The following is a 144,179-nucleotide window of genomic DNA, read 5'->3' as shown; positions in this document are numbered from 1 at the left end:
GAAAACATAACTCATTTTGCAAGAATATCACAGCCTAAGTATCAATCATTGACAAATGTGAATTGATATTTAATATTTATAATTAACTTCTCAAGTGTTACTGCTAGAGTAAGACAATAATACACTGTTGTGGGATGCACCGAGGACATGGTTAGAGTTACTGGAGATCATTTTCCTTCCAACCTCAGTGAGAGGAATAAACACAAATATGTATCTGTACGTATACATATACATACAAATACATACACACCCCGATATCTTATTTCAAAGACTACTTTGCAGTACCTAGATTCGTAGCAATGACGACAAGTGTGATCAGTGATTTCATTAGAGTAAGTATTCCTTCCACTCTTGCTGATTGCAACCCCTCTAGGTTTGCAAATAGTCTCTATAAATTGCCGTGGTTGAAAAATTTAACTCCCTGCAGCCAATCTTGTGAGGAGCCTCTTTGATCTCAGCTAGGCTAGTCCTTGGACAACAGACATTCAGTCCACTGGTGATGAATCTCTTTGATCCCTTAGGCTGGACCTTGGACAACAGACATGCAGTCTGATGCCAGACACTTATTCCAAGTCTTAATGCTAGAAAGAACATGCCAGAACTTTTGTTTGGTTGGCACAACTTTTGAGAACACAGGGCTGCCTTTTGGGCTGCCCTGCCATACCATGGCAAAATGGAGAAGGACATTAGAGGAGGAGAAAGTTCTATATTAAAGGGGGAAAGAGAAAATAAAAGGAGACCCAAGCATAGCCAATAGAATTTTGAAACAAGACAGAGTAAGAGACGGGTGTAAATATACAAGAGAACTTGATGAACCCTCACAAGAGATACAGAGTAATGACTAATTAGTTACTCTTGTCCCTCTCTACCAAAATTACCTTGCACTTAATTTTTCATCTACTTATTTCTATACATCTTATCCTCTTCCTCTCCCCCCTCACTGCCCCCACCCCCAGGATGTAAACTTCTTAAGGGAAGGAATTGCTTCATTATTTTCTTTATACCCTCAGTGTCTAGCCCATGACCTGGTATGTAGTAGGTATTTGATAATGCTTGTTGGTGGGAAAAGTTGAGAAAAGTTGAGGTATATGAATGGAATGAGGAGGCATTTTTGTGCAGTAAGAAATTACGAATATGAGGAATTCAGAGAAACATGGAGTCATCTGAATGAATTGACACAGAGTGAAATAAACTGAAGCCAAAGGATAGTAAGCGCCCTGCCTGCAACAATAAACATGATGACTGCAACAACGTTAAAGGGAAAGATCACAAAAAGGAAGTCCATTGTCGAGTAACTAAGAAAAAAAACGATAGTCCCAGAGAAGTGACAGTGAAACATACTTTCCACTCACAATAGAGAAGCAGAAGACTACTGGACCAAATATTGTATACATTGTCACATGTAATCAATGTATTTTTTTCCTTGAAGGCAGCTAGGTAGAATAGTGGATAAAGTGCTACCTCTGGAATCAGGAGGATGTGAGTTCAAATCCTGTCTCAAGTGCTTACTAGCTGTGTGTCCCTAGGCCAGTCACCTAATCTCCATCAGCTTCAGTTTCCTTATCTGTGTGGTCATTGTCTGATTCTTCAATCTTGTCTGGTTCTTCACGACCCTATTTGAGGTTTTCTTGGCAGATATACTGGAGTGGTTTGCCATTCGTTTCCTTCTCCAGTTCATTTTATAGACGAGGAAATTACTTATCTGTAAAGCAAGGTTAAAATGGTGCCTATATCACAAGGTTGTTGTAAGGATCGAATGAAATAATCTGTGTAAAGAGCTTTGCAAATCAGCACACTCTATAAATGTTAACCATTAATGTCCTTGAAGAAAAGATAAAAGGCATCAATAAACCATATTTACATACATGTATGTATCTATGTCTATGTATGTATATATGTGTATATGGCTCTCTATATGTGCATACATACATAGACATAGATACATACATATACATATATATGTATATATGGCAGCTCAGTGGATAGAGCAGTGGCCCTAGAGTCAGGAAGACCTCTACTCAAATCTGGCCTCAAACATCTATTAGCTGTGTGACCCTGAGCAAGTCATTTAACCTCTGCCTTAATCCACTAGAGAAGGAAATGGCAAATCACCCAGTTATCTTTGCCAAGATAATCCTATGGACAGCATAGTCGATGAGGTCACAAAGAGTTGATCATGACTGAATGATCAAACGTAAACAATACATATACACACATATATGTGCTTGTTGAATTTAGGTGAATTGATAAAAAAAAAATTATAAAACTTGGAAATAAAAAGGTTAGAGGAAGTAGGTTGTATAACATGGATGAGAATGTTAACAGGGACCCAAATAAAATCTTCAAGGCAATAGAAAGGGTCTACTGCCATTACCTCCATGTTCACTCCATATACATTCAGAGGGAAAGGACTAAGACTGTACTCTGAAGATTTAAATGAATGATAAAGATGAACTTCCTGAAACTTATACTGTTAGACCCCAACAGAGGTAATGAAACCAGCTTCCTGGTGGGTCTTTAAAAACGGGATAGGTACTCATCATTTCAAGGTAGTTTTAAAAAATTATTGATAAATGATGTTTTGACAGTACATCCTTCCCAACACTGAAGTAAATTAATTTCATTCATTCATCTGTTTATTCATTAGTATATGAACTTCAACAAAATAATAACATCATTTTGTTTGCTTCTAGATATCCTCACAGTCTCTCTTCCTTCTGGGTCAATTCTCAGCTTCCAACGCTACTGCTGTTGCTTTTTCTGTAGTTGTTAATCATTCTGATCCTTCTTCCTTTGCATCACCTCACTTCAGTCCTCCTTTGTGTTTTTTTATTTGCCATTTCTTTTAGATTCAGAAATCTCTCTTTATGAAGTTCATTTGTCCTTTCTTCAATTGTCAGATACATGGACATTTCTATTTTTCTCCTCTCCACCCCCCTCACCCCCACCGCTTCTTTTGCTATTATGAATAAAGGAGCTAGGGGTATTTCTATTCAGACCCAATCCTACATTTTCATCCTCATTTCACGTTATTCTTCATCAGGTAGTTGACAATCTGCATTCCAGACAAACTAGATTACTATCAATTCTTTGAACTTGACATTCTGTCTCCTACTTCTGTGTCTCCTCATCTACCTGCAAGACATAAATCATTCCCTCTTCACCTCTGCCTTTCAGAATCCTGACTTTCTTTCAGGGGTCAGCTACGGTGACACTTCCACGAAGTCTTCCTTAATATCAACTCATTTTTTATATCAATGCTTTCTTCTGAAGTGATCTTGTGCTTACCTCTCTGTACACATCTTGTGTCCTCTGCATTTCCAGTAAAAGGTAAACTTCTTGAGGGCAGATACTTTATTTTTGTCTAGCACCGAGAATAGTGGTTTCACATGGTTATGTTCTTTATAAATGTTTGTTGGAGTGAAGTTGTGTCCCCTGAGCTTAACTCCATTGAGTTTAGGTATAATTTTCTCTAAAGACTGGGAGGGGGAGTTAGATTATTATCATCTCCTTTCCAGTCCTCTCTCTCTACCAGGAACCAATGGGCTGCTGGAACAGAAGTGAGCTTCTATAATAATGACTATAGATTTCCAGGAAATGATAAATGTAGACTGGAGCTGTTAGTTTGATGAGCAACGAGATGTTGGAAGAGTAATGGGGCTTAGTCATAATTCAGGTGAGGAATAGATTTGTAGATGAAACTAGTGGATTGATGTTCTGGATCTGGAGTAAGAAGACCTGAGTTCAAATCAGGCTTCAGATACTTACTAGCTAGTTGTGTGACACTGGGCATGTCACTTAACCTCTGTCTGCCTCAGTTTTCTCATCTGTAAAATAGGGGATAATAACAGACCTACCTCCTAGTGTTGTTGTGAGGATCAAACCAGACAATATTTGTTAAGTGCTTTGTAATCCATAAAGTGCTTCACAAAAACTAGCTATTTATTGTTGTTATTTGAGGGGAGAGTAGACCAGGACTTGAGGTTCTTGGTGGTCACGTATATAGGGAAAATACTGAATAACCTTTATCCAGTTTGGGCAGTAGGTCTTTGCCATGTTTCCTAACCCAAGTTTCAGAATTGGGCACAGGGGAACATGCCTAACTCTCTCCTCCTAACACAGACGGGTGAACACCAGCACAGCAGATAGAAGTTATTTATAGAAGGTAAGTAGGGAAGCCAGCCACCGATTTGTCTTCACCCCATAAGAGGAAATGTTGCAAGGGACCTTGGGCCCTCAAGCTACTGAAGGAGTCTGGAAGGATTTCCTGAGGCATGAGTCTCTGTAATCAAATACCGAGGAAGGGAAAAAGCAAGCACCAGGAAGTACATTTCATTCCTTCAGGCTACAGGAAGAACAAAGATCAAACACATGATGTACATCGACATCAACCCTCCCAGGATATGCAAAAAATTAATTTTCATTCTCTATAGAAATTCCTTTAATGAATGCGGCCAAGCACCTGGGACAAGAGTCCTGCTGCCCATCATCCACTTGGTTTCAAAGCTGAAACTCTAGACAGATTCCCTTGCCTGCAATTAGCCAGGTGGAGTACAGACAAGTTAATATCAACAGCTTGTCTCTGATGCCTACACCATCCCCAAAACCCTCAGAAAGACTGTTCCTCTTCTTAATCCTTTGTAGCAGGCCAGATGGTACTTACAATCCAACCCTGCACCTGGGAGATGTTTTTCACGCTGCCAAGTAAGACCTGTTTTCCCAGTTGTGTCCACTAGTTACACCTGCATTAGGCCAAAGGTCTTGTCTGGAGTGCATTCCATCTAGTCTGCCACCTCCCCCCAACTACTTAGGAGCTTCTCCTTTTAGGACCATGAAGGTTTGCAAACCCAGATTCTCTGCTGAGCTTTGTCTTATGGTGCTCTGAGGGAGCTGCCAATTGAGAGTGACCCACCAGTACTAGGTGAAAATTTCTCTGCAACTGTAGAAGGTCTGAGGATATATCTGTGTTCATAGGTACCAGTAGCCCCTGAAATGCTTAGAGGCCGGTGATTATAGAGGCCTCTCCATGAGCATGTCAAAGGTCTTTTGGGGCACTGGGCTAGGAGGAGGTATTCTCTACAAATATAACATGGAGATTCAGAATTAACTTATGCAGTGTAGTTTTGCCCAGTAGTAGGCAAGCTCCTTGTGGCAGGGTCTTTTTCAATTTTGTCTTTGTATACTCACTGACTGAGTAGCACAGTGTCACATATAACTGACACTCGACATATACTTGTTAACCAGTTGATTGAAGTAGTCCAGAAGTAGATGAATGAACCACAGTTTTCATTTCATTCTCACCTCCAGGTTTTGTTTACAGATTTGTGCAATAGGGTCTAATTTCAATTGTTAAGGAGAGGAGGTCCAAGATATAAAGGTCAACACTGCAAATAGCAGTTTTGCAGAGGGTAGGATATCTAGATCCCAGAAGTATCTTTAGGGGGGAAAAGAGTGAGATTTTAGAGTGCCAGCGGATTTCAGCAAACAATTCAACAAATATTTTGTATCTTAGACTGTCTAAGAATAAACATTATCTTAGCAGTTGGTATTCTAAATGTGAGATCTTCATCCAGAGACCCAACAAATGGACATACTACAAGAGGGAATGACTTGTTATCGATCTTCACATTCTCACTACAAATGAAACTAGAAGACAGAAGGAAGTTGCAACCAAGTGGAAGTCTGGCTCACAGATTCACCTTGGAGAGACAAATAAAGTAGTTGGCCGAGTTGGTTTTATCCCATGCTCTTCCTCTTTCCTGGCACAATTAGTCTAGGAGTTCAAAATCTATCCTCCCTCCCCCTCTGATCTCTTATTTTTAGTAGCTCTTTAGGTTTCTGGCTACTGTCGGTGTTCCAAGTATATCTCTTTCCTGTCTTCCTCCACCCTTCCATCAATCAATCAAGCTTATATTCTCACAAGAAAGACAACATGCACATATAACAACAGCAACAAACAACCATGATGGAAAAATATAATAATAATGATAAAGATAATAATGGCATTTATATTGTGTTTTAAGCTTTGCAAAATGCTTTACAAACATTATCTCATTTGACCCTATAACATTCCTAGGAATGCTATTATTGTCCCCATTTTTTTACACAAAGAAATTGAGGCAGATCATGAATTGTGACTTACCCAGGGTCATACATCTAGTAGATATCTGAGGATGAATTTGAACTCAAGACTTACTGACTCTAGGTCTGGTGCTTTATCCATTGTGGCATCTAGCTATCTTATATCTCAATCAATAAGTATTTATTACTCACCTGCTATGTATTTGGTTTAGTGTTAAGTACTGGGTATACAAAAATTGAGACACACTCTGCTCTCAAGGAGAGTTTATTTTGCTGGAATTCTCCTTCCTGTAAGATGAGGTGAAGAAACTCAATGTTGTTTTAAACTCCAGGTTATCAGACACACTAAAATATGCCTTAAAAAATCAGGCTTTGATGGGAATAAAGAAAAAGGATCTGAAATGGAGGAGGGGAATTTGACCCTTGTTAAGAGCTTAGAGAAGTCACATAGAGGAAGAAGGGAAGGAAGAGAACTATACACTTGGAGTTAAAAAAAAAACAAATTTGAGGATCTTCCAGAAAAGGAGGGGGCTAGATACTCTAAGAAGGAGGAAACAGTTGCTTTTCCTTCAAGGAATGATGACAAAAAGCCACAGGAGCTGTCAGGTAAGAGGTCATCGAAGAGGAGTCACAGGAAAAAGAGAGGAACAGTAATGGCTGGTGATTGTGCTCAGGGATACTGAGGCAGCTGTTTGTGGGAGACAATAGAGAGGTCTGTTGTCTTCTTGGAGCATATATCAAAGCTCTAACAAAGAATCTCCCAAGACTTGTCAAAACAAATGACTCCCTTTTTCTGGCACAAATAACGCTGCCAGAGTGAACCTAGAAAATATTGCCAAAGATTACAACATTTTGGAAAAGAAAGTGAAGACGAGAGGTAAAGATTGTATTTTCCTCACTGCTACTGACTGAAGGCATAGGATGCAGAAAATATTTTTTTTAAAAAATGATCTGAGACCTGAAAAACTGGCTAAGAAGGTGATGTCTGAATGGGATCTGGCTTTCATGGCAAGTAAAGTTATGACTGACTCCTAGTCAGGGTAAGAACGCACCTAACAAGGGCTGACAAGATTATATTTGTCCCTTGTTGTACAAATCTAATCAAAAGGGCTTTGATACTTAATTTCAACTTTTCAAACTATTGTGTTTCATAACTTATAGCCAAACCATAACACTAGTAAACTGTGGGTTTTAGAAAGATAAGCTTTTGTTTGTGCAAGTAGCTTGAAGCCAATTAAAGGAGCTTTGCTATGTATTAAAGGTAATCAATCCCACTTTCTTCCTCTAGCTTAATTCTGGCTCCAATTCATTGTTCATTTGTACTCTCCATCTCAAATATACTTACTCAAGGACAGGTTTTATATGTTATCCATCTAGTTGCATATTGTAATTTTGGCAATAGATATTCTTCATCCATTTGATGTTTCCTATGTAGATGATCAAAGATAGTTCTTTTGAGTGGTTACAGATATCTTCCAGAAAGCTCTGCAGTGTTCCAGACTTTATGAAAACAGTATGAAGTAATCTCCACAGGAGTATTGAAAGACTTCACCATTCATAGGCAAAGTGTCTTCAAATTGAACTCTGTGCTGTATCTCCTCCATCGCAGTGGCAAACATCTTTAGTGAACATGCATTTCTCTGTTTTATGCCTCACATGATGATGATAAGTGAAGGTCATTTAAATAGGCTTATTTCTATTGTCATATCTTCCCAAGAAACTTGAGTGATTTTGGTGTGTGGGTAGGAAACAGCTTGTCAGAAAAGAGCCTTTAAGATGATATTTTGCTTTATTAAATAGAATGCTTTTATTTATTTGTTGCAATCAGCAAACATTATCACAATAAGCTTTTATTTTTCTGTATCTTTCAGTCAATTGCAAAATGGTAGAGATATTGCACATTGGAGAATATTGCTTGAAAAAGCTTGCTTAGACCCTACTAATGTGCTCTTCAAGCCTGCTTTTGCTTCATGTGTTTCAATAAGAGACAAAAATTATAAAGATTTGTACAGATGGGGAAGATATTTGACATAATAAAGACAAATATTTGTATAAACACAGATTGCTATTATTCTCTTAGTTAACATTTTTATAACTGAAATTCAATATTTTTCCCATTCTTTCGCTATCTTCACCTCGTTCTAATATCTTGTAAATCTCTTTCAACACCCTCACAATTGTTTTGCCTCCAGAACAATTCCCTTTGATATATACTTGGTCTATTCTCTCTGCTTTTCTGGACTGTCCTCTTTAGTCCCCTACTTTCACCATATATACATTTGGGACTTGTGTTAGAACACAAGTGTGGTGGCTCGATTTATATCCTGCCACTTACACCTAAATTTCCACATGGTGGGCATAAAAAGACTGTGACATATTACCAACAATGAATTGCCCACAAGAAGTGGCATAGAGGATATCATTAGAGATATATGAGAAGAACAGGATGTGGGTTGGTGATGCGATGAGAGCAACGGATTACAAATGGGCAACATGTAGGCTGTATGTTAGCCGACCTAGAGGAAAGCTCTTAACATGTTGGGTGGACCCTCTGCTAAGAATTTATTGGAAGGCATGGAGGAGAGCCACAGAGAATGAGGTGTGGATAAGGCCTCCACTGAAAGGACTATCCGTAGAGATAGGTCATAGGTCATAGATGTGTTGAAGCACTGAAGAAACACTCCTAATCCTGGCTAATCCACAATAAACAGAGTTTGATATGAGGCAGGGCCATCTTGGATTCTATCCAATGAGACTTTACTCTTGGAAACACCAATATAAAAACTATTGCACTCAAACACCAAGAACGTAGACTTTCATCGTGGTGTCCAGTATACTCTAAATGGTGTCAGTGTTCTTGGTTTCCCACATCTCTAGAACTAGAGAGAATGTAGAATGTCAGAGCTAGAAGGGATCATAAAGACCATCTAGTCAATCCCTTCATTTTATGAAAGAGGAACCCAAAGCCTAGAAAGCAGAAGTCACCCAGTTAGTGATAGAGTAGGGACTATAGAACCCAGGTCTGCTGACTTCCAGTCTGGTCTTCTTTCCACTGTACTGAGCTGATCTTTGCCTTGTTAACTTTTTATCTCATTTATAATCTCAGCTGTTGGAAGCATTTATATAGACATACATCCAATTTCATCTTCACCATTACCTCTTAATTTATCTCCTCATCTAGTCTTGATTATAGCTTCTCTATCTTGAATCTTTTCCAACTCACTGAAGCATTTTGGGTTATAGCATAAGAGAAATACCACAAACTGAAAAGTAGATTGTGCAGCATTATAACTTACTCTCTTCACCAGGAAGTTCATACAGTACCAGAAACTATATATTTAACTATTGATAGATACCTAGTCATAACTGTACATAGCTAAAGTACTTTTTTCTTGGTCTGTTGACCAATATATATGACACTTAATCACCCCAGAGACAGGGATTTTCATTTTCAATTCTGGTAACAGAATGAAAAAAAAAAAGGAACAAGTGTAATTGCTATTCCAAAAAAATGAAAAATGCCTCCTTTTACATACTTAGAAATGTTGTTTCATTTTCCCTTTGCTTCTAAAAGTAGAGTATAGGGGGCAGCTAGTGGCGCAGTGAATAGAGCACCAGCCCTGGAGTCAGGAGGATCTGAGTTTCAATCCGGCCTCAGACACTTGACACATATACTAGCTGTGTGACCTTGGGCAAGTCACTTAACCCCAACTGCCCTGCCAAAAAAAGCCAGTAAAAGTAGAGTATAAGAAATACTACACTGAATCAGGGCAATGGGAGTCAGGTGATACAGTGAATAGAATGCTAGATCTGAGTCAGAAAGACCTGAGTTCAAATCCTGCCACAGACTTTTACTGGCTGTGTTACCCTGTGTTATGGTAATTAGGATACCTTTGATGAGTTTTGCCTTTCAAATATAATGGTGAGCAAAGTGGGACTTTTTGTTGTCTTTTGTTTTGGGGTGCTTCTCAGCACTAAGGCAATCAAGTGCCTTTGTTTGAGTCTTGCCTTTGATTGTAGGAAGGCCCACATCCTTTTGCTAGTTAGGTCATGAGAGGTGTGCAACCCTCAAGAGGTGTGAAGCACTTTGACCCTGAAGAAGTGTATATATACTCTAAAGTTAGCATTTTGTTTGGGGGTCACTCCCTGGAAGAGTGTTGGTGCGGAGACTCTGGGTAGCCTTTAAGGAGCCCCCCAGCTTTGAAAACCCAGATATTGGTGCTTCTCTCTCTGGTAACTGTTTATGTATTTCTTGGATAGAGAGATAGAAGACTGTCTGCTGATTTGTGCTTTTTTGCTGTGTTTATCTGTTTGTGTTTTCTCTGAAGTTCAGGGTGCTGGCTTTTCCGCCTGAACTAAGTGAATGTTATAGGTATGTTTAATTAAAGTGAGATTGTTAACCACTTAAAGTTGCTTTCCTTAGAAAAGCAGATCAAAGAACCTGTGCTAGCAGCCCTCCTGTGTGCTCTTGTTGTAGGTCTTTCACCCCCCACAACAGCTGCTACATTGTTGTTATACCCTGGGCAAGTCCTTTGGCCTCTCTATGCCTCAATTTCCTCACCTGTAAAATGGGGATAATGATAACAACTATGTCACTGGATGGTTTTGAGGATCAAATGATATCCTATGCAAAGTATTTTGCAAACCTTAAAGCCCTATGTAAATACCAGCTATATAGCCCTAGGTTCTTTTTTTCACAGGGACATTCATTCATCCATTCATCTATTCATTCATTCATTCATTCATTCATTCATTCATTCATTCATAAGAAAGATTAGTTTTAAAAAGGAAAAAAAAGAAAAACATGGATATGCCCTCTTTTTTCAAGTACTTAAATGTCTGTCACGTGTTAGAGCAGTGAGTGGAAGTTACAGAAAAAGCAGATTTATAATTCATACAAAATTGAGGGAACTCTCTGCTAAATCACCCCAGAGGAAAGGGTACAGGACCCATGCCCTGTTCTCTAACCAGGCATGCAGTTGGGGCTGAGTTTGTGTCTTAGGGAGCCTAGGTGTGGTGAAAGGGGTCTGGGCTCCCCATCATTGACTCATTGGCTTGTTAATTTCCCTATCCTGGTTCTCCAGAGGCAATTTCGTTTATCATTTCATGTCTAAGGTTTCCCGCAAAAGTAGAGAATAGCAAAAAACAAAAGGTACTCAGTGTACCATATGAATCAAGCGTTGAACAGGTAACTTATTCTTACACCCAAAAGAAATACTGAGCATAAAAGTCTTAGAAGTTCACCTAACTGGAATGGGACTCAGCATCTTAAAATAACTACCATTACAATCTACAAGGAGGCTAATATTTAAACTTCATCAGAACACAGAGAACTCTGCAGGATTAGGCAAGCTAGCCATGAGGCCCCATGTTTGGTCATTTATTTGGGAAAGGAAACACAAATCAGAAAAGGCTTCCAAGGGCCTAGATGCAAGCTTGACTCATTAAGCCCCCCTGCAATAGCTGCCTCATAAGTATATTCACCATGTTGAGGTAAAGAACAATCAATTCCTCCTCACCACTCCTTGGAAATTCTAAAGTTGTATGATGTCAGCTAGTGAGTCTAAGACAAAGAGGCCTACCTGGAAGCTGTCTCCTGTTATAACCAATGCAGCACCCCATACCCCTGCCACTGTCCCAGGATGGGTCAGAGTGGGAGTAGTGGAGAGCCAAGGAACTTCTCAGGGCTAGTCATGTCATAATAAAATGCCAAGTTCTCTCAACGCTTGGCCACCACCTGGTTGGAAACAGTCCTCAAAACTCCCATGTGGTTTAGTGAAACCCAGGAGGGCAATTCCAAGCATGGCCCTCGTTAGTAGTTCATATAGAGAGGTGACATGGTATGGTGAATAAGAACATTGGCCTTCAAGCTGTAAAGAGCTGGGTTTAAGATCATCTCAGACACTTTTTGGTGCTCAAGGAACTCTCTGAGACTCCAAGTTTCAGAGAATTTGTTGATCTGCATTGCTAGAGAGAATTTCCTCACCTGAGTGTTCCCTAAACTGGTGAAATAACACCTCTGGTTTCTATCCCTTCCTAATAATCAGAAACTGAAATGAGCTGGCTCTAAAGGTGATGAGTTTAGCCCTCGATGGACCTCTTCTAGCAGTTCAGATAACTATTTACAAAGAATGTGTTGGAAGGAATTTCTCCTTAGGTATATGTCTCTCTATAGGTCTAGATCCCTTCTAAGACCCCATGATTTCATGATTCTGTGGTCCCTAGAGAACTTTTGATGGGAAAAGCCTTCATTGTATTATTCACCATTCTTAGGAATGTACCCACATACACATCTTTAACATAGCCTTAATGATTTGAGGTCCTACCAGATTTTATTTTAAGTAGTGTGCCCTTCCTTCTTGGGAAGTCAGAGTTCTAAAGAAGTCCCAGCTTTCAGAGAGACTGCTGATAAATCATTTGGAGATGGATTAGTTCTTAACTAAATTTCGTTTTTAGCTCGGTGCCTCACACAGTCCCCTGCATGCAATAAATGCTCAGTATGTTTGTGGTGGTAGTTTGACTGGAAGAGTTTCACAAGTCTCTTGGCTAGATTTGCTAAAGGAAAGGATTGTATGTTATAGGGTCATATATTTAAAGTTGGAAGGGACCTCAGAAATTAACCAGTCAAATTCCCTCATTTTACAGAAGGAAAGTGGAAGGCCTAGTTGAAATCATTTGTCCAAGGTCAAATAGCTGCTCAGTGGCAGTGTGAATATTTGAATCCAGGTCCTCTGACTGCAAATTCAGCACTGCACTGTAATATCTATTGAAGGCCATTCATCTTTTTTAAAGACTCTGATCACCTGCATGCTTTATTATCATATTTACCAGTCCTTATGTATCCACCCACTGCTGCCATTCTAAAACCATAAACCACCCTCCTAGTCAATTTATTCCACCCTTTTACTTGTTTGGTGTCAATTTAAAGAATCACACTTTCTTGAGAAATCAATATTTACAATTTCACTCAGTTCTCCTGAAGTAGATGACAAATATCAGAACTACCTGTGCAATTTTTTTCTACCCCTTGGGCAGATTCTTCTATGGGGAGAAGAGAAGTTTAAAAAAAGGAGTTAGTACCATAGTTACTAAAACTTAGTTTTGTCTCATTTCAGTACAAATTAATTTATCTTGAACTCTAATCCCACTATCATGGCTCCAATTTCAAGAAATTGAAATCTGAAAACAAGGTCCAACCATTGGGTGTTAATCATATGCATTTCAAGATGCTAGACCAGTGGGTGAGGCTTTTAGGTCTATGACTGTCAAGGTTAGGACATCTAATGGCTTTTTATGCTGTATGTGGTGTAGAAGGAGAGGCAGTCTGGTGTAGTGGACAGAGTTCTGGACCTGGCCTCAGGAAGACTTGGGTTCAAATCCTGCCTCTGAGACTTACTAGTTATATGACCAGAAGAAAAGTCACTTAATAGCTATATGCCTCAGGCAGGTCCTCAGGATTTATCTACTAAGTCATTGAAAGGTTACATGGTGGAAATTTCTACACTGGGAGTTGGAAATTACAGATCTTTCACATATCTGCCTATGATTCAGAATATGCCTCACAGTAAACTGTTTCTGTTGAGTGTATCACCCAGGTTCACAACCTAGCAGATTGCCAATCATTCTCATCTCTTTACTCACTAACCCACCCCCACCTCATTTCCAATTAGTTGCCAAGCCTTGTAAATTCTACCTTCCATACTCTTTTTTCCACTGACTTCACAGTCCCCTTCATTTAAGCTTCTGTCATCTCTTGCCTATACTGTTGTGATAGCCTCCAATTAAGAGGTCTCTTTGCATCCAACCTCCTGTCTCCAATATGTCCTCCATACAGCTGCCACATTGAGATTCCTGAAGCATAGGTCTCACCATCTCATTCCCATTTTCAAGTTTCATTGGCTCCTGACTAACTGCAACTGTAGGATAGAATAAAAACCCCTATCTGGCACTTATGACCTTTTACAACCAGGTTCCAGCCTCCCTTTGCAGACTTATTATACACTAATTAATGCATTCCAAAATGATCTTCTTGCACCAACTACCCAATACTCTATCTCTCATGCCTGGGCCATTGTATAGGCTGTCTCTCAGGCTAAGGACCTTCTCTCTCCTTACCTCTGTCTTTTGGAAACTTGGCTCCATTCAAATGCCCCCTTGTACAGAAAGACTTCCCTAATTCCCCAGTTATCAGTGTCTCACAGATTATTTATTTATTTTGTATGTGTCTTGCATTTACTTACATCTGTACATGTTGGTTCCCCTTAGTTAGAACGTAAGCTCTTTGAGGGCAAAAGGCTGTCTCTTGTTTTTGTATCCTCAGCACCTGGGACAGTACCTGGCACTTGTGAGTGCTTAATAAAAAGCTGCTGAATGAAAATGAAATGCAATTTGTATAGAATTAGAGATCTCAGCTATTTCAATCATTCAATACACATTAATCAAACATCTACTGTGATGAGTTATGGGAGCAATACAAAATTCAGATAAGGTAAGTGCCTACTCTCAGGCGTAGCTCAAAATCTGGGATGTAAAAGTTAGAGATAAGAATGAAAGTCTGGCTTCAAGACAAAACAAAAAGAAAATACATAACAAAGTAAACAATCAAAAGTCAGATGAACCAAAAGATATCAAGAAAGACCAGACACCCCAGAAAGCCAGAAACTCTGAGCTAGCTGCTAAATAACAGTTTGCTGTGCTCTGGCTGAATGACACATGTCCAGCCCCTTTGGCGACGTTGTCCATCAAGGCCAGGCCTGAATATAATAGCTAACATTTATAGAAAGAGCTTCAAGGCTAACAAAGAACTTTGCATAAAGAACCTCATCTTACCCTCACAGCAATCCTGCAGGATAGATATCATAGCTATATTCACTCACTTTTTTTTTTACAAAGGAGAAAACAGAAGTAAAGAGAAGCATAGTGGCTTGCTCATGGTCATATGGTTAGTATGGAGTTAGTTGGAGGAATAATTCAAAACTAGGTTTTCGTGACTCTTAGCGTTTATTTCACTACGTAATGTTGCCTCAAGGGGATACAAAGTACCTGAGAGATAATCTCAGGTATTTGGGTGGAAGTGTAATACCTTCTAAAATGTGACCAGAGTCCTTTGTGCTACAGTTGCCTCTGGCACAAAGTTATATATAGTAGCATGCAAATTACTTGAGAGAAAGTAAAATAATTACATTTATTGACTTGTACAACAAATCTTACAACTTTTTATATCATTAAAAACTCTAAAACATCTCCTTTAGTTTTAATCACTTTTAAAATACAATTTGGCATTTACTTTACAATATTTTATACACATTCTACATATTCCTTAATTCTTCATTATGGAACCATACTTCAGATTGGATATTAAGCATACCTTTGATGAATAGTACATTTTCCCGAGTTTATCCTTGATTATAGCCCAAAATTTCTCAATGCTGTTTACATTAGGTGAGTTTCCAGGTCATTGAAGTGTGCTTATCTCCCTCTCCTGGATAACTCTTTGAATCTTTGATGATATAATGACAGGTTATGTTGTAATATTCCATCTCCATTTGGGAATTTTTATAATTCTGAGACTATCTTACTTCTTAGTATATCAATATATTTATGAGATTCATCATTCCCTTAATGGAGTTGGGCTGTCAGGCCCACTGCAAGTTAAAAAAAAGTCTCCAAAATATTTTTGGGTGAATGTTTTACAGTCTGATGAAGATGACCGGATCTTACTGAAATTTCTTCTGACAAAGGTTTTGGGTTAGCCTTCAATGAAAATTTTAAAAAGCTAATATTTATGTAGCATTTTAAGGTTTGCAAAGCACTTTAGAAATTTAATTTAATTTTATCTTTAAAACAACTGTGGCAGGTAGATGCTATTATTATCCCTATTTTACATTTGAGGAAACTAAAGCAGACAAAGGTTAAATGACTTGCTCAGGGTCACATAGCTAGTAAGTGTCTGTGGATAGATTTGATCTTGGGTTTTTCTGACTCTAGGTCCATTACTTGACCCCCCTGCACCACCTAGATGTCTCAGAAAAAATATAAAAAAGTGAGTTTCCTCAATAAAATTACCTTTCTGCAATCTTTAGTACTCCAGTCTTTGTATTGTTTTGCCCATGACAAACTTTTCTTTTTCTTCATAGAAAATATTAGGAGTAATTTCTCCACCCCACCCACTGGTCTTTTCATTGTTCTTCCAACTTCAAGAAATTACATTGCACTATGGAGCAGTGGTTCCCCAAAGTTTTGGCCTCAGGATCCCTTAATACTCAGAAAAATTAGAGGACTGCAAAGAGCTTTTGCTTTTGTGTGTTTTACCTATTTTTATTTATCATTATTATGAAAACAGTGACTTTGTGGACTCTCTAAAAGAGTCTTGGGAACCCTAAGAGGTATGTGGACCACACTTTGAGAAATGCTGCTACAGATGAATTAGTCACAACTGAAGGTCTTTGCTTGTTTTAGTAGAATTAATTAGGTTGTCTTACAGCAATAGTTTGTCAATTTTTGGTGGTTTTGTTTGTTTGTTTGTTTTGGTCACACTTTTTTTTATATTTTAGAGTAACTAATCCTGTTTCATCGTGGGCTTGAATGATCCTTAACTATTTAACTCCTTCACACCAATAGTCAGTTTCATATCTCTAACAGTCATTGAAGAGTGCTCTTTAAGACTTATGAATTTTGAACATTTCCTTGGAGTAATATCCTTTCTTGAAAACTACAGAATTAAAAACACAACAAAAGAGCAATGAAATGTATGTATGGCACATAATTCATACGAAACAAAGAACTTGCTAGTCTCAAATAATTTATATACCACTATAAGACTTCCTAGATGAACGTTTTTAGTGTCCGACACCTCGTAGGCACAGAACAAATCTGGCCATTGATTGGCTATGGGTTTGTAGTCCACTCTGCCTTTCCCAACTCCAACATTCTTTTTTCTCTCTTTCTCTTCCACTGCTTCTCTTTCCTCTGTTAACTAGTTAACTAGTTCAAGTGACCATCACCACTAGAGGGACAAGGTTAAGAGGACAAGTGACAATTTTAGAGCCCAAGACTGACCTCATTACTAGTTGTTGTTTTGTTTCCTTTCACATATCTCTGGCTCATGCCCTTGTCTCTGTGACCAAGCCACACCCAAGGCCACATTCAGGACAAACTGGCTTAGCTCACTGGAAAAATGCCCAGATACCCACTGGGAAGGTCTGACCCCTGAACTGACAGGCCAAGTATTTATTCAGAGATTCTCTGTTTTCCAAAAAACTGCCCGTTGGTTTCTGTTTTCCATATTCATTTGATATTTATTCAAAGAACATTTATTAAGCACTACTCTGTGTTGAGGCATGTTCTGAGGAAGTTGCGAAGGCCAAGAAGACAGAGTCTCTGATCTCCCAGAGCTTCCAGCTGAGCACCAATAGAAACCTCAGACATCCCTCATCTTTTCTCAATTTTCAGTGTACTCCCATAGTCCCAACATAGCAATCTTTCTCTGAGTTCTCTTTAGTTCCTTCTCTCATTCCCAAACATCTTTTTTCAATGCCTGAAACACTCTTCCGCATCTCAGGCTCCATGAAATGTTTTGCCCTTTACTAAAAACCAGACTGAGCCCAGATGTCCCAGTAGAGCCAGGAAACATGTTCTTCCTCCTCCTTATATAGAGAGCAGTAGTTGCATTCTCTCACTCACTGCAATCCATATTCACAAAATATGAAACCAAAAATAAAAATGAGGACAAAAGACAGAAAAGATTTCTCTGTATTTATCTGGCTCATTGATTTATATCGGAGTTCTTAGCCTAGGGTCCATGGGCCCCCAAGGGATTTGAGGATAGATTCTGGAAGTCCATAAAATTGGTTGGAAAAAAAATACAATTTTACTTTTGCTTACCTCTAAGATTTAGTATTTTCTTTGATTATTAATGTAGACAACATTCTTATGAGGAGGGATTCAACAAAGTACCAAGGTTTTCGTAACACAAAAAAGGTTAAGAACCTCTGCTTTCAAAGGCAATTCTGCCTTGCCTATGTTTCTTCCTTTATCAGAAGCAGGAAATACATAGTGATGAGGGGGGAACAAATTAAGAAGTAAGGCAAGAGGCCACTGAGGTTGGGCGGAGCATGCTTTCTAGATGGGCAAGGGAAGATCAGAGATGACTTCCCAGTGGGCACCACGCAGACAGCAGATATCAGGTCTTGGCACCCAGATAAGCAGACTGGGTCCAAAGTCCTAGATTTAAGATCAGGCAGGTTCTAAGAATACAGGCTGAGTCTGGAATCCAAGAGTTACAAACTGCTGAATTGCAAAGGCTCAAGCAGACGGACTAGGTCAGAGTCCAAGATGATCAGGGGAACAGGATCAGGAACTCAGCCTGGGGAACACGAACAAGGGCTTCTGTCTGTGCCACAGAGGTAAAAATCCAGTCTTTGAGAGCCTGGGCATCACAAGTTGGAGACTCTAGTACAGAGATACTATGGGGCATAGATTCAGAACTTAGTCACAAGAAGGTATGATAATGGGGTCAGAAAACCCAGGCACTGAGTCCCTGAGCAACTGATTCAGAACTCAAGAGTTGGAATGACTGGCTAACAATAGACATCAGAACCAGAACCAGAGGGAAGAAGGTATGAGCCCAAACCTAGAGTGGACTTTGTTGATAGTAACAGCAAAAACAGCAATAAGACTGACCATGATTGAACTGGATTCTTTGTAGGCAGTAGCTTTTTATAGGCTTCCTAGCCAAGGCCAGAACAATGCCTGGTATGGAGGTGGGAATGACCCCACTGGAAAGGGTCAGCAGGTACACCTCATCTGAGTGTGAGTTCCTGCCCTCAGCAGCATCCAAGATATTGTGAATGCTCAAGAAATACTGAGCAAAGAAAAAAAAGAATCATCCCTTCAGTCAGTGTATGCCCCCAAACTTGGTCAACTCATGGTATCTCAAAATTCAGGCAGGGTTTCTCAGAAAGTACCAGGTAAGGGGTAGGGGGGCTCATCTAGAAATATTCATGTGATGTCCCCTAGTATTTTTCCTTTAAGAAAATTCCTTTTTAAGTTGGGCCTTAAAAATATTAATATGATTATTTAATTGAGGATCTCTGAGACATCTTTTGCATGAAATCAACATCACCACCTCTTTACCTGTGCAAATTAACCACTTGTACGCTCACCTAACCTGCATTTCCCCCTGTTGATTGATCCTGTATCCAATTATGCTTTGCTCCTTGAGTTCTGGAGTGCGTAATGGCAGTGTTTATTTGGCAAGGTTGACATTGATGAATAAGTAATTTTCTTCTTAATTTTTCTCCTTAAAATGAGCAAAAGAGAGCACATTTGTATCCTCCTGTCACTCCATTAACCCTGTTAGAGTTTGTGGGCTGGGATGATATGTCTGTTCCATGACAGCTACAGAAGCTAAGGCATCTTGGGTATGTTTTGTTGGCTACCACAGTGGACTGTGTATTTCAGTCAGTTACTTGGCCTAGTTAGGAGAAAGCAGGGTTTCTTAGTAACTTCATACCTGAAGCATGAAGGAAGCATAGGAATCCCTCATTACATCCAAGGTGGATGATTCCATTTCATGGAATGATTGTGCCTATGGCAGGCAGCCTTGGAGATTTCCAGCATTGAGGGGATGGAGAGTTTCACTTTTTTTTTTTAACATTTAGCTGTCTCTAAAGGATAAAAAGCAGCAGCCACATGATTGAAATATAAATGAGTATTATAAGATTCTAGAGAGGCAGGCTGGCATAGTGGATAGAGAGCCTGGCCTTAGAGCCAAGAAGACCTGGGTTCAAATCCTGCTTCTGACACATACTTGGTTATGTGACCTTAGGCAGGTCACTTAATTCCTTAGTGCGCTAAGCGACTCTCTGAGATTATAAATTGCAGAAAAGGCACTGACCTGTATTGGTAGAGGCAGTCCTTAGCACAGGGCCTGGCACATCGTAGGGACTTAAATGCTTTTTAACTGACTATGAACTCCTAAATTTGGAGCTGGAAAAGATGTTGGATTTTGTCTAGCCAAACTCTCATAAATGAAACTGAGTCACACCAGAGTAAGTAGTAGAGGAAAGCTCAGGTCCTCTGACTAGTTCCAATGTTCTTTCCACTATGCTAATCAGTCCACAAACACTCCAGTGCCTGTTATATGCCAGGTACTGGGCTAGGAACTAGGGCTTCAAAGACAAAAGAATGTTTCCATGTTTGATCATCGACCACATGTTATTTACCTCAGTTGGTTTTTTTGAGAGTATTGTGTCAATGAGGACCAAAGGTTCGATCTTTGTAGGTCAGTTACTGTAACAATGCTTGGTTTCATGATCATAGATGGGACCCCAAACTTCGGCTAGACATTTTGCAAATGTGTGTCATGGGTTCTCAGGGGGCCAGAACATTAGGCAAAAGAATGACAATGGTTCAATGTACATCCATCCCTCCACTGGAAAAAAACAGTTGAGGCAAATCCCCTATTTTCAGATGAAGAAACTGGGTCATTTTCATCCACACATTAGGTGTTAGCATCCTTCAAAAGGGCCGTTTGTCAGAATGCTTACAATCTAAGCAGCCAGACACGGTATACACCAAGGGAAAGATGAAAATGTGTTCAATACACAAGTAGATGTCAACGAGGAGAAGAAGCCAACAAAGTTGTCTATTATCAGTTATTCTGGTCATCAGGTATCTTTAGTGGGGGGTGGGATAGAGAGGGTGAAGACAATATTTCTGGAAAAGTGTGAGGTGGGGAAAAGGAGCCTTATATGGTACTAAGGGTGGCACAAAGCACATACTGGGGCTAAATAAATAGTATCTGACGATCCTTGGATTGAAGTTGTTTATCATATGAAATAGTGGAAGATGATTCCATGTTCATAGAACTGTATAGGAAAATACATATCCAGATGGGAATGGGAAGATGAGATGAAGTTTTCAGCTGAGAGGGGGAACTGAGTAAGTTCCCAAAGTGGGTGATACTGCCCTCTGTGGGGTCCTGGAACAATCAGGGGGTAGTAGTAGATTTGGGTGCAATTGGGGGGCACTGAATAAAAATAAGGGGGAGGTGAAATCATAAGCAAAGAAGAGAAGTCACAGTGATTACATTATTTTCCAAATAAACACACAAAATGCAAATTATAACCAATCGGTGGTCAAGTCCACAGATAAGTCTTAATAAGCAAGTGTTGGCAGGCGAGTATATAGCACATTGTTGGGAAGTACAGCATGGATCAGCAGGAATATGTGCATGTGATGACTTCTTTACAACATGACACCTTATGGTTACGCGATGCAATATATTGCATCATTAAAATTTCAATGCAGGAATAAAACTACAAACCTACAACAAATTATTAAATTAAAATTGCATCATTTAAAAATTTTTATATTTTTTGAAATTACACAATTAAAAAACATTAAAGGGTTAAAGAAAGTAGATTTCTGAGGGGGGCGGAGCTGAGTAATTTTTTTTAAAGGGGGCAGTAGGCCAAATAAGTTTGAAAACCTCTGGTATAGAGTATTGGTAGAAGTAACTATAGTACCTGAATAAACTCTAGTGAATAGCCACTTAGAGCAAAAGAGAGGAACCCAAGTGGTTGCCCATGGTACCAGAGGAATTGGACGACTAGGAGAAACACAGAGGAATTCTGCAGGGAGACCAAAAAAATCTTCCCTTGCCTGGCAAAATCACGAGATGATCTTTCTGAGATGCAAGAAGCATTTGGAGAGTAATAAAAGACTCAGAAACTCAGTTATGATTTTGAACTGGAGCAACATCACAATTCTGTGTGGCCTAGAGGAAAGAAGCACAACTCCCTCCACCCCACCTTTCTCTTCCATAAATTAAGACATCCAAATGGCACCAAGCCATGTTCTGCCCTGAAGTGTTTATGCATATGTCTCCTTGAAGAATTAGAGCTTGGATGTTTGAATTTGTACCTTAACAAGCCAAGTCTGGAGAGAGTGGAACCCCTAATGAACAGTGTTTCAGTGATTCTGAAAGTGTAATGCAGGAACCACTTAGGGGCACTCAACAATTCACCAGGTGCTTTACAGCATAGTTACTGGACTATAGTAGCAAAGCTATAACCAAGGTGGGGCAAATGGGGCTTTTTCCTAGGATGCTGAATTTAGAGAGTGCCAAAAGCACCTGTGGCCCTTCAGTGGTATAGGAATAATAGAACTTATCCTCTACTTTGCAGTATAAGCAGCTAAAATAGAAAGCTACTAGATGGCTGGTAGGAGTGAGCTCTCCCACAGAAGTGGCCTCACCTTGGTATCTAGAGGTCCCTTTCTTCTCTACATTGGGTGGTCATCTGTCCCCCATTCTATGACCACTTCAGTTCGTTTTTGCTTACTACTCCGGCTGGTAATACTATTTAAAATATGACAGTGATTACACATTTGTCTTTTGGCTGAAATAATTTCTTTAAGGTTCACAATAGGTGGGGCTCAGGGGATAGTCAACCTTAAAACCAGGGTCAGGAATCCACGAGCTCAACACTGGCCAGCCTCTGTGTGACCCTGGGCAATTCATTTAACTTCTCATTGCTTCTGGTGACTCTCTAAGATTCTAAGTTGCAGAGAAAGGGTCAATCTGTATTGGGAGAGGGAAAAGTTCCCTCCCCTGGGAGTTCCCTCTATCAGTGAAATCACAGGTCTAGAGCTCGCTCTATCCTAATACTTGAAAACCAGATATCATTGACTTTTCATCAAAGGCAACAACAGCCCTTCCATTCAATCAAAGGAGAAGGTTGTGGGTTTTCTCCCCTGGTTGTGTTAGGCAGGAGTAAGTGGGTTAAGTAGTCTTGTCTGAACTTTAAAAATGTAGAAGGTCTGGACCACAATAGATTAATGCTTGAATACATTCAATCAGTTGAGATGGATTAATTTTGTCTCAAGACAGAATCCAAAGGAATTGCACAGCAGACAGGTTCATCCCTGGGGTGTATTTTTAACTGGTGGCTCATCCAGACTAATTTACACCTACGGCTTTGGTAATATAAAGGTTGACTCCATGAAATTATATTGCCACTAAAGACCATCTGCTCGTTAATTCACCAAATGTTTATTGAATGCCTACTATGTGCAAGGTCTTATGTGGGGAGCTGCCCATCAACATGGGCACTAAGGTAGTTAGTATACACCCTCAAGGCACAAAGCTCAAGGAGCACCCACACTCTCCTGATGTGACTCTTGAAGTTATCTCTCCCACCAGTGACCCCTTCTTCCCTCACCCTCACTTTGCCCTCCCTCCATAGTGTTCACACTTCACATTGACCACCAGGAAATTAGACCCTTTAGAATTTCGCATTATACTGTAAAAGAAAAACAGTCAGGTTGCTAAAGCTTCAGCATACAGATGTTCATTAGAAAGTAAGTCAGCTGGGAATTCTCTCCTGAGTTGCCTCTTGATGCCCAAAGGCAACTGGCCTCAATTCAGCCTCATGAACTTTAGACAAGTTATCACATGCCCCATCCTCTACTGCCTTTGGTTTTGTGACTGTCCCTCATGTTCCCAGCCCTTGCAGGCCAAAGGGCTCCACCAGCTTCTAGGTTGTGGGTGTGCTCTTAGCCCTTGGGACATCCTGAATGGAGGAGGGAGGCCTCTTGGGCCACCAGACACTAGGAATCAAGATTCTTGTAGAGCCTTGGATGGGCCCAGTCTTGTAACCAGTTGCAGTATTTAGAACAGTCCTGAAGTGCAGTCTGTCTCTGTTGCAGGGAAAGGTCAGCATTTCAATCTAGTGTTTTCACACATCTTAAATTAATTTCATAGGCCGGGCTCTCGAGGAGCTTCTCTCTTTAAACAATGTGGTTAAGCTGCTGTACTCTTGCTCATAGGCAACATTCCGCTCACATTATGATGTGGTTTCTGGAAGTCATGCATGCAGCCGGCTAAACTAAACTAAGCTGTTTCATTAATGAGAGTAAACTCAAAAGAGAATTTGTGAGTGTAGACAAGGCATCTTTGCTTTCCACCAGTAATTCAAACAGCCAGGTAATTAGGGGAGCTGGAGAGAGGAAATGTCTCTTCGAATTGCAGTAGCTGACAATCTCTCTCCCCTCCCCACCCTCTTTCTTGCTCTCTCTTTTTCTCTTTCTTCTCTTCCCTCCCTCCCTTCTTCTTCTCTCTCCCCGCCTCCTTCCCTCTCATCCTTTGGGTAATATGTATTCTTAATCCTTTCTCTCTCTCTCTCTCTCTCTTTCTCTCTTTCCCTCCTCTCTTCTTCCCTTTCCCTCCCCTCCTCTACTACCTCCCCCTCTTTCTCTCTCTTCCCTTCATCCCCCTCTCCCCCTCCTCTATGCTCATCTCCCCCATCTGGACAATATGCATTCTTCATTTCCTTCTACATTTTAGTCAAAATATAGTATGTTGGATTTTCATTATAAGATTTTTTTTGTCAGATAAGCTTATTGGGTTTTGTTTCTGCAAAATTAATAAAATGTCAAGATTAAAACAAAACACCCACAACAAGAATAGAACTATTTTCCTTTTAGGATAAAGCAAACTAACTAGCCAACACAAGCCTACCATTTGAGTACCAAAAAGAGAGTAGGAAGGAAAATCCTGACTTCAGGAAAACCTGGTTTTCTTTTGCAGCCATGGTGTGTGCCATCAATTTCCTTTGAGCTTTCACCTCTATATATGATGGTGACCAGCTTACCATTGCAGCCGAAGTAGTAGAGAGGGTCCAGCATGGCCCTGCCACTTACTAGGCATTGTGTGCCCTTTGTCAGGCTTCATTTCTCACTTCCTTCATCTGTTAAATGGGGATAATACCCCTTTTACGTGTTTCATGGAATGGTAAGAATTGAATGGCATACATGGAGCAACGTATCCATGTCAGATACTAGTGGGCTCTATCTCAGAGTATAATGCCTATAAAAGTGAAAGCACTACACTTGTTACCACTCAGTTTTAAGTAGACATGGATTTCCTTGCTTCCTCTCTATACATCCCCAATTTATTTAGCAGAAACTTTACAGGGCAACACAAATTGCCTCCAAAATATCTTTTCAAAAATGATTCCACATTATTCCTACTTATACATTCTAGCCAAGCTGGCTTACTTTCTTGCTGTTTCCTGTATATAACAGTGCATCTTCTACCTCCATGTCTTTGTATAGGATTGGATGAGGTGGGATCTGCATCCTTAGAGGGATCACAGGTCTATTTAAGTATTGGATTTATATGTATGTATATATATTCAAAGTACATTACAAATCTGAATGTATGTTTGCATGCATATGTACACATGTACATGTATGCATAATTTGATTATCTTTGGACATTTTGTTTTCCTTTAATAGAATATAAGCTTCTTTAGGGTAAGAAAATATATGTGTGTATGTATATTTATGTAGTATATATGTATATATAATCTATACATACATATATGTGTATTTATACACACACATTTATCTGTATCTCCCACTTCCCCTGCACCCTTAATCGAACAATTATAAAAATAAAAATAAAACCCTCATTTCAACCATGCATAGTTCAATAGTTCAGTAAAACAAACTCATATCTTGGCTATGCATGTCCAAAAATGTGTGTCTTATTTTGCATTTTTAGTCCATTTCTCTGCAAGTGATCTCAGTGTGCTTTATCTTCTGTCTTCTTTTATTTTGCTTTATCATGGCACTGATCAGAATTCTAAACTCTTTCAAAGCTGCTTTTCTTTATGATGTTATCATTTTATAAATTATTCTCCTGGTCCTACTTATTTTATATCTACTCACAGATGTCATATCAGTTTCCTCTGAAATTGTCTATTTTGTCATTTCTTATGGCACAACGATATTCCATTACATTCACATATATATACACATACACACATACATGTATATATATGTATATGTGTATATATATGTATATATACGTGTATATGTGTGTGTATGTATGTATGTGTGTGTATATATATATGTGTATATATATGTGTATATATATTGACAATATATATTGACACACACATATATGTATATATATGACAATATATATTGACACACACACACACATATTTGTTTAGAGTTAGGTAGTCCCTTAGGAATTCTCTTAGTTTACAGCTTTGGGCTACTACAAAAAGAGCTATTAATATATTTTGGTGTACATGGATCCTTCTCCTCTTCCTTTGATCTCTCTATGGAATTGGCCTAGGAATGGTATTGTTGGGTCTAAGCATATGACCAGTTTGGTGACTTGGTGGGCATAGTTCCGCATTGCTTTCTAGAATGGTTGGACGCAGTCACAATGCCACCAACGGTACATTAATAGACCTATTTTGGGCAAGGGCTATTTTGATTTTTTCCTTTGTATCCCCATTACCTGGCACAGTTGCTGATAAACAGCAGGTATTTAACAAATGCTAGTTGAATCGAATAAAATTAGTTTAATTTTCTACCCAGTACAGGAATCCCTTCTACAACATGGGATAAGGAGTCACTTGAGTTATCCACATTGTCTACCTGCCATCTTTTACTAAAGACAAGATCTTGTGTTACTCACCCGGATGTTATTTAAGTGTTTCCCTATATTTGAATCAATGCCCTCTGCCTGTGAGGGTCTATGTTTGATGGATCTCTAATGGTCTTGGATCCAGTAGTGTTTTTTGAAGGAGATAAGGTAGACATATTAATAATAATATAAAATATTAATAATAATAATTTGCTATAATAAGTAGAAGATGAGGAAGACAGAAGATATGCTATCTTAGTTTGATAACATTTTTATATACCTAGGTTTGCAAATTGATTCTTATATACTGCAGTGGATGGCTGAGGAAGATCATAGATTCCTCTTTAGAGGACTTTAAATATAGACTATCTTCTCGTCTTCTTATAGTGGTTTAAATGTGGTCCTTCCTAAAAGCAGAGGCTGGCCAGGATAACCTTTAAAGGTCTCTTTCTGTCTTGAGATACTCTGATACATCTTCAAAGAAAACCCAGAGCTTCATGCAAAGGACATTTTTCATCTACCAAACTGCATATTTTTACTTAGTTATTTTAAAAGCAATATCAAACCCAGAGAGAAAAATATAGCATTGATGCCAGATCTGATGAGAGCTAACACTTAGTATCAACATGAATACATTTGAATATAAAGAGGTTGGCTTCATCTGACAGCAATGTGTCTCAGGGCTTGGTTGGGGAGGGGGGGTGAAGCATGAGAGAGAGCAGAACTCTGGTTCTTTCTTGTTTTAGCTTCCGTAGTTGTGCTCTTCCACTTCTGAGCAGGTGCAAGTTGCTACTGAACACCCCTCCCAATTCTTTCCCCCCCCTTCTCTTCTTTGTCCCCTCTTCCGAAGCCTCGGACTATGGATTGGGGCTGGTCTGAGAAGATTACTGAGAGGGGGATGCCAATCATTTAGTCTGTGGTTTTCTTCCCACCTCCAGTCTTACCTCTACTGAAGCTCTTTGTTTTTCAGATTCTCTGACACAGGATCAGACTGTGGGGACAGAACCAGGGGTGTGCTGGAGTCAGCTCAAACCAGGTGGAAAGACCAGGTCAAATGGTCAGGGTGAGCATTTACACCTTAGAAATCAGCAAATGCGACAAGTCAGAGTTTGATTTATGGATATGTTGTTTGTCTAGAATTAAGAAAGGGATGAAGTAAATGTTAATAATGCAGAATTATATATGTGTATATATGCATATATACAGACACACACAAATATATGTGTGTGTATATATATAGAGGGAGAGACAGAGAGAGAGACAGAGACAGAGAGACAGAGACAGAGACAGAAAGACAGAGACAGAGAGATACACACACACAGAAGGGGAGAGAGAGAGACAGCAACAGAGGAGGGGGGAGGGAGGGAGGGAGGGAGAGAAACAGAGAGAGAGAGAGAGAGAGAGAGAGAGAGAGAGAGAGAGAGAGAGAGAGAGAAAGCTGATTGTTATACATTTACCAGCACATTCTTGAGACAGATAGTTTTTGCCAGAAGGAAATAGCAGTTGTATTCCTGTCTAGTAAGAAAAATCGTGGTGTAGCAGAAAATAGAGTGGAGTTTGATCTGGATAACCTGAGTTCAAATCTTAGCTCTAATAATTGTTACCTGGATAACTTTAGGAAAGTTATTTCTCTCTCAACTATAGTTCTCTCCTTTGGAAAAGGAAGATATTGAAATAGATCTTCTCAAAGGCCCCTTCCAGCTCTAACATTCTATGATCCATTTAGGGAAAACAACAAATATAGAGTGGAAAGCTTCCTCCATACTCTAGTTTGTAGTCCTCCTTCACTCCATTTGCTCACTAACCAAGGTGGGATGAAACGATAACATTGTTTTCTTTCTTTCTTTTTTGGAGGCAATTGGGTTTAAGTGACTTGCCCAGGGTCATACAGCTAGTAGGTGTCTGAGGTCAAATTTGAACTCAGGTCCTCCGCTCCAGGGCTAGTGCTCTATCCACTAGCTGCTCCTTATAACGTTGTTTTAACCTAATATGCTGGATCTCTTCCGCCAAAACAAATGAATTGACACAATTGGCCAATCATTTGGATGGTCTTCTCAATTGATCTAAACATCAATTTATACATGACAATTCGTATCAGGTGGAAGGGCCAAAAGAGACTGGCCTGCGATATGGCCTCGTCTAGCCATAGCTTCAATGCAGACCCACTATGTTGATTGACTTTTATAGGATTTAGAACTAGAAGGAATCATTTCTTCCATATACACCTTCCTCTACATAATAAAGATAAGGAAACAGACCCTGAGAAGGGAAATAACTTGTCAGGGTAACAGAGGTAATAAGTAACAGAAGCCAGATTTGAACCTAGGACTTCTAACTCCAAATCCAATATTCTTTCTGCAACATTCTTCTGAAAGAGTAATGACAGGAGAGAAACAAAGCTCAATGAAATTGTGGGAGTGGCCAAAGTGAGCCATAGGCTCACTAGTATCCAAGATTTAGAACAAGAAGAGATCTTAGACATTCTGTAGCTCAAGTCCCTCATTTTTCAGATAAAGAAACTGAGGCTTATAAAGTCACCCAGGAAATGAGGCAGAACTCCGATCCACTCTTTATGTTTCCAAATTCAGTGATCTTTCCATTGCACTAATATTTTAAATAAAGATCCTGAAAAATCAATTCTGCAGCATCTTAAACACACACACACACACACACACACACACACACACACACACACACACACACACACACCATTTTATGGTAGAGCCATTGGGCTGACAAAAACCCACATCTCTGCATTAGGCAGTAGCCTACCATGAGAGGAGGCTGTATTTGCTATAAACTTTCTATCCTTCCCCAGTACTTCCCTAGCATTCTGACTATAGAAAGTGTTTAATAAATACTTGTTTGATTTGTTAAGGATATAATCAACATTGTTGATTTGAATGTGCAGCTATACCCTGTAACGGATCAGAATCAGCCCCTGAATGATTAGATAATTCTCCATTAAAACTCAAGGAAATTTGGTTCACTATCTACATGACAAAGGACACCATGAAACCATAGGTCTTATGCATAAATTAATTATTTCCTGGGTGCAAGTTAGAGACTTGGAAAGTCACATTGATTCTTTTATGTAATTAGAGTATCAGAGAGTATAGGGCATGCACTTAATACAATCTTTAAGCTACCCTCAATTTAATTCAATAAACATTTATTTAGGACCTACTATGTGAAAGGTGTTGTGTTAGGTACTAGGGATACGAAGATAAAAACAAATTCCCTACTCTCAAAGAACTTGGGAGAATATAACAAGTATACAATTAAATAAATAAAAAGGTATATTCAAAGCACGTACAAATTTATTTCAAGGGGGAACAACTACTAATAGCTAGAATTTTAGAAGAAGGATAAGGAAAGACCTTAGAAAGGAGGGGGCACATGAAGTGGGCTTTGAAAAGAACTACGGATGCTAAGAGATGGAGGTGAAGAGGGAAAGCATTCTAAACATGAAGGACCATCTGTGCATGAAAGAGGGGAAAAATTTCACGTATGGAACCCAACTAGACTAAAAAGGAGAATACATAAAGGGGAGCAATATGAACTAAGATTGTTAATGTAGGTAAGAACTAGATTGTGTAAAACTTGAAATGCCAATAGGTTGGTGCAGGGTGACTTTTTAAAAAAATATTTTATTTTTCCCAATTACATGTAAAATTTTAAACATTTTTTAAAATTTTGAATTCCAAATTCTCTCCATTTCTCCCTCTCCCCTTCTCTCTTTGAGAAGGCAAGTAATTTGATATAGATTATGCATGTGAAGTGATGTAAAACATATTTCCATATTTGTCATGTTGCAAAAGAAAACACAGACCAAATATAAATAAACCCAGGAAAAAATAAAGCTTAAAAAGTATGCTTTGATCTGCATTCAGTCTCCATCAGTTCTTTATCTAGGGATGGATGGTATTTGTAATCATAAGTCATTTAGAATTGTCTTGGATCATTGTATCACTGAGAAAAGCTAAGTCATTCACAGTTGATCATCATTCCAGTATTGCTGTTATTGTGTACAGTGTTTTCCGGGTTCTGTTCACTTTGCTTTGCATCAGTTTGTATAAGTCTTTCCAGGTTTTTCTGAAACCATCCTGTTCATCATTATCTTGTAGCACAATAATGTTCCATCACAATCATACACCACAACTTGTTGAGCCATTCCCCAATTGATGGGCATCACCTCAATTTCCAATTCTTTGCCACCACAAAAAGAACTTCTATCAATATTTTTGTACATATAGGTTCTTTCTTTCCTTCCTTCCTTCCTTCCTTTCTTCCTTCCTTCCTTCCTTCCTTCCTTCCTTTCTTCCCTCCCTCCTCCTCTCCTTTCTTTCCTTCCTTCCTTCCTTCCCTCCTCCTCTCCTTTCTTGCTTCTTTTCCTTCTTTCCTTCCTTTCTTTTTCTTTCCTTCTTTTCTCTTAGACCTAGTAGTGCTATTTCTGGGTCAAAGGGTTCATATGTTTTTACAGTCTTTTGGGCATAGTTCCAAATTGCTCTCTAGAATGGCTGGGTCAGTTCACAATTCTACCAACAGTGCATTAGCATCCCAATTTTTCCACATCACTTCCGACATTTCTCGTTTTCTTTTTCTGTAATATTAGGCAATCTAGTAAGTGTAAGGTGGTACCTCAGAATTGTTTTAATTTGCATTTCTCTAATCAATAGGGATTTAGAGCATTTTTTTTATATGACTATAGACAGCTTTATTTTTTTTCTTCTGAAAACTGCCTGTTTATATGCTTTGACTATTTATCAGTTGGGGGACATTTGTATTCTTATAAATTTGACTCAATTCTCCATATATTTGAGAAATGAAGCCTTTACCAGAGAAACTTGCTGTAAAAATTTCCCCCCAGTTTCCTGCTTCAGGGTAGCTTTTTAAAAGATACATTCCCTCATTTTCCCATTCCCCTTGTCTCTAATCTGATTCTTCTGAAACTTGGCAGTGGCTTCCAGATGTCTGTGACTGCGAAGACATTCAGTGGAGCCAGGAATAGATCATAGAAGGTGCTCAATAAATAATTGCTGATTGATTGATTGTAAATGAAAGTATCAGTGGAGCAAAGGGTGCCTTAATATCTTAAGTTAGTCACCTAAACAAAGAGCTCCAACAGTGCTTGCATTTGGCTACTGATAGAGCTGGGAGGGGGGGCAGAACCTTGAGAGGTCACTGGAGCAGGATGTACACCTACCTAATCAGAGCTGCTTATCCTGCTCCCACGGATCTCCAGCTAAATAAATTCCATCACTTTCTTGATAACCCTTAACCCTACTGTCCTCTTAACCCTAAAAGCTAAGCAGTATTCACAGATGTTCACCTTAAATCTAGTTTAGTATAATTTAAATTCTTCCTCTCTTCTATTGTTTTCCCCCTTTACTCCTAAAAATGTTCTTTGTTAAATAATGAGTAAGAACAATTCTAAAAAAAAAAAACAAAACAAAACCAAAACCCAACAATTATTGGTGTCCCTACTTAATGAGGAAGGAAACCCATCTGACCATTTCTATAAATCTTTGGGCCAAAATTAGTTCAAAATTACCATCAGTGGTAGGGTAACATAAAGAGAGCATGATACACCGGATTTCAGGGCATAGTTCTTGGATTTGAATTCTGGCTCTGTTACAAACTACCTGTGTGCCTTTGTGCAAATCACTTCTACTCCTTGGATCTGTTTACTCATCTATAGAATGAGGGGGTGGGACTAGGTGAAAGCTCAGTCGTTTGATGGCATATTTTATTTAGAGCCAGAGGAATTGAGTTAAAATCCACGCTCTGATTTTTCCTCTCTGTGTGACTCTGGGCAGGCCATTTAACCTTTCTGTGCCACATTCTCCTCATCTGTAAAATGGAGTTGGATGAGTTAACCTCTAATTTCTCTTCCAGCTCCTAATCTGTGACCCTATGATAATTAAGGCTCCTTCCAGCTCCAAATTCCAATATTCTACACTAAGAAATAGCTGCCGACAGAATTAAGAATTTTTGGGTAAAGCGACCAATAAGAATAGCAGCCGATAGAACTTTTGGACAAAGGAAACAGGGCTGCTGGCCCCTGAAGTTAGTTTAAGGTGGAAAGAGAATTTAACTCAGTAAATTTCCCCAACTTGACTCAAGAAAGATGGAAGCTTGAAATTACATCTGCATGTGTCACTTAAGGTGAAATGAGATGGAAAAGATGCAATACTAAATACACCCCACTTGGAGTTGATTTACTTCTTCCCCCTCATTAGTTTTCTATTACAGCAGCTTCTCTCTCCCCTTGTGGTTCCCACCACACTTGAAGTTACAGTCTGCAGAAACCATAATGGCTGAACTGAGGGGTGGGTAGCTGCTCACGTGACCTCACTAACTGGGTTGTTCACTAGCAGTGAATTCAGCATCAAGTAAAGAAGCCTACGCTTGCTCAGATGTTAAATGTATTATTTAAAGAAACGAATAAAGGCAATTCGAAGCAAAGCTTCCTCCAACACTAAACACTTCCTTTTAGCTTGTTAGTAGAGAGACAGGAACATATTTAAGAGTTACCTTCCGCCCTTGTGCAAATATTTTATAAATACCAGGTGATACAGATGATTCAACATATATTTATTAAAATAAGCACCAGGGATATAAAAAATAAGATCATCCCTGCTCTCATGGAGCTTACAGTCTAGTAGTTTATATTAACAATGTTAGAGTAGGAGTTAGAGGTGGGAGAGGTAGGGAAAAAATTAGTGAAGACAGAATGTTCCCCCTTTTCACTATTGGGTTTCCTCATCTGCAGGCAACTTGGTGGTGCAGTGGATAGAACATGGAGCCTGGAGTCAGGAAGACCTGAATTCAAATCTGGCCTCATTTAATTACTAGCTGTATGACCCTGAGCAAGTTACTTAACCAGTCTGCCTCAGTTTCTTCAGCTATATAAGGTGGACAATTAAAGCACCCACCTCCCACAGTTGCTATAAGGAGCAAATGAGATAAATAATTGTGAAGAGCTTAGTACAATGTCTGGCACATAGTGGATCCTTAGCAAATCCTTCCTCCCTTCTTTCTTTCCTTGTGAGGAAAAAAGTAACATATGTAAAATGTCTTACAAATCTTAAAGTATTAAATGAATGCTAGCTATTATTTCATTTCTCTAAACAGAGGGAGAGACTAGACTCTATCAAAATTCCCTGCTAGAGCTGACATTCTATGATCTTAAAAACTGTTGGGAATTCGACATAATTTAACCTAAGAGACTCTGAAGAATAGCAAAAATGTGTGCCCATAGTGGAAAGAAGACTTGAGTTTTGAAATCGTTAAGACTTGGGTTCAAGTTGGCTTTGCAACTCACTAGCTTTGTGAGTTTGGGAAATCACTTAGCTTCATTTCCTTTCTTGCAAAATGAGAGGGTGAGATTAGATTGTCTCAGATTTGTCAAGGCTTCTTTCAACTCTAAAGGTCTTTAATTTCAAGGAGTATTTTAGTGGATTCTTTTTACATTGGTTCCCCAAGTTTCAGGAATCGTTGAATCAGCTATAAGACTTTTGTCACCCCCCTTCTTTTGAAGAAAAATTCATTTCCAATTGAAGGCCATATGTATCCAGAGTTGTCACCATGAAGATCTAGTTCAAGTCCCCGAAAACGGGAAGTTGAAATGGATATGCGAAATCAAGCCTCTGCCATAGTGGCGCCGGTGCTACAGGACCTATAGCTCTATACAGAAACGCCCAGCCTTGAGCTCTCCAAATAGCAAGGTTCCTCTCAACTCTTCTGGAGTTGCTGAGGGAAAATCTCCATCTGTACCATCAGTTACCAATACATTTCCATTTCCGCTGCATAAAACACAAGGGGAAAATAGAAATGAACACAGATTGTTGAGAATACATTTGCCTAAAATGAAGTTCACTAGATTCAGAATTTCAGAGTTGGAAGGGTCCTTGGCAGTCTAATTCAAACCCAAAAAAGAATCCCCACTGCCACATATATAACAAATGGTCATTCAATCCCTCCTTGAAGACCTTTAGTGATGGGGAATCCGCCAGCCTAAGGCAGGCTATTACACTTTGAAATAGATAGAGAAATTTTCCTTCTATCGAGGCTGGTTTTTTTTCTCCACTGCTCCTAATTCTGTCTTCTGGGGGCCAAACAAAATTCTATTCCCTCCACTTGAAAGCCTTCCAAGTACTTAAAGACATCTATCGTGTCCTTACTGCTTCTCTCCTTCAGGTTAAATATACCCATCTCTGTCAACCGAGCCTCGTATGGCATGAACTCAAGGTCCTTCATCATTCCTGTTGTTCTCTTTGAGACACTGTCCACCTCAAGAGCAGTCCCACATACTAGAGATCTAGTCTGTGGTCTGGGAATTCATGGGAAGCTGAGACAAGAGGTATCAGATGACCCAACCATTGACCTGGCAAAATTATCCATTGAACCCTAGCAGCATATCAAGAGTATTAACAATTATTTACATCTATTCTAAGTATTATTACCTTCCTATACCTACCCCCATTTAGTAGATGGGAGAATGAGAGAAGTTAAGTCAAAACTAACACTCAAATAATAACTAAAATTCACATAGCACTTGGATTACAAAGTGCTTTTACAGACATATGCATGTATGTATACACACACATAAACATCATTTGTTTTTTCCACTGAAATGGGGTTAATGTTATTCTCACTTTATAGAAAAGGAAGCTGAGACTGAGAGAGACTAAGTGACTTACTTAGGGTCATGAAGTTAGTAAGTCTCTAAGGCAGGATTTGAACTGAGGTCTTTCTGACCTCAAGTCTAGCATTGTGGACACCATGCCACTTAGCTGGCTCCATCCAAGTCTTGGACCTGGCAATGCTCTTTTCAGTTCTTAGAGGGAAAAGCCCAAAGTGTAAAATCAATTCTCTGAATTATCTGGTAATTGTACCTGAAATTTCTTTTAGGCTCTAGGCCAGTGTGGATTTTCTTTGCCGATTTTGATCAGTTACTCAAAAAACCAAACCAAAATTTACAAGGCTAACTCCTCTGCACCCGACATAATTTTGTTGGGCCATTTTTTTCCTTAGGTATACACGGCTACACTGCAAAGTGATTATTTCTTGGGGGCTTGTGATTTGGTATGCCCTTAGGTTTTTAAAAAAAGTGTTCTCCTGAAAAAAAGTCTTTCCCAGATAAAGTTTTATCACCGTTGCTCTGCCTTCTCCATTGAAATTTCCCAGAACACTTGGAAACACTTTATTAACTGAAAAGTGTCTCCATAAACATCCACATATTGTTTGTTGACCAGTTTCTGCAGCTGGAACATTGTTTACGTTGAAAAATCAAATCACAGCTTGCATTTCATCCTAATTTTATTTTGACATTTCACATGGAGTCAAATGAAGTTTTTGGGACACACCAGTTAGACTGTAAGCCCCTTGAAAGGAGAGGTCATTTGAACTTTGTAACCCCCTCTGCACCAATCACTGTGCGCTGCAGAGAGCAGGCCAATTCATGTAGAATTGCATTATCTCTGTGCTTTCAAAGGCAGTATTGTGTTCATTTCACTTTGGATTTTGGTATCCTTTGCTGTTTATCAAATGAGTTACAATAGATGCACACAGACACACTTGAAAAAAATTCTTTATTAATTTTTCACTTTTCATTACAAAATGTACGTTGCCAACAACTTGAATAATCTACTTGCTTTTTAATTTTTTTTAACCCTTTGCTTCAGGGACTCAGGATCTCCCTATCACTAATTAAGTGTCAGGAAATACCGACGGGCTGGAACCAAGGGGTCATCATTTTGCTATTTATTTCCTTCTCTCAAGCTCTGGAAAAAAATGTCCTCTGTATAAATTAAACAATGGAAAAAATGGTGTCAATTCTAGGTCATTACAGTCAACAGAATTGTAATAATGCATCCAAAATGTGTGGCCACAATATAACAGGTATACATTTTGAAGAAAGAAAGAAATGACATTCTAGCCTTGTTAAAAGGATAATGGTCCCATATTTTTTATTAACAGGTTAGCAAAACAAAATCCAATGGATTACAATATTTACATGTTATTTGAAAAATAAAGTAGTGATAAAAGCATGTCACAATCATTTTCTCTTTTTTTTTCTTTTTTCTTCTGCTTTTTTTTTTGTTTTTTGTTTTTTTTTGGTAACCATTACAAACACCCAATCCAGGTATGGAACTGTTTAAATACATTTGAAATGAGGCCAATTTAAAACAAATATGGACACAAAATGAGTATTTGTCTAGATAGTTCATACCCGCCCCCTTTCTGGTTTCCACAAGATGCTTTCCCTCCCTTGCCCCTCCCCCAAAATAAAATAAACACCCTGCAAATAAAAACCTTATAACAGCAATAAAGGAAAAGGGAAAAAATAAAAATAAAAACCATGCTTTTCAAGTAAGCACCTATTCCACAAATGCAACATCTTTCCATGGATTTTATTTGAAGCTGTGTGGGACCACTGTCTTCTCAGCAACTCCCCCTTCCCTTTCTGCCCTCCCTCCCCTCCCCCAGACCCTCCCAGTAAAAAACCAAAAACAAACAGGAAAACAAAAGGACACACACACACGCACACACACATACACACACACATACACTCATACATGCCAGCGTCCACATGGGCCCACGCATGTGGGCCCATGCACACACATCTAAAAACTAGGTTTCAATAAAAGTTCTTTCTACTTTTTTTGGAACGAAACCCTTTGTTCACAACCAGAACATACCATGTGTGTAGACTAAGATTCAGCCAAGGCTGCTCCCCTCCTGTGACCACTAACAAGGGGGAAACATAGCAGCTCTTCTTTAGATCCATTAACAAGCAGTTCTCCAGGCTCCTGGTAGGACAGACATATTTCTCATCCTCTCTAGCCTTAGGGATGTGATTCCAAACACATCCTCTTGCCCACCAAAAACAAACTTTAAGAAAAAAAAAAAGGGGAACAAAAGTTTGAAGACCACACATGAAAAGCCAGCCAATCTTAACAGAAACTATTTGTGTGAGACTGATAATATGTTAATTCAACAAGCAACAAGAACAACACACACACACACACAAATAAAAAAAAAAAAAAACGGTGACGAGGACCTCCTTGTCTGGCCCACAAGCTGCATAGCTGTGCCCTAAGTTTGGTTCTTTAGTTAAATTAAAAAAAAAGTTAACTCCTTTGTTATTTCCATGTTGAAAATCAAAACATTCCTATTCACAAGAACTAAATCTCCCTTCCTCCCCCCATTAAAAAAAAAAACAAAAACAAAAAATTCAAAACATTGTACATGAAAAAATTGAACTGTGCTGTATTTGTAACACCGCAGGTCGATAGAAAAGTAACATGTGGCTAACAAACCGGCACAATCCCCTTGAAATTAGCTCACGCGGATCTATCAAATCCTAAATTAGGGTTCAACACTAACGAACAGCTTACCTGGAATAAAGGATGACAACTCACAAACAGTTATCTAGTAATTAAAGTCTGTTTCTTTTTTTGTTTTGTTTTTTACTAAAATAATTAAAAAATCACAGTATTTTAAGAAATAAAACCCACACTGGGATTTTAAGCACAATGTTTTCCTTTCTTTAAAACTTTTTTTTTCCCCATTCACCATCTTGCCCAGCAGTTCTCTCTACATTTAACCACGACAATGACAGGTAGTACTAACAAATGCAGAGAATTCCCTTGGTTAATTTTGAGGTACTAGGAAACAGGTGACTGTTTTAAGCAAAGCAGTTTTTTTTTTCTTCCTCAAAGCGGCTGCAGTTAAGTCTGGAAAAAGCTTACTGTATTAAAACTAGAAAAACGCACCAAAAGTTGTGCGTCAAAAAGTTGTCCCCCCTACGAGACGTCTTCTTCCACTCTCGCGAAGCTTCCCCTTTCCATTAACCGTCCAAGACTCCACCACAAATCACATTGTATATAATGTGGGAGTTGCTTCCACATTCTGAAATGAATGTACTTTCCATAGTGAGGTCCGGAAGAAAGGATTCAGCGATGTAATGGAGCCACTTATTCCACCATTTAAATAACTTTAATATACACACTCACACAGGTACCAGTGCTTTGAAAATAGATCGTTCAGTCCTAAAAAGCAGCTTTGTTTCTGTCTTCTCCTTCACCCTCCCTTCCCACCCCAACCCCACCCTCCCACCCCTTCATCGATGTTCAAGTAGGGTTTGATTAAGAATCACACCAAATGCTTATTCGTTTTTGGCCTCTGCAGTCTCCAGGAGAGATTTGTCAGCAGCTACCACACAGACTGCTACTGTGTCATCCATCTCTACCTCCTCGTCGCCTTCTCTTTCTTCCGTTAATGTTATCTTAGCGTTTTCCTCCAAGTTCTCCTTTGGATGGTCATTCTCTCTACTCACTTGCTTGTTGTCATTCAGAGACCTACGAGAAATATTTACATGAGAGAGTGAATTGAACATTTTTGTTCCCCAATCAGAAAGAAACTCAACACTCCTCTTTTTTTTCTCAATCACAATAGCATCTTAGGTTTTCCTCTTACCAGTTGCCAGGAACATGCAACTGGTCATCTCCATAGCTGGCATTCTCTTTCTATGCAATAGGCTTAGGCCCTACCTTTCCAGATCTTTTAATGGTTTCCTTGTGCCTCTGACACAATTTGGTATATGCACTATGCCGCCTCCATTACTTGACCATAAATGCTAATGGCAAGGGTCATCTTATCCTTAAACCCAACAAACACACCCAGAGGTTTCTGGGATAGATATATCCACTGAGACTAAGAATATTAATAATAAATAGCGGTTCAATCAGCAAGTTAGGAAACAGGTATTAAAAAGCCTTATAGAATCAACCTTTAAGAACACTGGCTGTATTGGATCCTACCACCTTAAGATTCTAACAACATTAGTTTACAGGGATCCCTTGCGCTAAGTTTAATCAGACAAGAAGATATTAAACTCTCATTAACATCCACCAATAGTCTCCGGGAACACCCAGAGCCACTGCTCTAGATGTCCCTTACCATGATTCTGATCACTGAATATTAAGTCAAGTCTGTGTCCTATACAGATTAAGCTTGTTCTGTTTTAGCGATGACGTTATTTTCAAGGATGGTCTCTAAGTACTTTACAGATATGATCCAACCTACCTGGGAGGCCGGCGGAGGAAGCTGGCACTATCCCCAGAGGCAGGACATTTAAGGCACAAAGAGATGAATGACTTGCTCAAGGTCACTCTATGAATGAATCAGTCGCAGAGCCAGGAACAGAAGCCAAGTCTTCTGCCTCCCAGTCCAGCGCTCTATTAGAGAATGTCACGCTAGTGAAAGCTGAATTGACATTGGCCGGATAAAGCGCTACACTTCTAGATAGAAAAGTGAGGGGTTTTCATCATTTAGAAATATGGTGGTACCTTATGTGGCTAGTGGCTAGAATGACCCTATTGAAAACCAACAGAAAACAAAATAAAACAAAAGCATTCCCATTTGCTAATTTATAGTACCATGAAAACGCGTGCTGCAGACATTTCACAGAGGGGCCGGTGTCCTTTCATTTTTTTTCCTAACGGGGTCTATGGGAACTCCTAAAACATTTCCAAACAACCCTCCCGCCTCATGTTAGATAATGGAATTCCTGGGAGAGCCCACTGGGTAGAGACTTACATGCCGTGTCTCAGCACATGCCTTTCCCACTCGGAGCCCTGTGAAAATGCCCGTCCACAGAACTCGCATGGAAATCGCTTTTCAGAGCAAACCCTGCCATCAGAAAACCGCATAAGATCTGTGAGAGAGAGAGGGAGGGGGAGAAAATTAACCCTTTAAAATACAAGAAAAGAAAAACAGAATCACAGATCACCAGAAAGATTTCTATTAACTCTCACCGATAAATTTATTTTTTAAAGACCAATCTTGGATAACTTTTTCCGATATGCCATCAAACTTTTATCTATTAAAGAATGTCTCTTATGGCTGACTCAAGAACAATCCTTGAATCAGGGACCCATATCTTCCCTAAATTACTATAAACACAATCATCTTTGTCTCCTCTGCTAAGGTGGCCCTTTGTTCCTATTCTTAAGGGTTCTAATGAAGGCTTTTCTGGTCTCTACAGCCCATAGTGATCCCTCCTTTTCCTGAAATCCTATTAAGAACTTGAATTAATTGTAACATCCTTGAGGACAGGGACTAAGTCTGATGCTTTTAATGTAAGTACTTTATAGGGCCTACTACAAGGATTTTATAGGACTCTCTACTCTATAGGACCTACTACAAGGCTGGCTCTCAATAAACACTGGTTGACCAAATGAATAATTGATACAGAACACAAAACGCTCTTTCTCACAAATGAAAGTAATCTGAGGCTAGTAAGTCCCTGTAGGATCCCGGGCCTCATGATGAATTTATTGCTCCCTACCAAACAGGGCCAAAGTCTTTATGTCTATAATAAACAGCTGGGACTATTCTGCTTTCCAGTCACAAAGCAAAGAGAAGGCAGTACGGGAGGGATCATCTCCACATATCTGATCACTTTGTGCCTGCATGCACAAGATGTTACAGAAAGATGTCTCGTGCACTGAATGCCATCTGATAAAATTCGTACAGCGACATTAACTGGATAGGTGTTTCTCAGCTTCCTTAATCTTTAGCACAAAAAAGCTATGTGAATGGGGCCAGTTTCAACAAAAGATGAAACATTTTCTCACAAATTAAGAAGATCACCACACAAGCCATTAAAAATAATTGCGCAGACTATCTCGCTTGATTCTTTTCATTGGAAATGAGACAGCACCATCTGCTCCAAGCATTAATTCCATAGCAGGGATTATTTGGGCAAGAAATCAACAGAATGCCTTCCTGACTCCTCCCAAACTACATAATGAAAGAGGGGGGAGAGAGAGAGAAAGAGAGAGAGAGAGAGAAGGGATTCTGCTTGGTTTAATTTTGATCTCTTCATGCCTGGTTTCTTCACTTTAAAAATTCCAACCTAAGATCAAGCTATGGCAGCTGGGAACTGTAGTTTGTCTACAAGCTCTCTCTCTTGCTCTCTCACTTGGTCTGGATAGGATCTATATATCACATGGAAACAAATGCAAGATGCCTCTTAATAACTGGGTATGCATCATTAAAGGTCTAAATTGCAAAGGAGGGGAGGGAGCCGCTAACACTTTTCCTCTCCCATTATGAAACATGAAACCAGTTTACTTTTCTTCTAATACCCTCGGCTAAGTTTAATCATACGAGAACGGTATTAAGTATTCATCAACATCCACCAACAGTCTCTGGGCATACTGGGAGCCACCACTTTAGCGGTCCCTCACTATGATTCTGCTCATTGAAGACTTACTGCTAGCAAAAAGTTTGGAAGGCTATTGTGCGTTAGGCTTTCTCCTTGGCAAGAATGTACCTAGATAGTGGAAAATTGATTCTGGGTCTGTTCAAAGGACATTCAGACAATAGTGGCTATTCTCCTTTCATTGAGCGGTGTGGGGGGAAGGGATGATTTACGCTTGTAATTCCCATTAACATTACTGGAAGTTACTCATGTAAATCCTCCACCCTTTGAGGGAAAAATACATTCCTCCCCACCCCTAAGACTTTTTCTTTCTGTGTGGTTAAGGTTCATGAATGTGGACTACACACTCTTCAGAGAGAAGCTATCGGAGACCATTAAGCTCATTCCAGTCACACTGAGCTGGATTTATGCCATGATGCTACTGAGGAAGTGAGGAGAGGAGACACAAGAGAAAGAGAGAAAAATCTGCTCAACCCTGTCCATTACTTCACCTGTCATGTTTTCCCCTTTGTCTTCTACCACTCTGGGGTGGGTGAGAAGGGCATGGAGGACTGGAAAGGGCTACTGCCTCTGCTGTACTTTTAACCTCTAAATTCAGATGATTTTAAGTTGGAGAGATTAGAAAGTCATAACATCCAATGAGGAATAATTTATTGCCCGAAGAGAAACAGCAGGGCACACAACATCCTGAAGTGAAAGGGTCCCTTTGTAGCCACTGTCAAAAGCATACACAATAAGACAGAGAGCTCTAGTCACACCTCCCAGATGGGAAGAGTTCACCATGAAGGGAAGAATACACATGAAATGGAATTAAAACACACACACACACACACACACACACACACACACACACACTTCTAACATCACAACCCTCTCCCTAATGAAGAAGGAATGTCTACCTCTTCTGCTAAGGAAGGTTAAACATTTTAAATTCTCTTGTTTAGAGTACGCTTCTGTTAAAAACTTTTTTTCCCCTGAAATCCAGGAGAAAAAAAAAAGCAGCGCTTTGGGAGTGGCATGAGGAAGGGAGTAAAGTTTTTGAAGAGTTAAAATACTCCACTTTGTATTTCCCAATCAGTTCTTCTTTGTCGTGGGTTTTAGTATCACACTGGGATTCTGGCTTGTAAGCCAGAACTGTTCTGTTAGTGTCATGAAGAAGGAGAGGGTACTTTGGTTCTGAAAGAGGTTTGTAAGAGATCAGGAGAAAGGAAGGCCTAGTCTTCATCCTCCCATCTTTGGTGGCTAACAAAGGAGTAACAATGGAGAAGTCCTACCCCAAGAGCACTTAGGGGTCATGAGGTGGAAAAAGACCAGGTCCCCAGGTCCCCCCAGCCCAGCTTGATAGAACTAGCTACAGAAATCAAAAATATGAAACTGACACATCCCAAACTGGGCATCTTCTTATTTTCATGGAGTGGGAGAGTTCAGAAATATGAATTCTTTCACAATATAGAAAACCAACCCCACTTACATATAAACTCACAGCTACAAACATATCTGGCCTAGTATCTTAGCCATTCTTTATTTTAGTTCAACATAACTTGTCTGGTTGACCCTGCTTTATAACAGTCTTTAGCTTTGTTACGAGAACATTTTTACTTAAAAGTCTAAATAGCCAAATTAAAATATCCATGCTTATATTTGCATAACTTTCATACAGACTAACCAACACATATGGATCTACAGACAGATACAACAGATGTCTGTGGCTCCTAAAACTACATAATCTGAGGCTAGAGCAAAGAGGTGAGAGCGATTTCTGTCCTCACCTTTGCTGTTCATTTCTTCTTCCTTGTCCTCTTCGTCATCGCTGCTGGACATCTCCATTTTCTCCTTCATTTGCTCCAACTGATCCAAGTTAACTCGTCCAACCAGCTCAAAGTTACGGCTTACCTTCAAGAAATAAGTCCAAATGAGAGCCAGACCAATGAGTCATTAGAGAAAAGATTTCAAGGTAAATCTGGTAATAAATGAGCGACAGCCAAACAATTCTGTGCTATGTAATCTACCGTCCCAAAGGATCATGTCCTCCCCTCAGCCCCATGTCCACTTTTAGGGGTGGTTCTGCCCACAGCAAAAATAACAGAACTTACATTTATAGAACATTTATACCTTCACAAAATAATAGCTGATATTTACATACTACTAAAAAAATTTGCAAAAATCTTTTATATCATTTCATCTTAACCTCACAATCCTGTGACCTAGTTAGAGACATCATTATCCCCACTTTATGGATCAGCAAACTGAGGCTCAGAGGGGTTAAGTAATCTGCCCACGGTCCCACAGCTAGTAATGATTAGAATTAGGGTTTGAACCTGGTCATTCTGATTCCAGGGTTAGCACTCTGTCCACTCTACAAGACTGCTTCTCAGCAAATGTTATTCCATCTGATCTTCCCATTAGTCCTATGAAACAGGTGGTTCAAGAATTATTGTCCCCACTTTACAGATGAAGCCTAGAAAGTGAGTATGCTTGCTCCGCAGATCACACAACTGGCAAATATTAGAGCCAACCCAAATCTTCCTGATTCCAGGTCCAATGCTCTTTTTACGTACCACCCTACCGCTGATATACAGTATATTGCTTTCTACATCAAACTGTTCTTAGTAGATTATCATCATCTGAAACATAATATTTAAAGCATAGAAGAGCCCTTCCAAAGGGAAAGAGAAAATTATTCACTGATAATGACCATTAACATCAAAGACCTTGATTTCCACGCTCCCTGTAGTACAAGCCCATCTTTTAAATACTAATTGTCTCCCAATGATAATAGATGTCTATGAATCATGGAACACCACGACTTCAGGAGAATCAAAATGTTAGTTAAACTAAAGGAAAAGGGAAGGCACATGGTAAGTGTGCTCACGGAGCAGTGTGTCGCTAATCATGGCTTGGGTTCAAAAAGTGGTCAAAGATACTACATATATATGACTGGAAAATATGGTAGGCTAACTTATGTAGTGAGAGTAAAAAAAAAAAGTTGAGAATGTTGTACCAGCATCCATGAGATATTAAAGGAATTAGAGGAAGGCATCTAGCATTTTCAGTAGATCCTCTGAAGGGGACTTACAGAAAAATATGACCCTTGGGTGGGTCATATATTCATGGTGGCAAATGCCTATAATCCCTACTTCCAGGGAAGCTGAGGTTGATGGCTATCCTGAGCTCAAGAGTTTTGAGCTGTAATAGGATTAAGCCAATTGGGTGTCCACACTCAGACTGCCATCAATATGGTAAGTCCCTGGGCAAGGGGGCCTTTAGGCTGCCTAGAGAGATGTGAATTGGCCCAGGTTAGAAATGAGTAGGTCATAGATCCTGTGGTAATCAAGAAGTGAGATAAGGCCTGCACCCCAGCCTGGATGAGATAGGGAAATAAAATCTCAAAAAAAAGAATACAGATAAAAAATTGCATGACATGAGAAAGAACCTAAATGGATGAGATCACTTAAGTGTGTAAAAAGTCTAAGCTAATGTCTACACCAGTCACAAAGATGAGAGGCTCCTCCCGAATATTTCTCCTGCCTCCCAACCCTGAGTCAAGCAGAGGCCGCTTTTCTTCCTCAGCAGTCCCATGTCCCCTTTTCATCTGTCACACACCTGTTCTTGTCTACCAAGCTAGATTCCTTCCTCTTCTGGATACTTCACTGGTTCAAGGGGAACTTTATTCTAAACTCAGAATAGAATTCCAAAGACCTCTATCACCCTAGGAAGTTTGAGGATTATGGGCCACATCACAGATTATGCCCAATGATAACTACCCACTCCAGCTTGAGATGACAGCCTAAATTATAATTAGTTACTGTTATGCACAATGCACTGGACTTATTCTAGCTAGGCCTAAGTTAATCAAACATCCAACGACTTTTTAAAGGAACTCCCTAAAAGGGACTTAAAATTAAACAAGATACGTATGGACTAAAATGCTCCTACTTAGGTCACTGGTTCCTTGAGTCAGTTTTCTTCAATGACTTATTCAGCAGAAGCAGTGAGCACCATAGGCAAATCCCCAAAGTCCACAAGGGTTAATCATAGTCCAGTCAGTTCTAAGTCAATCACAAGAGGTGCCACTAGGACAATCTGGAGTGTGAGTAATGTCTAAAGAGAGATGAAGACCAGAGTCAGACTGTGGTCAACCTGGAGAAGATATTAAGTGAGTGCTTTAATTCCAAATCAACAAACAGGTCCAAGGTCCAGTACACAGGGACTCTTCCAATGGGGCTAAGGGTGAAGAACAAGGAAATTACTCTGTGGATTTGTCAACGTACGCTTGTTTGGAGGCTTTTGGTATATATTCTTTATCTGTCTCTGTGCATGACGTCTTGTTACCAGCAGGTGGGAGGTAGGGAATTAGGGATAGAAGGAAAAAACAAATCTTCTTCAAGAAGATATTAACAGGTTATTTGAATTTGTTTTGATATGCTTGTTTTTCAAAATGAACCTTCTTCATTAATTCACTGCCTTTTTGCACTTTTCTATAGTTATGTATTGCACTCAGATTCTTATACACAGATTGACACACAGATCCTAAGATCACAGGATAACAGATGTAGGCTTGAAAGGTCATCTAGGCCAATCCCCTCCTTTTATGGATGAAAAAACTGAGGTCCAGGGCAGTTAAGTGACTTCCTTAAGGTCATACAGATAACAAGCATAAGAGGAAAGATTCAAACCCAGGTCTTCATACTCTAGAGCCACTCCCCATTCCACTGCACCCTACTGCTCTCTTTTGGTAGGGCTGGTATCAAAAAACGGCCACAAGGAAAAACTATATGCTTCAAGTATTTCACATATAACCACAGAAGCTTGAGATTCTTTAAGTAAGAAAATTCTAATTAACCAGAGTGAAGATGGACTGAAAACCACTAATTCCCTGCTCTCAGCATATGGGAAAAAGTTTCATATCAGTTGCTAAATGTTTGTAAAGAGAAAATCAAGGAAAGGGGTAAACAACCAGTTGGTTCTATTGGCCAACACCCCAATGTAAAAACAGAAAGTAGAAGGCAATAAAAGGGGCGGAGCACGGTGAGAAATCAGCTTTAAAGATAAAAGAGGATGAAACAAATGGCCGCGCAATTAAAAAAAGCTAGAAAATAATATAGCCTAGGGGAGAATAGCCTAGAAAAAGAATTATCCAGTAGAAGAGAAAGATAGTATAGTATGGTGATTCTCCAAGCATGGAGCATTGAGATCCCTTTCAGGGACTCCACCAAGTCAAATACTGATACCAAGATAATAGATATAACCCACATGGACAAAAGCCCTTTGGGGAGTCCTCAATAATTTTTAAAGTAGACAAATGGGTCTAAAGACCAAAAAGCTTCATGAGAACCACTGGGAGGATATAAAGAACAATGGACTCAGAACAAAAAAAAATCATCAGATCCCAGGACTAGAGCTAGAAGTGACCTCAGAGATCATCTAATCCAATCCTTTCACTTTCCAGAAGAAAGTAAGGCCCAAGAATGGTGAAAGACACATTTAGGGCCAAATAAGCAGTAAGAATCAGAGAAAAGATGTGAATCTGGGTTTTTTCTTGACGGGAACCTCAGCATCATGTCTCTGGCTTACAGGACTTTAGCTATTGTCAGTACTTTTATTAAGCCAAAACTTCTTGGATATATGGTTTCTTCCATCCCCAACTTAGGACTAAGGAGTCTATAAAGAACATTATAAATTCATATTGACTTAATTCTGTTTAGTGACAAAAAATCTATATTTTAACCAAAATGCATTTATACCAAATACCCAGTAATATATATGTACATATATACATATATGTATGTGTGTGTGTATATATATATATGTATATACATGTGTACAAATGCATATACATACATACACATATATAAATAGGCTGCTTCAACAAATTATGGGTTCAAAAAATCATGATCTTCCTTGATTTGAAGATTTCCAAAACTAGTCCGTAGCTCTTGTGAGCAATCTTTGCTAAGGCTTAAGAAACTTCAGTTGGGGTATGAGAAGAGAAGTTATTTGGTCAGTTTTAACCTCACCTATCAAACTTTTTACTGCAGATATAAAGGTCTAAAAAGTTGAATTTTTCATGACTACTTTATTAAATTTTTCCTGGGAAGTCTTACATTACTCATTTTAAAATAATAACTATCTAGACAATTCCTTCAAAATGGTTTTTTTTAAAACTATGTACTAAAAAGATTTTTTTAAAATGTAAATTGATCCACAGCATTAGGTCATTACAATTCCTGCATGCTAAGGGATCACACAGCATCTCTCTTAAATGCAAAAGCAAGCCACATTTTTGCTTCCTGGGACCATGGACACTTGCACAAGAGAAGGAAGAAGGATTCTCACATGTATAAAGCCTTCTTTCCTTGTGGATTCTCTTTCCCTGATCTTGAGATCAGACTTTTGGTCTGTATGGTAATATTTCCATTCTAACAATTTCTCTAACATCCCCTTAGGCCTGTAGAGATTAAAAAAAGAGTGTATTGTTCTGCTACCTCAAAAGTTTCACCTCAGAATAGTGGAAGAAAATCTAAAAGTTTTAGAGTTACAGGAAAGCTAGAAATTGGCTCCTCTCCTGGTCCTATGTAATCGATATCTTTATAGAAACTGAAGAATGCATTTTTTTTATTGAAAGGTAACCTGACATTGATAAGAAAAAAGTCCCTAAATATAACAAAAGATTGACAGCAGCACTTTTTGTGATAGTAAAGAATTGGAAACAAAGCAGATGCTCACTAATTGAGGAATGGCTAAGCAAATGTATAATGGAATACTGCTATGCTGTAAGGAATGACATATGTAATGAATACAGAGAAGCCTGGAAAGATCTATATGAACTGATGCAGATTAAAGTAGGCAGAGCTAAGAAAACAATATATACAGTGACTATAAAAATGTAAATGGAATAAACAACCACACACCAAAAAAATCAAAAGTGAATGCAACAAAATGATAATGATCTAGCACAACTCAAATGAAGAGATATGAGAGAAAACCCTTCCTCTGAAATGGACTGTCTAATCCAATCTTATCATTTTACATGAGAGGAAATTGAGGCTCAAATGCATTAAATGACAAAGGTTATATGGCTGGTGAGTGGCAAAGCCAAGACTAGACCATTATTCTGTACCATGCATTGAAAATTAAGTTCTCAGGGGAGTTTTCACCCCAACCTACCCCTTCGTGGAGATGAGAGGGCTACAGGTGTTAGACACTGCATATGTTTTTAGAGTTTTGTCCTTATTTCTTTTCCTCTAAAAAATACTATTTGTTATATGGGATGGTTCTCTAGGAGGGGAGGGGGAAGGGAAGAGATAATAGAGATCTATGTATGTATGATGTAAGACATAATGATGTAAAAAACAGCAGAGAGCAATAAAAACTTACCTGAAATAAAAAGAAAGGTAATCGGAATTCAGAAAATTAAGGTAGAAAGAGTGAGTGATAACAGAGACATATACAGAGACTGTAACAGTGGGAATTACAAAAGCGGCAAATTTAAGCTGGATGTAAGAAAGCAAACACTTCTTGCCAGTGCAAGCTGGGTATAAGTGAAATGGGTTGCCTTAGAAGGCAGGATGTTTCTTCTTGCTTGTGATTTTCACTTTTCACTTGTCAGCTACGTACTAAAGGGAATTAAGTCTTTATCAGGAATGGGGTGGCCTAGATAGAGAGGACTAGTAAGAGGCTTTCTAGATTAAAAAAAAAATAATTCTGCAACAGAGGCCTCCAGAATCATTTAACCAATCATTTTATGCAGACAGAGGACCAGACTGGATTTAACGACTTACATGACTAAGGACACATAAACAGTATCAGGGCTGGAATCTGAACCCAAATCAAATGACTTGAAATAAATTGTGTTTTCCACTATGCTAGTCTGATTCTCATTCAAGGTGAAATAGCACCATTTCATAATCTAGGTAAATTTTAATTTAATTAAATTCTCATTGGTCTGGTGTTTCTGGAAAGTCACCTCACCAACCTTAGGACTGAAGTCAAGCCCTCTAGGCTTGAGAGGTTATTTACAGTTAACTGTCACTAACGTGTACAAACTTGGTGTGTGTATGAACGGGAATTGCTAAACTCCCAAATATGATATAAACTTCCACTGTGGCACATGATAGAATTCCCATGTGGCAAGTTGTTCTGAGCAAAAATCCCATGAGAATTTAATTTTCGATGTACGGTATAGAGAAAAGAGACATCAGGAGACAGAAAAAAGTGGGTTCTCGTCTTGGCTTTGCCACTCACCAGCCATATAACCTCTGTCATTTAATGCTTTGGGGCCTCAGTTTCCTCTCATGTAAGGTGATAAGAGTGGACCAGACAATCCCCTTCAGAGACCGCTGGCATTCTGTGAAATATTGTCAATGAAATATGTATCTTTGGATCCTACGAGGAAACCAAACACATCTTCAGTTGTAATAAGTGTCCTGCCAATATTAAAATGCCTCTCACTGGCACAAGTTAGACATTGGCATACTGGTACCAAGAAACTGCAACCTGCAATGTTAAGCACTTTAGACTCAGAGTTCTTCTGCTGAAACCCCTGTAACGTATGTATCGTGACTAAAGGCTGCCAAACCAGCATCTTGGAGTCACCAAATACCGCAAGTGACCATACACAAAATACACTAAATAGCTTCACTGGTCGACAAGATGGCATGTGGAGATGAAGGAAAAAACTGACTAAAGGCTCCATCAGAACAATCTTTTTTTTTCTTCTGCATCAGCATTTGTCGATTATTGAAGATGCACGCTGGCAGGAAGATTTTAAATTTCTAAGAATATCATTCTGCCTGTACAGCAGGCAGTCTTTGAACAAGGTTCTTTTGTAATCAAAATAATATGAATGGGTGAAGCGCTATGCATTGTGGGATTACATACGGATGGACATCTTTGTAGGGGGAGGAATCATGAATCTGGTGGTAACCACACCTCCACCTGCTTTTTGTGTTAGACACCGAACAGGTAATGACCAATATGGTGCCTTCCAAGCACCATGAGGCACCAAGTGCCTGCCCTGATTCTCCCAGGTGTTCCACTTTCTTCTTCTCCCTAAAATGACGCTGCATGTACCTTGTATGTTTTTTTTCTATTTGTTGATCTATAGATGTGCTGTTTTCTCATGGCACGATATGAGCTCCTTTGTAGGGGGCGAGGGTGGAGGGGAGGTGTAGTTTTTATCTTTGTATGACCAACACCTAGGAGAGCAACAGGAACATAACACTTGCTTGTAATTCTCACTGAACTGAATTAAATGGAACCACTGTAAACTTGTGAAGTCCTACAGGAGATGGAAGATAGTGAAGTATTTGTTTTATTGGCTTAAACATTCAAACAACAGGAAAACAGCATGGGAGATCAAAGAGGACAAACAACCACTTCTGCATATACTACATTCCCTTGGCCTAAACCAGCATTTTACCAGCATCATGAAACTGGGCACTTTCCAGAATTCTACGGAAGAGGAAAAGCGGTAAGGAAACCCGCTCAGGTCAATACCAACAGCTCACACTAATGATACTTTCAAATTCGCTAAGTCCTTTACAGGCATCATGACAACTTTGGAAAGCAGATGCTTTTATTAGTAATCCCATCTTACAGATGGGGAAATTGAGGCTGAGAGGGCTAAGTCAGGGTCAGAAAGCTAGCAAATATGTGAGGTGGGGTTTGAACCCAAATCTTCTTGACTCTTAAGTTCAGCGCTGTACATTTCTGTCTTCAGGAAGAATGTAAAGCATTCAGATAATATTAACATTAGATGGGGTACAGTGATGATGATGTAATTAAAAACAAAAACCACTTTGTTCAGGAAACAATAATGATGTAAGATGTTAAAATATCTAGACGTGCGAAGAATAAAGTAGGTGATGACAAGGTCTTCTGGGTTCAATTTCAGGGTTCTTTAACGACTGTTAAGTGAGTTGCATCCTAGATCAAAAATCTGTCAGCCATTCCTTATCATATGGACAAGGGAAAATCTAGGCAGTTAGGAGGTGTGATGGATAGAGCACCAGGCCTGGGATCAGGAAGACCCGAGTTGAAATCCAGCTTCAGATACTTACTAGCCCCAGGCAAGTAACTTACTCTCTCTGCCTCAGTTTCCTCAACTGTAAAATGAGCTGGAGAAGAAAATGGCAAACCACTTCAGTATCTTTCCCAAGAAAACCCTAAACGGGATCATTTAGAGTCAAACGCTACTCAAATGACTGAACAGGGAAAAATCTACTGTTCTTGAGAATTGAAGGATATAACTGGTTAAAATTAGTACAGAAGAAAGTAAAACGAAAGACTTTATTAAGAAACAAGGCGAATTTAAGAGTCAGCCAGTTCATGCTGCTGTACATCTTTTAGATCCAAATCCTTCTATTCAAGATCAGAACTTATGTGATAAAAAGAATTGTAGAATTTGACTTGGGAAGGGCTGGGAGGAGAGGAAAAAAAGATGTTTCCATGGCTTCAAATTTCCTGGAAATTTTGTCTCTACATTATACAAATACTGCCAACGTGGCAGCAGCTACTGATTTCAATTTCATTTACGTTTTCTGACCCTGCTTAGCTTTTGGTAGGAATGCTAATGAATAGCAAAGTGACAGAAAGGCAGGTAACCCAATGGAGAAACAGTAGTATCAAGAGGCCTAGATAATTTACTCACTGAATAATCACACTCTGTATAATTGAGAGTTGCCCTTCATTATCATTTGCCCTAAGAGAAAAGGTTCATGGTTCTTATACTATAAAATTTTTTCACTTGAAAATGGGGGTAATTTTAACTGCCCTTCCTCTACTTTACCTTGTGAGGTTTAACAAGGTGAGAAAAATACTTTCTGTTTTCTAAGAAAAAGGCACATTTGTGTTAACCACCTTTTAAAAAATCGTTACTACTACCATTCTTACATGCAAACCAGAGTCACATCCATATAGATCTTCAAAAGCATAACCAAGGTTATAGGCTTCCCAGGAGCACTTCAGAAGACTACATTAACTATCCAGCCCTGCTCAATGATAGTCCTCGAAAAAAAATTAAATTCTAAAGACATTCAGGACTGCAGGGATTTTAAGCTAGAAGGGACTGAGAGGTCATTCAACCTCTTCATGTTACGGATGAGAAGATTGACACCCAGAGAGGGGAAGGAATTTGTCCAAGCTCACACAGCTAGTAAGGGGTACTCGGTTCCTGTCACAGTCCACAGAAACACACCATTAAGGGACACAGGGTTCAAAAGGCACATGAGGCTATTTAGGGAGGGAGCCTAAGGCTTTTGCTAACATTATTCGCTCTGCCTGGGATGCCCTCCCTTCAACTCTTCCTTTGCAATTTGTATCTATTTCTTAAAGCCCAGCTCACATTCCAGCTCCTCTAAAAAACTCTTCCCTAATCCTCTCTAGCTCAGGAGTGGTCCCCACCTCGGACCTCACATAGCATTTATTTTAAGGATAGATAGAGATGACACCTGTGATTTCACCGATTTGAGAAACTCCTAAGTTCTGAACTCCATTTAGTAATGCAAGTCTGCCCCCTGCTAGTCTCACATACCTGCTTGTGGGCACTGAGGTGTTAAGTGACTTGTCTGGCGTTATAAAGTCAGTATACATTGGGGGTGAGTATTGAACCCAGGCCTTTCTAGCTGCAAAGGCAACTTTCTGTCTACTATATCACATTGCCTTTCAAGCCCTTCATAATCTCTTGGTAGAGTCTAAGCTTCACGAGGAAAAGGGGTAGGCAAACTGTGGCCTTCTAGGTCCTTAAGTGTGGCCTTTTGACTGAATCCAAATTTTACAGAACAAATGCTGCAGGTTCCCGACCCCTGACTAAACTTTTTATCTCCCTTAGCAGCTAACATTGTACCATTCATGCTGTGAAGCTTAAAGAATGTTTACTGAATGAATGAGCAATAAACCACACTTGCAGTTTGCATTGAGAATCCTGGTGTACTACTTGAAGCAATACAGCAGTTTCTCATTGCAGGATCTAACCCTAGAACTCATTTGCATATCTGATGTTCTCTGGGCTTCTATCACATTAGTAGGTAACCACATTAATCTGTATCACGCAGGATTAGTGGAGTCACACATTTCCAGCAACACATTTAGAAGGGCCCTAAACTGGGTCACTATTGATTTCTCAGTGATTGGTCTCAGTCTTGAGTATTCCAAGATGGAGAAAAGCCTTAAAAGTTCCCCTACGTGTAGAACACACTGACATCCAGTCTGGTTTCCACCTTTTGCTCTTCACTACCACAGCTGGCTTCAGGAAAGAAATAAACAGGGAAGAAGTTCTATTCTTCCTTTGTCCACTTTCACAGCCATGTATGAGAGATCGGGTGCCACACGGTGGTTGTCAGAGTGGGTAAGTAAGCAAGAGGTACCCATCTAAACAGAGTATGGTTGTGAAAAGATGCCAAAAGCCAGGCTATATCAGAAGGAATGCCCAAGGGTATATGTGCGTTAGGGAGGGAAGGATGAGCAAGGGTCCGCTGTCAATCCGTTGATCAGACAAGCATTTATTCACATTCATAAATGTTTGGGAAATAAAAGAGAATTCCTTCTCCTAAGCTTCTGAATTTTCACATATATTGGAAAACATGAATTTAATTCACTTTGAATTCAATGTTTGCTGAGTGCCTACTATGTGTAAGGTACAAAAACTGCCCCAAAGCAAAAAGAGCAAATGAAGCTCAACTTTCTCCCAACAAGCACAACTTTAATCCTTATAGGAGAATTGTTGGGGGTTGTACTGGTTTTTTTTTTTTTCATTTTAATCACAAATTTTTTAAGACCAATTAAAAAAAAGTCTCCTGTCTCTCACCTATAGAGATATAGGGAATGGGAAACTCTGTTCAAAGGGCTTAGTGCAGGGGTGGGGAACCTACAGAGTCAAGACCACATGTAGCCCTCTAGGTCCTGAAGTGCAGCCCTTTGACTGAATCCAAACTTCACAGAACAAATGTGTCAGTTCACTCAAAGGCCACACTTGAGGACCTAGAAGGGTTTGTTCTGTGAAGTTTGGATTCAGTCAAAGGGCTGCACTTGAGGACCTAGAGGGCCCCATGTTGCCTTGAGACTGCAGGTTCTCCACCCCTGGCTTAGCATAATTCCTTGCATATTGTAGGCACCCACACTAATTTGTAGAAGGGATAACTTTTTGAACTATTAGAGTATTCTGGTTAGGTTTTTTAAATTTACTTTTCCCTCACAATGTGAGCCACAGTATCCAGGTGCTTTCAATAGTACATGAAAAACAAGGTGCCAGACATTCTATGTAAGGCCCACTTAATGCACAACCCTGCCCACAATCAGTTAAGCTTGAGAAGAGGTTTTAATTACAATTCTCTTCCTTCTATTATTTACTTTCCCAAGCTGCTACTTTACAATTTGTCGTGTGTGTGTGTGTGTGTGTGTGTGTGTGTGCATGCATGCATATATTACTCATCTCAATCATTAGCAGATATTCAGACACATGCAAGTATTTTTAAAATCCATTTAGTCCACCATCTCTCTTTCTATGTCATAGATGTGACTCAATGACTCTCACCCCCAATCCCAGGTGTCTCCCAGGACCGTACCTTATGTTCATCGCGAAGGTGGCCGTCCAGCTCCTCCGTGTGTTTGGTCTCGTAGTAGCAGAGTTGGCATTTGTAAGGTTTTAGTTCATTGTGCTTCTCGATGTGCTGCTGCAGGCTCTCGTCACTGGAGCAGGTGAAGGTACACTTATCACAGCGGAAAACTACTCCCTGCAAGTATTTTGACAGTTTGGAACGGCACACTTCAATGGGAACTACTCGCTCTTCTGCAGAAACAAAATGGGGGGAAAAGATGGAAATTTTTTACTGGAGAGAAAGTAGATGCTTCTCAAAAACAGCAACAACAAACAAGGAAAAATACAAGAAGCCCTTCCTCTGCGGGTGTATGGGAACGCGACATACCCCCACATCCATACATTCTTAAATTTCTAATTTTCTCTTTAAATACTCCACAAGTTTACATCTTGGCTGTAAAATCTCAACTTTATGAGATAGAATCCGTACAATTTCATAACCAAGTAATCACAGATGTTTTTGTTTAAAAGCTTCTTTTCCTGCTAAGTTTTGGTTTGAATCACCAATACAAGGTGCTAATCTTTTATATGCTAATCTGTTACACGTTTATCAGCAGAAACCATAAGAACATTCACACTACTAGATTTCAATGAGTGTAATGATCTACGGGGCTGTATTTGGAGGTTTTGCCTATACATGCAGTTGTCATTTATTATAAAAATTTCTAAATAATTGGTTTTGATAGGTTCACTAACAATGATGAAGTTTCACCACTTATAAATAGTAATATAAATCCTTCCATTAGTTTAATCTCAATGTGTACTGTGTAAAGACAGGGACTCAAGATTTGAAAGCAATATATGTGTGTGTGTGTATACGTATGTATATATAGTATATATGAGAGATATATACATATAATATATAATTTCTCACCTGAAATATTAGATGTACTCAGCAAAGCTTTACTAAATAGGATGGAGGGGAAACTGAGAGCTCTGAGTTGAGCTTTCTACTATGTAGTGGAGGTGGGGAGGTGGAGGTGGTGATATATACATAGATTATCCAGTACTTTTTTGGGTATGGACTTGTGATTTCATCAGTGTGGTCACTTCTGGTATTGAAACTCTGAAACTCACCGCTAACATCCTCCTTGCAGACTAGACAAAATCAATTTCAGCTCAAAGACTAGTTCAGTATCCCCTGTGTGTTGTGCTCTGGCAACATAAGAAAGTCTTTCTGCCCTCAAAGGGTTTGCATTCTACTGGTGTTTTAGAGAAGTGCCTATGGCAAAAAGCTAATTGGAAATTAAATGACTTACTTATGCTCACAAAGCTATGTGCATCAGAGGCTAGAACTGAACCCAGGTCTTTAGTTTCTGTTCAGCCTCTATGTACATCGCATCTCTAATAAGTGAATTAAAAGGTCTACTTACCACCCAATTGTTGTGATGTTGTTACCAGTCTGCTAATAATAAGAACCACTATTTACATATATATATATATACATATATATACATATATATACACACACACACACATTTACACACATATACATACACACACATACACACAAAGTGCCTGGTGTAGTCAGTGCTATATAAATGCTCATCTTCTCTCCCTTCTCCCCCCTTTTAAGGTTTACAATGTGCTTCACAAATACTATCTAATTTTATCTTCTCACAACCTTGGGAGGCTGTTGCTATTATTATCCCCCACTTTACAACTGAGAAAACTGAGGCAGCAACAGAATAAGTTAAATCTGACTCTCCATGACCCCATTTGGGGTTTTTATAGCAAAGATACTGGAGGGGTTTGCCATTTCCTTCTCCAGCTCATTTTACAGATGAGGAAACAGAGGCAAACTGGGTTAAGTGACTTGCCCAGGGTCAAACAGCTAGTAAGCGTTTGAGGCTAGACTTGAACTCAGGTCTATCACTCTATCCATTGAGCCACCTTCTTGGCTAACCAAAGATCATCCTAACATGTTGGGTGTGAGAGGGTTCTATGACTGAAACTTCATAACTCATGACGAGTGCCCTCTCTGAGATAGATTCAGATTAACTGTCCCTTCTCTGATTGACCAGTTACATCCTGGCTGAGAAACGAAAAAGCCTTCAATATTTTATTCAGTAATATGCAACATCCAACGAAGCAGGTCTGTCTGATAAAATGGTTGCAAATAAAATACTTGAAGTGTGTGTGTGTGTGTGTGTGTGTGTGTGTGTGTGTAAGTATGTGTGGGAGAATCTTCATCTGATTGCCTTCTGACAATCTGTAATCTGATTGTCAAAAGTTTGAAAAAAAAGTGGGGGGATTTGGGTGGGTTTCCCTGTTAACATACCAAATGCTATAAAGCTAGAGATGAATGTGCCTTGTTGATTTTGCACTGCCTCACCCTTGTGTTTAACTGTTCAAATTAAATTTCACACCAGTCTGCCTCAAGTGTTAGCACACAAGCCAGATATCCATAACTGGGATAAAATTAAAATCTGTGCTATTTATGTAAGGCTCAAATATAGCACAAGTTTTCCTGCTGTGTCTGGATTTTAGAAGTAGATGAAAGTTTACAAATGGACTCGGAAAACATATATTTACATGATTTAGGAATGGTAATGTATTATTAAGTCACAGGAAGCGTCGGATACCTTTTATTCTGTGAATCGTGGAGTGGCGACACTTTTGGAGCCTTGCTATTTCCTGTGCTGACACAGTGCTACCCATCTTCTCTGGGCTGTTGGAAGATTTTAGAATTCCCTAAGGGTTTTCCCCACCCAACAGATCACATCTAAGTTCTTACTGCACGGCCCCATCTTGGGAGTCGGGGACTGCTTCTGCTAATTGGCCAGGGGTATGCTGGGCAGAGAAACGACGGCAGGCAAAGTCTTGATGGCATTCCCAGGAGTTTGCAGGTGTAATTTATTTTCTGTACACCATGAGATAGCTATTTATCTAAAATAGCACGTGCTTATACAGCATACATAGGTGTGTGTATTTGTACAGTGTATGTATGACTATATGTACATATAGCTATAGACACTATCTATCCATAGATGGATAAATAACCCACAGTGTTTGCACATGGTTCATATAAAAAACCCCCCAAATGAGAAATTCATAGGGATCTGTGTATGTATGTGTGTGTATATATGTGGGTATATAAATATGTGTGTGTGTGTATACAGGTGTGTATGCATGTGTATATGTGTGTATATATGTCTGCATGCACGTGCATGTGTGTGTATATGTGTGTGCATGTATGTGCATATGTTAGTATAGAGGTGTGTATATATGTGCAGGTATGTATGTGTGTAAATACATATATACAGATATATATGTACGTGTATATAAATATATACATATAAACATACTGCTTCTCATTTAGACAGCTGGCCAGACAGACAGACAGACAGATGTGTGTATATTCATGGGTATGTACCGGTATCCATATGTACACTCATTTGCAGGCGCGCATCTGTATCATATAATAAATACAGTGGTAGCTTGATGGCACAGTCGGTAGAATATCAGGCCTGGAGTCAGGAAGACTCGAGTTCTGATCTAGCCTCAGATACCTGCTAGCTGTGTGACCTGGTCAAGCCGTTTAACCTTCGTTTGCTTCAGTTTTCTTATCTATAAAATGACAGTAGGAATAGCCTCTACCAGGGTAGCTAGGTGGTGCAGTGAGTACAGCACCAGTCCTGGAGTCAGGAGGACCTGGGTTCCAATCCGGCCTCAGATGCTTGACACACTTACTAGCTGTGTGACCTCGGGCAAGTCCCTTAACCCCAATTGCCCTGCCTTCCCCCCCTCAAATAAATAGCCTCTACCTCCCAGGGCTGCTGAGGGGATCAAAAGGTAGGAATTGTAAAGCACTAAGCATAGTGCCTGGCATTTAGTCAGTGCTATATAAATGCATATAAATATATTATTAGCATTATTATTATTACACGAACCAATGAAGGTCAGTCATCTGTAAAATTACACCAGCTCTGTCAAATGAGCTAGTTGTCAAAGGCATTTTCATGGAAAAAAAATATACATCGGAGAGACCCTCTCCACTATCCAGTTTTAAGATTTCTTGTTAACAAACAAACAAAAACAGTACAAGAAGCTTTGGTTTAAACTAGGTTACAGGATTTTAAATATGATCATGGGATCTGGTGCTAGACAGTAGGAGGGCTTGGGTGTGTGGTCTGGGGGCCCCTGTGGGGTCCAGAGGTCAAACTATTTTTATAATAATAATAGCGAGACATTTTAATTTCCAATGTGGTAAATATCAAAAACACATAAACAACAGCTATTGAGGAAAGATCCTCGATAATTTTTAAGAGTATAAAGGGGGTCCTGAGACCCAAAAGTTTGAGAATTGCTGATCTACTTGTAGAACGCCGTTGATTTTTATAGACTATGAAAGGGAGACTCAGAGTTTCAAACACTTGTTCAAACTGTAACGCAGAGCTTTAAGAATTCAGTGTTAGTGTAAACATGGTCCTCTAACTACACGATCAAAGAATTTAGGGCTAGAAAGGCCCTTAAAGAAGATTCAACCCACTCCCCCTTCCTCTTTTACAGATGGGTAAACTGAGGCCAAAAGAGGGGAAATGCTTTGCTCCAAGGCGCAGGAATTACAGAGCACAGCCAGGATTAAGTGGGCTCTCAACTCCTAATCGAGTGTTCCTTCATTAACCTACAAGCACTCTGTATTAACCTCCACTCATGGAACAATAAAATGACAAACAAGCACACACGATGGTCTTTCTCTCGTGCATAGAGTAAGAGTAAAGGGAAGGAGAAGCAGGTACAATAGAAAGGGAACCAGTCTCTATGGGTGGGTTTCTTTTATTCTTAAGGCTGTCATTGGAAGGATATTATACAACTCACATCTGGGACCTCATCTGGAAGTCTTACTACCTTTGAGATCATTAAATTTTTAAAAATTTCTAATCATTTTCAATTTCTGACCATTTTCTCTAATCATTAATCATTTTAGCTCACTGTCTCAGAAGAGAAAGACAACTAATTTTTCCATATTACACCCTCTTATTTCATGAATCTCCAAGACAGTGGTCAAGGCACTCTGCCTACCCCCTTAATGCTCTTCATAACAAATAATCCTAACTCTCTCAACCTTCCCTTCGCAATTGGCTCATCATTTCAGACAGTTGTTTATGTAATTAATTTCTAGTGTTGCTATGCATGTCTTGTGTTATCACACACAACAATACAACAACTAGTAACCACGACATCGTCCTACCTTTGCACAGCACTTTCTACCGTTCGAAGTTCTTTCTAACTTATTTCATCTGAACCACACATCCCTCTATACTAGGTTAATATTGTATTTACCCCTAATTAGAGATGATGAAAGTAAGACACAGAGAAGTTTAATGATCCTCAGACTTTGAGCTGGAAGAGATCTCAGTGATCATCTGATCCCACTTCCTTATTTTATTACTGAGTAAACTGAGGCCCAGAAGAGTGATATGTGACTTGCCAAACCTCTCAGAGGTTTTAAGTAGTAGTGTGTCTGATTCCAGAGCCAGGAGTGAGTGGTTACAGCGCTGGCCTTGGAATCAGGGAAAGCCGAGTTCTAACCTGCCTCAGACATTTCACAGCCGTATTGACTTCTCAGCCTGTTTCTTCCTCTGGAAAGGGAGGAGGATGGTAGCACCTACCTCCAGGCTTGTTTGGAGGATCCAGTGAGATAATGAATGTAAATCACTTTGCAAACCCTAAAAGAGCTATATAAATGCTACCTGCAGTTGTTACTACTACTACTACTACTTTACACTGTCTCTCATGGATTAGCCCACGTAACAAAGTGATTACAATGGAACCAGAACCATGAACCTCTTAATTTAGCTTGGTGTCTTTTTTCCCTACACCACGATGGAAATAAGTGGATGATGAATGAACAATTTTTAACATTAGTATTTACATGGTGTTTATCTTCAATCCTTTAGAACTACAAAGATTACAGATTTTTGTAATAATAGTTTACATTTAAGTTGTCCCCAAAGTGTTTTGTTTTGACACACAAAGTAATTTTTCCCCCTTATTTATTCTGAAAATGAAGGCTTCCCATTTCTACTATAATGCATTTGCCATGTGGTCACTTTTCCAGGACATTATGGAAATACAACCTGTATAAAAACTGAGCTTTTCTTCCTTTTAAAAATGTAGGGGAAATGACCAAGATTTTCAGCTAACTAATCTGACAAGCCAGGGAAATTATGGACAGTGTTCTCAATGAATAGGCTTATTCATATTGGAGGTGAGTAAACAGCATAAAAAGCAAGGGGAGGGGAGATGGATATTTATACTTATGGACTGAAAGGTGACCTGTCTCCACGGTTCAGGTTTCAGAAGGGACAGCAGCCCTTCTGGGTCTTTTTTTGCCTTCACACCCTTCAAAATTAACCTGAGCATGGAAACAAGGTCTGGATAATAGTCATCCTAACCTGGTTTACTGGACAGGGCTGGTTGCAATAATATTATTATTTTACTGGTTCAACTGCATGATGAATTATGACTCTCATCTCCTCCTACTCCAAAGGTTCTGGGTACTGTCATGGGACATAAAACCAAAGAGGAAAAAAAAAAGCCCTCTGAGGAAAGCCAGTTGGAGCCACACACTAAAGCATTTATGCAAAGACGTAATGGAGTTGAGGAGTGTGATGAAAAGCCTACTACAGCACCGTATCAAAACATCTGCACCATTACAACTACAGAGGGGCTCACTGCTGTTCGAATCAGTAAAAAGCCACATCACTGTGGAGTCCAGAATTACCAAGTAAAAATTCTTCCTGAAAGAAAGACCGCAACATACAAGGGCTTCCTCTCCAGGATGTGCCAAGTCTAAATGAAGCAGGACCAGATTTGGAATTCATTCACTCCAGCAAACTTTGTATGCAAATTACTATTGCAGAGGCATAAATCTTTCTTTTTGCCAAACCAAGGGTCCACCCATTCCCTGGGTCCAGCCAAACAAGTAAGGAAGAATGAAGTAATGCAAGCCATTAAGGGTGGGGGGGGGGGAAACCCCAACAACAACAACACATCAAAACTCAAAACCCAACAACAGCCCTGAGACATAGGTAATTCCTGATGCTTGCCACAAGACAACTAACCACCCTGGCGTTGGCATGAGTTGGAAGCAATGTGTCCAAAGTGAATAGACCAAAGTATTTTGGTAGGTTGGACTGGAACATATAATTTCATCGAGCAAAATTAAAGGCCAAGAATAAATACTCAGTACAGTTGTACCCTACTTTAAGAAAATTTGATACTGAACAGATAAATTAGTGGAGATGATCCCCACTGTAACCTCATCTAAAGTCTTTTTTACTTGGTCACCATGACATGAAAGTGACTCTGGGCTCTCCAAGGCCAAGACAGCTGAGTACAAGCTCTGGTGGGTCTTACCCACCTGGAAAGCTTCTGATGTAGTACAAAGAGCTCTACATTCAGTGTCAGAGAACGTGGACTCAAATCCCAGCTGTTTCTCACTACCTGTACAACCTTGGGCAAGACATTTAACTTCCTCAGGCCACAGTCTCCTTATCTCTAAAAGGAGAGGGGAGATAGACTAGATGAGCTAAGGCCCCTTCCAGCTCAAATTCCCATAAAAGCATTAGTAAATGTTGAGTTACAAGATGTACTTTGTTGATTAAGGAACAAACACAGGGAAGGCTGGTTACTAAGTGGTGATGAGACAGTTTTTGTTTGTTTGTTTTGCTACATTAACTCATGAAGACCATTTCCTGAGATGAGGGGTCATGATCTACATCAGTAAAGGGAACACCTGAGTCAATGAAATCATGGATCCTTGAAGAGTGACAACAGTCTGGCAGAGTCGAAATTGAACTGGGCTTAGAATTAATAGATGGGAGTTCAACTCCTGCCTCTGACATTTATTAACTCTCTGACTTGGGACAAGGAGTTTTTTTTTCTTGCCAGGCCTCAGTTTCTTTATCTGTAAGAAAGGAATAGTAACACTGGTCCTGCCTACCTTACAGGTTTGTTGTCAATTAAGTGCTTTGCAAACACTAATTCACAACATAAATACAAGATTATTATTCCTCCGCAAACAGATCCCCATCTGCTGGAGACCTTTAAATAATGAATTCTCCTAATTAAGTTAAATATTTGTTTCTGTCATATCATAATATAATCAATGGGTACAGTCAATTAAATATTTATTAAGTGTATACTAAGTACGTATATGCTATGTTTGATATGGATATAAAGATAAACATGAAACACGCTGCCCTCAAGGGGCCTATATTTTACTGGGGGGGGGGGGAAGGAGAAGGATGTAATTTGCACAGAGATCTGTGAATATGAGGTAATCCAATGGTACAGAAAGCACTAGGAATCAGGGAAGACTTAATAGATTAAGTGAAATAGAAATGAGGAAGAATTGAATGTTTTCCGCAAAGGAGAGGCAACCTATGAGGAAGGCCCAGAGCTGGAAGAAAGACTACCAAGTTCAGGAAGTTATCTCTCTGGAACAAAGAGTGACAGGAAACAAGCATGGAAGGGTAGCCTGGAGCCGATCTGCAGAAGGATAAGTTTGTGAGATGGAGGAGGCAGCTAGCAACCACTGAAGACTCCAGAGCAGGCCAATGACACAGTTAAATCTGTGCCTTAGTAAGTAGCCCTACAGCAGATAAAATGGAGATGGGAAAGGCTGGAAGCTGGGAGACCAATGAGGAGGCTGTTATTGTAGACTAGGTGAAGATGAAGAGTGCCCAGTGCACTTATGCAGGGGCTACGTAAGTGAAGAAAAGGGGGAATAAGTAAAGGGAAGAGAGAAACTTAAAGGCTGGTGCCAATGCCAATTGCAGATAAATTAGAAACGAGAATTTGGAATTTCCACAACTGTAATTTAAATGGAAATAGGAAAGGACTTGTGAAAGTCAGTCTACACACAAATTTTCAAGACCATGTGTATAAAGAGGAAAATCCGGTAAACTTGTATCACATGGTATTTTAAATGCGGAGTGAACCCAATGGAAATTCACTGGTACGTTTCGAATCCTAAGTCCCACCACCGATTCCATCCTCGAAACGTGAACAGGCTCACATCCTACTGCTTTGATCAAAACACCCAAATATGGGTCACTTTCTCCAACGAATGTGTTGAATATGTGGCGTGAATTAGGTTAGAAGGTCCTTCAGATAGATAATGTTTCCGGGCCACTGCCCTCAGCTGGAAGGACCCACAGCTGTTTACTTCACTTATTACCTGCATGTACCTTCCAGGATTGCCATAATGATCCAATGAGATGTTTATAAAGCACTAAGCACAGTGTCTGGAACATGGTAGCTACCTAATAAATGATTATTTACTTCCTCCTTCTTTAAGCAAGGATGGGGATTTTTCTTTGGATCTAGTACTATCACAATGGTTCAAATCTGAAAAGAACAAGGAGACATAATTACAGAATCATCTTTGACTCCCCCCCCCCACCCCATTCCCTTTTTCCCTTCTCAGCCGGCCAGCTGTCAATTAAAGCTCCGCAAGATCTCTTGAAACCATCTCATTTTTTCCATTCCTTTCCACTACCATCCTAGCTTAGACCATTGTCACCTATTGTTAAGACCATTTTTAGAATGTCCTAACTGGGGTCCTGATTTCATTCTCTTCACTCTGTAGTGAGTTCTGCATATCACTGAGAGATCAACCCTCCTAACATCTAAGTCTGTTCATGTTACTCCCCATGCTCAGAATCTTTCAATGACTAATTCAAGGACTCCCATGATTTGGTCCCAATCTACTTTTCCGACCTCCTCTTCCACTGTTCTCTTACACATATCCTATGCTCCAGTCAAACTATTTTATACATTACCCAAATTTTCTGAGCTTTCCCACCTTCACGCTTTTGCTCATGCTATTCCCCCAACTGACAGACCTCACTTCAAATAATCTCTGCTCATCACGATCCTATCCATTCTTCCAAGTTGCAGCAAAAATGTCACCTCCTTCACGCACAGGTCCCTGATCTCTAAGCTAAAAGTGAATCTCCCCACTTCTCTGACCTCAGAACACTCTGTAACTCACTTAGAGCATGCATGGCATACTCCCCTGTGTTATCTGTGTACATGTTTCATTACCCCCTCTAAATTATAAGCTCTTTGAGGGAAGAAACTCATTCATTTGTTTCTTCCAAAGCATGCAGCATGGAGCTAACACATAACGGGCACCAGTCATTAAATAAGTGAATGCATTCGTGCTTCTCCTTTTAACCATCACCAGTTTGATCAGTGGCATTTCTCACTCAATACTGACATGTGGCAGGTTGCTTTTCTTTCTTCTGCTACCCACTGAAACAAATGCAAAAATTCCTTAGAAGGAACCACCGAGAATACGTCCTACCAAGTGGTAGGGATCACTAGTTACCTCAGGGCCAGTGCACAAGCTGTTTTTCCTTCCCTTGAATTTCAAACATTTTAATTAACCCAGCACTTAGAAAGATCCCTCCCTGGGAGCCCTAGAGACCAAAGATGTTTATCCATCTAGAGAACAAGGAGGGCACAGGTGCAGAAAGAATCCTATCTTCTTGCTTTGTTAGCGGCTTCAGCCCTAATATCAATGGCCGAGAAAGTACGAAAGAATCCCACTGTCGTCTCTTGGTTGAGCCAAAATTAAGCTTCCCACAGAGATGCCATTTTTAGGTGGGGTGTACACACCAAAGTTAGTCTGAGAACACCAAAGCATTTTACATTCCCTAAACACAGATGGTAATGATCATGACTTCTGATCTTAGCTAGGATGAAATAACCTGAAATCAGCAATGCAGGGATTTTGGTTTCAGATTCCTAGTCCTGTAGAGAGTTTGAGTCCCCGATTTGTTGCAACAGCCTCTTGGGCTCCTCACAGGATGATGCTATTTTTTCTTAAGAATTTATTTATATGATTTGTATGGTGAATTTGTTTCCATGTGTTTTCTAATCCCAGTGAAGGTGCTCCGAACATGCCCAGACACCTCCTTTAATACAAAACTGTCTCCTCAAATTGTTAAGTTGGTCTGTGAATCAATTTGTGTTGAATCCACCCATGTGCCCCTACGCACTGCTGAAAGCCCTCTCTGTTCAGGTAACAAAAATGTCAGGCTTATCCGGGAGAAGATACCAGGTTCTACCAGTGCAACAAAAACGGGCACGAGAGAAGGGCTCTCCCCGCAGAAAATGAGGACTTTGCTATTTCTGTTTGCTCAGCAGCAATCTGCTGTCAATGGACTTTGACCAAGCTGTGAGAAGGCACAGAGCCACCTCAGCACATGGGCCTGAGTCCTGGCAGCTAGGTGACTACGGATGAGCATCGAATAGGAGCACTCAGGCCAAGAATCAGCTGAAAGGCTTCAAACAGCTGCCTCTTCCAAGCCCGCAAGCTGATGTATGCCATGGCCAGCACAAATCTAGCCTCTAGTTAGAGCTGGATAGGAAAGCAGGGAAAATCTGTGCGTGTGAAAAGTACATCACCATTCATGATTTGAGGAAGAGATGGAGGTCTGATCCAAACGAGGCAAGAGGGGGACAAGTTACTAAAAATGTCTATGGCGTTATGAGGTATCCCTAGCTTCATTCCTCTGGGAGATGCCAGAGTTGGCAAAGCAACTTTTCTAACTATTTGGATGTGGATGGAATGGTAGGGAAAAAAATCCAAACCCAAACAGACCCTCTTTTCTTCCAGTTAACTCCTATAAACAAAGAAACATTTCCCAAATGGGGCATGGGATTGAGGGGATATCCTTCTATTGCTGAATGGGTTCTGTCCTTCTGGTTTCAACACCACAGGCTCTAAAACACTATATGGACTAGACTGGATGAAGCATATACTGAATGGAAGGGCTAATCTCTCATCCCTAATTAACTTCTTCACTGGGAAAACCGCTAACATAGATTGGCATCACCTCACCCTCAAGGGCAGAGGCCTGAGTGAGTGCAATAGCCTAGAAGTCTGTGACTTGATTTGATTAGAGTAGCATTTGTACTGGCTTCAGTTAGACCTTCTGGAGGGGCTTCTCCTGACCTTGCTTTCCTGCTTCTTTCCTGACTTCTGGCTGGAAACCTCTGCCCTGCACTACACTTTTCTGGCTAGGATCCCCCTCCGCCCACACTCCTTTCCCTGGAATTAAGGAGAGGAGTACAGGCGTCAAATGATTTAGAGGCCTAGCCTCACTTTCCTCATGTCCACACCTTTTCTGTCACTCTAGTTCTCCAGCCCCTCCTCTCCAGCCCCAAGTTCTAGAACCATGTTGATATTAACTCTGCCCTAGTTCCTGGAAGAGGTCTGATATCAATCTAATCCTCTATGGCCCCACTCACCATGTCTGTAATCTTAGGATCAAAGTGCCCCTCCCTGGCCAAACCAAGTGTGTGGTTTCTCTCTATTAAAATGTAAGCTTTTGAAGGCAGGGACTGTGTCTTTGATTTTTTAAAAATTTGTTTCCTCAGTTGAGCACAGTGCTTGGCACACAGCAATGATTTTCTATTCATATCCTCTCTCATATTAGCTAAACAGTCTGTATGACCTTGTGTTGAGGCAGTGAATATTGTCCCAAAGACAGATACTGACTACAACTCTTAGATAGAGGAATAACGGTGTCCTTTATATTTTTGGGGTTTGTTAAAGATTCCTCCTTTATGATATATAATTCATTTTTGATAAATCTGTACGTTCATTCCTTAGCTAAAAATTCTTTGAAAACCCTGGTTCCATTATACCCTAACCTAGAGCAAAGTTGTTTTTTCTGTCTTGGGCCATGCCGCTTCCAGGTGCCGTGTGACCAAGGTCTAAAGATCATGGAATTCTTGGCCTCCAAGAGATATGAGGTACAATGGCCTCAATATTGCCTGGCAGAAATGGGGGGGGGGGTTTCCCTCTCTAAGGAACTCTGTGGCTCTGAGGAAACGACATCTGGCCAACTTCCCAAAGGATGATTCTGAGTCTGCTGAATGACATCTCAGTGCATAACAAGTGAGAAAATCCTTTACTTTGCTGCTGACATGGCATATACACCAAAGCTTTTCTTAGGCATTAGAAGAAAAATACATATACATTGATGGAATAGGAATAAGTTGTTGGCTCGAAAAAAGACCTTAATCTTTTCCTTTCAATGAAGAGGAAACTCAATTTATCAATAACTATTGTTGCTGGTCATAAATGAAAGGCCTGGAGGAGAATGCTAAAGTAGGCTTGGGACAATCACCAGTACCAGGAAGGCATCACTGCCCAAGGAATCTTCTTCACGCAGGTCTGGAAATCATAGTAATTTGCTTCCTGGGATTGTGACTGGGAGCTGAGCTAGGTGAAATATATGCAGCCTTTTGGAGGGAACTACCAGACTGTCTACAGGGCAGCTAGGTGGAGCAGTGGATAGAGTGCCAGGCCTGGAATCAGGAAGACCTGAGTTCAAATCCAGCCTCATATACTTCCTGGCAGCGTCAACCTGTTAAGATCACTTAGGGCAAGTCGCTTAACCCTGTTTATCTCAGTTTCCTCTTCTGTAAAATGAGCTGAAGAAAATGGCGAACTGCTCCGGTATCTTTGCCAAGAAAACCTCCAATGGGGTCACAAAGTGTTGGACATGACTGAAAAATGACTAAAGAGCAACCAGACTGGTTTCAGGGTCTTGGATACCACCCTTCCCCTCGATCTCCATCCTTTCCCTTCTCCCCTTCTTCACCCTGCCACCCCAACCCCAACCCCCTCCCCCAACTCTGAAAACAGAGTCAGTGTTTTACCTCGATGCAGCACGATGTGGTCAATCATGTTGCGTTTATATTTGGTGTGGTAGAGGCAGAGGGGACAGCGCAGGTCTTTGGGACCCTCCTCAGGAACTGCGGAATGCCCAGCTTCCACGTGCATAGTAAAAGCAGATCTAAGAGAGAGGTGGGGATGGAGGGTGGGGGAAGAGAGGAAAACTGTGATTCTGTGATCTCTCCACTGTTCAGATTCTGGTAACCTGAAATTGCCACACACCAGGTGCCTGGATCTCTCTCTATCTCTGTTTCTCTCTGTCAACCCAAAGGAAAGATATTAGGGGATAGTTAGAGAATGATCCTGGATGGCAGGGGTGAAACCTTTCTTTCCATTCATGGAATTCCATCCAAAAATACACGCTTGTTAAGACTGTACTCATAAAGAGGTACTTAAGGACAGCATCCATTCAATAAATTTGTTCTTTTCTTTTTTTTTTCAAGTTTGCCAACTCAATGGTTTCTGCTGTGTCTGGAAGGATATGGGCTTTCTGAAATGCCCTGGAAATCAGAGGTTGCCTAAGACCTTCTGAAAGCCTATATCAGAAAAATATTTCCATCTTTCCTCTGTACAAAGAAAGAATGTTTCTAAAGTTAGAATGGTTCCCTGCTCACATGATTCTTCACAGGGAAGAGAGATTGGGAAGGGAACATCTAGAATGCATGCCCATTCACAGAGTTTATCTGAGTAAGTGAAATTAGCCAAAGCTTGACCAGCTTCTTAAATCTGCACTATTCTCCCTATTCATCCTGCCCCCCCCCACAAAAAAGGCCAAGCTCTCAAGGACCCATGATTTCATATCATTACCCTTCTCTACTCTTAGTAGTCAATTCCATGAGAGTCTCCCTCTCCCTACCAAATCATCTTTTGATGGCTGACCCTCTGACCTCTTCTAATGTGGCTAGAGTTAGGCAGACTGGTTCTTGGATGATACACACAATCTGTAGTTGGGCAGACCTTAGAGCCTTTCTGCCTTGGAAGAGACTGCCATAGCTTGAGCTCCACTGGTACCACCTTTGAGAACTTTGGGTCACTGATGCACCATTATGGAGCCTCAGAAGATTTTAATTGAAGGTTCTCCCTACACTCTACCCCCACTCAAAAAACCCCAAACCTTTAAAATGAATGATCATTCAAGTTTCATGAAGCACAGGTAAAATCCAAGAAATCAACAGGAAAGGGGTGATTTCCAATGCCCAGACCTATTATCATCGAAGTAATATGTTTAATCACAGTCGCTTGCCTTCTCATCTAGACCTCTCCCTTTCCCCATCCTTTCAGTGTGGGGCCACACTGCTTCTTGCTGGTGAGACAACTGGACTAAATTCACAGTATGAGATTCATCTTTCTTCCTACTGCCTGATGGAAATTAAAGAGTGACTTGGAAAGTGATTGGTTCCTGTCTAACTTCCATAGCATATCTGCACGTGAATCTCATATTGTCTCACCTCTCAATATGGAATTTGGATTTAAATGATTCTGGGACAGGGTGGTCACAAGGACAAAGGGGAAGTAGGTCTCCATCACAGTAGAAGAGATGTAGGCTCAATAGAAAAGATTTTCCTGATGGCTAGAGCTGAGAGACTCTGGAACACATTACATCAAAAGCTGCAGCTTCTGCTTTTTGGGGCCAAGAGACTGACTCATGGAGAAGAGCACACAGCTATCATACAGAGATTGAACACAGTCCTGCCTATGTCCCTTCTGCTCCCCTTTATTTGGAGGAAATGGGAGTTATATAAAATGGTGACAGGAGTAGCCATTTCGGGGTAATGGTTCTCTCAGTAGTACTGGCCCCTCCATCCAAAGGACTTGCATGTTTCATCTACAAAGCAAGGTCTGTAGACAAAAGGTTCACTCTACACGCTGCTTAACTTGTGGAGACCAGGGACTTCCCCCTTTGCAAAAAACAACCTACTTCTTCTTCCCATTAAACCCACATCAATTTCCAGCTCATTGTCCCTCGGCTAAAGCATCCGAAGTTTCAAATTCAATGACTGTAACACAATCTTTTCCTTTCCCCTCCAATCCAATGCATTCACTGGAGTTATTCTTCTTAAAACTAGCTTCTGCTCCTTACGACGAAATATAATTACCATCTTCCGTTGCCAAGGTTTTCCCTCTACTAAGTTTCAGGTACAGGAGGAATATGCCTTTTGGACTCAAAGCAAAAAGCCCCCGAAGAGAAAGGCAGGAGCTTTGTTTTAGAAATCTGTGCTTCCCATCACTTACTTAAAGCCTGTATAAAAGGAGCAATCTTTACACTTGAAGAGCTTCTTCCCTCCATGCTTGTCACGGTAATGACGCCTAATGCTCTGAATGTAACCAGAGGAGAATTCACAAAATTCACAGTTAAGAATGGCTTCAGTTTTCTGTTCAGCTCCGGCACTGGCCCCAGAAAGAGGTACGGGGCTCACACTGTTATTGTTCCTCGCCAGGGCAGCTGACTGATAGTGGTTCAACTGCTGCTGAACATCTGGAGGTTCTGAATAGGAAGAGTCTGTGGAGAGACAGAGGGGAAAATTAGACCAGGTGGAGAGAAGGATTTAGAGGTCTGAAGCTCAAAACTCCTTGGCATCAGTTCGAGATGCTTCTCTTTCTTTTCTTTTCTTTTTTTTTTTTAAAAGAAGATAACTTATTAGCTCAAGAGTCTTTCATCTAAGTTTATATTCAAAAACAGAGATGTGGGGAGAAAAGAAGTTATGGAGGAAATTGGTGCCTCTTCATCTGACTTTGAAGGCTCATCTTTTTTTAAAAAATAAAATTCTGAGGTTAAAGGTTTCAAAGTGAAGGAAGAAAGTAAACTGTTTTCTAAGGGAAGCTGCAGTAAGGCAACAGGCTAATGAACACGACTGGCTCCTGTAGGTGAGATAAATAAACCCTCATAATGTACACAGAGACCTCCAAGTGAAAGGAAAGCAGATGATGCAATATCTCCCCCTTTGCAGTAGAGAAATCAGCAGAGCCACCCAAATAAAAAGTCAGCTCTTAGCAGGAATGCTTAAGCATATGACATTCACCAATATAGATTTTTAAAAAATGCTCTATACTCTTGCAGCCAAGTGATTTAAATTTTAAAATATAAAAATCCAATTGTCGTCTCCCGGAGTAGGTGTTTAAAGCTTACTCAGCATTAAAATGGAGATTTATTCATAAATCCCATTAAAATGAAATTCCAAACAAGTTCCCTTGAAAGGTATTTGAAAAGTTCGTTTCTCTGAGTAAAACAGCCATGACAGGCACAAATCTGAAATCTGAAGGTGCTTTAACACCAAGAAGGTGGCGTTATGGAGGAAGCTGATATGGAAGGGGGGCTGGGCTGGGGTGATGCGCATGGATCTCAGCACATCTTGAAGAAAAACATTTTCAAAGGAGTCTCGAACCTTCCCCAACATACAATCTTTTGAATGCCTGGTTAAGAATTCATCAACATTGTCCTATATAAACCTAAAGCTGTCAATGAATGACACAAATGAATATGGCGCAGATGAATTTCAGTGTAACTTTCCCTTGAAAGAGAAGACAAAGGGCTCTTTTCTTAAGGCTTTTACCAAAAAAAAGGAAAGGAAAAAGGAAAAAGGGAGTAGAAACTGTACAAGCCTCCTCCTGATTTGATGGACACTTAATTTTCCAAAGCATGATTCCCTGAGGCAGGACATGGAGGAATTCTGTAACACCCATACTTGATGAAACTAAGGCTATCCATTCTGGCAACCTATTAGAAGAGAAAAACAAAAGCTTAGGGGCCTCCTCAACATGGGGATACCTTCTGTCTTCGAAATATTAAAAATCCTCTCTACCCCCCTCCTCCACCCCTCCCCCTCCATTTCTCTGGGCTGAGAAAAACCCCTTTGGAAATTGTAAACAAACCTGCCACACAAAAATAAAACAAAAGAAAACTTGAACAATATCTCACTGCCTCCGTGGGTTCATTACCAGGTGTATACTGAAGACAAAGGAAGAAAGCAATGACACAAGTGAATTCATTTTACCGGGGGTTCTTTTATCTCTTTTTCTTTGTTCCTCTATCCTTGCCTGATGAACCCAGTTAGGATCACAATACCACAATTGTTCACTCCTCATTCATTCCTTCTATGGTAGGGTTGTTTACCATTTCTGAGATGTTTTCTACTTAAGCCCTCAAGACTGGTTTTTGCTTAACACACACACACACACACACACACACACACACACACCCCAAAATACAAAACACACTACCTTTCTTCTCTTCGTGTTAACACAGACTAGGGAAGCCAGTTAAATACTGACATGCCACTATCTCCAAAAGATATTTCCTGTTAGAAGGGCCCAGGCTGCTCTCTGGTTACCGGAGTATGGAAATGTGGTGTAACAAAGAAAACTTAGCATGTCCTTTCTCATCACCAAAGTGTGGTTCAGATCCTGGTTAACCTTAAGTTTTTTCTTAATCAACAAACAAAAAACCCAAATGATGACAGCATCCTTCGAATCGTCCACTCGCCTACAATCACCTGCAGTATTTTTCTTCTTTGTTACTCTGAAGGCCACAGCAGGTCAACTATGTGTTATTCCTTGCTCTGAGAAACCAGTCTGGAGCTTGGTTGGCTTCTCAGGAACTAGGCAACTGACACTTTCAATCTCTGCGCCTAATTTATGAAAAACCATAAAGGAAAAACTTAGTTAAGATTCAGAGGCTAGGTCAGGCAGATTCATCATTTCTTTTTGACTTGGCCATCAAGGTTTGTGTCTTGTAGCCTGATGGAAGAGTTACTAATCACTTAACCAGACTCTTTCAGGGGACTGAAATCCTGTCGACTTTTTCACTTTAAACACATTTTTTTTCCTTCTCCTCAAGGCCTATTACATATTATTTCAGCTGTCTTGTAAAACAAGCTCTCTATTTTAACTCTGGCATTCATATACTGTATGAAACCTTCTGAAATAGGAAAAAGTCAAAAAATTGCTGGGTGGACACTGGGAGAAAGTGAAGAATGTCACCTTCTCAAAGAAACAGTGGTGTGTATTCTGTAAATTTCCCTCCCCCTAAAACTCAGATTGGTAGATTAATATGTAGAAATCCACAAATCACATAGTTTGTGATTCATATACATAACCTTGCCCAACAAACAGGTCTTTGGTTCTTTTGGGGTCTTTGCTTTTTCCTTCTCTAGGCCCAAGGCATATTTTCTCCCTCAAAGATTATGAATTATGTAAGATTTTGGCACTTTATTCACAAAAACAGTAAGGATGTATATAGGGGTGGGAGGCAGGTCATGGATTGTTTGAAAAACAAAAACTCTACTAGCTAAGACACATGATACTAGTTTGCCAGAACACATGACCAGTGTAGAAAAGTCACTGGTGGTAAATGGAATATCACACAAATTAAAGAAGATGACACTCAAAACTCTATCACCATTGCAAACCATGACCACACAAATGGCATCTCCATGTCTTTTTCAGTCACTCTGAGGTAACCGGAAGTTAAGGAATTTGGACCACCTGCAAGGAAGAATCACAAGACCTCTGAAGTACAGGTAGGTAGTCTTGGCCCAGGGCAGAAAATAGCCCCCATGATGCAAGGCTGAGGAATGAAGGAGAGGAAAAAACCACTCAGAGAGCAACACTGCATTCTATTCTAGTGATCTGTGCAACAACTGAGCAGCCGACATTGAAGTTAATGTATTGGCTGAGGGGAGAGACAGTTGTAGAAGAGGTTAAATTATTAGACAGAAGTGGCAGGAGAGGAAAGGAAGTCTATGCTGCAGTCACCAATGAGAAAGGAAACTCTAAAATAAGCAGATAGGTAGACAGGGAGAAAACTATATTAAGCAGAGGAATATAAATTACATAAGGCTTTGACAGAAACCAACTAAGATTTGTGGAAGAAGAAAAGACCAGAAAGTGTGACAGTGAAAAAGACCACACAGGAGACCTTTCTACCAATACACAGCGCAGACAAAGAGAACCAGAGAGGATGCTGCATAAATACCATGTTTCAGTTCGATGGTCCATCTATTACCCTCAATAAATAAACTGAGGACAACCCAACTCAAACAAATTAAACGTCCACAATGTCCCAAGTGGGATTTTCCTGAGAACAGGCTCATGAAACCCAAAGCAAGGTGACATCCGTGGCTGTTCTTATTACCTTACTCGGGAGTTTTGAGGCAGAAAATCATAGTTTACACCTCTCTGACCTTCCTGATAACTTCCCTGTTTCAGAGAAGAACCCTGAACTACAACTTCAAGGGGGGATAGCCTTGTAATTAAAACAGTACTAGACCCAAAGCTCCATGACAATAGAGGCCATGAGGGATTTAGTTGTTTTTTATTTTAAATAATATTTTATTCTCCCTCAATTAGATGTTAAAACAATTTTTAACATTTTTAAAAAAAGTTTCGAGTTCCAAATTCTAACTCTCCCTCCTTTTCCTCCTATCAGATGGCTAATATAACAAAAAAGGAAAATAATAAATGTTGAAAGGGATGTTGGAAAACTGGAACACTACTAATGCACTGTTGGTGGAATTGTGAACTGATCCAACCATTCTGAAGAGCAATTTGGAACTATGGCCAAAAGGCATCAAAATGTAGATTTAGTTGTTTTTTTTTTTTAATCTTTATTCTCCCCTCCCTCACTCCCACCTCCACTCTACATATCCAGCATGGTGTCCAGTGCACAGTAGGCATTTTATAAATATTTGCCGAATTGAAATAATTTGAATCCTTCTGGGCCAGGCTGAATGAATAAAAAAGCATACCCTTAGGGAACGTATATATTTAATAAGAGAAGCCAACAACTAAAAAGCAATAGAGGCCAAACTGTAATTTAGAAAGGTATAGGAAGGGGAGCCAAAGGAAAGTAGGCAGACACACTCTTTTTGATAGCGATGGCAGAATTGACTTGATAATGGTGCCAGAACTAAAAGAGATGCGTGTTGGTGGGAGAAGCAATCCTGGAGAAAAGATAGAGTCATCTTAGTCTGAAACAGTGGGCTCCATGCAGAAACTGTAAGACTAATATTAGTACATCACAGGAGAACAAAGGGCATGACAACATTTTAAAGCTGAAGAAGACTGAGAGGCTTCAGAATGAAGGAGACATAGGTGTCTGGTACGGAATGAGGCATGCATTTTTAGATATGATCCTATGAGTTCATTTTTTTTGTTTGTAATTGTTACAAGAAGGGATTCTACCAGGTGGGAGTCATTAATGGAATTAATCATTCTTCAAACAACTGATACAATCCCAAAGATTGGTTGATCTTACTCTAGAATGTAACAAAGGAGGCACAGAGAACATTTTACTATAGTAGGGGATGGAATACTCATTTTCTCCCTATCATGCAAGTTTATAGGATCATACTCTAAATTTCAAGCAGGAGGGGACGTTGGAGCTCATCTATTCCAAGCCACTCATTCTACAGCTGAGGAAACTGAGGCACAGAGCAGTTAAGTTCCTACCTAAAGCTTACACAGGCAGCAAGCAGCAGTTAGAATTGGAACCCACCTTCTTCGATTCCAGAGCTACCAGTCTTTCCACTACACCGCAATGTCATGGATGAGAAATAAAAAGAAGCTAAAAAGGGCAAATGAGAAGTAATGTAAGAGCTTAACCATCCAGAGATTAAGTAGGACACCAGAAACAGGAAGAATAAATTGAACAGTAAATTGTGAAAGCTGCAGAGGACAGCGCCTTTAACATGTAGTGATACATAAAAGCAAGACCTCCACAAAGATCAATTCTCAATTTTCTTCAGCTCAGCATAGAGGGTGTGAGTGAAGGTGAAAAGGTAGGAGAAACATCTTGGTGCCAGCAACCACAATTTAATTATATTCGAGCTACATTTTCTTGCAGACTTGGGAGACTGACACTTTAAACTTAATGTGGAATCAAGGAAGGGAGAAAAATAAGCATGATGAATTCTAGTTGGGCAAATTTTGTTCGTAGCCAGGAGGCAATATATCAAATTATATAGAATTAACAAGAGAAATATTGGTGCCTAAAATGCAACACAAATAAACAACCGCCATACCTTGGCTACATCATAAGAAAGGGAAATATTAATTAGAAATAAAACAATTACAGTCTTGTAGAAATGGAAAGGGAATTAATTAGAATAATTCCCACAGGGGAAAGAATTGAGGGTCAGAAAATCATTCAACATTTAATAAAAATATAAAACAGGATAGAGTGAAATGTATGAGGTAGAACTCTGAATTTTAAAGCGGAAAAGCTGCAAAAATCCTAGCGTAATAAGTACATACATTTATATCTTTCCTGAGAAAAGGGAGGATTGATGGGGTAGGGACATGTTGGTATAAATACTAAGAGAAAATCCCTTACATTTGCTTCAGCCACAAAAAAATGCTGGAAATACCCAGGGTATGGGACAAAGGCCTAATGAGCTGACAATACGCTACCTCATTGTCTCCTTGAGAAAGTGGACAGAAAGTTTGTGGAAGGCCCAGTAACACTGACAAGAGAGAAGCTAGAGGCATAATTTACTTAATGGCCAGGAAAACTTTAGAAATGGCACGCAAACTTCTCTTCTACAAATGCTGGTAAAATTAGACAAAAGTGGTTTTAGAATTAAAAAAAGAATAGCCTAAATATTTCTGTGAGTATGTGATAGAGAAGCAGGAATTAGTGGCAGAAAGGTCAAAAGTAAATGGCTGAAACTCAGATTACTTGAGTCGTCCATTGTCATGAAGGACACTTGAGGCTATACATGGAGGGGATGCTTAGCTGTGGGGATGCATGGTTTGGTTTGGTTCTTTTTTTAAAGAGGTGAGATTAAACACTACGGATTTATCAAAGCGTCATCAAGATGATTCCAAGGCTCACTAATCTTAGGTCTAATAAAAGTCTGGATAGTCTGAATTCATTTGAAATTTGACTGAACCCTCCTCTTTAGTGAGATGCAGATATCTGTTATTCACCTCCCATGTTTTTAACCTTGAAGAGAATTTGATATTCAGGGAAAAGTAGCAACTGCAGATAGCTTTCCTAACATGCCATGTAAAGAACTTCTGAACAGTTCCTTGTCTGAAAACCAACCCAAACAGAACTGCTATTATAGAAAACAAAACCTCGGGACTGAGTATATTCCATACGATCATAGCTTTCGGGACCTCAGAAGCCATCCAGTTAACCCCCTCATTTTATTTTATTTTTTAACCCCCCTCATTTTAGAGATGAGGAAACTGATGCCCAGGGAAATGTTGAGTTAAATGACTCAACTGAGGTTACTGGGATTGTAAGCATCAGAGGCAGGGTGTGAAGCAAAGTCCCCTGACTCTGAGACGGTGTTCTTTCTTTCCAGTGGACCATTCTGCTAAGGCCCCTTTGAACCCTAATAACTGCTAAAGAACATAAGTACCTAGAAGCAATCAAGGTTTGGTGAGGTTTTCCTTTTTGAGGCAAGGCTTATACACAGAGCCTCTCCAGACCAAGGGCTCTGTCTAATACCCCCTAGCCTTCCATCTCTACCACACTTCTGTGGCACTGAAGCATCAAATTCTGAGACAAAGGCCAATGAGAAAGGAGATGCTGGGTGACTACATACAGGGATTCTAGACTCAATCAGTTGTCATGGAGTTAAACTGAAAAATAAATGACTAATTTAAAAAAAATGAGGATGGAATGGGGCTTGAAGGAAACTCTCATGGAAGAACTTCCTGCCAGGAAAACCAAAGCCTACCTGGAAATAACCAAGGAAATGCCAACACATGTTTGAAAATAAACTAACTGAGTAACAGAGGACAGCCATGCTTTTCTTCGGGAAATCTTCCTTTAGTGGTGGGAAAATACTTAACTGCCCACTATAGAGAGATCACTAGTAAACCAGGGCAATTTTATTAAGTACAAAGAGAAAGTATCTTACTCTAAGTCCATAAAGAATCATGGGTACATAGGGATTATAGGTCCATAGCTGGAAGGGATCTCAGAGGGCATCTTATTCAATACCTTCTTTCTACAGATGAGGAAACCAAGGCCCAGGAAAGTTAAGTGATTTGTGACTTGCTCAAAGTCACACGGGAGATAAGCAAATCAGATCTTACCTTAAGAAAAATTGGTTGCTTACCCTGGTCCCAATTATCTCGGTCTTAGATCAAGTACTATTGTCTCCTAGGGAAAAATTCTAAACAAAAATCTCTTTCCTTTGAACCTTCGTGGCTTTCCCCAAACACTTGTCCAGGCTCATATTTCCACGGCCAGGTTTCCAGCTCATGTTACTCTAATAAACTTCAATTAACTAGAAGTCAGCTACAAAGAAGCTCTCAAATTTTTACCTCCCAGTACTTCATTTCTAGGAGTGGAAACTAGGAGAATGAAAAACACAAAGAAAACAAGCTAATAGCAAAGACGTATTAAAAAAATTCCAACATCCGGGTCACATCCTGGGGTCGGTATCCGTTTAGCTCAATCACCTATGGGGTCTACATCTATGAGACTTTATAATTAGACCTCAGGCTCAGAATAATGACCCTGAGGAACCGTGTGGTCTTGAATCATCAAAGTAAGATTTAATTATATTCAGTGGACTGTACTTACTAGGGCTGGAAAATCAATTAAAGGAATACATTTTAGGAAGCTTTTTTCCAAAAAACAAAAGTTGTCTCATCAACCCTCTGCCAACCAGTTAAGTCAATTAGATAGAATATCCTACTCTCAGGGCATTCTGGTTAATTTTGACCTTACTAAGAAACACTTTTATTCAAGAGAACTGTGTTTTAGGTATCTGGCCCATGTTTGTTTGCAGAGTTGAGAACAGAAGGCCAAACTAAAAAAATAAGTATCCCCACAAAAGAAGTCTTTCCCTTAATGCCTATGGTCTATTCAGAGCTATAACCAAAAATTTTGGTACCTAGATCAAGAAACACAAACTATATCCTCAAATTAACTTTGTAGTAATGTGAACATAATACAAGTAATTAAAACAAATCTAGTTGAAAGGAGGATATCTCAAAATACTGACCCTAAGGAGAAAGAGACAGTGGTACTCAAGTCCCTTCTAGAATTGGTACCAAGACATCACAAGGCTGCTTCTGGGGAAGCCTTGGTCCTCACTGGGGAACAGGGTGTGGGCAGGCTCACCTTCTGAAGTCACACTAATCTGAAGTGTGCCTGAGGAGAGGAGGTTAGGAATTATGCCTTCTGTCTATCTTCTTAATTATTCAGTCTCAGCATAATACACTGAAGCTTCACATTTTAACTAATCATTCTTGCTAACTAAGTTAGCTTCTTTGTTTCTAAACCACTAGAAAAGTAAAAGAACTATGAAAACACAAATGCTACTCATTTTTAATGGTTACAATTAAATTGTACAATTTTACAACTTTTTCCAAATTTATAAAATTATAATTTTTTAAATAAACCATATGAATTTAATTGTACAATCTTTAAAAATCTTTATTGAAAACTTTTATGCCCTTTAAATTTTGGTGCTGTAGGTCACAACCCTGGTTGCTGCCCTAGTTACAACTTTGATCTTATCTCATTCAGCTACAAGTATGGATTTTGAAAAAATAAAAGGACATCAAGACCTATGGGGGCTTTCTTAAGTGGTTTATGACAACAAGATCTATGGGAGCTTTCTTAACTGGTTTATTGCAGAAGCTTCTTTTTTTCTCAGTCAACTACAAAACAACATAATGTCCCTTCATTACTAGGCACTGACCACAAATATTAAATATACCAAGAGATTTTTAGAGCAGACACTACCTATAAAGCTAGTTTTTCACTATCAAAAATATTTATTGATTGCTTTCTATGTGTTTAGTAGTCTGTTCTTGAAGTACTGAAAAATTTGATCAGCATTCCTTCATTAATTTTACACTCCTACCATATAGATTTGAATTACAGAGGACAAAAAGATGCGGATAGGTTGTAGCTAGATGGTACAATGGACCTAGAGTCAGAAAAACCCGAGTTCAAATCTGGCCTCACACATTTGCTAAATGTGTGACTATGGCCAGGTCACAACTTCTGTCTGCTCCAGCTTCCCCATTTGCAAACTGGAGAAAATAACACCAACCTCCCAGGGTTGTTATTAGGATCAAATGAGATAGTTGAAAAATGCTTCACAAACATCAAAGTGGTACCTAAATGCTAAAAAAAAATTTACACTGATATCATAGGTGGAATAGGAATTTTACAGAGGGGAAGATGGAGGTCCAGAAAAGTAGTTATACAGTAGTAAATCAGTCATGGAATTCAGCATAGAACAGACTCCTAATGGCCAGGTTAATACCCTGTTGCACTGGATCCTCCTAAAAAATACCGTTGCTGCCAAAATTATTAACAATAGCTGTGCATCTCCCTTCTGGATTGAAAGTTTTTGTAATCTAAAATATTTATTCTTTAAAATAAATCTTGATCGACACAGCACAGAGATAAGGATGAAATCAAGCGAGTGTGTCATGAATGAAGCCCATAAGTGTATGCTTTATTGTTATCTTTCCTAATATTTTGTGAAGGATGCTTTAGGTGGCATCTGCTATTGTTAATTGAAGAGTGCTCTTACAATACCACATGCATAATTCACGTGTGACTCTTTTGAATTGTATGATGAGGAAGTAATGCTTCCTGCTGTTCCTTCAGATCGGGTAGATGTTTTCACCATATTAAAAAAAAATCCAACAAAGAAACATTTAACATAAAAGCATCTTTCTATATGTGATCTGGCCATAGCCTTAGGTGGAAGACTAAAGCAACCTGGGATGGCATTTGTCATTCACAGACAGCAGGTAATGCCCTTGGGGTTTCTTCCTATGGCCTTTTCTCATGGAAAAGCTCCCACTGACTTCAAGGGATAGATGACAACCCAAAGCCCACTCTGCAAGGTTCTGTGAAGGACAAGAATAAAGAAGCATCTGTATTGTGAGGATTTCTTGGGAAAAGATTTTTAAAGAGTAAGGAGAAAGACAATGTCTATCTGTACACACACACACACACACACACACACACAGAGAGATAAATATAAAGGATAAATGTAGATAGGAATAGAATGTGGGGTAGATATTTGATTAAGTAAAGGACAGCTACTTTTTTCTGCAGTATGTAACTATTCTAAAATTGTCACTGAGCCAAATTCTCACCCTTGATGAACCCAGTGGGTTCCTAACTTTTCTTCTTTTCTGTCTTTCACCTGTCACTATAAAACATAGAAAAAAAGCGCTGTTGATTTAGGTTCTTTTTATTAGCATTAATGAGCGAGATTGTCCCCCAGGGATGTCTTCCCCACATGATGAACCAGGATGAGAACCCTGCACAGTGATCTTGAGGCCTGGCATAAAACATGGTGCACGATGTCAAGTAAGGGAGGTGGTTGGGGGGTTGAGGGGAACAGGCTCCCTTGGGACTCTCCAGAGGGGACCATTAAAACTTCTTGCCCCTCTGAATTGCTTCTAGTTTCCACAAACTGACTCTACTTACTTCTTTAACCTAATTTCCCACCGTGGCCCAGCTCATACTTTCTGTTCTACTCAAACCCTCAAATAGTCTGGACTGTCTCCTCAATGTGAAATGCCATCCCTCTAACTCTTCAGTTGCTGCCCACCGTTGAAGGCCCAGCTCAAGGACTGGCTCTGCCGTGGAGCTTTCTAGGTTTACTTGGGTCCATATGCTTTCCTCTTCCTCAAAATTACAGCAGCCCTCAGAAGCTATTCATCATAATTTGCTGCTTAATTTTCGGCTGTGTTGTATTGTTTAGTGCCTGGCATCTTGTGTGTTAGTGTTACCTCTCAGAAGAATATAAGTCATCTCCTCATGTACTGGGATGGTCAGTCATGGAATATTAGAGTTGGAAGTGAGAGACTATCTCCTGCAAGCAACCCTCCCCTCCAACAACCGAGATACAAAGGAGGGAAGTGATTTACTCCCTGACACCTCTTCTGTGGTCTAACTCATGGTAGGTACTCCATAATGTGTTGACTGCATGCAGCACCAGGTGATACCTGCTGGTTCTCCAGCTACAGAGGGACAATTCTGTCATAATGTCCTTAATGACTCTGAGCATTTGTCATCATTGTTGTGGTTGTTCAGGCGTTTCAGTAATGTCTAAATTCCTGACCCCATTTGGGGTTCTCTTGGCAAAGATACTGGAGTTGTTTGCCATTGCCTTCTCCAGCTCATTTTACAGATAAGGAAATTGAGGCAAACAGGGTTAAGTGACTTGCCCAGGGTCACACTGCTAGTAAGTGTCTGAGGCCAGATTTGAACTCACAGTCTTCCTGTTTCCAAGGCCAGCACTCTATCCATTGTGCCACCTTGTTGCCCTGGCTCTGAGCACAGAGGACATTAATTATAAGGTCTTCAAACTAAAATGCAAGAATGCATTACTGGACTAGGTCCAGAAGGATAACTTGACACAGAACAGTACTTGTTATTTAAAAAAGAAGAGCGATTATTCTTATATGGTGGACCTCTGGAAATGAATGGCTCAGTGGAAAGATCACTGACTCTGCAGGCAGAGGAGTTGTGTTCGAATCGGAACCCCTGACATTTACTATCTCTGTCACCTTTGGTAAGTTACAACCTCCTGGGGCTTCAATTTCTTTATCTGTAAAATGAGGGCGCTGACCCCAAAGAGAAAAGAAGGAGGAAAAGGAGCCACGCACACAAAATCATGTGTGGCAGCTCTTTTTGTAGCGTCAAAGAACCGGAGACCAAATGGAGTGTCCATAAATAGGGGAAGGGCTGAACAAATTATAGTACAGGAATATAATGGAATACTTTATGTCATCGTAATAAAAAGGACAGTTTCAGAGAAACCTGGGAAGACATTTATGAACTGATGCAAAGAGAAGTAAGCACAAATTTACAGAATAAACATAAAACATTAGAAAGACAAGACAGAGGAACTAGGTGGCACAGTGGATAGAGCTCTGGGCCTGGAGTCAGGAAGGTCTAAGTTCAAATCCAGCCACAGATATGTCCTAGTTGTGTGACCCTGTCACTGAACCCTGTTTGCCTCAGTTTCCTTATCTGTAAAATGAGCTGGAGAAGGAAATGGCAAACCAGTCCAGCACCTTTGCCAAGAGAACCCCAAATGAGGTCACAGAGTCAGACCCGACCGAAAAGCAACTGAAAAGAGTTCTCGACGACAAAATAATCGACCAAGATGCCAGAGGGTCAATGATGAAAAATGTTACCTACCTCCTGACAGAGAAGTGGTAGATTCAGGATGAAGAAGACATACATCTTCGGACATGATCAATGGAGGAATTTATTGTGTCTCTCTATATACATGGGTTGGTTCATTCTTCCTATATTTCCCTCCATCCCTTCCTTCCTTCCTTCCTTCCTTTTCTGTCTTTCTATCTGTTTTGCTTTCTTTTCTGTCTTGCTATTTGTTAGTCTTTCTTGGGAAGGCATAGGTGGGATAGAGAGAAAATCAATGCTTGTTAATTTTTAAAAAATGAAGAGAACAAAGGGTTGGACTAGATGGCCCCTGAGGTCCGTTTCAGTTCTATATCTATGCTCCTATGCAGATCAGTCAGGAATTAACTAAATTCAAGAGTATGGCACAATTCAAATCTTAAACTTTAGAAGGACCTTTAGCAGTATGCTTTATTTTCTTGCATAATTATCTGTAGCCAACAAGTCATTATGCTAATAGTCTTGAGAAAGATCTCAGGGGTCATAGATGACCACATCACTGATGAAGAAACTGAGGCCCTGAAAGCTAAAGTGACCAGTAAAAGCTCACGCAGGCTATGAATTTGAAGAGCTAAAATCTGAACTCAGATCCTCCAAATCCAGATCCTGTGCTCCTACAATAACAACAATTAATAATAACAATTATTGTTTTATGGGACGCTCTAAGGTTTACAAATTGCTTCGCGTGTATCTCATTTGATTCCCACAATCCCTGCGAAGTAGGTGTTATTACTCTCATCTTACTGAGGCTGGGAGACACTACATTACCTGCTCACGGTCACTCAGTTAATAAATGTCAGAGGCCAGATTTAAACTTAAATCTTTTTGATTCTAAGTCCATAACTGTATGCACCATGCCATTTAATGACCATCCGCGCCCCTCACCCCTTCCCAGTACAGTTTGCTTGTTACATCTTCATAGGACTAATGAGAATGGAAAAAAAGCTTTATCAGTCTAATAATCCAAATCTCACATCTACCTCTTACTACGTTACAGACAAGAAATGTGAGGCCCAAAGATATTAAGTAATTTCTTCCAAAGTCAGAAAGTAGTAGCAGTCAGTAGAGGGGCTAGCATTTAAACCAAGGTCCTCTATCTCCAGCGCTCTTGCCACTGGGGGAGTGCTCCCCTCCCGTGAGTGAACCCCTGACGTCTCAGCTTATTTAGTGACCTCTGGCTGTGGGAGGGGGTGTATGTTATCTACCACACGTACATGTGAGCTTACACCTCGCTGCGTGAACAGGGTCAAAATCTCAGCCTGGAGAAGGAACAGTAGGAGCTTTTCACAAAACGAGAATCTTGACCAAAGTTTCCATCTCAGCTTTTCATATCTGATTAATTAGGCCGCAATAGTCGCACATGTTGCCAGAGAGGCCAAGGCTGCTGGATTACTTCCCATGGAGGCCAGGTATTCTCTTCTGTAGCCACAAAATGTTACTCCCAATACTTGCCAGCTGTCACAGAGGTGTATCAATAAAATCATAAGATGGGGCAGCTGGGTGGTGCAGTGAGTAGAGCACGGGTCCCAGAGTCAGGAGGACCTGAGTTCAAATCCAGCCTCAGACACGTGACACATTTACTAGCTGTGAGACCTTGGGTAAGTCACTTAACCCCAATTGCCCTGCCTTCCCCCTTCCAAAAAATAAAATCAAATCATAAGATAAAGAGCTGGAAAGGACCTCAGCTGATTGATCTGCATTATATTTACAAGGAAACTGCGGACTAGAGAAGTCCAGCGACTTGAACAGGGTTACACATTATTTGTACTACGCACAACAATGTTGACTGCTCAGAGCAAATCCATCCACACTACTGGGAGAAAAAAGCCAGACCTTCAGAGTCATATATACTATTGACACTGGTTTGTAGTTCTATGGAAAAAATTCTGTATTTCATCCTGTGCAGTGGGAAATAGAAATACACTCTCTCCTCTCAGTTGGATTTAAGGTGCCCAAATTACACATTTCAAATACAAGTCTTCTTTCTCCTTAGGTTGAATATCCTGAGAGGCAGGCACAGTCTCATCATACATGGCTTATGTCCTTTCAGTCCCTGTAGTGGGATTCAGACTGCGAAAACCGATGGATTATATACATACAGACTTCCACATGGCAGCATTCAGCCGCTCTCAGCATGGAGGCGATGACAATAAACTAAAGAATGCAGACTACTTATGAAGGATAGCTCAGAGAACAGAGTAATGTTCAAGGTTTGGAAAAACATACTTTGGACTGTTTTCCAAACATTTTGGGTTCAGTAAAAGAGAAAACATATCTTGCCAACCCACTTGCTTCCTTAATTTTTAAACCCATGTGTCTACTGAGGAAAATTAAGTACATGTGTTTGGGACTCATTTACACTGAACTCATCAAAATATTATTTTTAAAAAGTTAATTGATGGTCTACAAGCCTCACGAGTTTAAAAAAAATAAACCTTGAATCGGCAATTCACATTTTGCAAGTAAGCAAAACTCTAACCTCACAGAACTACAAAGCTTGAACGTTCTTCCATCTACAATACGGAAGCCTATACGAAGGAAAAAAAGGGAAGTACAGATAACCAGGGTTGATTCATTGGCAGGTCCTTTAAACTTGATATCATGTGTATTTATAATAACATAAAATGCGAAACAATCTATATGCCCAATGAGACATGACTTGTGATGAGGAGAATGGCCAAATAACTTAATATAATGTAATGCCATTGTGCAGTAAAATGACAAATATTAAGAATACTGAGAGATACGGAAAGACATTAAGTGATACAAAGCAAAGTCAGCAGACTAAGAACAACGGCGTACCTGCTGACTACAACTGTATTAAAAAACAAAGGCACCAAGGCTTTTATGAGTACACAGGTTAATTCGAAAGGGATTAAATAAAAAATAATGATAATTTTTTTATTTGTCTAAAATTCTGTTATTAATATTATTTTCTGATCAAATTGTAAATAGCTTTAATTTTAGGGTTTTATTTGGAGATTTCACATTTGGTTTAATTACAAGTGCGTGTGCCCCTGTGTGTATGAGAGAGAGACAGAGAAAGAGAGAGCGGGTGGGGGGGGGAGGGTAGAGAGAGGGAGAGGAGGGAGGTGGGGGGAGGGGAAGAGAGAAAGAGAGAGAGAGAGGGCTGCTAGAAGCATACCTGTGATTTCACTGGTTTAAGAAACCTCCTCCACCAAAGAAGAACAGCAATTTAACTGCAACTTATAGTCATAGAATTGCCTGGAACATTGAGTGGTTAAGTGACTTGGATACGGTCATAATGCTAATAATATGTGTCAGAGTCAAAACTTGACCTCAATTCTTCTTGACTCTAAGACCATGGCTCTATCAACCATTACTGTATTATATTAAGTTTGTAATAACAAAAAACTATACCCCTTTGATGCTTTTGTTTTTGTCCTTAACTGTTATATCGAAGATTCAGGGGAAATTTTTCTGGTGTGAAAGCTCCCCCCCCAATGAAGATCAGCAACATTTTGTCACTTATTTGCCTTACAGAGTTACCTGGGGCACTGCAAGGTTAAATAACTTCCCGAAGGCAATGTCACTAGTAATTATTAGCAGAACCTAGGTCTTCCTGATGCCTGAGCAGTTGGGTCATCCAGGATACCACACTACCTCTCACTCTGGGGAAGGAGAGGAGAATCCTGGTGCTATTACTTTTATTAAATAATGTGCATAAGCATGCCTGGCAATGCAAAGCAATAAGCCTCATTCTCCTTTCACCCCATGCCCACGATGCCCCCTCCTGCTCCATGTCCATCCATAATTTGGCTCTTTCTAGTCCTAGGCTGTGATTCTAGTCTTCCTGTCCCTTCACGCTGCTAGCAATCTATTTCCACAGAGCAGAGAGCCTTTCCTGCAGTTTGAGAAATGCTCACTGCTTTTAAGTACACCGACTGATTACTGCATAAGATTATGGAATCCGCAGGACGAATGGCTCGCTTTTCCTTAAAACATTACATGATTCTGAAAGTAAAGACATATTTACTTGTGACAGTCTTGCCAGTTTCACTGAAGTGATTTCTCAGCTAATTTCCCACCCTCCACCAGCTTCAGGATTAACAAAAACTGTAGATCCCTATTCCTTCTTCTGTTGACCTTGTTTTTTATGTTTGCACATTCACAGATATTCAACACACAGACGACTCTGTTTCTGCTTACATGTTCCACATTAGCTAAGCCTCCTGGCTTTCACGCTGCCATCATGCTGATGGTTCCTCACAGTTACTAAGGAAATCCACCAGTCTTTCAGTGTGACAAATCCTGAAGAAGCCAGTGTCTCGGATGCCTCCATCCAGCACAAAAATAGAAAACCACTTGCCCCAATGGGGATTCCTGATCCAAGCACCCCTCTGAATTACTGTAGGCAAAAGGTCGGCAGAGAGAGAAAGTTAAAGGAACTTCTCTTCTATGTCTTCTTGGATTGTGATCCTTTAAGAAAAAAGGTTTGTTTTAGTTGGTTAATTTTCTTTTTCTCTTTTTTTTTGGCCACTGTTTAAAAGTTTTCTACGACATCCTCTGGTTGGTGGCAAATTGTCTAAAGGTGTCAAAGAATTTTGCTAGCATTATAGTACTTTACAAATGAACACTGCAGCTGGCAGATTACAGGCAGTCAATTTCTGGCTATGGAAATGGTTCTTTAAAAGTTACTTGCCCACAGTATTTTCCAGCTCCAGTTTGAGGAACGGCAGTATAGCCATACATATGTATATTAGTACATTATATACCATAATGCACACATATTTGAAATTTTTTTTGTCTTAACAGATGCAGAAATCCATCAAGAATGTACATTAGGGGTAAAGAAGAGGGGGAACATAGCCTAGGTTCCCCCCAAAAGATCAGACCCTTCACGGTCAGAGGGAATGCCTGAGGGAAACTGCAGCTCCCAGAAATCCCTGGGGCAGAACTGCCGCCTAACTCCATCAAACTATGTGACTCTCTGATCCTGAAAGTGATTCACATTTCCCTCTGGACACAGAGCAAAGACATGGAGTGTGTGGATCATTCAACCTTGTTTAGGACATGGCTCTCTCTGCAGTCTCTGTGGTCTAAGCCCAGCCACAAGAGCTTTTTAAAAATCTTCTGTATCATTGACTTTTTTCATGTTCTAGATTTTCATTAGTTTTACAAGTAGCATCATTAAAAATGGTTTTAGCATAAGAAATTTTATAAGCAGGATCACTCCATACTTTCTTTTCTCACCTGGAAAAGGATGTGTGTGTGTATATATATATATATTATGTGCTAATACACACACACACAGACACACATATACATATATTTAAATATTCCTGAATTTTGTAAGAATGATGGAATCATGGAATCATGGAAGTTAGGAGGAACCATCATAGATGTCCTGTAGTTTAAAGTTCCATTAGATGCAAGAATTTCCCCTTCAATATCCCTGATGGTTTTGTCTACTGCTAACTACAACAGTTTCAGTGATGGAGAATTCATGACCTCCTAGGCAGCAAATGCCAGTTTGGGGAAGTTTGAATTGTTAGAAATAAAAAATTACTCTCCTCTCCCTGCTGAAATTTTCACCTGTCAGACCTAGTTTTGCCTCCTCTGGAGCTGTACTAAGCAAATCTAATCCCTTTGCCAAATGACAACATTCAACTTTTTGAAGACAGCAATCTGGCTTCTGCTGACATATAAGGAGTTCTACATGATTTTCTGAGGTCCCTTCCATCTCTCAAACTTAACGCATCAAACACATTGCCACAACACTCCCTAGTGGGTCCCAAACCAGATTAAAATATAATTAGGAAATACTTAACAAAATAAATAAAAAATACAATAAAACATAGATAATGTTAGCATGTAGCTTTCTAAGTCAACAAGCATCTGCAGCATTTTTTATGTATGGTTTAGTGGTGCCTTGGTTCTATTTGAGTTTGACACCACAGTCTTAAATTCTATGACTTCTAGGACTAGTCTGGTCACCCTCTACTGGCCAAACTCTAGTTTATCAATATCTTTCTTAAAATTCGACCCAACTGGGTTACGACTAGCTGTTCTCCAATCTCCTGACACTACACATTGGTACACATCATACCCCCATACCTGGTATGCAGGTAGGTGGTGCAGCAGATGGAGTGCCAGGCCTGGAATCAAAAAACTCATCTTACTGAGGTCAAATCCAGCCTCTAACACTTACTACCTGGGTGACATTGGGCAAGTCATTTAACGTTGTTTGCCTCAGTTTCCTCATCTGCAAAATGAGCTGGAGAAGGAAATGGTAAACCATTCTAGTACCTTTGCCAAGAAAACCCCAAATGGGGTCACAAAGAGTCAGACATGACTGAAAAATAACTGAATGGAAATCTCTGTATCAGAATCCTTGTCATCCTGAAGGCTCAATTCAGGTGTTAACTCCTCTATAAATCTCACCCAGATCTACCTGGTTGTTAATGCTTTCTCCTTCCTCAAAATACCCTAGATTACACTTATTTGTGCATATGTTATGATTCCAGTCCCAGTAAAAGATAAATTTCTTTCTGCCAAGAACTATTTTTGTTTGTTTTTCCATATCCAAAGCAAAACATGGTGCCCTGCACACAGTAAGAGCTTAACAAATAATTACTAAATTAAACACAACATGGCACTCAAAACTAAATAGTACTCTGGATATTGTCTGATGCAAGCACAATACAACTGGCCTTTCACCTCCATACCACTGAGTAGCATTCTTCTATTAATTCATTCTAAAATTGCATTAGCTTTTGTGGCTACTACGCCATAGCACTGGTCCTGATGAGCCTTTCTACTTCTGAAAGTCCCAGGTCCTTTTCACTTGAATAGGTCTGGAGCACCCTGGGGAAAGTCAGCTGGATTTGGAGAAACTGGGTACAAATCTCCGTTCTGCCACTTAACTACTTCTATGATCTGAAGTCCTTTAACTTTTCTGGCCCTGTTTCCTCACCTGTGAAATGAGGAAATGTAATTGGATAACTTTTTTGATCCCTTTCAGCTCTAAATCTAGGCCTCGATATTTGAGCAGTTGATTTTTTGATCCTGCATGTGAGATTTTACATTTATTTTGATGGAATTTTATCTCCTTCGTTTCTGCTCCTCCTTCAGCCTGTTAAAATCTTTTAAAAATTTGATTCTAATATATTAGCTACCCCTCCCAGGTTTGTTATTTGCACATTAGTTAAGTTTTCCAAACAACTTTCAAAGGGTTTGAGGTTTAAATGAAAAAAAAAATTATTTACTTATGACCTTCAAACCATGGGCAGTTTAAATGGTTTTGTGAGATACTCTTTAAATTCATGGCACCATGGTGGAAATGAATTTGAGTCTTATTTTAGTACCATCATTTCTGGAACAACGGTTTTCCTTTTTTGGAGATACAGGCCCCTATTCAAAACTACTTTGTGTGACTTGTTGAGATGCTGGATAGATAGATAGATAGATGCTGGAAGATGCTAGAAAATGGTAGAAGTCCAGTTAGCAACACTCCACATAAACATTTAAAGGCATTCTGTTAGATGGTACCTACAATTTTTTTTAAAAAGCACATTCATTTTCAAAGTTTCTCAAGTTGCTTAATTAACAATGCAACTGAAACTTTAATCCACCCTACAATTTACACTCAGGAAAAGCAACTTCCTAATTCATCTTCCCCCTTCAACCGATTTCCTAACCTATCAAAAAGTATCCAAGCTAAGCTTCTCTGCTTGGAGCCTGGGTCTTCTGGGACCTGAGCCCACCCTATTATTTAAACTCTGTTATTGTTGTTCAGTCATTTCAGTCATGTCTGGCTCTTTGTGACCTTATTTGAGGTTTTTCTGGTAAAGATACGGGACGGGTTCGCCATTTCCTTCTCCAGCTCATTTTACAGATGAGGAAACTGAGGCAAACCTTGTTAAGTGACTTGCCCAGGATCACACAGCTAGTAACTGTCATTTGAATTCAGGTCTTCCTGATTCTAGGTCCTGCTTTCTGTCCACTGTACCACCTAGCAGCCAACTTTATTCTAACTCTGCCCTCCAATATTACCCCAAAGCACTCTGATTTTTAGGTTTCCTTTCAGATTTTCATCCACCCATCAGGCACATGTCAAGTTCATTCTCCCCTTTACGCCTTTACTCACGTAGTTCTCACTTGGAATTCTGTTCGCTCTGCCCATCCAAATCCTACAAAGTTCATCTTAAATTTAGTATACTCCATAAAGCCTTCCCACACTCGTGCATTCCCTCTCCTCTGTGTCCCTCCAGTACAAAGCACATATAACTACGCAATCCACAATCCTTGATTATCTATTATCTGTTTTGGTCCCTGTTACTTTATGTGTATTAGTCCTGTCTCCTAACAATATTGTAGATTCCTTCAAAGAACAAACATACCTTTTACTTTTACCTCTCCCCATGGCACCCAGTACATGAATCAGAGTATGACAGCAGCATTTAGAGCTGGGAGGGCCCTAACAGATTATTTAGTATAACTTCCTCACTTTACAGATGAAGAACTGAGAAGTCTAGCGCAAACCGATGACTTGTTCAAGGTCCCACAGGTAGCAAATAGCAAAGCTGGTCCTTTTATCTCAAATGAAGCTCCCTTTCTCCTACATATATTTTAACTGATTTAATCAAGCTCCTCAAAGTATCAAATAAACAGAATAAGTTTTTTTTTCTATAGAAAATCTCCAGGCCTTGAGGATATGAGAAGAAGCAGCTTCTTTACAACCCTGAGCGCTTAGTTAGTGGAATCACCTCTTCTGATGCTGGACTTTGAAATTAAGCATGAGACAGCAAAGAACCCTTTTATAAATCACTTGGATGACTTCCAAAACACCAACTGTTGTTGCTTAAGGGGCTAGGGCAAGTAACTAGAAATTCAAAAGTCTGGCTAGTTAGTGATAGCTTCAGAAACCTGCAGTCTCCATTTGTGTGGCTATCAGGATAACTCTAACTAAGTAGGATACAACACCAAGAGATGAAAGAAGACTCAGGGAGGGGCGGTTATAGAAAACATTTAGGAGCAGAGTGGGTCCCTGAGTATTTCAAAGTCCTTTTCTTATTTGCCGATCCACAAAACTGTAGCCATCTACTATTCTTGGTACACAGATCTCTGCCTAACAGTTTCTTCTTAAGCTATTTCATCTCCTTGAAGCTGCATAAAGAGTGTGGGGTGGCTTAGTGAAAGCCCTCACACCACACCTTTCTGCAAGTTTAACAAGGGAAGAGAATTGAAGGAAAAACCAGAAAAGAACCGAGTCTCAAGAATTAAGCCCGTGCAGCCTATCTGGAAAGATTAAAAGCTGCCTTATAGATGGACCTCACTCCTCAAACTCTACTATTCATCTTTAGGTGAGAGCTTTCTCTAAGGTCTTCTATTTGAAAGACCACGTAAGCTAATGCTTACGACACCAATTTACGTTATCATATGTATATGTTTATATTGGCCATATTCCCACATCTCCCAAACTTTTCTCAAATTTATTTCTGTTCTGTCTCACCCATCTATAATCCTTGCCTGGACAATCCCTTAATAGTCCAGTTCACGAACTGTGTGGTGAGAACTCCTCAGACTCTTTGACCACTCTGAAGAAGGCAGCTATCTAAAATGCCTTCTTCTTTCAACTCCTGGAGAGAAATGTTAGGTAGGTGGTCAAGGAGGGCTAGTTTTGTTGTTGTTGTGTTTTTTGTGTTATTATTGTATAAATTATTCAATTTCTTGATTCTGCTTATTTCATTCATCAGTTTATAAAAGTCCTCAAAATTGTTCATTTTTAGAGGAATTTGCATATGTTTGTGATGTTCAATAAAACTTTCAAAATATAATTTACAGTAGACACTGTATACTTAAACATCGATCGGTCAAATACATTTGAGGGTAGATTCTGTGTCTGTTGCTGTACTTAAAGCTGCTTATGATTCTTGCCTGCAGACAACATATCATAGTAAAATTCCTAGAAGACTACTCAGGATTCCCTTTCCCCTTTCTCCCATGTATACGCACTCTTCTCTGATGTGTATGCATGTGTGTACATATACATACATAGACACACATATACATATACATATGTGTCTCCCTTTATTTTAATTTTTTTCTCAATTGCATGTAAAAAACTTCAATGTTCGTTTTTAAAAATTTTGAATTCCAAATTCTCTTCCTCCCTCTGTCTTTCCTTCCCTTCTCTCCTCCTTGATAAGGCAGACAATTTGATATAGATTATACATGTAAAGTCATGCAAAACATATTTCCATATTAGCCATGTTGCAAAACAGAGCAAAAAAATTAAAGAATAAAACATGTTTTAAAAAAAGTATGCTTTGATCTGCATTCAGACTCCAGCAATTCTTTCTCTGGCGGTGGATAGCATTTTTCATCAAAAGTCCTTTGGAATTGTCTTGGATCTTTATATTGCTGAAAATAGCAAAGTGATTCACTAAATCATGTACAATATTGCCAGTACTATGTACAATGTTTTCCTAGTTCTGCTCACTTCACTGTACATCAGTTCATTTAAGTCTTCCCAGGTTTCTTCTGAAAGCATCCTGCTTGTCATTTCTTATAGCACAAGAGTACTCCATCCTAATAATCATATACCACAACTTGTTCAGCCATTCCCCAAATGATAGGCATCCCTTCAATTTTCAATTCTTTGCCACCACAAAAGAGTGTGTGTATGTATATATGTATGTATGCATGCATGGATATATTTGTGAGTACATACATATGTGTATACATGCATATATACACATGTATACATACATACACACATATATATTTGTACATATAGGTCTGTTTCCTTTTTTATTTGATTTCTTGAGATATAAACCTAAAGTGGTATTGGTGAGTCAAAGGGTATACAGTTTTATAGCCCTTTGGGCATGGTTACAAATTGCTCAGCAGAATGGTTAGATCACCAACAGTGCATTAGTGACCCAATTTTTCCACATCCCTTCCAACATTTGTCATTTTCCTTTTCTGTCATATTAGGCAATCTGATAGGTGTGAGGTGACACCTCAGAGTTATTTTAATTTTCATTTCTCTAATCAATAGTGATTTAGAACATGTTTTCATATGACTATAGAACACTTTGATTCCTTCTTCCAAAAACTGCCATGCATATCCTTTGACCATTTATCAATTGGGGAATGATTTGTAGTCTTATAAATTTAACTCGGTTCTCTATATATTTGAGAAATAAGGCCATTATCAGAGAAACTTGCTATAGATTTTTCCCCAGTTCCTGCTTTCCTTCTAATCTTGGCTGTATTGGTTTTGTTTCTGCAAAACTTTTTTAATTTAATGTAATCAAATTATCTAATGTTCTCTATCTCTTATTTGGTCATAAATTCTTCCCTTATCCATAGATCTAACAGGTAAAATTTTCCATGCTCCTGTAATTTGGTTATTGATACCACCCTTTATGTCTAAATCATGTACCCATGTTGACTTTATCTTCATATAGGTCTGTACCTAGTTTTTGCCAAACTGTTTTATAGTGTTCCCAGAAACTTGTCAAATAGTCAGTTTCTTTTCCCAAAGCTTGGATCTTGACGTTTGTCAAAACAAGATTACCATGGTCATTTACTACATTATGTACCTAATGTATTCCAGTGACTTACCACTCTATTCTTAGCCAGTACTGGATCGTTTTGACGATTACCACTATATGATACAATTTGAGATCTGGTAGAGGTGGGATAGTTTTCAACATGAGACAGGTGAAGGGGGAGGCAGAAGTCAGGGCATTTGCTAATTTGGCCAACAGCTCATGACCTTCCCATTCCCTAACTAAATCTTCTTAAAGGCTTCAGACAGTTCAAGTGATTTAAGTTCTCCTGCAAACTTCCAAAATGTACACTAAGGCCTGCAAATGTTGAATGTGAAACATTAAATCAAACTTGCGTTTTGGCTATAACTATCTCTGAATGTGTTGGTAATGCAAGCTCACATTCGTGATGAGCAAATGTTCTGCTTGGCAATAGAATGAGGGAGATGGGTTAGTTACTCAGTTCCCAGGGTATGGATCAAGTACATTCTAAATGCTTTAGTGTTTGGTATATTATCTGTGGCTAATTCTTAAAAATGAAAGAAATCTTATGCATGTGGGTTCTGGGGGGAGGGAGAACTTTATTGCATGGCCGTTATGCATGGCCATACCCCAGTAGTGACATTCTAAATGTTTATCCTTTCTTCTCCTAAAGTCTCCTGGGTGCATAAAAATACTTCTACCTTCTATCAGTGCCACACAACACTGCTAAGATTAAGAAACTGCAAACCTTTACAAACTTAAAGTGCTATTTTACTTTTGGTCATTAAACATAGTCCTAAATTATGGTTTAGCCTAGAAGGGCTCCTGTTAGGAGGATAGATTTTTCCTTTAATCAGATACTTTTGAGATTAGCAGTACTTATCAGATATTATAAACTGGCCACCAATATTATACCTTGTATTTTCCACGTGGTATAAATGTTGTGACTCTTTGTGGTTTACAGTAATTCACTCGGGCCTCTCCATTCCATTATTATTTCTAAAGAAACTATCTTTCTTTCTGTTCCTGGAGACATCTGATTGCAACTGGAAGCCCTGTGGAAGGTCTGATGCCCTAGCAACTAATTGGATCCTCTTAAAGGTTGAATTTTATGACTGACCTATTTACAGGTCTGAGAAGCTTCTCTCAGAAAGGCAGGCATCTTGGATCTTAATTTTTAAGTGTCAAGTTTTGCTGAACCCAAGGTTAAATGAATTGAAATTTAGAGTTAGACCCAACACAACTCTTCATGAAGCTTTTTCTTTAAGAAAAAAAAAGCCTTAAATCTAATTCACACACCTCCATGGTAATTTTTGTTTAAAGCTGGTTACAATCATTTATACGTTAAGAGACTAGCAGGTGCTGGGGAAAGGTCATGATGTAGTTTTAAAGGTTTTTAATCATATTTCCTAGGATTGAGACTGGGGTAGGGCCTGGATTTATGATTTCACTGGTATAGAGAATTCCCAAGTGAGGAACCTCTCTCCAGCGACGCAGGTCAGCATCTTCTCTGTAAATTCTAGCTTCAGGTGGCCGCCTAGAGCACTAAGAAGCTCGGAGGTTTGCCCAAGGTGACAAAAGGATGAACTTTGAACTCAGTCCTTCCTGCAATCAAGGCCAACCCTCTGCCAAACTGCCACTCAAACATCTCTCACATATATTTAATATATAAGAATATGTTAGAAGGGACTCCACTAAAAATTGAACTAAGCACCAGTGAGAGATTTTCCTGCCAATTAAGGCAAGGAGAACACTTCCAAAAACATATCCCCAGAGACTGGGAACCTCAGGATCAAATCTCTGTAAAGAGCTTAGCACAGCACCTGGGCCATGATAAATGCCATATATATAAATATATAAATGCTTATTCCCTTCCCTTTCCCTTTCATTGGCTATAAGCAGGTTTTTACTATATGCAAAGTGCCCTATACCCTTCAAGTACATCTAAGAACTTTAATCCTAGGATTTTGTTATGTGTGGTTTCTCTCTATGGCTTCCTGTATTTGGATTTAACCACAAACAAATACTGTATATACCAATGACCAAAACAAAGAGCACATGATTTTTCCCCACCCATAGAAATTTGCTCATGTAAATTAAGATGCATGGTCAATACAATCTAAGTAGTCATACCACTGGATGACCGCAGAAGTAACTTCAGATTCTGTCTAACCCCAAAGAATCCATTCTAGAGGATGAAAAGTTTAACCTGTTCCAGATTTTCAACTTCCCACCATTAAAAAAAGCATCTTTCATATCAGAAATAATCTCTAATGTTCAGATACCATTTTTTAAAATAAGAAAGCAGTTTTTATTCTTGAGGAAGGGTTGTTTCAGAAAGAGAGTTTCTTCTAGGAGTCCCTAAGCCTCAGGGATGTTTTCGAACCTGTTGCCTAGATGGAAGAGAAATGACCCCCCGCCCCACTCATTTTTGCGACAATTTGTTAATCTGAAGGTGAGAATGCTAAGTAAAATGCCAGGTGCTCTGTGGCACTCATGTTAATTGAATTAAATTGGACACAGGGATTGATTCCGATAAAGTTTTTGTCATTAAGGGTCAGCCAATATTTATTGAGGACCAGTTACCTGTGGCTCCTATGAATAGGCAAGATACAGAAGATAAGTTTCCTGCCCTCTAGAAGGTTGCAATCCACTTGGAGAGATGATGATACCTTTGAATGCATATAAAACTAAAGAACACTTTAAAGCTTAACATATCAACAGATGGTATTTTCCATGGTACAGAGTATAAAGAGGATGTAGAGTAGGGCAGAAAAGAAGAGAGACTAGCTTCTGACATACAGTAAGTGCTTAATAAATGCTTGTGGACTGACTGAGTGAGAGGGGTCCTGGAGGAGGTTATCTTTGAACTCTTTTGAGGAAGAGAAAGGCCATGGACTAGTAGAAAAAGAAGGTAAGGGCATTTCAAGGAGAGTTTACTGCTTATCTAAAGGGACAGAAGTATCACAGAGGACGTATTAGCTAGCAGAACAGGTTCCCTACAGCTGACAATGAAGCCCTCTCTCTCTGAATTTCTCACAGCCCTTTGAGCAGCCTCTCCTTTGCTGTAATCCCATTCTAGTTTGCTGTATATTTATTTGTGTACATAACACATCCTCCTATTGTACTTTAATATCCCTGAGGACAGGGACTGTTCTCTTTCATTACCGTGTCCCCAACACCCAGCACAGTGTCATGCATAGAGTAGGTGCTCAATAAATATTTGTTAAATAATCAGTAATGAAATGTTAATGTTCTAAGGACAGGTTCTAAGGACAGGGGAAATGGAAGAAAAGTGTAGTTGGTGGAGGGTTTTCAGTGAATGCCAGACAAAGGTTTTTGGATTTGGTACAAGACATCATTGCAGGTTTCTGACCAGAGAAATTGTTATTTAATGACGGTGTTGTGAGAGTTTTCTTAGCAACTGTGCAAGGGGGGTCAGCTTAGAGACTGTAAAAGAACAACTTTCATTAACAGATTTCAATTTCCATACAAACATTAGGCTATAACATTGAGGACCTCTCTCAGGTAGGTGGGTTAGATATATTAAGATCTCTATTATAAAACTGGGAAAATTGGGACAGAGAGGTGTCTCTATTTCCCTGAAGAAGCATTTGAGACAAAGCCCAGGGGGGTGGGGGCGGGGGCTTATGGGCACTAACTTCTATTTCTTTCTTTTCTGGTACCACCATGAAAAAAAACCAAAGCTATCCCCAATTCACCATGTTCATTTTGTACTTAGTTTCTGCATTTGATTTTTTTAAGTTTATACTGACCAAAATGACCCAAGGAAACCATTTCCTACTACAGACAATTGACACAACTAGGCAAAATCTATTAAAATAAATAACTTAATTCTGAGAATTTGGGATAGATCTTCCAAACTGACTTGACTTGCTATCAAATAAGTAACTTTTAAAATGATAACATCCCCTGCCCCTATGCATTGTGTTAAACTCAGACTTAAATAAATCTGGTAGCTATGTCATGGTGTCCCAGTTTCTTTGTGCCATTTTTCTTTATTTTGTTTTGTTTCTCCCAATAACAGAAAAGCAAAAACATGAAAAAAACTGGATGTAAAACAGTTCCCCATTTTATGCATCAGGGAGAGGAACAGAGGAATACCGGCACACAGAATAGAGAGAAGCGCGTTCCTTTGTTGACAATCTTACTGTTTTCCTTTAATGCGTTGTTTAGAATAGCAATTATAGACCATTTCCCATTATCCTACACACAGAACCACTTATTACACAGTCATTACTCTTTCACAATAATTGGTAAATAAAGAAATAAATTTACTGCAGCAGATTGATAGCCCTGTACTCCAAAGCCCTCATTTGACCCAAAGAACAGGTATGCCACACAGGCAACATCAGTGAAATCTCCCTCACTCCCTGGATGCATTCTTCACTCCCTTCCCATTGCCTTGGTGAGAAAGTTTCTCTCTGACTTGGAAGGGACAATCAATTACTTGAGGGAGAGGGAGCATTTTTAAGGCTATGCTTTCTCTCCCATAGGGAGAGAGATCTGATCGGTATTTTAATTTACCAGCACAGACAGAAGGAGTTTACTAGCCTAATTCATTTAGCCATAACTATCAGACAGCCAGAACACATGTTTACACCAGCGGCCCCATCTAGGACCTGGTACAGATGACCAGTTCTTATATTCTAGCATCATTAACATCTGCAATATTGGACCCCTTCTCAATAGTGCCTAATCATCCCATTACGTTTCCATATTGCCGCACTCCAGGGAATTATTCTGAGTATTGCAAATACAACCCGAAATACACTTCGCAGGCTAGCATGTGCAGTTCTCCCTGACAAACTGATTTTCCTTTCTGTCTTGGACTTTTCTAGGATTTCTCCATACTTCTAAGACTTCCAGCAAAATGGTCTTGCTCCAATTTCATCCTTAGGCACCATCATCCAATCTTTCTTATGGATCTATAGGATTTCATTTATTGACATTTGATTATAATTCCATCTAGCTATGCATACATGAAATGGACCCAAGTTAATCTGATGCTGTTTCTCTGCTCACCCTCACCTTCTGATCCCATTTCTATCATCAGCAAATTAAACTAGATTATTTCTAGTTCCTCAATTTAAGTTATTTATATACTTCAAAACAGCAGAGTTCAATTGGCTGAACGTTGTGTGGGTCCTACTCAATGTTCCTTCTTGGTGAGCATAATAGCACTTTTCATGTATATCCTCTTTGTTCTCTTTTTAAAAGCAGTTCTATATCTATTCCAATAGGTCGGCAATAGGAAGGCAGGTCTGTGTCACACTGAATATCATCCAAGTCCTGTTAGAGATCCAAACAAACAGAAATGTCCCCATTATCACAGTAACTCTGAGTTACTAACTCAGTCTAGGCTTCAAGTAACTTTACCGTACTCCACAGGAAAACCTGCGAGGCTAGGCCTCCAACCTAGACTTCTGGTCAGTAAACAGGCAAACCAAAATCAACATTTAGACCCTATGACCTAGAATTTTTTCCATAGCTTTTCCCTAAGACTTCTTACATATCAAACAAGGCAATATGTATTGTTTGAAAAAAAAAGCACTTTGCAAACCTTAAATCTCCCCAAATGGTAGCCATGATTATCATTCTTCCTTTGTGGAGGCAAAGAAACTTAGCTAACTAAATCGCAATACCTTGGCCCAAGGTTAGTTACTGAAAAAAATACTTAGCTGAGCTCAGTCACTAGTATTTCCACCTGTGTCTTACCCCAAGGACAAAAAAATAAAAGTAAGAGTGACAACCAGGTAAATCACTAAGACAAGGCCCTTCTTTCCTCAGTCCACAGAGGGAATGTCAATTGGATAGACCATCGCTATATTCATTTTGTCCCAAATGACTCCACAGCATCCAGTTTTCATTACAGATTCAACTACTTAATTAACAACCTTGTAAATAGTGATGCTCATACAACTCAGGACAAATAAAAAGTTTCGTCTTTCAGTTGTACGATATAAAACTACTCTGGCGAATAGCTGCAGTCTGATGAAATGAGATTTGTTTTGTTTTTTTTTTTGCATACCTTCAGGTGTTCCTCTTAACAGGTTTCCACTTGAGCCCTTAGATTCTAAGCCTTCGGGGCAAGGCCTAGTTTCCGCCTGCGTTCTGAACAACACTGAGCATGCCGTCAGTATTCAACAAATTATAACTAATGACAACATTAATGAAGCATTCTTTGTTAAACGGAGATGCTTCAAGGTAGGAAAATCAAGCAATAAGCTAAACAGTATGACAAGGTTATGCTAAAGGAAAAAAAAAACCTTCATCGCTCCTCTGTTGGCTTCTCAATCACAACAAATCAAAGTTACTTTCAGCTCTAGGAGTTAACTATTTCTCTCTAATAGACTTTTCATTTACTTCCAATACTGCTCTTATGACTATATCCCTATAGTTCTTATGAATAAAGATTATTTTGATATTGTCTGGATTATTTGACAATTTGGTAATGCTGTCAAATTGGTTCCATTTGATTCTGAATGCATTTGCAATTTTTCTTAGGTATTCTTATTTCAATTTCCTGCACCTAAAACAATCTACATTTTCCCCTTCCTCTCCTACCACCATATTAGGCAAATCAAATAGAACTAGAAAGCCCAATTCTATTCCATAGCCCAGAATGCCAGGAAACACTTATGGAGCACTCAGTCGAACGGAGCATCGTATTTTAGTGCGAAGGCCAATCTAACTGTGATAATGTCCTAAGCAATGGTGGGCCTTCCCTGCTTCCTAGTCTTTCTTGTGACTCAAGGAGTTTTCCTATAATTTCTCATATGTCCCCTTTCCAAAAATCAGATTTTGGTTCTTTTCTACCATATCATATCGCCGATCTCTCTTTTCAATATTTCAACATCCTTCAAATATCTGAAGGTCTTAAGTGATCCCAAAGATACTGACTGGCCAAGCTAAACATTCTTCTCTGAAATCTATTTTTCTATTTCTTCAACTTCTCAGAGTCTTTCTCGTTGGAATTTCTGGAATTTTTCTTCATATCTTGAACCACAAAGGTGCTCTAAAATATACACAGTATTCTTTGAGCCGCCTCCCCAAAACCAGGAAGAAAGGGCCTGTTAGTGATTTGTGTCACGTGATGCGATATCTCAGCACACACCACTCAAAATAGTATCAGTCTGACTTTTTTTTTTGCCACATCACACAGTAAACTCACATAAATATTTGCTTCTTATTCCAACCCCAAACTCTTCTTCTCCCCCCTGTTATCTATTTAGGTTTCTTCCTCCAGCTAAACCTATAAGTTTGGGGTGGGTAACTCCCTCTAAACATTATTCACAGCAAGTTCCCTTGACCCTTTAAGCTCCATCCCACAATATGTACAAGGGATTAATTCTGGCTCAGAAGCCCATTTTACCATTGGAGTCTTCTACTTCTTCAGTCGAGGCAGCTTTCTGTGAGGAGTGGTGGGCATGTGAGGAGAGAAGGCTGACGAGGCGTGGTCTCGGGAGGGTCAGGGCTTTTCCGTGGGTCTTAAGGGAGTGTTCTTTTAGCTGGCTGATTGTCATGGTGGAAAACGAGCACCAGGAACATCTGTAGGCATGTTCACCTAGGAGAGGTGATAGCAAGAGAGGGGATGAGAAATGGGAGATGGGGAGGGGAAAAGCAGGTGGGGAACAGGAAAGGGAAGGGAAAGAAGAGAATTACTATAGTCATTCATTTGAGAGCTGTGGTTGTCAAGTGTCAAGTGGTCTATGGACCACTTTGGAAGAGCATAAAACCACGTGTACCACCGTCCCTACCAAGAAGTGCCCATGGGGGAAGAGTGTCCTTTGACAAAATCCATCCATTCCTTGACATTCCACGCTCGAGGGCAGAGCGGGAGGTGCTTAGGGAACAGGACTGAAATTTTGTATGTCTGGTGGTGAGGTGAATAGGGAGTTAGACCAGACTTTATATATGACTTCCCTCACTAAGCACTTTCTCCCTTCCTCTTTCTCCCTGTCTGTAGGCGACCACTCTTACTTGGGTGAGAACTGGAAGGACCACGGAATCAGTCTATGTCAATCAATTTTCATCCATAGCATCTACAATGCTTTCCTTGGTGACAGGGCATCTTAAGCAGACATTAGCCCATCCTATTCTTCTATTGGTTTCTAACCCATGGACCGCATCTTGGAGAATTCTAGAAATCTCACTGTTGATCAGTCCACGATGCTTTTGTACCTCACATGTACCAGGATGACAATCATCCAGGAACCGTCAAAAGGCTTTAGCATCTGGAGTAAGTCCAAGTTTTCCAGCCTTGACTCATTTTCCCCATTCCTCCCCACTGAGACACCCTTCTGGCACACCAAGGCAAAAATCAAGGTGATCCCAGGAAAGGCTTGAAAAGATGCTATACTTTGAACCTCAGAAGTGTCAGGTGGTATCATAAACATATGATAACTTTTACGTCGGATGAATCCCAAAGGATCCGTGAGAGTGGTTGACATTCATGTGGTGCCTTAAGATTTATAAAGTACTTCATACATTTCATCCCATTTGATCTCACATTAGTACTACGAGGGAGATACTATTATGTATCCTCATTTTACAGATATGAAATTAAGGCCGAGAGAGTTTAACCTGACCAGGGTCCAACAGCTAGTGTAGGAGTTAACTCAGGTCTTCCTCACTGTAACTCCAGCACTTTATCTACCAGCTTTTTTGTTGCTGTTTATTCATTTCAGTCGTGTCTGACTCTCCGTCACCCTATCTGGGATTTTCTTGGCAAAGAAGTTGTAGCGGCTTTTCATTTCCTTCTCCAGCTCATTTTACAGATGAGGAAACAGAGGCAAGCTGGTTAAGCGACTGGTCCAGGGTCACACAGCTAGTGAGCATCTGAAGCCTCTCACAATAACTAATATTATCTTATTTGAGTATATAATTCACTCAATAGCTTATTTACTGGCCTAGCCAATTCTTGCCAGGCCTTCCCAAATTAAGGGGCAGCATAATGATGCGTCAATGAAGATTAATACCAACATTTTTCCTCTGCTAGGTTAATCTTTCAGTTTTCACACAAATTAACATTTGCATGGATGCTTTGAATACTGACGAGCTGACTTAAACAGCACAACCAGAGAAATTACTAGTCTGGGTTACTCAGCTTTGCCAAGCTTCTGTTTCATTGGTAGAAAAAATATTTTGCCTAGGCTCGAAATCTTAGAATCAGTGAATCTCAGAAGTGGAAAGGAACTCAGAAGCCATCTGGCCCAATCACTACTTGAAGTGTGAGTTCTGTCACTAGAGTGGGGAACCTGTGGCCTCAAGGCCACATGTAGCCCTCTAGGTCCTCAAGTATGTCCCTTTGACTGAATCTAAACTTCACAGAACAAATCGGATTTGTTTTTGTCGTATCAAATCACTGGTCTTCCTTTTCACTATTTTAATATCCTTCAAATGCTTGAAGGTCTTAAGTTATCCCTAAGATACTGATTGGCCAAGCTAAACATTCTTCCCTAAAATCTATTTTTCTATTTCTTCAATTTCTCAAGAGTCTCTTTCATTGGAATTCCTGGAATTTTTCTACATATCTTGAACCACAAAGGTGCCCTAAAATATATACAGTATTCTATGAGCTGAACAAATCAGATTTGTTCTGTGAAGTTTGGAGTCAGTCAAAAGGCTGCACTTGAGGACCTAGAGGACCACGTGTGGCCTCCAGGCCTCAGGTTCCCCACCCCTGGTAACAATATCCGTAACAAATGGTTCTGCTTGAATGCTTCCTCTGAAAAGGCAGTTTCTTCCATTTATGGACAACTCTAATTATTAGGAAGTTTTTCCTGATGCTGGGCCGAAATCTGTCTCCCTGCAACTTCAACCATCTGACCTTGATTCTGAAACCTCGAAGCAAGCCAAACCAGTCTACTACCTCTTCTATTGAAATCCTTCAGGTATTTTAGGGCAGTGATCCTATCTCCACCAAATCTTCCCTTCTCCGGGGTCAGTATCCTCAGGGGCCTTGAAGGTACCATCCTATGCCCGGATTCCCAGTGCCCTCACCATTGTGGGCATCTTTCCCTAGATACACTCCAGCTTATTGGGGCCCTTCCTAAAATAGGCTGTCCAGAACTGAATGCCTGAACACTCCAACCTCCACAGACAAGATCAACCCAGAGGTTTTAAAGGTCCAAATGAGAATATTCTAATCCAATACATTCTCAAAGGCAGAAGCTTTAATTCTGGGGAACCTGCTATTATCATCCAGCACTTAGCACAGGGCCTGGCACAGAGAAAGCACTTAATAAATACTTGTTGATTTGTTATTATCCAAGAAGAACCAGGTTCCTTGTTCTGTGCAGTATCATTTCTTTCCATCAGAAAAGCACAAAACACCAGCCTAAGTCAGTTCCAAGCATATAAATTTAACTCAGTGCCCTGGAGTCAATGTGAGGCCTCACGAACTCTTTTTTAACTCCTTTCAACAAGTTCAATCATTTAACTGGTTCCCAGTGGAAAAAAAGCACTTTTGACAAGGCTGTTGCCTATGGGAACAACTCACCACAGAAGGGGCTCCAATTGAATAAACTGCCACTTACATGGGTGGGAGAATGAGTGGCTCTGAGCCTAAGGACAACCATTTATGTTCCTGGAGATGCCAATATGCTATCTCAGAAACTCAACACGTTCAAAATTGAACTCGGAATCCTATCCCCCACCTGAATTTCTTTTAAAAAAAAGTTTCCTCTCTTCCTAAATTCCCATTTTTGTTGATAGCATCACCAACCAAGCCAACAAGCATTTATTAAACACCTACTGTGTGCCAGGCACTGTGCTGGGTCTGGAGGACAGAAAGACAAAATAAAAAGTCGTTTCCTGCCGTCAAAGAGCTTACATCGCCTCCCTCACTCAGGCTTTAATCTTTGATTTTTCCCTTTGGTTCATACCCTCCATCCAAACAGCTGCCAAATCCTGACAACCCTGACATTTTTACCTCTAAGATCTCTCTCTCATCTGTCCAATGCCACCATTCTTACTCAGGCTCTCATCACTTCTTCTCTTGACTACTGCTCATCTCCCAAATCCAAAACTACTACTCTTGTCTTCCTGCCTCTAATCTCTCCTTTCCTCGCCATCCCATCTTTTATACTGCTGCTTCCTAATGTCCAAGTCTGATCGCACCCTTCCCTGATCAAAATTTGGGGCTGTTCTCTGTTACCTGTGAGATAAAATATAAGCTTCACCTGGCATTCAAGGCCCTCCATGGTCTAGCTCTAACTTACCCCTTCTCACATTCTATGTTCCAGCCAAACTGTACTATTAACCGTTACTCGAAATCATTCTGCTTTCTCCCACTTTTATGCATTTATTTCCTATATCTGAAAGAGATCTGTTATTATTCAGTCATTTCAGTTGTGTCTGACTCTTCATGACTCCATTTTTTTGTGCTTTTATGTTTTTTGGCAAAGATACTGGAGGGGTTTGTCATTTCCTTATCCAGTTCACTTTACAGATGAAGAAACTGAGGCGAACAGGGTTAAGTGATTTGCCCAGGGCCACATAGCCGGTAAGTGTCTGAGGCCAAATTTGAACTCAGAGAGATGAGTCTTCCTCACTCCAGGCCCGCTGCTTTATCCACTGCACCACCTAGCTGCCCCAAGATCTATGAAAGAGATTCCTGGGTTCAAATCCCAAATCAAATACTAGCTTATGTGATCATTACTTCTCTCAACCTGTCTTCTCATTTATGAAATGAGGGGGTTGGATTTGAAGACCTCTAAGTAGCCTTTTAGCAACAAATCTATGATCCCATCACTTTTGTCTTCCTTCAAGGTCTAGCTCAGGAGCAGGGAACCTGTGGCCTGAAAGGGCTGCATTTGAGGACCTAGAGGGCCACATGTGGCTTCAAGGTCGCAGGTTCCCCATCCCTGGGACTCTAGCTCAAATGACAACTCTTCTGTGAGGCCTTCCTTGATTTTCCCCTGAACACCTGCTTAAACCAGGTTCTTCTGCTCCCCTCCTCTTGGCTTGTCTTCTTCTATATGTATTCTTCATCTTAACTTCTATGATTGTATGTGTGTTTTTGGTATAACAACGATCTAGTAAAAGCTCCTTGAGGTCGGGGTCCATATCCTTTTTTACCTTTACACCTCAATTGCCTAGCACATGGATTTGTAAGGGTAAGGGCATGAAAAATGTTTGCTGATTCAATGAACAAGAGTTAGGAAAATGACACAGAAAAGAACATAGTGGGCCAACTTGATTGAAAGATGGGGAAACGAAGATCCCCCAGAAAGAACATCCCTATATTAGAGGCGTTGTCCATCAGTGATGCAACCAACTCCATGTACTGTTGGTGCGGTAGAAGGCACCCTGGATATGAAGTCAAGAGACTTAAGTCCATATGCTAGTTTTGACAACTACTAACTGTATGGCCACAGTAGACACTTCTCTGAACCTCAGTTTTTTTCATCTATTTTGTGGTTAAAAAGATAATATACACATACCCTACATCCTGGTATGCTTGTAGTGAGGAAAACACCTTGTAAACCTTGAAATCCTTTAGAAATGTAAGCTACGGTAGTTACTGATGGCCAACACGATATAGTAGGTAGTAGATAGAAATCGATAAATGAACCTCTATAATAAAGTTTCAGGGACCCAAGCTGGTTTCTCTCTTGGCTACTAGTTTCATAAGAAGTCAGGGTTCCAGTGGTTGCATTAAACCTTGCAGTATGGAATTAATTTAGAGCCTTTCAGTGGGGGTGCCATCCTTTGGGATCTGCACTAGTTTTCAGTAGCTGTGAAACATGCCCTCTGTTTGACTGTTCAGATGAGAATTCTAAATGGTAAACACAGCTGTGCATTATAGGTAAGCAAAAGGGTTAACATAGGTACAGATACTAAAAGCTTTCTATCAAAGATCTGTGACTGTGACTCATCTATCAGATACAGTCTCTGAGAAGTAAAGTGACTTTCCCATGGTCACACAGACAGTAATGTTGGACAGGGTTAGGATTTTAACTATCCTGACTCCGAGTCCCCCGTACTCTCCATTTCACCGTCCTCCTGCCTTTCACTGAAATACTTTCAATACAGAAACCACACACACACGCCCCTCTCCAGTCCACCATTTTAATTCTGTTCTTGTTTGTTGTTTCCATGATGCTAAGAGAACTGATGAGTATCCTAGTTTTAAACTAGATCTTTGGGACCCCATGATCACAAACTTAGAACAGGAAGGAAACTCAAGATCATTTAGTCCAACCCTTTTATTTTATAGATGAGGAAAGCGAGGCCCAGGTGACTTGACCTGTGTCAGAGAGATAGTAAGTGGCAGAGATGGGATATGAACCTAGGTCTTTTAATTCAAAATCCAACAAAAACTGTTAGAAGATAAAACCATAGGCCAGTATTTCAGAACTGCTAGTATTCTGTATCTGATGTTCTATGTATAAAGGTGCTGTGGTAGGAGGACATTTGTAGATGTTCTTTCCTTGTGATGGTTTCAATTTGTAATTTTTTTTCCTGGAAGAATGATCAGGAATATCATTTCACAAGAATGTTTGAGGGTAAACAACCACTCAATGGGGAACACTGTAAAGGGAAATCCTAATCCTATAGAACCAGTTAGACTAGATAGTTCTATGGTCCTTTTCAATTCTAAATTCTACAGGCTTTTTAAAAACCAAACTACTATAATTCCATAGTTTACTTTCCCTGTTGTCCAAGAAAATAAGGGAAAGTGGGTGTCTGAACCACTGCCATATGTCCACCACATGCAGGAATCCTCAGTTACGGCCATCTAAGATGATAGTACTGCCTAATGGCCTTGAGAACAGCTGTTACTGAACAAGGCAGAGTGGAAGTAGACATAGGAAATCATATGTTCAAAGAAGCATCACTGTTGGAAAGAGCCTCAGATAGCATCATCTTGGCCAAATCCTTCCAAAGAAAAGACGTGACTTCCCCAAGGTCACATAACTGGGGCTAACACTCCATCCTCTTGGTTCTCAGGCTGGTGCTCTTTTCACTACTTGAGGCCTACAGTCTTCTATCTCAGCAAGACAGTACTACTACACAATATGAACATTCTCTCTCTCTCTCTCTGTCTTTAGGTATGTATTATATAGAGGACAGGTAGGTGGCTCAGCAGATAAGAGTGCCAAGTCTGGATTCAGGAAGACTCATCTTCCTGAGTTCAAATCTGGCCTCAGACACTTACTAGCTGTGTGACCCTGGGCAAGTCGCTTCACCCGGTGTGCCTCAGTTCTTCACATGTACAATGAGCTGGAGAAGGAAAGGGCAAACCACTCTAGTATCTTTGCCAAGAAAACCCCAGAGGGGGTCACAAAGATTCAGACACAACTGAACGATTTAATGACAACAATACACACATGTACAAATAAATATATATCTACCAAGCACTTGCCTTAAAAGATAGGACAGCTTGTGTAATTGTTATTATCAACATTTTACAGTCCAGCAAGTGGAGACCCAGGGAATAAAAGTGAATTATCCCAAAGTTACACAGTTGGAGACGGAACTCACTTCCCTTGGTTCCTAACCCCATACTTTTCCTATGATATCACAATACTTCATGGACGACAGAACTGGACATCTCTAGGTAATTTCCCATCTAATGAAGAGATGACCACTACTCCCAAAAATAACAGCCCTTCACATGGATATGTATATTTTATGGACTACCGATCAATTTCTTCACTACAATATGAGATAGCAAGTGTATTATCATCTCCATCCTACAGACCAGGAAACTGAAAGTCAAATGATTTGCTCCTGGTCACACAACTCATCAGACCTACCCTTGGTAAGGTCCAGAGTCCTAAGGGTTCAGGGTGTTGGGGCTGCAGATAAATAGTGAGGGCCTCTTTTGGAAGTCCATTAGTTTGGGTATTAAGTGAAAGAAATCTGATTTCCCGCGGGAGGACTGAATGCAATCTCCTCCAATCTACTTTTTACTTCCCTTTTTCCTTTGTCTACCAGGGGTGGGGAACCTGCAACCTAAAGGCCACGTGTGGCCCTCTAGATCTTCAACTGCAGCCCTTTGATGGAATCCAAGTTTGATTATTTCAAAGGGCAGCACTTGAGGACCTAGAGGGCCACACGTGGCCTTTAGGCTGCAGGTTCCCCACCCCTGGCTAACCTCTCACCTGAAGGCTTTTTGAAGAAATGGACTCTCCTCTCAAAAATCATACTCTTAAAAGGTATCTGTCTGAAATGTGGGCTTACAGAGACTCACTAAAGTTTAGAGAACGGTACAACTTTCCCCACAGTCATAAATCTGTATTACAATAACTCTGATGGTTTTTCTTATGTGAGTAAAAGAAGCCTGTTTGGCTGGCTGGATCCCCTCCCTGCTCTAGTCCTCTCTGTTCCCTTTCACCAGTGACACAAAATGTTCTTTCCCGACAGTTTCATATTACTGTATCTAGGAACATAAGAATGGTTTAAAAAATTGTTTTTTTTTTAAGCAGTTGGTTTTCTCTTGTTCTTCAACCTCACTGATGATGAGTATCTCCAGTGCCTATGAAAATTCTCAGCACTTTATAGTGTCATAGGCTTTAGAACTGGAAGGAATCTTAGTGATCTTGTAATCTGACCTCCTCAATGGACAGATGGGAAAACTGAGACCCAGAGAGGGTCAGTCACTTTTCCAAGGTCTCAGAGGTAATCTGTGCAAAAGCCTGGCTTCATATTTAGGTCCTCTGACTCTGGATCCAATTCTCTTTTTGCAATGTCATGCTGCTTTCCCCAGAGATGCAAGGTAGGTCTTTTAGAAATGCTCTTCTCTTGACTAAAGATTGGCCTAATTCATTCCCCTAAGCTGACAGAAGTTGGGGCTCTGTGGTTTGTGAGCTTTAAGTTATTTGAGGATAAAAAAGAAAGCAAACACAATGGGACTAATGATAATTTTTTAAAAAGTCTAAAGACTGTCAAATTTGAAATTTCATAAATTCAACAAAGAATTCAGTTCAACAAGCATTTGTTGAGCGCCTACTATGAGCATGCAAAATGGGGTGAGAACTATTGTCTTCAGAACCTTACCAGCATGAGCTTTGAGTATATGAGTTTTCAGTCGGCTATTATAGGAGGATTTGAAGGAGCAGAGTTTGCAGCGAAACGGTTTATGGTGTCCGTGATGAGTTTGCATATGGCGATCCAGGCTTTGTGTGGAGGAGGCAGAAAAGGGAAATAATAGGATTAAAAATTGTCAGCTGCCACTAAACATTACATGCTATATTTTCTCATTACCCTTTTTCAAGGAGACCCATTTACAAGCTATTCCAACCACTGCTTGTTACTCTCCAATGGTGGCCCTCACAAACAATAGACTGGAGAAGGGGGGGAATGTCCAGTGGCTTATCTGTTCAGAAGGGAGCAAAAGCAGAAGGGAAACTTTTTGAGGGAGTGAGGGAGATGGCAATAGGAGTATACCGTGGCAGAGCCTCGCTTTTATTTTCCCTGATACACAATAGGAAAACCTCTTCAGGAGAGGTTGGCGCATCAAGGAAAATCAGACGGGAGCCCAGATTTTCCATCTCCTGCATGAGTTATGTATGGTACATTTGTCAGTCCATCAACATTTGAAAGGAGAATGGGAATTTGAGAAATGCTTTAGTTTGAAACGGCTCATAGAAAACCACAGTTTGAGCGTCGAGACTAGAGTGGGGAGGGAGGGGTTTTCCCATTGTCCCCGATTTGAAAGTCATTTACCCATCCTCTGTCTTTGTGCCCAGGGTCTGCGCTAATGCTGGGACACAACACGAAAGTCTTTAAGGGAGGACAATGAGAGATCCAGAAGCTTGGCCATCTCCTTCAGTACCTTAACACATTACAGTGAATATGACCTGATAAACACAACCAGATTTATTGTACATCAGTCTTCACAGAGACATTTTATACAGAAATGATTTCATTATAAAGGACCCACAGTGCAACATCACAATTACTAGTCTAGGGAAAATAATAAATCTAGCAAATAAATAGGTATGCAGAGCACTAATTTGTGTCAGTACCTCCCAGAACGAAACCCCATTCTAAATCGCTGATATGGGAATGAATCTGCTTACTCTTTAAGCAGGCTACTATTTATAATAGAACTGCTCACAATCCTTCATGCTCGTGCCCTGGAATGTTAGCTCACATCGGTTAGAATCCGTTAGTACAGTTATGTGGTTATAAGCTTTCCTCCCTCCCTGACTCCCAAGCACTGTGTGATACAGGTTCCCGTGCAAGCCCAGAAGAAACACTGCCTCCTCCTGCCTACTGACGGCTGCCAAGTGTCACTTTACGGCCTTTAGCGAGCAGCCCATAATTTCATTTCTTCTTAGTGACATAATAAACATCACTTATAATTCTTACAAGCAACACATGCGTATCAGAATGTACCACTGACTAGTAACCCTGCCCACTTCATGCCCATGGGGAGAGAAGAAGAATGTAAAGGGCTGTGGATTTGGACTCACACGTCCAGGATTCAAATCTCAGCTCTGCCACTTAGAACTGTGTGTCCTAGGGTGAGCCACTGACCCACTCTGGGCTTCGGTGATTTCATCTATAAAATGAGCTGAGTGGACTATCCGAGTCCCTGCCGGCTCTAGGTCCAGGATATGATCTCTGATGAGGCGATTAGCTACCCGGCCTAGGGCAAAGCTGTAGAACACAACCTGCTCTGAGACCCTCAAACTCCGACCTCAAGGTACAGTAGAAAGAGTCCTGCACTCAGTAAAGAAAGGAAGCAAGCATTTATTAAGAACCTGCTACATGCCAGACACTGCGCTATGCACTTTACACATATTATCTCATTTGAACCTCCTTCTGACCCTGTTTATCATCCCCTTGTATCATAATGACCCTATTATTATCCCCATTTTATACCTGAGGAAATTGAGGCAAATAGATGTAAAATGACTTGTCCAAGGTCACGCTAAGGCTGGATTTTAACTCAGGAATAAAAAGACATGTGGTTCTAGTTCTGGCTTTGCTACTCACTTACTTCAGTGATCTTGGGCCAATCACTCAACTCTCTGGACCTCAGTCTCACTGTACAATGAGAGGGTTCAAAGAGGGGTGCCCTCAGGTCCCTGGTAGCACTGATACTCTATGAGGCCATGACTCAAAGTTGTGATGGATGGCATCCTGTCTATCTGACACTCTTCCTTGGGGACTTTTAAAGAGAGAGAACTTTTAGAGGCGGGAAGCACCTTGTAGTTGATCTAGTCCAAGCCTGTCATTGCACAGATGAAGCAAGCAAAATCAGCCCAGAGTAGGGAAGTATCTTGCCCACGGTCCAGCTAGTAGAGGATCAAAGTACAGATATCTCACCACACCGGCCGATTTCCTTTTTCCTTTCTTCCCCAAATCCCCAAATGCAAATTTGCCTTCACATATAGTTCTTGGATCTCTGGATGAAGGAATACTTCTATCAAGTGGCAAATTCTCATAACACCTCATTTCCCACATGCTACAAAGCCTCCAGCCTCCCCGCCAGCTATTAACTCCCCTTAAAGAGAAGAACTTACTTGTGCCTGAAAGCAGAGACAAAGGAACAGTACTGGCAGCTGTACTTGTCCTCCCGGGTAAACATGGCCAATGCCAAATGGCTCCTTTCGTGAGAACGCAGCCCCTGCATGGACATCAGGACTCGGTCACATTGACTACAATGGTATCCCCCCGGCCGGGTTTCATCTTCCAACATTCCATCTACTAAGCAGTGTTCACCATCCACCTGCTCCAGCAACCCGCTGGTATCTTTGGCTTCCTTATAGCCGTCCAGAAATAAGTCTGAAGACTCTTCAGTCTCCTGCTAAAAAATAAAACCACACACACACACACGCGCGCGCACATGCACACACACATACACACAAGCCCCACCAACAAAATAAATTTCCATCGGTGTCTCCTCAAGCTTTTCTTCCTTTCCCTTCACTCTCCCAATTCATCAGCTTTATTTCCCAAGGAGTTTTCTCCCTACATTTCCAGCTCCATTTGGAAAGGAGCCCCAAATGGTATCTCCTCGTGCTGTGGAGCCTTTAGGAAAACAAGCTTGATGTGTTTCTGTTACCTTTGAAAATGTGTGAAGAAAAGTGCTCTGAAGCATATTAATAAGACTGATGAAAGCAGGAGGCCCTCACCTCATTCCTTGCCCACTCTAAAAAAAAAATAAAGTTACATATGTTTCTGTCTGAACTAGTATACATTTCAAGCTTATATGAAAAGTGTGTGTACCTACAACTCTTTTAAGTGGAGCTCAAGAAAGAAGTGGTAATGAGACGAATATTCGGAAACTGATCTTACTTTATAAGATTATCTGTGCCATCATGAAAAGAGCAAAGAAAAAGTCTCCTCAGAGAGGAATCCTTTTGCCTATCTTGTAAACACTGACCATTTCCCAGCTGGAAGAATTATGGAAGATCTTGTAGCTATGAAGTGTGTTTTTAAGTCATCCATATTTCAGAGTCAGGTCTGCCTAACTAACTAGCTCTGGGGTTGGTGCTCGGGAAAGAAACCGAAAGATGAACTGTTCTCTTATAAAGAGGACCTCCCTGTGGAACAAGGCTGGGGCACTTAGTATGGAAGAATTTATTTTTTCCAGATGGTGAGCATCCTGGGCTGCCTGGGTTCTGTCCATATAAAAATGGTCTTCAGAAGAATGCAACAGAAGCTTTTCACTGATGTCAAACTTTGTCGAAGAAGCAAGATAAGAAGCATGGATCCTGAGGAAGGAAGGAAAGACCCAGGAGCAAGTTTTCCTGCTGCCCGATGAACAAAAAAGAGCAATGGAGAAGTGCAGGCCAACATTCGAGAAACCAAGTGCCCCAACCTGGAATGACAGCTACTTTAAAACTAGAAAAACTAGAAGCAATTAATTAGGATTATGTTATTCAAAAGTAAATACAGTAAAAGTGTTGGGGGTGGGGAGGGGGAAGGACGGAGGAAGGAGGCACAGTCACTCTTTGGGAATGAGAAAAGAAGATAAAGACCAGGCCGAAAGGCTCTCAAGGCTTTCTATCACAGATGTATTAATTCTCAAAAATCTCTTGCTGCCCAGGATATGAAAGCATAATGATGAATCTCTAAGAAAAAGATTCTGCACTCTCAGCCAGAAGAGGACAAGATGGTAAGTGATGAGGACAAAGATGGCAGTGATGATGATGATGGTGATGATGATGACGACGACCATAATGATGACGATGATGACGACGATGATTTCTCTGATTTATTCATCCTAAATGCTTGGACATCTTAGAAGAGGAAATAGTTGTGCATATACCAATATGCATCAGATCCAGGCAAGGAGGTGACCCAGACGCTGCCATTCCAAGAACCAGACCTTTTGTCTTCCACAGAACTACCTGCCTCGAGGGGTAGGGGTAGCATTAGATAATGCAATCAGTTACAAGATTAAAAAAAGATTAAAAAAAAAGCCTTCCTTCTCTGCACCTGTGGGATGAAGAAGTGCAACTCACAATGAAATCCAATCATAACACGAGAATGGCTGCATTCTCCAACTTGAAGAGGCTCTCACTTAGCAATGCAGTTAATAAGTAACTAGACTCGCTCACACACAAGAATGCTCATCCAGAACTTCCCAAGAGTTCTCACCTTCACAGCAGCTGACACTGAAGGGACATTCCCGTACTGGACGTGCTTGCGGAGGTGATTGCAGATGGCGCGGAGCGTTGGGTGCACTTCCACGCAGAACTTACATTTGTATCCCACAACTTTCCTCTCCTTGATCTTTGGCACCTCTTCTAAGTGACCAAAAGGCTGGCAAAATACATTGGTAGGATCAGTATTCTGAGCTCTCTCACATTTTCTGCCAATTACTCTTGTAATTACTGGTGCATTTTTTTTTAAAAGCAGATTAGCATTTTTACATCAAGGGATACCTACTGAATTCATAAGAGTCAAGGCACGCTGCCTACTACATAAGGTGTCTGGATTCAACATACTTTCCAACTTGAATGGAAGTGAGTAGAGGACATTTCTGTGCAGAAGCTTCATCTTCACTGCCACCAAGTTACCTGATTCAAACCAATGCTAACTGTGCGGCTGAGACACGGCATAAGTACAGCATTAGCGATCTTCTTGGTGAACTACCGGTCGAGAAGTTAAATTCATATCTTACATCGAAAAGTGATGACCAAGACATGGCTGAGGAGTGCTAATGAAATCAAGAGGCAGCCCACAATTGCCTTATGATAGAAAGCTGTGTGTAATTAGGTTTCAGATAAGGAGGTTACTCGGCAGAAAGAAATAAATAGAAATCAACAAAAACCTCCCAGGGAGCCTTGGGAGGAGTCTGAGGGAGAGGGATGGGGATGCAGAGAGGGGTGAGGCACAGAGATGGGGGCATAATCAAGCTTGAAATGTTTAATTGACTTATTGAGCTCCCTGGCATGCTAAGTCACTAGTAAGCCTGTAGCAGTTTTGGCTGCCAATGAAGAAGTGCATGTGGGCACTAGTAATGAGGAGCCTCCTGGGGGAAGGGAAATCAAAACATATCCTTACCCTCTCTTGTTTGAAATCTGCAAAAGCACCATCTGCATATTTCTGCTTGCTCAAAAGCTGTTTCCTCCTCTCCTGACGTTTGGCACGCTTCTGGAATTCCTCATTGTGACTGTTCAAGTGTGAGGTCAGTTCTGCCATACTTTGCAGTCTACTATCACAGTGCTTACACTGAAAGGCGGAGCCCAGAGAGCGGGTGCCATTCCCCAGGATGACGAAGTCTCTCTTCAGGTCCTTGCTGTGGTGCTCAGTGTAATGCATGCACAGCAGCTCCGCGGTGCTGAAGGACAGCTTGAAACACTTGATACAGCGGAAAGGTAACCACTCGATTTCCTGAGCATCCGTGGTGGTCTCCAGCTCAGGCCTCTCGAACTCAGGCTGCTCCTCTTCCAGCAGGGCTGGCTTTTCATTCTCGTCGGCATAGACGGCGGTGAAGTAACCACCCAGCTTGCTGGCATGCTGCTTCTTTGGGAACACCCCAGGGTGACGCTTCATGTAATGGGACACAATACCTTTCTTGCTGAAGGATTGGAAGGAACAGAGGGAACACTTTTTTTTCTCCACTGCCCTCCTCAGCTCTTCGCTCAGTTGAGGGGAGTCGTCCTTGGGAGGAGAGGGGATGATCACCTTACTTGGTTTGTCGCTCACTGTCCTAGAGGCTGCCAAGCAGTGGGTGTAGTAAGCATCAATGTCATGCCGCTTCTGGTAGTGGGCTGCCAGACCTTTCCTGATGGGGTTGGTGTATGAACACAAAGCACATTTAAACAGGTTGTTTTTCCCCTCCGGCTGGGCCCGGACGTTGTTGTGCTTGATTCGATAGTGTCGGGCAATCCCTTTCCTCGTGGAACAGAAGTATTTGCAAAGCTGGCACCGGAACACGGTGTGGGAGACCAGGTGGGAAGCAGAGAAATGGGAAGCGGGCACAGACACTTCTGCTACATCTTCATCAGCAGTGGGGAGTTGGGAGGGACTGACTTCTGCCGCTGGCATCTCTGGCTCCAGGGTGACGGCCACCTTAGGCGGGGACTGGGCAAACACATCAAACTCTGGCTGGTTGTGATACTTCTCATAGTGGATCTTGAGCTTCTCCAAAGTACCATGAGTGTAAGGGCAGAGTTTGCACCTGTAAGCACCATACCCCTGCTTGAAAATCCTGCTCGTCTCCTCCACTTCAGTCTGGGTCAGGTCAGTAGACTGCTCCACGTCATGCACGAAATCTTCTGCGGTCACCTTGATGGATGGATGTCTCTTCTGATAGTGGGTGAGGACTCCATGGATGCGGGTGTTGATGTATGGACAGTGCCTACACTTGTAAACAGCACCAGGGTTGATGTCTATGTCCTGGGCAAAATCTGCAGCTTTCACCTTCATGCCTGGGTGTTTCTTGCCATAATGGGTGAGAAGACCGTGTAAGTTATTATATTCAGATTGACACACGGTGCATTGATAGGGGGTAGAGGATATGGCAGGGTTAGCTGAGGTCAACTGGATGCTTTTCTCTGGGGAAAGCCTCGCATCCTCTGTGCATTCGGCATCTTGCTCAGGAAGCGGGGAGATCATCTTACTCTCGCAATTGATCTGGCTGGGTATCTCTTCAGAGGCTGTGATGACTTTCTCAGCAGCATCTTTCTCCTTGATGATATCCAGCAAGACGGACTCGTCACCATTCATGGCCCAAGGGTGGAAAGCTTGATAGTGATTGGTGATATCCCAGATGGAAGAGGCTTCAAATATACAGTCCCTGCATTTGTAGGTTTTGGCTTCAGCGGTCATCGTAAGGGAAGGAGGGGATGGATCTGGCCCTGCCCAGAGCTTCGTCGCCATGTACGTATAGTCAACGTAATGCTCAGGATGCCTCCTTTGGTAATGCAGAAGCAAACCGCTGGGCTCTGTGTGCGAATAAATACACCATTCACAGTGATAGCCAGCTTCTATTAAGCCGTCTAGAAATGCCCATCTCAAAATGGAAGTAACTGTGGCCTTGAGGCTGGGGTGGTCTTTCTTGATATGCTTCCTCAGTGCATAGAAATAAGGAGAGGTGTAAGAACATTGCCTGCACTTAAGCGCTCGAAGTTTCGCTTTCTCCCTTTCTGAACCTGAGGAAGGGATGAGCATACAGCCACCAGACTTCTTCTGACCGCGGTCACAGAGGCTCCGAATAGTGGCTGTGTGCTGTCGGATGACATCGGCGTTGGCCTTGAAGTCCCGATGCTTCTTCTGATAGTGAATGAGCACTCCTTTGACCGTCCGGTTCCCATAATCACAGTGCTGGCAAAAGAACATTTCATTCTCCACAGGAGGGACATCTCTCTCTGAGCTGCCTCGGCTCAATCTTTGCATGGGGACAGGTGGCCGTGGAGCACCGTGGGGCACCTCGGCCCCTCTCATCATGGCTGCTGTAGGAGGGGCCTGTCTGATATATTTGGCAGTAACCTTAATTTCTGGATGTCTTTTCTGGTAATGGACAAGCACCCCCACAACTGACCGATTGCTGTAGGAACAGTGTTTGCAGTAGTAAAGCTCAGTGCTGAGGTCTGATGGTGGGGGTTGTGGGGGGGGTGGGGAAGCCATGTTGGGCATTTTGGGAGATATTGGAGCACCCACCTCAAAGGATAGCTGAGAAAGGGCAGAGCCCCTGTCCACAGACACCACGCGCATGGTTTTCTGGATTCTAAAGTAGGAAGCCTTTTCCTCAGGGTGTTTCTTCTGATAATGAACCAATACGGAATGCATGTTTGGGCTCGCAAACGAACACACATCACAGTCATAAACGACAACGGTGTTGACTGAAGGGTCTTTCTGATTTTCACATTCTGTAGTGAAAGTCTTTGAAGGAGTGTTCTTACTAAATGCAGTTGGCACACCACCCCCACGAGCCACAGGGGTAGAAGTGGCCATGTTTTTGGGAGCAGAATTCAGAATCTCCCTCAGGGTCTGGGACTCAGCATTTAGTCCCTCTTGTTGTTCCACCACATAGCTCGAGAATATCATGGCGTTGTTAATTTTAACAGTTGGATGCATTCTTTGGTAATGCGGCATCAGGCTTCTAACATTCGGGCTTGTGTACGAACAAAAGCGACATCGATAGATCAAATCCGAATGATCGAAGTTGAGTACATTCATTGCTTCAGGATGATGTTCACCATAATGCTGCTGCAGATCTTCAAAATTGGTGTAGTCGATGTAGCATTCAAGGCATCTGTACACTGCACTGTGATCGTTGGGATCCAAGATGTATCTAAAGCTGAATTTAATGTACGGGTGCATCCGTTGGTAGTGGGTGCTGACACTTCTGGCAGATTTGTTACTGAAGTCACAGTGTTTGCAATAGTAAAGCCTCCCAGAGTCACTGAATTCTGAACTTTCATTGTTGTGATCAGCACCATAGAGACTGGGCTGGTTGTTGAGAAGAGCCGTATTTGAACCTTGGTGATCTTTCATGTTGACTGAAGAGCAGTAATAGTCTTCTTCATCTTCAGAGAGAGTCAGCTCGATCTCCGCCCCATTGGTGGTGTTATAATCATGAGGCACACCTCTGAAGTTCGATTCTTTCTGAGGATCGTTACTCTCTCTCGCCCATATCTGTTGAGCTGCAAAAGAACCCGGAACATCCATCATCGACTCTGTTGGCTCCTCTTCTCTGTCTAGCTCCACTTCGATCTCCACTTCGTTCTCTTCTTCTTCCTCTTCATCGTCTTCCACGTTGATCACTGCGTCTTCTTGCTGCTTGGTTTGGTTAATTTTGCTCTGCAGGTTGCTCGCTATCTCATCAATTCTCGTTCTCTTCTTCACTGGTGATAAATCTAGAGGGAAATCATTTGAGATCTTCCGAGGAACCTTAGCGACAAAGTTATTCTTGGAGGAGAGGCCAAGAATTGAGGTCTGACTTTTCTTCACAGTGTTGCTGGAAGAGGTGTGGCCATCTGTCTCGCTTTCCAATGGTATGTTTGAGGGCTGCCCCTCATATTTTGGCAAGTTGTCACAGAATGAATGTTTGTGCTGCTGATGGACTCGGAGCCCCTTCAGAGTCGTCGTGGAATAATTACACATGGTGCATCTGTAAGGGTGCTGAGGTTGGGACTGTGTCGGTGGAGGCGGTGGCGGGGGCGGGGGTGGCGGTGGGGGGGGCTGCGGCAGCGGGGGCTGCTGCGGCTGCGGCAGCGGGGGCTGCTGCTGGGGCTGCGACTGTTGCGGCTGCTGTGGTTGGGATTGCTGATGTGGCTGCTGCTGCTGCTGCTGCTGCTGCTGCTGCTGCTGCTGCAGGGTCTCCAGCATGACTCCCGTCTTCCTGCCGTTCATATTTGCACTTTCGTAAGACATCGGGCCTTCGTTTAGGGAGGCAGCAATACTTTCACCTTGGGAACTGACAGCATCCCAATCAGATGTCGTACCTGTGTGACACTGTTTATGAGCTCCGAGTTTTAATGAACTCTTGCAAGTAAACGGACATTCGTCACATTTGTAGATGGCTGTCTTTCCAGACAAGTGGATGTTTTCAATATGGCGGGAGATGCTACGTCGATGCATGGTAAGGAAAGGACAAAAAGGGCACTGGAACCTATTCATGTATCTTCTAAAAGGTATCCCCTTTGTTTCCAATAATTTGTTCCCATCAGATCCCATCAGCTGTTCTGCAGACATTCCTGAGGTCTGGTGATCCATAGAATTCAAGCCATTCTCACTGTCTATTTCATTTAATTCTTCATCAGAACTGGAATCATTTAACATGCTGTTAGTTTCCAGGTCAGTGGAAGAATTTGTCATGTCAGCCATTCCGTAACGGGATCTCTCAGACAAGTTAACTAGGCCAGAATTGTGAGGTGACTTAGGCTTTATCGGAGGATAAGACACGGGAGAATATTTAGAAGCTGGAGAAGAACTGGATCTAATGAGAGAATTGCCCATGGAGCCTCTGAAACTAGAAACATTGGCATTGGGCATCTCGCGGCTTGCAGCATTCATGGATACATAGCTGGAATTCGGGACGGGACTCGGGGAACTCTTCTGAACATCAGGTAGGTTGGTTCCTTCTTGTTGCTGCCTCAAAGTGGATAGTATTTTGACCATGCTCCGATGCTTCTTCATCATATGGTCACACCAGCGTTCTCGGCGGGGCGTCTGATAGCTACACCATTCACAGCAAAAGTTGCCCCTTGACTTGGTCAAGGGTTTAACCATGGATTCCAAGATACTGCGCTCTACCACCTCAGCTGGAAGTTCTTTGCAGGGGTCCTGGACTGGGACCGATGCAGCCACAGGGTCAGACAACGAAGGGGGTGTGCTTGGGGGAGCGGAGGTCTCTTTCAGGTTATTTTTGTGATACATCTTCTGGTGCTTGATGATTCTTGCCCTCCTCGGTGACTTGTAGGTACAAAACTGGCAAGAGAAAACCTTTCCAAATCCTTCATGCATCATGATGTTATAATTTAAGGATCCTGTGGCGGAGGGCCCAAGTGAATTTCCACCAGCTTGTGCACCATGGACTTTTCTAGTGTGCTCTATGAGGAGATTTTTTGACCTGAAGTAACGAACGCAGAACTTGCATTGAAAAAACTTGTTTGTTGGCTTGGGATGAGGGGAAATGTGCTGGCCATAATATCCTGGGCTGTGACCATAGTAACTTCCAGTCCCCAATGCAGCTGCATTTTGACCTAAAGTAAACGGAGGAGACAAGGAGAAAAAAAAGGAAACAAAACCGTAAGAAATCCCATCATGGAATCAATGCCATTCCAATCATCCTTCAAGGAACTGTGATTCTTTATATAGCAACTCTCTCAAGTGATAAAGATCACCAGCCCTCTAAGAATTAGAAAACAGTCTTTGGTGAGTTTCTGTGGCAACTCACACCTAGTTGGCCAGCTTCTATTGATGAGTCCCTCACACTTTTGCTCCAGTCCTCGGATAACAGACACACAATCTGTTTCTGGGCCCTTACTCAAGGACCTTCTAGCTAAATAGGGCTTTCTAGGTGGTCTGCACTGATGGTACAGTCTCAGAGAACCCAAGAGGAAACAACACAAGGAGATAATCAGAGGAAGTCTTTGATGAAGGACTGTTCTGGTGGCTCTCTATTTATACAGACCATATTCCCAAGGTGTCATATACCTTCCTTCAAAACTGAGTCACCTACGGTTTTATGATGATGCCCTTAAGGCTGACCTCTGAACACAGATTACTATAAATAAACACCTTTCTCTGCTAATAGCTGAACATGAACTGTGATAATTAGGGCATGGTGATTTTACCTATAAAAATGTCCTAGTTGTCTATTACATATAAGTCTCAGGTAACTTGTACTCACTCTGGAATTTCTGAAGACATTTTGATTCATTGGAACAAACATTTAGGAGCACATACTGTGGGCAAAGAAGATACCTGGCAAGACTCTAAAGCTTGAGGGAGGGGCATAAAGATTGGTAAAAGACAGTCTCTGTTACCCAAGAGCTTATACCCTCATAGAAGATAGGTACAAAAAGAACTATAATGCAAGGGTGAAAAAGATAAGTGAATGGGGCAAAATGTGTTTAAGGGAAGGAGAACATATTTGGTGCTGATGGGGAAAAGAAAAGAATTCGTGGAGGAAAAGGGATTTGAGTTAGCCTTTGAAGGATGGGTAAAATTTCAACGGGCAGAGATATACAGGGAAGACTATTCCAGATGGAAGCAACAACAGAAAGAGGCATGTAAGTTTAAGGTATGTGTTTGGAGAACAATGAGTAGTTTAGCTTAGTTAGACAGAACCATAGTGTGCACGGACAGGAATAGTAAGAGATAAGACAACAAAGAGAATTATTTCAATGCCTCACAGAGAAGGCACCACACGAGATGATGTCCTATCAGTAGCAAGCCTGTAGCCTAAAAATAAACTGAAGCAATTCGAGTAGATCACATACATTCAGATAAGTATAGATTTACCTGATAGATCGTCTGCAATTGTGAATTCATCCTTTACAGCAGAAAATTCCACCTCTGTCTGATTACTGGCATTTACAGATCCAGAGCGTGGCTCAATATTGTCCTCAGCAACATCTGTTGGTTGCAAAAATGCAGTATGGACATCCTGAATATGAGCTTTGAGGTCTTCGTAGGATGGGGCTCGGAAATCACAGCCATCGCACTGCAGTACCTCCATGATTTGGGTTTATTCTTTTACATTAGGAAATTCTGAAAGAAGACATAAAAAAATTAATAACTCACATTACTTATATGCCTTAGGATGGTTTGCCCACCTTAATGGATGTCCATTAGCTGAAAGAATACATTTAGGAGTGCCTCTGAGGCCATATTACCAAGTATATGTAGGCTCCCTCATACATATATGCACATATAATCATAGAGAAAGGTGCTGATTCCCCCTTTGACAGTAATCTGAGAACACTAAGGGTTAGGGGGATAAAGCAGCTATTTATGTGGTTTGGTCAAATGTACTTTTTCTATAACTTTGACAGCATCAGCCTGTTGGCACTAAAGGAATCCTCATGTCATCAGACATTTGTTGATCCCTTGGACTTCCCTATTGGGTTTCTAATTAGCTCATGAGCTTCTCTACTTGTTTAAAACTAAGTTATGGAATTTTAGAACCAGAAAGGATCTTGGAAGTCTTTAGTCAATCTCCTTTTATAAATCAGGAAACTGAGGACCAGAAGAACTTACACTGCTTAACATTAAATCAAGTTATACCTACTAGAAGAGTGTGTGAAGAAGTTTAGTGGTTTTTATAATTTTCGGTATCTGAACAATTCTTAGGAGGAAAAAAAAAACTCCAAAGATCTAATTCGGGTCTAATTGTGCAGTATCTTCCTCCACACAGAAGCAGGAGAATGTCAGTGCTCTCCTACCAACCTCTCCAGTATCTGAGAATTTTCCAGGCTGAAACTGGGTCCAAAGATCTCATAAATTCCTGCAACAACCAATGTTATAGAGTTATCAGGTTTCCAGATTGAAAATTATATCTCGGTTTGTCTGTTTTATTAAAAAAGATTATGCTTCATCACTTGAACAGTCTTTCCTTTCCCTTCCTTCCTTGTCACAAGCATGCAGTGTGAACCCTGATCTAAAGGTTGTGAGAATGTTGCGAAAGAAAGACCTTGTCCAACCATATTCATTTTGACACTAAGTGTGGGTTTTAAATTTATAGACCACTTTGCATTAACTCAATGAAGATTCCCAATCCTGAGAATTGAACAAAGATATTAGGGAGGTAAAAGGTCCTCCCACCCTTAAACAATTCCTAGGCACAGCTGAAAAGCTATTACCTTAATGAATGGATTACTTCCCACATGCCCCATTGGGTTTCTCTAATCTAGAACTGGAGAGGTCTAAAGGGGCAAACAGCAGCCAACAACCTTTCTTGAGGCTAACTTCCATGCATTCATTGCAAAAGATAAAATGATTCCTAGAGCAGAATCCAAGTCCTGTAATATGATGTCAATGTATCCCAAGTGGGCATGGCATCAGGGTTTTACATGAAGGAATGCTCCTCCTGATAGCTCTGCTAAAATAACTCCTGGCAAGTCCAATTCTGGACGAGCTGAGTTTACAGAAGGAGACACTGCTATTTACCTTCTCGCCTTGCCCATAGTCATTCCTCCTTTCTCAATAATAAAAAAAAAAATGAATACTACCCTAGGTTCTTTTCAACTCCCAGACTTGCCACAATCGAGATCCTCAAGCTTTTATGTCTAAGCAACCAGCCCAAATTGTGTGGAAGAGGTTGCTATCTGCTCTGGATCAAATTACAGCAGGGACCGAAGCCCCACCCCATGTCTCCCTTTGCACAGTCCATTAGACCTGAAAACAAATTTTTCCATGGTGCAGACGACTCCAGCATTTAGAGCACTTTACAGAAAAGCAGATCATCCAGTTTTCACTCCCCATCCCCCCAAAGCTGGGTCCTTTCATCTCAGCCAAACAAGCCACAGCTCTGCAGAATGTGTTTATCACACTTTCAAGAGATATGAGCTCCTGCGTCACTGAAGCTTTAAGACTCACTAAGCTGTCCCAGTCCTCTGAGCCTCACTCAGGAGCAGCCATTTTAGCTCAGACAACTCATGCACTCAGAGGCTCCTAGCTTTTCGTCCGTGCACAACATGGCCTCACTTATCTCGGCTCCATCTCCAGCAGACAAGACTCTGCTAGGTTGATATAAGAAATCAGCACCAGGAGAGCAGTGTGTGGCCGGAGCGGGTACTCCACTCTTCCCAACAAAGAATTAACTGTTTCCATTGCTATGAAAAGGAACACCTTTCTCTTCTCTTCCTTCAAAATAGCATTCACAAAGATCTCGGAAGGTTCTTTTTAAGCCCCATGACTGATCATTCATTAGTCCCAGCCACACCGTGTTGCTTAGAGAAGGAGGAAGATCCTGGTCCAGACTGTCCAACAGCTCTTAAAGCAGGGGGGCTGGGGGGAAACCTCCAGAAAGCCTCAGCCTCTTGGGAGTCGTCCTTCTACACACAGAAGACATACCATCTGACTCTGCTTGCCAGATTCCAAAGTCTAATGACCTTTGTTAATCACCAGCCAGTCTGTCTGCATCAGCAGACCCTGCCAACAGACACACCCTTCAACACAAAGGCTGTAGCTATTCCTTTTAAAAGGGGTTCTCTGAAAGCTCCATTGTGTAGCCAGGAGGAAAACAAAATCTCTTCCCTTAAAAACTTCAGGCCTTTAGAAATAAGGCAACAAAAGGCTTTCTGCTGTGTGTCCTTTGGAAAGTTTGAGACGGGTTTGCACAACAACAACAAAAACTAAGGTTCTTCCATAGGAAGCCAGGGCCCCTCCAGCACTGGTTGTTTCATAATGTGTGTGTGTATGTGTGTGTGTGTGTGTGTGTGTGTGTGTGTCTACACAAATGCAAAACTCTTCAACATCCTGGTATCTTCTGAAGTTATTACTGAGAAGTCTAAAGTCTAGATGCAAACTCAAACCAATAAGTCTACATGTTCTGCCACAAAGGAGAGATGAAAGGGTTATGAGAACAGAAAAGTAAGCAAGATGGAAAAAGATGAGAGTGCCTTTCTAATGGGTTCTAGCTTTAATGCCGCTGCTGTTTCTTCCTCAAAAGCAGCACTGAGTCACAGAAGAGGTTAATCTTGAAGCAGCAGAGAGGAACAAACATCAGGTACAGCTGAATGGCCTTCAATCTGATGTTTTCACCACCAAGAACGGAAATCAGGATGCAGCCTATTTCGAGAGACATTTTGCCTTTGTTCAGACACATTTCTTCTACAGATGCTGTCATAGAGAAGAAAACAGAAATCACTAGCATGGACTAAGCTATCAAAGAAACTGAAATGTGATGTAAGCATGAGTGTGAGAGTGAGTGTGTGTGTGTGTGTGTGTGTGTGAGAGAGAGAGAGAGAGAGAGAGAGAGAGTGAGAGAGAGAGAGACTGAGAACTGAGATTGACCAATCTATCGACCAGCAAAGGACACATTTTCAGAGCAGGTTTTAATGCTCTGTCAAATCACCAAATAAAAGATGAGAAACAAATTGTGAATATTTGTCTATTTGATCAATGGAAACAGCAGTAATCCTTAGAGGTAAAAAATGCTCATGGGTCTGCTCTAATCATCTGATGTTAAGAAAAAAATCCTTCCATCTCATACCTATATAATTTAAAAAAACAGGGGTAATGAGATTAGCAATATTTCGTTCTTGGATATGAAATTGGAGAAATCAAAAGCAGAAGTGGAAGCTTCTAAACTACCAAAAGGTCATGAGACGGATCTACAAATTAAACTTAAAATATGCAAGACAACACCAATCCCCTTGATGTCAAGTTGCTTGCAAATAACTAGACTCCAAAGAACAACTATGATCTTACCAGGCCAGTTTGATGTAGATATAACAAACAGATGGTTTAAAATATAAATAGTCTACGATCCGTGTTTTGGACCTACATGACACAAAACCATTCCAATTATTCATTAGACCTTGAAAATATTTCAATAGTACATATTTTTAAGTTTGCATTTACATTCTGAATATACTCAAATACAGGATTCCTTTGTGAAGCCCAAAACACTGAACTCAAAGATGCTAAACATTTGAAGTTCTATTCAATACTTCTCATGGAGAATCTCTGAATACCCCAAGTAAGACTTGGCAATGAAAAAACATTTTATGAACGCAGGTTGATGTCTCATGCAATTTTAAGGCCACCTATTTGCACAATAGCTTATTACAGGCTTTCATTACTCAGGATTTCAAGAGCCTTACCTCAAAAGTTCAATTAAACTCAATTCGACACTCTTTTATATATGACATATGATAGGTCCTGGGGATACAAAACCAAAAGAAACAAATGGACAAAAAATATCCAACCCCTGGACAAAAACCAAGCCCTACTTTCAAGAAGCTTACATTCCACTGGAAGGAAGTACACATACACAAATAGTTGACTCCCAATTAATTTGTAGTAGGAGATAGCATTAACAACTGGAAAGATCAGAGAAGGCTTCACAGAGGAGATAGCACCCAATTTAAATGTTGAAGAAGATAAACATTCAGAGGGGTGGAAATTAGGAAGAAGTATATTCCTGGCGTAGGGGACGGCTTATGCAAATGTAGAGAGTGGCAAGAGATAAAACACTGGAAAAAAGTTATTAATTAAAAAAGAGAGAGAACATTGAAATTTGGTTAACAGCTTATTTAATTTTACCAGAACCTAAAATCCATAAAGGGGCATGTCAAGCCTTCTTTAGAAGGCTTCTGAGACATCTCACAATTCTATCCTACACACACACATGCACACACGCACACACACACGTATATATACTTATATATAAAGCATATATACTTATATATAAATATGTATATTTATAATATACATTTATATTATAATATATCATTATAATATACAATGTAATATTTATATATATATGCTTATAGATACTTTATTACTAAGATGATATCTGATATAGCCCATTGTTCTCAAAAAAAAACTACCACTAACCAGTTCCATCTCTATTAACTTGGCCAGCCATCTTCAGGTCACACATCATTGGCACACTTCATAAGCTCAGGAGGTCAAAATTACATATGTGTCAAGGCAACATTCGTGCAACAAAAGGCAGGAGAGCCTTCCATAGGTCTAACCTTTTCTCTGACTGAAGGCTTCCTGACCAGAAATAAAACTGCGAAGCCTCACAGCCATGTGATTCAATAGTTACTAATTCTATCCTGTGAAGTCTTTGAGAAATAGAATTTGAAACACCACATGCAGTACCATAGGGTACACTTTTCTTCTTTCCACTCTAGAAACCTGGTTTTATACCCTAATCTCCTATAGCTTTAGAACTTTCCATTCCATCATATTATAACAAAGGGAATTCTTGTTAGCCCAGGTTAGTAGTTTCTTTTATTCCCTCTCCCTCCTCCCCATCCTATAAATAGGAAAGCTAACAAACCTAGGACATCAATGTTATGGAATAAATATACTTTGCGCCAGTTCATCGAAGAGAGGCCACAAAAAGTGAAGTAGCTGGGAACCCAAATATCATTCCTCCAATGGCATTTATGGAGGAGGGGCAGCTAGATTACCCAGACTGCAACATGTAGGGCCAATATAACGGTCCAAAGTCATAGACTGGAATCAACAGAAGTGATGAGCTTGAAGGGCTCTGGGATTTGTTTATGGGGTTTTATTTCAAAATGACTGAGCATGAGAACGATGAGGTAAGTGAGAAAATGAGCACATGAGATCTGCCTGGTAACACCCAAGCCTCATGAAGATGAAGAATGAAAACAAGTTTATTAACCGACCCACTGGTGGAGGTTAAATTTTTATTTCTAGTAAATGACAGTATATGCTACATATTAAGTTTGATCGTCCTAAGCAACTTCATTGATATATTAATCATTTTTCAAAATGTTGGCCATGGTCATGATAGTATAACTATAGTATTCGACAAAGACACTGACATTCATATAACATTTTTATATGAAAATATAAAGTGTACATAAGATAGGAAATAATTATCTTAAGTCAAGTTGGACCCACACATGAGCTGCAAATTTAATAGAAGCCATATGAGGACGGAATTGGTTTCTTTCTCCATAAGTCCAGGTGACATGTGCTATGCCCATGTTACCATTCTCAAACTAATTTTCCTTAAAGAACAAAAAAAGCACAACGAAACTTCACCTTCCTCTCCCCTCCCCCCCAACCTCAACCAACAAACCACCTCCATCAATCCCACAGTACTAGGTTCTGCAGTATATTTTGGTTCAACATTCAGTGTCATCAAATGTCCCTATCAAATGTTTATACCGTTTGCTACATGATCTAAGCAGTTCTGTGTACTTCTGGCAATTTACCCACACTAATGAAAGGTTTAACATATCAGACAGGATAAATAATTAAGGAATTCAGAAGGGAGACACAGCTGTTCTTCAAAACCAAATTTTCAGAGAAGAAAGGATTAATTTGTGATCACATGTGTAACCCACCAATATGGAACACAATTTAAACAGTAGCAGGGAAATACGGTTGAGGCTAGCACCCTGCCAACTGGGGCTGCTTCTGCTGCATGTAGTCTGCTTGGCCCATCTGTGGGACCTTGTGAATATGTAGAAAGTCTCAAGCAGGCAATCTGTGGATTACGAACCTAAAGGTGTTCTAGCCAGTGACACCACTCTTTTGTGCCATCTATGGCTTTTGGTTTGTTCCCTTGCATAATGTTTTCATGTATTACAAAGCATGCTGGAGTAATATTTCATGATGGATGCCCTTGGGATCTTCATTAAAATGAGCTCTGTGTCTTGGGAGGTAATCCAAGTGAACAAAAATGTTAGATATGTAAAACAGCAATTCTGGTTGAATGACCAGTTATGAAAGCAGGTAGTGAGAGCCTAATACACAAAGAGATAGGACATACCTTATGGAGAATTCATGCATTCTTTTGCAATGATACAAGGCTAATAGAGGCCATTAGGGCAATAGGCAGTTTGCCAACTCCCCTGTCCTTAGGAGAGGAAATGTGTGAGTTGAACAATGAGATAAAGAAGGATAGCAAGGGACAAGAAAAGAAAGGGAGGAAGTAGGGTGGTATCTCAGAAGCTTTAGAAGGTCATTGTCTGCACAGAGGGACCTACAGTTCACTAGATAAGTCTAGTTCTCAGAAGTGCTCTCAAGATCTTGGTCTAGAGATATGACTTAGGAACAAAACAAAACAAAAAAATTTCTCTCCCTCTCCCCCATCCTCCCCACACTAGAACTCTGAAAATATCTCTGACAAATAAGATACCAACTAACCTTGTTCTATCAAGTGGTAGAAAACCTCTTTTTGAGGCAAAAGATTAAGTAAGAAGATAGAAGCTTTGGGGGAATCCATTGAAATTCCATGGGGTCACTGGAAAGTCTTCTGGAAATTCTGAAGCGATTCTTGCTTCAGTTTTTGCTCTAAGAGTCTGATTGATTTTTTTTTTCTCCTCAGGATCCAAACCTCATCAAATGACAGAGACAGAAGAAGCATGCGTACTGCTCCTTTAAAAGCAATTTAAGATGCTGTCTGAATTTCTAGAGAACACTTTTCACACTTCAAGAACTCTCATTATAAAAATTGTAAAATTAGAGGGAAGTTGTGGATATGCTGCTGGGTCTTCATTAAAGAGCTGATTAAGACATGCAGTAAACAGGCTGAAATAAAAGCCATCTACCACATTGCCGAAAGATCAAAATGTGAATTAGAATCTCTCCCTGTGTGTTTGTCAGTTTAAACTTGATTGCCCAGCATTAAGTGGACAAACAGTCAGAGGCCTCACCTCAGTCATTTCTGCTTCGCCGGAGCAGGTTCAGATATAGGTGGCACTGCCAAATTCACCCAACCCGAGTTCTAGAACCTCACGGCTGCCAGAAGAGATGCCAACGGCCACTTTGCCATATTCTAACTCTTACTATAAAGGTTGGTTGCAAAGTTATAGAGGCAGGAAAAAAAGAGTCTTGCTATGAGGAACTTCTCTCCTAAGAAGGAAAGGTCTCACAACAAGAGGTTAATTTGGTATTCTAGCACCACATACAAGCGCGCACTTGCCCCTTGCTACATGCTTAATGGTTTGGATTCAGTGCTGGGATAGGGCAATTCAAAGGACACATGAGTCACTTTTGCTGGATGAGAAGCTTCCCGAGTCCATATCAGGGGCTCAGCAGGGCTGGCATAGACCCTGGTGCAAGAACTGGAATGAGGCCTCCAGACCAATTTAACATTGCTGAGGAATCCGATTACTGAGGCCTGGCACCTTGGCCTCTTCCCACTGTGATCTCTGCTGTAGTCACATCATCAGTACAGTAGCTATAACAGAATCCTACCCTGAAAGGCAAACAATAGACACATCTTAGCCAATAATTTGGTCTCTTCTGAGCGCTTCCTGTACCAAGGCATACAAATGGAGTGGGCATTTTTTTTCTTCTTGTTACCTATGGCAGAGGAAGTTCTGAGGATATCACACCCTCTAATTAAACAAGCTTGTTGGTTCATTTAGCTCTATAGAATCCTCCCCTGCACTAAATTAACAGAACATGACAAAGGAAAAGTGCTATCCCTTCTTAACACTGATGTGAGACTGGCGGATAAGACAAGGGAAGAAAAAAAAAGGGGATAGGTAAGGAATTTCTCCTCTGTTGCAATAGCTCATTCCATTTCCAGGATGTAACTTTACTCCAGTAGACCATGGGCATCATGAGTGCATGGGACAGCCTATTTTGAAGGAGGCATCTAAGTTAGACATTCTTAAGTACAAGAGAAGCACATACTACCATGTATCAGATTGATGGTACTAGAATAAACAAGTTCTTAGACAAGGTCCACACGATATGAACTCTCAATAATATTGCATTTTTTGAGTGTAAGACCCTAAAAGCTAAGGACCAGCTCTTTAGGTGTCATGCAACCAGACTAGACAGAACACATTGTGGGTGCTCAGGAAACATTAATTAATAATGAAGAAGGGGAGAAGAAATCAATATGGTAGCACTTTAATTGTGAAATGCAATTCAGTGAGCAAGCACTTAGATAGGAGCTTTCCTTATAGAAGATCATCCCACAATGTTTCCTCCCTGGACGCATAAAAACAGTAAGGTCAAACCAAAGATTTTCTCCAAGCCTTTTCTAAACAATGCAAATGAAATAGATCAGAATCTCACAGTAATACTTTTTGCCTACAGAATGAACTTCCATACCTTCTATACAGCCATTATGTATATATCAATAACCAATTAATGGTAATAACTGAGAAATTCATAGTACTTTCAAATTTGCAAAGTACTTTATACTTACTTTTACTTTACCTCATAATGACCCTGGTAAGATAGGCAGGAATAATTATCTAAATTTTACAGCTGGGTAAACTGAGGCTGGGCACGACTGCACCTTGTTCGTGGCCACGCAGTTCATGCCTTGTTAGGATCTGAGCTCATGCCTTACTGACTCTGAGATTAGTACACTATCCCCTACATCAATTATACACCCAATGGGCCTCGTGAAAAGGTGCTTCTCCTAAAATGCAATTCCAGGACACGGATCCTAAACACTGTATTACAGCAGGGCCCCAAAGTGGAATGACCTTCAAAACAAAATCTATACTTCCAAAGCTATAATTAATTCCTCATTAAATTCCCAGGAAAGACCACACTTGAAAAACCTAGAAAGTCCATAGTATATGCAGAACAAATATTTTACTCTAGAATAAACAAACACTCTCTGAACGGGTGAATTCCACTGACTTCTTGGACAATTTTCTAGGCAGCTGCTTATTCACTGCCAGACTGCCTAACAAAAAATGCCAACAGTATAGAAAAGAGAACAACAAAATAATTTGTTTGGGGAATTGTTGTCTTTACATTAGCCAAGGCAAATGAAAACAGAGGTGTGATGAAGCTTCCTATTTATGCCTTCATCAAGCACTGCTGGTAGCATTATTTATTTCAATAGCAATCATCTATTAAGCACCTCTTACGTTTAACACATGGCATTAGTCACTGGGTATACAGAGACAGATGCAACCTAGACCGTGCTCTCAAGGCGCTTACAACAAATATCATGGAAGAAAGAGCTATAAGATAAGCACAAAGGTGAGGACCAGGCAAAGAACTATGAGAAATGTGAGGTGAGAGGGATCGCTTTGATCTGGGAGGCAAGGGGAATAGAGTCCAGAGAATCTTTGTGGTGGCCTCTGAGCTGGGCCTAAAAGGCAGGGAGGGATTTCAACGGGGGCTACATGCTATCAATAGTATTCTGTTTTGGGAGTTGGACTAAAATAACTTTCAAAAAAAAAAAAAAACAACCCACGATCTAGGCATTGTGGTTCAATCTTTCCTTGACAACAAGGCTCTTGGTCTCATTGTTTGAACTCTATGTGTTCTGTGGGTGAGGTGGAAATTGGCATTTAGAATGCTCAAGGAAGAATTCCTGTGTAAAGGAGAACGGAAATCTACCTTGGACCCCCCCCTCAAATATGTAGAAATCTTTTTTCAAATGGAAACCCCGGTTGACTTAAAGGCACTCTTACAGTCTGCAGGTGATTCAGTCACACTAATGCAACGGACAAAAGAATAAAGCTTACTTCTTCAAAAATGGCAATTCCAGCACACTTCAATGTCAATAAGAGAAAGCTTTGTTTACAAGGTTTCCCAGGTAGTGAAAGCATACGGCAATTCTTGATGGTGTTAATATTGATTATGGGTCTGATTTGTGCATGCACAAGAAAGGCAGAGAGATGTAGAGAGATACAGAGAGAGAGAAAGAGAGATAGAGAGAGAGAGAGAGACAGGGAGAGAGAGAGAGACAGAGAACATGAGAGAGAGAGAGAGAGAATAGAGAGAGAGAAAGAGAAAGTTGGCTCATGGAGGGGAAAAAGTAAAAATTATTCTCCTCACATTGGCTGTTCTATCCATGCGTAACCCTGCTATGCCATTCCAAGAGGAAGGGTTGACTGTGGGGCATGGTCAGTAACCAAACCAGAGGAGTGATTCTACTGCTTTCAACAAGTGACCACCAACCCATGTTCCCATGGAGACCTTAGCCAAAAGGTATGCTATGACTAATTTAGAAACCATTCTCCCCATTACCCACTGATTCAAAGAAATATAAGCCTGTTGGAAGGGGAGACTATAGGAGCAGAGTAGGAGCGGACTTCTTTCTTCTCAAAATCAACATGGACAAAATAAGTCATTATCTTTCCCCTCAAATACTTTTTCCCTGTTTCCAACTTTCCTATTACTGTCGGAGGCACCAGCAGCCCAGCTCACCACCTCATTGTCACTCACCATGCATATGCCACCCAATGCCGAATCTGGTCATTTTTACCTTCTCAAGCAACCCTCCTGTCCCCTTCTCTTCCCCGCTATAGCTTCCACACTAGAATATGTCGTGTCCTTCAACAGCTCATAAGCTCCTTGAGGGTAATTGGTGTTTCTGCCTTTCTGTTTTGCTCTAGCCCTTAGCATAGTACCCAGCACATGGAAGGTGGTTAATAAATCCTAAATGTTTAATTCTCCACTACACTAGTTTCTTAAACTCAGGACAGTTTTGAAAATGATGTCATTTGAAACAGAGCAGCATGTGTATGAAGTTAATGGGAAGCAACATGTCATAGAAAAAGAGGAACGCTACATTTAGAATCAGAGGATACGGATACGAAACTGGCCTCTGCTAACCCCAAGTGACCTTGGGCAACTCACAATGCCTCTGGGCCTCAATTCCTTCACCTGCAAAATGAAGAGGGCATAGATTCCATTATATTTATGGTCCATTCCAGATCTCAGCCTCACTTCCATCTCTCTGTGCCTCAGTATCCCCATCTGCAAAGTAAGAAGGGTGACCTTGTGGGCCTCTAAGTTCCCTTCCTACTCTTCATCTATGATCATACGATCCTACGAAAAGCACCATTTCTCACTTGCCAGCTCTGTGAAAGTCCATATCCTCAGACATTACTGCTGGCAGAAAGGCCTTTCTTATGTGTGCTGAAATGAGGACGATACCATTCTAAATGCACAACAGAAATATCAGGCTAATAAGAGAAGAGTTACAAAAGTAATATTCTGCTGTCTTGACCACTTTAAGCACTTAGGCTGCATTTCAGTTGTGCAAGTGGCTTGCTCATGCCTCGGAAACACACTTGAACACCTAAAACTGCTGACAAAGGTGTATGCTAGGCAGTCCAAGAGCTATAATGCTGAATTATATTTCTTCAGAAACCAACCTCATAGAATCAGAGCAAGGTTATGCAGTGGCTCGATGCCTGCCAAATCTACCCCGGGAGAAACATCGTCTTGTTTCTTACGGAAAATGTGCACTTCCAAGGCACTCGCTGAAGAGCCCTGCTGAACGAGCCTTGGGGGTATCTGAAAATATCAGTGGCTGTTCATTGAAAATTGAAAGGAGGAGGAGAGTAGTAGCCAACTGCCCAGCAAGGAATCCAACCTTCGTAGCGTACATCAGGGGAGTTATTCAGATGGCAAGGCAAGAGCCCCGCTTATGTTGGATTGCTCTCCATTCACATTGGTTGCTTCATTCCTCAAGCCAGCCTCGACTCTTGACATTCCTTCTACCTGGAACTTCTACCACATGTGGAGATATTCTCATCCATGTACCCTTTAGCCAGCTACTATATATCAAAGAGCTAAATGGGGGAGGATACTGAACTGGGGGAAAAGTCCACCGCTAGCTCTTTCTTTTTTGAAAGTTCTCTGTAAGAAACCTAAGAGGAAGCAGGAGCCTGGAGGAGAGAAATCCTTATCGTGGATACAACTGAATTCAAGCCTTTCCGAGAAGAAGTAAAATTGGTGCTAGTTACCAAAACAGTCAGTAAGATGAAGGCAAGAATATTCCAAGAGGCGTGGAGGTGAAGCATTTCTGTAAGGCGAGGATACAAGACTTCTTCGTGTTCACTGGAAGCAAAAAGGGCTGACTGAGCAAATACCAGGCATCCAGCACCATGAAAGGGGCGATGGAGGATACAAAAGAAGGAGAAGAATAGTCCCTTCCCTCGCATACAATCCTAGCTGATGCAATGTTCAATCTAGTTCAGTTTTGGCAGAACCTTTATGCAAAGGTATTTTGGTGTAAGAGAGGATTACAGATCATATTATTATAGACTGAGAGCTACAAGAGACCCAACAGACCAATCTGTACATTATACAGATGAGAAAATTGAGGACCGGAGAAATAAGCAACTTGTCCTCGGACTCCAATCATTAGATGTGTAACTAGATGAATCACTTAGCATCTGATTCTCAGTATCCTCAGATGTAAAATATGGAGAGTCCTGCTTGAGATACCTCAGAGTTGTTGTGAGACTCAAACGAGATCAATCCCGTAGCTCTCAAAACTTTCATGAATCAGTGATATCTGCAACTGTCACACTGGTCCGCTCAGAATCCCTTCCTGCCGTCTCTGCATATGCAATTCCTTCTTATGTCTTTCCACAAATCCTCCACGGGGAAATTATCCAACGAGCCCTCTGCTTTTTTATCATTTTGTGGGTACCAGGGCAACAACCATGCTGTTTATTGTCATAAACCTGAGTTTGAATCCCACCCCAGTCTTGGTAACTGAATGACCCTAAGCATATCACTGAATCTCTCCCTGTCTCATTTTCCTCATCTGTACCTCGGAGAATTGTAGTTAAGATCAAACGAGATAACATTTGCAAATATTTAAGTGCTAAATAGATGTTACTATTAGTTTTATCTGTTATCCATCACTCTCACTACATCATTAACCAAATTCCCTTTCCCATCACATATATTCTCCATAATATCTTTTCTACCATTCCATACTTCTATGTCATTGTTGAGGGATGGCTGTTCAGAGCCTGCCTCCAACCACCGTGTGTTTTTCCATTGCTGTTAAGTCATCTGAAATTTTCATTCTTGTGGGATTATTTTAATTCTGCACCCCAGTCCTCTCTTTCCCACCTCTCACCCTCACATACTTTAGAGTACGGAAACAACTTCTTGGAGCCTCAATGATGCTGAGTTGTAGTTATTCAGAGAGCCACCCAACTTGAGACACGGACATCACCACCAACCTCTGAAACTCAATGTCTCCAGTGCCTACTAGATGGTTAAGAGAGAGCAACTCTAGATATCCTGGTCAGTTTTTTGTCTTGGACCCTGGGGGATGACCCCCAGGGCCCCACTGACTTCTACCACTTTTCCTGGGTCCTGCTACAGAAAAGGAACTTTCTAGCTGCAACTGGCCCAACCCCCAGATTTCTAAGGGGATAGGAGGATTAGTGTGACAGTGCCTGAACTCTTCATGAACTCCTCACAGACCTTCCAATATCTTCTGATCTCAGACAATAACTCTGGGATCGTGACACTTAAGCTGGGAGTTCTACTTGCCCACTGAGGCAGACTTGAGACTGAGTAGCAACCAGTTTTATCACCTTCTGCCCTGCTGGTACTGTCCTGCACCCCATCAGAGGAACTGGAAGCCCCATGCACCCTTCCTGGACACTACGAAGAATCATTATAATCACTGATTGGTCAATACATGTAGTAAGCACCTCTTCTCTAGCCATTATCTTAACTCTTCATCAAAAAATCAGCATATTTCACATGGGGCATGAATTTTCTAATACATTTTTTGATTAAATTATTTAAATAGACAGGAGTCCTGCAAAAAGTATTTGCTTTGTGCCCTGTACTCCAGAGGTGCCCCTGTTGGTTCAGATTTGTGATTCCACCAAGTCTAGGAAACAAGTGTGGGAAAATGAATGGTCTTTGACCACTGTGGCTAAGAATAGGGACCACTGAGGAGTTGTGAAGTGACCTGTCCATTGTCACACAGCTAGTATGTGTTAAATGTCGGACTTGAATTGAGGTCAAGGCTGGCCTTCTATCCACTATGCCATACTGACCATCCCAGATCCTACCGGCCTCTGATTTGCAGCCTCATAGCAAATCTGGGAAAATACTCTAATGGGTTTATGACTTCATTACTGGATGTACTCCCACCAATGGCACAGAATCATAGGTCAAAGTGAGAAGGACCTTCAGTGGCCATTTAGTCTAGCCTAAAACTGAACAAGAACCCTGTCTACAACTTCCCAGACCAATGGTCATTCAGCATTTGCTTCAAGATCTCAAGGGAGAGGGAAGCTACCACCTTCTTAGAAAGCCCATCTCACTTTTGTATAGCTTTAACTGTTCAAAAGTTATTCTTTACATTGAACCAGTATCTGCCTCTTGGCAATCTCTACCCATGATTCCTAGTTCCAGTCTCTACAGCCAAGGAGAGGAAGTCTAATCCTTTTTCCATACAACATTCTAACACCTAACAGCTATCAAACAGCCAGTAACCTTTTCTTCTAAACATCCCCAGGACCTTCAACTCATCTTCTTACGACATGGGTACCTAGTACCATCACCTTACTAGTCACTCTTCCCTCTGGATGCTCTTCACCATGGCAATGTCTTTTGCAAAAGACATCACCCAAAATTGAAAATAACACTCCAGAAGCTGTTAACTCTTGTGTTCTGAACACCGTGTCTCTTAATACAGCCTCACAATAGTCTAGCTTTTTTGGGCCACTATACTATACTGTTGACCTCAACTGAGCTTCAGCTCACTAAAATCCACAGATCTTTTTCAAAAGACCATACCTTTCTGCCTTCCCAAACTATGGGATTCTTGTCCATATCCTTACATAAATCATCTATAGTTGTTTAATCTGAAAATACAGGAAAACTTCCTCTAGGTTTCTTAACATTATATAGGTACCTATATTGATTGACAATACTGTTATACATTAATATACCCACATGTATTATACATACACACATATATGTTGGAGAAGAGACTTTAATGAGACATTTTGCTCTGAATCAAATGATAATTTTATGGTAAGTACAGTGGGATCTTATATTTTCTTTGTTGACTATGTGAAAGACATCCTGATCGCTTATGTTTTCATTACGCACGCCCTTTATGTATTTATAAATTATCTCAAAGATTTTTGAGGTGATAAGAAAGTATGGTTCAGTAGTTAGTGAGATCTTAATCACTTATTTGGTTATAATGTCCATGATTTTTTTCCCCTCATTCAGTCTTTTTCCCCTTTCAAATATCTTGATAAATAATTCCTCCAAATTATGTCAGACCGAGGACAGATATCCTTGGGTATATACTAACCATTCACACTTAAAAAAAAACTGACAGAAGTGGATGAAAACCACACGTAGTCCCTTTGTTGTCTTTAGTGTCATTTTTACTTCCTCATGCAGCAAGGACATTGGTGTTTGTGATAACAGAATCCCAGGTGATAGGAAATAGTTGGATGTAGAAATATTGGCAGATCATTTCCATTTTTAATCTGTCTGTTGTACTTCTACTTCTATCCTTAAATGCTCCCAAGATTATCTGGGAGTATGGGGATAGACTTAATTACCACAGACAGCAGCACCTCTAAATTCTGGACCCCTAGGCTGGCCCTGTGGTTTCATTGGTAAAAGCAATTGGTAAAAGCTTCCACCAAAGCAGATAGTCCTCTCTTACAGAGTTGTCTAAGGTACTAGAAGTGAATTACCCAAGGTCACAGACCAGTATGTTTCAGAGCTTCAAAGTCAGATTTTCTTGACTGAGGCCAGTTCTCTATCTACCATACCACATTGCCTCTAAATTGAGAGAATACTTATGGTAAAAATATAGGTATGTGTTTTCAAGCAGCTTGGAAATTACAGAATTTTCCAAACATGATGGAGCCGGTTCTCCTCGTATTCAATTTGGAAGTAATCTCATTGTTCACATATATTCCTTGTCTAATTTTATGCATACACACATACATCAATGAGATTAACTCAACCAGTCGCTCACTCAGATGTCATAATCTGGACTACATGTGGTTTTCATCCATTTGGTTTTTTAGTGTGAATGGCTAGCCCAATGTCTTCCGAGTGGCTCTTCGATGAAGAAGCCTTGTAGCACTCTGAAGTTGGATGTAATCAGCATAACATCCTCCATAATAAGGAATATTTAGGAGAACTTAATTATCTATAGGGAATCCCTCTGTTATTTGAACTCCGAATGGAACATCCCCCTTAACACTTTCAAATGACTTTAGTAAGCATATATCTTCTCGTTCTATTCTACATTTAACGCTGACCAGTAGATTACTTATCAAAGTTATCACCATGGTCATACATGTGGGAGAAACCTTTTTGGAAGACAGTTACTAAGGCTGCCACAACCCATGGGTACAAGATATTCTGGGCATGACCCTTTGATGTCTCCCAGAAAAAGTGACTTTGCATTTTAATTTAACCACATGATGTGCTCTTTTAGTTTTTAAGTACAGATTGTCATTTTAGAAAATAATTGCCAAACTGCTATAAAAATGGAGGTAAGGGGGTAGGACAAAGCCCTTTCAGACCCTGCCCCAGTCAGACTCGGAATGACCCTTTTGCAAGTTTTATAAGGGTGTCAGACTTTTGTGGTCATGTCTTTCTGTGAAAGAATAAGAAAATATGGCAGAGTAGTTACAAGAGACAATGGACTCGCCTCTTGGATGTGAGGCTCCTTAGTTCTTTCTGTCCATATGTTTACATGGGTAAATGGGAAAAGCAGAGGAGGCCACCCTGGTCTAGAGACTTGAGAGAAAGAGCTTATTGCCTGAAGCTGGGATCCTGCCACTGAGTGAAGCTTCTGAGGAAGCAGAATTGAGGAGACTTCATCCTGGTTCTAAAGGTAATGGTTTCATTTTTTTTTTACCCTGAAAGAACCTTGTTAACCAAGGGCTTTCGGCTGAGCTAAAAGCTGGAGGTGCTAGACACTATCACCAATCAGTAGGACAGAATGTCCTGAAAGAGATTTGACCCAGGGAGCTCGGCAGAGCAGCGTGCCAACCAAGACAGAAGTCTGGATTGGTGAGAAGGAGCTCAGGAGCTATCATGAGAGGACATTAGAGGCCTCCCACACTTCCTTCCTATGCACGGACCCTATCATATGCAGTCTCTGAACTTGTTTACGCCCTCCACTGATAGGATGAGAAGCTACGTGGCACAGTGGGTTTTGAATTGGGAAAATTAATTCTCATGAGTTTAAATCTAGCCTCAGGCACTTATGAGCTGTATGACCCTGGGCAAGTCACTTAACACATTTTGCCTCAGTTTCCTCATTTGTAAAATGAACTGGAGAAGGAAATGGCAAACCACCCCATTATCTTTCCCAAGAAAACCCCAAATGGGGTCACAAAGAGTCAGATACAACTAAACAATATTTATAAGAGAGTATTCTCTCACTTCGGGGGAAAGGGGAGATGTTATACACTGAATAAGAACTGAATAAAAATTGGCTTTGTCAGTTAGTTATAATGATGTGATTAAGGAATAAGTCCCCAACACCTGGTGAGTAAAGTATCTTTCTAAGACAGAGATGACATCCTAATCTGTTTTGGCCAATTTGAAATAGCTCATTATCTGGTTAAAGATAAAAATCATGAAAAGTGACTCTATCTTTGTATATGCCTGGTTATAAATACAAATTTAGTGATTGTGTGCCTCTCTTGAAAGTCTGTATTTTTAAAGTAAAGTAAGCTTAAGTTTAAATAGTATTATGACGATACTAATATACATTACAATATTATTATATTATAATAAGTTTTAGTTTCTTTAGTTTGAAGGATAAAAATAATTTCCTCTTAGATTGAATATCTGATAAATGTTTATACAACCTAGTGAAATGTGCTGTACATGCCTATGAACAGTTAGATTAGTTCTTTTAAAAAAATGAATAAATATACACTGAAGCCTTATATTCTCTATACTTCTTAGTCATTGGTATATTGTTTAAAAATGCCCACAAAACATGCCAATTTTCCAATCATTTTTCTTTATCAAACCATACATACCCTGAACATGCTTAAATCATTGTCAAGATTTTTAAAATAGGAATAAGAATATAGGAATGAGCCAATAGCGATTGATATCCCCTCCACTACCTTTGAAGATAATACTAACCACTATTTTCCATGCCTTCAGAATTTTTACCTCTAAGATAACTACAATATTGATCTCTGAATAACTTCAGTATTGTGTCCCTGTAAATTTCTTGTACACATTTGGTCAAATCCAACCACTTTTCCCAAGGCAGTTAGTTGGCACAGTAGATAGGAGTTCTAGGTCTGGAGTCAGGAAGATCTGCGTTTGAATCCCACCTCAGACACAAACTGGTTGTGAGATTCTGGGCAAGTCATTTAATCTTCTGTTTGCCTCAGTTTTCTCAATTGTAAAATGAGGATAACAATAGAGAATCAAGGGAGACCGTGTAGAAAGCTTTTGCTAACCTGAAAGCATTCTACAAAGGCTAGCTATTATTACTAATAATCTTCTTATGTCCCAATGCCAGATCCATATATTATTCTTTGGATACTGATGCAACAAAGTTCAGAGAAACTGACCTCTATTATCATTACTGATTAAACTAGATCTCTACTGATACGCCAGCAAACCTGGTCAGTCTCACCTATATTTGTTATTCTCCCAGTTTCTTCTTACAAATGCTCTGGAAATGACATCATTTAACTGGGTTGCATTCCAGACTCTCTGCAGACTTATTTTCCCCTCGATTTCTTTTTACTGTTTTGAGGTATAATAGCTTAAAATCTGTAATCCTTCTCAATGCTTTAAGAGTGAGAACTTACTCTAACCTAGGGTCACCCCTATCGCGTCTCTTTGTTTGGAAAGGGCACCAGGCAAGTATTAGGGCTTCTATCACCCTAACAAGTGTTATATAGATGAGTTGTTACTAGACACGGTCCCTGATATTTTCTTAAGAGATTTGTCCTATTGCTGGACCAAGCAGCATGCGTACTGTTTTAACTGTTTCCAAAGCCACCGTGTTTCATGGAACCCTAGTGTTCTAACATGAGGTAAAGAGGGATTCTGTCTGAAAATGTCAATGTAACAGATAGTTTCTTTTTGAAAAAGGTTCTCTAAAAGTATTGGATATGAAACT

The 144,179-nt window shown here is 40.4% G+C and overlaps 1 protein-coding gene across 4 annotated transcripts; it reads right to left on the bottom strand.

Annotated features, from left to right (window-relative positions):
- Window positions 1-37,058: 37,058 nt before the first annotated feature.
- ZNF462 (zinc finger protein 462) lies at window positions 37,059-124,373 on the bottom strand. Of its 4 annotated transcripts, XR_005009127.1 has the most exons (14): window positions 124,136-124,373; window positions 117,224-122,871; window positions 116,315-116,479; window positions 114,232-114,335; window positions 111,755-111,873; window positions 103,119-103,310; window positions 76,563-76,631; window positions 71,303-71,570; window positions 69,055-69,191; window positions 55,331-55,554; window positions 43,538-43,661; window positions 40,139-40,256; window positions 39,626-39,777; window positions 38,824-38,898 (listed from the first exon to the last, which is right to left on the bottom strand). XR_005009127.1 is itself a non-coding variant. In XM_036738445.1 (13 exons), exons 1-13 carry the CDS (start codon window positions 124,350-124,352, stop codon window positions 38,706-38,708), a joined length of 7,578 nt encoding a protein of 2,525 aa, XP_036594340.1. In that variant the 5' UTR covers window positions 124,353-124,373; the 3' UTR covers window positions 38,668-38,705. The 4 variants fall into 4 exon arrangements, 3 of the variants coding, with proteins under 3 accessions (XP_036594341.1, XP_036594340.1, XP_036594342.1); XM_036738445.1 differs by lacking the exon at window positions 39,626-39,777 and having other exon boundaries at window positions 38,668-38,898; XM_036738446.1 differs by lacking the exons at window positions 39,626-39,777; window positions 76,563-76,631 and having other exon boundaries at window positions 37,059-38,898.
- Between the last annotated feature and the right edge of the window lie 19,806 nt (window positions 124,374-144,179).

The sequence above is a fragment of the Trichosurus vulpecula genome, chromosome 9 (assembly GCF_011100635.1).
Source record: "Trichosurus vulpecula isolate mTriVul1 chromosome 9, mTriVul1.pri, whole genome shotgun sequence".
Classification (NCBI taxonomy): Eukaryota; Metazoa; Chordata; class Mammalia; order Diprotodontia; family Phalangeridae; genus Trichosurus; species Trichosurus vulpecula.
Note: the sequence above shows the minus strand (reverse complement) of the source record. Positions and strands in the feature narration are given on the sequence as shown.

Coding starts and splice junctions, on each gene's coding strand:
- ZNF462 (XM_036738445.1), bottom strand. CDS start 124,352: ATGGAGGTACTGCAGTGCGATGGCTGTGATTTCCGAGCCCCATCCTAC. Junction 114,336..116,314: donor CAGTGTCAGCTGCTGTGAAG/GTGAGAACTCTT, acceptor ATGTCCATGCAG/GGGCTGCGTTCTCACGAAAG. Junction 111,874..114,231: donor GTCTCTGCTTTCAGGCACAA/GTAAGTTCTTCT, acceptor CTCCACACAAAG/CCTGGATCGCCATATGCAAA.